At 42.6% G+C, this 144179-nt stretch overlaps 4 protein-coding genes across 4 annotated transcripts; 2 read left to right on the top strand and 2 right to left on the bottom strand.

Annotated features, from left to right (window-relative positions):
* Positions 1–38529: 38529 nt before the first annotated feature.
* LOC128715741 (kinesin-like protein CG14535) lies at positions 38530–125857 on the top strand. Its single transcript, XM_053810652.1, has 13 exons — positions 38530–38621; positions 39004–39094; positions 39299–40734; positions 72775–72949; positions 107510–107764; positions 109761–109854; positions 111779–111985; positions 122411–122605; positions 122674–122894; positions 122965–123337; positions 123426–124764; positions 124837–124941; positions 125065–125857. Exons 1-13 carry the CDS (start codon positions 38530–38532, stop codon positions 125855–125857), a joined length of 5376 nt encoding a protein of 1791 aa, XP_053666627.1.
* Positions 70031–71754, bottom strand: LOC128715742 (cytochrome P450 4C1-like). The gene is made up of 4 exons (XM_053810654.1): positions 71592–71754; positions 71144–71527; positions 70435–71067; positions 70031–70371 (listed from the first exon to the last, which is right to left on the bottom strand). The coding sequence occupies exons 1-4, from the start codon at positions 71752–71754 to the stop codon at positions 70031–70033; spliced, it is 1521 nt and encodes a 506-aa protein (XP_053666629.1).
* LOC128715743 (cytochrome P450 4c3-like) lies at positions 84255–86071 on the bottom strand. The gene is made up of 4 exons (XM_053810655.1): positions 85909–86071; positions 85459–85842; positions 84766–85398; positions 84255–84595 (listed from the first exon to the last, which is right to left on the bottom strand). The coding sequence occupies exons 1-4, from the start codon at positions 86069–86071 to the stop codon at positions 84255–84257; spliced, it is 1521 nt and encodes a 506-aa protein (XP_053666630.1).
* A 7630-nt stretch (positions 125858–133487) lies between the features above and the next one.
* LOC128711778 (cytochrome P450 4d1-like) lies at positions 133488–135196 on the top strand. Its single transcript, XM_053806664.1, has 4 exons — positions 133488–133650; positions 133722–134105; positions 134181–134792; positions 134856–135196. The coding sequence occupies exons 1-4, from the start codon at positions 133488–133490 to the stop codon at positions 135194–135196; spliced, it is 1500 nt and encodes a 499-aa protein (XP_053662639.1).
* Positions 135197–144179: the final 8983 nt, after the last annotated feature.

Here is a 144179-nt window from a genome sequence, read left to right as displayed (position 1 = left end):
CTTCACTCATCGCTGGGACAGAGAAATTGATAGAGCCCTGTTGACTAATGCCTGGAAGACTCCAGGATACGTAAAATCTGATGGTGATAATCTGAAATTGCTATGTCTTAACGATTGGTTTTACATACCGAGAGGATTGCGAAGGAAGTTTAATAGGTTCAAATAGTCATACTAATTTATGATTTAGTACCATTTAAAAGGATAGTGCAGTTACAATGCTATACAATGGATCGACTCCGGAGTCCGGACTCTGGACGTCTGTAGAGTTCTATTACAACTCCAGTTAGGAAACACAACAATAACGCAAACAATACGCTCCAACGATAGTTTTCTATCCTTTTATCACCACAAACAGCCAGTCAACAGCCAGCAAACGTGAATTAGTTCCATATGAAATGCGAGACATTAGCTTAGTACTAATAACGCATAAATTTCCCCCAATTGTACATCTCAATGAACGAATGGGAACGGAAGAGGCCACATAAACACACAACCAGATGCGCTCGCCGTGCACCGTTTTAGTGGAATTGAAATCATCGCAAAATTAGCACACATAAAAGCAGACAAGTAATGAATAGTTTCGCTACGTTAAATTTAACCTTCGCAAAAACGCAATCTTCCATATCAGCGGAAAACTGAAACAAAACAAAATGGCAAAAAACTAGCAGAAGCTTTTGAAAATCCCTCAAAAGAAACAAAACGCGGTGGAAAATGAAATGTAAAACCAGTTCCCAATCGCACAACGGGCGGACGCCCGGTAGGGATTGAGCGCAAAAGCCGTCGTTATCGGGCACTTCCTTGGAGCGAAACTGGTGGACCGAAACAAAAAGGAACGCAACGAACAAAACACAACCGGGGCAGGATATTTAGTTACTCTAAAAGCTTCCTAAAAGACCAGCTTTGGCCGGGAGCGGGATTGCGTTCGCCCACGAGGGAATGGCTACTCTTCGGTTGTTTGTTCATTGTTAAGTCGTTACCGAGTTTCTTTTCTCTATCGTTCTTTTTTTCACCTTTGTATTGGTGCGGAAGGAGCAGCGGAGGTACTTCTTCTTCTCGGTTGATCCTATGTGCATGTCCAGCACCGTAGGGAATAGCCCGAAAGGGAGGATATTCCGGGCAGACCGCATTGCAGTATGCGCTACGGTTTTGTTTGCATTGTCCCACACGATGGTACGCTTATGTTGGATGTCAGTGTGGGCCAACCTGACGATTCTAACGGCCCATTGAGGGATGGGAGGCTTTTTTTCTCTTCCCACCTCACTTGCAGCAATGGGCAACGATAACAACGACCGGAAATAGCTTCCTTTGCAGCGCAGGAAATACTATCCACACATGGGAGAGGCAGCGAGCGCCCGTGTGTGTCTGTGGAAATGCGTCTAGGGCCCTTTTGGGGATGCGAGGGCAAATCCTGAAGGATTCAAACTCCGTGGAGGTCGTGCAACTTTTGTCTACCGAATAGTCGCGTCTGAGAGCATTTCGTTGAAATGAGTTTTCCCGCAAGTGTGTGTGTGTGTGCATCTGTGTGTACTACTGTTGGAGGTTGTGTCCGTATAGTGTGTAGTACGTACCACACAACCTGAAAGAACTCGCGTAACAACTTCCAAAGTAAGCACCAGATAGCAGAGACCGTGTACACTACTCGTGGTACACTACTACGCGTCGTCCGGAACGCGACGTTAGCATTTCCGATTTGGAAACCGTTCCGTGCGCGTATGCGACGTTCTCCAACATGTTCGACGGTTTTATAAAACCCACCCTGTAATGATGGCATTTAGTGTGGGAATGCCTCAAAGGCATTAGCATATTGCCGGACAGCTTGCTAACGAGAGTGCACCGGAGTGGTGGTTGGTACCGGTTGGCAGGGAATTACAATCGCATTGCAAATGGATCTGGCTGCCCATTTAGTGATGACAAAATGTGTTAATTACCAACTGGCGATCACGCGCCATCTTGACCAGAGGATGGTTTTTACTGTTTCGTTTCGCTTGCAGGTGGTTGGACAAGGTTTCCTGCTAGCAGAGGGAGCGAAGTGCGGAAAAAGGTAATTAAAGAAAACTCATTACGAATGCACACGGTATCGATGCGGGAGATAGTGCTGATAATGGTGTGCCCCATTTGGGGAAATGCGTCCATCGGGACATTGACAAGTTGCTTTAAAATGAAGCTATTCGAGTTAGCTCCATCAGAAGGGGATTGGAATTGAAATGCAAAAGTTTAAAGCAGATGATCGTTTGCTTTTAGAATGGTATACCTTTAAAGTATAGATTGTCATTTTGCAAACTATTCTCATTATTGGATCATCTGGAAAAAAATTCTTTCAGAAAAAGATCAGGAAAAATTGAATGACACTCCAACTAACTTTTCGTTCCAAAATTTATCAAAAGTCTTGAGTAATCTCAGTTGAATATTCTTTGTAACCACCTATCATAATAATCTTTTCCTTGCCTTCAAGGATCGCCTTTAACTCTGGGTTAGTATTTGAACTCTTGGTAAAACTCCAAGTGGGACAGTAAATCACGTTTTGCCAAAACCTCGAAACCTTGTAATTAATAAACTGACAAGCTGGTAGCTAAAACCTCATTTAGCAACCGACATACACGTTCATATCGCCCGGTGTCACACACGCGTCCAGACTCGGTAGTCATCACGGGCTCTCTGTAAGTAATTGATTTAGCCTCCGGGACCACACATCAGGAGTATTTTGTCCACGAATGCACGCACACAATCCACCCTGAACCGCAACACTTCATCAATCTTAATCTGTTTTCATTTGCGCTAATCCCGAGCGCCCCATTCGGGGTGAGAAACTTTGGTCGGCGATATTATCCACCCTACCGTACTGGACACCCGCTGATGGACAGATGGATCAGTCGGAAGGCTAGCTGTCGAGCTTGTGGAATGCTGGATCGTTGGTTGATTTCGCGCGTGCTTGACCACAATCACGTTCGCGACACTCGCCAATTCTTGGGCCGCGTTTGGGTGGCACACGTGCTCAACTGGCGTCTCGGTGGGTCGAACAACATCCATAACTCCGTTAGCCGTGGCGTTGAGATTTATGTCTAAGATAACTAATTTATAGTTTAATTGTGAAACCACCGGCTTTGTGGGCAAAGGCTTGGCGAAACCATTCACTTACGATGCGTGGTAGAGAATGCTCAACCAGGGAGGTAGTTTAAGCAGGAACAACTCAAGTACCGCTTGTCGATGGAGTATCACTTCTTAGCAGAATTGTTGTGACACAACGTAGCTTTGGTTCCAGCTTGATTGTATCTGTTGTGTAAACAGATGTATCTTGATTTCGTCGGAACTTGGAATGGGGTAGTTCCCGCGGTAATGAATCTCGAGCAAATTGTTTCTCTGGATGACGCCAGCTAGATTGTTCTCGAAAGCTTTATCATGGATGAAATTTTCCAACAAACAGGGAATCTGGAATGGGAACAACAAGAAAAAGCAAGGCAAAAAAACCGTCCACTTTCACCTTTCTGGAAATTTCGATCGTCTAAAACTGATGGTAGCGTGGCAAATGGTGCTTTCTCGAGCGCTTCGCTCCCTTTGCCGAGCGCTACCCTTTACGACTTCATTCTGGCGCATCAGTTTCTGGACACAATCAACTGGAAAGCAAAGAAAAACACAACAGAATGAGATGGTGTGTACATCCGTTCCTTCCAGGCGTAACATCTGTTTCTTTCAGAAGCGAAATTTATTATATTCCCGTGAAAATCTATAGCGCTTTGCAGCATCAGCAGCAGCAGCAGTCCAGTTGTGCACTTTTGCACTTTTCTTCCTTCCGTACCATGTCTCGGTTGGTTTGGCAGATAGTTTGGTTTGAAGCGAATGGATAGGGTAGCATCTCTCAGGATGATGCATACGTAATGCAACGAGCTGGGTAACAGAGCACTACAATCATTCGGTGAAAAGCTCTGTTTCTTCTCATTGCTAGTGGCAATACAACTTTTCCTCTTCTCGTCCTTCTTTTTTTATAATAATTTCATTCTCCCAACTGAAAACTCCATGGTGGCGTAGGAGATGGTAGATAGATGTGAAAGAATTGGATTGTATTTATTAAACCCAAAGGTACAGCCTTAATTTTTAAGCATCTTGCGAAAAAAGTATTTAAGTGTTTTGATAAAATTGTTAAGTGAATCGAAGCTGTTAATAAAAATCAACAAAAAACCATTTCATACCCCTGAAATTATGTAACCTGTTCTCGTTATACAACCATTACTAGGAGTTTGAAGATATCCGAGATTAGTAAAAACTTCGGTTTGATAACGACGATAATAACTGTAAAGCATAGTGATTGCATACTTTTAGGCATACTTTAAAGCATTCGTAATGTGCAATCATTACCTTTTAATGTTAAATTTAACGTTTTATTTGTATCAATTTCAGCATTAATTGTCAACTTTTTACTAGATTATAAAAACTTTAATATTTCGAACATTCTATTGGTTTGTTTGTAAGCAGAATATTGTAACTTTATTTCACAGTGATCGCTTTCCATCGCGAACATTCTTCACTGTTTTTAATACCATTGATCGTTTTCCAACAAAAGCCATCTGCCGTTTGTTTCGATGCGTGGAAAAAGCGGCTTAAAAGTCACTCCATTGAAACACATCACCCTGCCACAATCGCACACAGGAAGGAAGAATTTTTTGTTCCATATCTTCTGCCCATAAGACGATCATCTGCTAGATTTAATAATACACCACTGGCAGCAGCAGTAGGAGCGATGGAAGCGGTCGGAGCATAAAGGCAAACACCACCATCACAAAAACATCAAACGGCAACCAGCCAAATATTCTCTTTGTGCGACTTTACAGATCGTTCGGGCTCGGGTGTAATTTGTAAGGGAAAAGTGGAGCCCTCTGATCAAACGTGTACGGTCCTTTTCCGTTGCGGTTCGGTGTTTGTGGTGCGGGATTTGTGCAAAAACTATCAACCACCAATACCGGAGCAGCGTAACGACAAGCTATCGGCTTAAGGTCCATTCAATAGATTCAACCATTCTGCCCTCTAGAAGCTGCAGCATGGAGAGTTACCACTTTTGTCGTCTCTTTTCGGTTCGATTTTTCGGGAAAACTGTTGTTGGTGGCAGCAACAAAACGTCGTAGACTTTAAAACGAACTCGATAAAATGTGGAGAAGCAGCTGGCTTCGGGGTTTCTTTAGAACTGCGAAGTATCATCGAGTGGAGGTAAAGACTCTTTGGAATGGTTAGTCCTGCGTGTTTTGAGAGCTAGTTGTCAATGGACGGGTTCTTCGCAACCAAATCAGTTTATGGATACTTGTGTTCGGAGCTATTCAACAACCATACGCACGTCCGGGCCACGGTTCAGTCTCCATCCTTTTATGAATAGATTGGAACTCTCACAGCCCGGATGGTACGACTGGGCGGCCTCCTTGAAATAGGAGCAGGCTTAAAATTTAATGCAAATTTTATGTACCTCCACGTGCCAGTTTCGAATTGAAAACGTCACCCAACAAGCGGCACACGAACTTCCGTGTCGTACAAAGAAAAATCACGCTTCTAGGGATTTTGTCGCAGTCAAAAGTGAATTTCCGTTAAAATATTGCATTTGCTAAAATTTATGTGACACAACCCCGCTTCTGTGCTTCGTTTGGGGTGTTTCAATTCCAGCGATGGAGGACTTCTTTCTGCAAAACTCAAAAAACCGTCCCCGTATAAGTTAGTGCCCGCTCACGTACGCTTCATCGCTCGCTACGCTTTCGTGAAATCGTGCGTTTTATGGCGAAAGGTGCTTTACCATTTCTATCACAACCAATTCCAGCTAGTTGCTGCGTGTGTTTGCGGCTTGGTGGCTCTACAAGGAGGACACGCACGAGTTGGAATTTAGTGCGAAGGAATTTGAAACTAGGCCACGTTTTTCTGGGCTCATTATTGGCCAACTCAATGAGGTTAGGGGATGAGTGAAAAAGTGTGAGATATAACATGGAACAGTAGGAAAAGGAAAGAAACCCCATACCCACCTCGCATCCACGATGTTAAGGAATCGTATGGAGGTGAAGCGCTCTATGCCAGTTTCTCAAGTTTCCAAACTTCAGTTGGCCAGTTGGCACGTCGCCCGAACGCTTTCCGCCTATGATGGAGCCACAGATGGTGGACGCTTAAAGACAATTGAATCCACGCAGAGAGAAGTCGCTAGCGGAAGAAAGCCACACAGGAATGGACGAAATTTAGTTCGATCATTCACTAGTCCTGGCACGTTTCGAGCGAGACCTGGGGCACTGGCCGTGGGTAGTAGTCGGAATTGCTGAGCGTGCGTCTAGGACAACCATCGGTACCGGAAGTTTCGAAGTGATGAAGCAAAATCGATTCCGACCGCCGTTGTCATCCATCTTTTCAGGGGCTACGTGTGAGTTGGGGGTTTTGGAAGAAATGGCACAGCAAACGAAATGGAAAGTCAGCACAGATGGTGAACGGTGACGAAGGTGCGTGATCGACGAATCTTTGCTGGGAAGAGAAGCCGTAGTATTACCAATCCTCATAATAGCGACTGGTTTTTGCTTTTCCGGTATCTCTCACGTGTTTTTCCTATCACAAGACAGACCGGTGAGCCTACACCGATGCGGCCTGGGGTAAATTGAAGCCTCACGTGCCTTATTAGGGGGGCCACCGTGAATGTCTAATGAATGTTCTCTAATTTCGTACACTGACAACGTGAGACGTATGGAGAATGTATTAAAGCATCCCGGTTGCCGAAGGATGTTCGCGTGTGTGCTAATGGTTCCAAATAGTCCACATCACATCACATCAGCGTGGAAAAAGTGGCAATGTATTAAAGCAGAGCGTGTATTAGACGTTAGTTACTGTTTGCCTTAGGGACTATTTTTTATACATTGTTTCGAAATTAATTTGTTTCTAGTTGTCTAGTACGAAAGATTCAAAATTTGAATTAGTTTTTCTGCGGCTTTTTAGAAAGAAGCAACACGACAATATTATTATTCTCAGCACAAAACAGTATTTGAGGTTAACAACACCTAAAAGTATGCAACCAAGTATGCATGTTTTGTACTTTGTATTGCATGTATTTGGGCGCCAAACTAAATTAGTAGATCATAAATCATACAAATGCTTTACTTTAAAATAGTAGTTTAATTAAGGTTGTTTCTATGCTGTCAGCTTCATTTTTATTTGAATATTCATTAAATTACATCGTACAGTGCTTTCTGACGTAACAAACACATAACTCAATCACAAACCACAAATAATGTATCTCGACAAACCTTTCGTCGGCCAACGAGCCACTAAATGTCAACCTCGTTCTAGTCGACCACATCGGTACACATTTATACGCTAGATCGCACTTCCATTCATGCGACGCATCGAAACCGCATGTTTTGTCGAGGTTGGTACAGACCGTCGTTTCAATGCAGAGCCGGAAATCAATTTGGGAAGTGTGTGAATTTTTTAGAACGGCATTAACTTCAACCACGACGACGGGATGAACAGACCACGATGCAGGAAGCGTATACGTTGTGCGAAGGATACATTTGTGTTTGTAATTTCAAGCGGCTGGTTTGCTGGGCATTGTGGCTTATTGTAGTCGTATCGAAGGGGTTAGGAACATCCCGTTTGTTCCGGGCCCCTCTAATCGAAACAAACGTTACCAGTTATTAGCAAACAAATCAATAAAACATAGCCCGAGTTGATGGATGTACCATTGCAAAAATAGCTTTCAATTCCCTATTGCAATCACGTTTTCTGTTAGATCATCCGTTATGATGGAGACTGGAGTTTACAGAAGGACTCGTATACGATACTCGCAGCATTCGCAAATACGTAATGGAGAAGTTTAAAAACTTTTCTTGTTTCATCATGAATGCACGTCTGATGTGAATGGGTGAGAACGGATGAAAGGTTGGCGAATGTTTGCCAACATGATGACACTGGCTCGTGTCGATTTGCATTTTTTCTCCCATGCTTCTAGGGTGTGATGATGCCCGTGCTGCAATATGTAGCTGCTCGTACCACATTCTATTAGCAGTGTCCTTTCAGAAGGCGTTGATTTAACGACGATTGGCTTGTTATACACTAGCGTGTTCTGAGCCTGGTCCTGGTGTGTGGGGAATGACATTATTTTTAATCGTTTCTATAAGCGATAAGGCACAAAGTTAGAATAGATGTACTGCATGCATGTACGTTCTTTGAGTACCGTGTCATGTTATTGTTCACTGTTAGCAAATAAGTCAATCAAAATTAATTTGCCTGCCATCTGTAAATGCATACTTAAATTAAGTGTCCAAAAATATAACGGCCTGCAGATCCATCGTTTCTTCCTTCTTCACTGTGATATGACTATTGACTGATTGTAACCGTTCAATCCTTTCCGAGAATGGAAAACTAGAACGCGAATAACATTATTTTCCCATCCATCTCCTCCAACGAGTGCCTCGGTGACATTTGCCGTAACTTTACAACACTCCCCACCGGCAATACCTCACCACAAACCCATATCGATGCTGCACCATTTGAGGCCCAAAAAGCCTAAAGGAAAAGGGACGAATCTCGTTCCATGCTTGCCAATTTCGGTGTTAAAAGCCCGCCACTCGGAAGCGTTGCACCAGGTACACTCGAAATGGACCCGCTGACAGGCAGTGTCATGTCAATGGAAATCAATATTTAAGTGGAAATATATGTTCACATTGGCCCCGGGGCCCGGCAAACAAACCGGAAGGTTGCGGAAGATATTTGCTGGGCAATAGGGCATCCATGATGGAGCACACACAAAATAAAAAATCCGGATGACACGGTTCCACGGTTTCGTGTGTTTCGAGTTCTTTGCTGGCGGCGAAGTAAATGTAACCGTCGGGTTTCCACCTACTCACCTAACTACCTGTTACAAAACGGACCCGACCTCACGATCGAAGCAGTTCGGAAGAATAAATTATTCAAAAACCAAATTGCAACACACCACTCCGAGAAGGCTTTGAGAGCCCCCTTGGAATGGTAGCGAGTGAGGAAGTCAACAGATACATACAAACACAGGCGCAGATGAGTTGCAATGCTCCGGTGTCGCTCACACGTACACCATTCCGGACAGAAGCATCCTTTCCTGTGCCAATGTACCTGTGCACTACGAGTGAGAAAATGGAAAACTAATGTTTTCAATACCCAAGCCCTGGTTGAATGTTTAATGGATGATTCGCTCCGTTCCGTTCCGCTGCGTTTTCCCGGGCAGGATGGAAATGGATTTCGTGCTTTATCTAAGACAAATACGCGATGATACCGATCCGAAATATGAATTCTCCACGGGTAGCATGCAGTTTTGTTGTTGGAGTGTAGTTGTTTCCCTTTCTTTTTACCTCCTCGGCGAGCCGCGACTGTTCAACGTTTCTGCGAAAGCGAACGTAAAAATGGAGCCGTGCGCAAACGATTTACCCAGTAAATCAAAATGATGGAAAACAATACAAGGGCTTTTGAGATGGGTTGTGAGGATTTTCACTATCAGAAGCAATCTGATATGATTATTATTTCATGCAGCCATAGTTTCAATCAGTGTCGACACAAAATGGAAACAAAAACACACACACACACACACACTGGGAAAATGCTAAAATGGACTCCAAAAATAGAACCATACCGCATTACATTGTTGCGAACATATGGATGAAAGCAAATTCGGACGGTGTAAATAATTGATGCCCTTTATAAAGAGCAGCGGGGAAACTATATTTTCCCATTCGATGACACAAAATCAAACCGAAACCGTTCCCGAAACAGTAAACTATTCTGAACTATATTTGGGATGTGGAGCTTTATCAAATTCAGTGACAAAACTTCCACTCCTTGACACCTTATACCTTATCTCGCCCTTAAAACGATGCAAAACTTTATTCAACATTCATGTTCCGGCGCGTTTTTTTCTCTCCTCTCTGCAAAGAAAACTAAATCACTTCTGCGAAGAAAACTATAACTCACTCGGGGATCGTGCGAAGGATAGCTTTTGATTTGATTTATGCTAAAATTATTCATACCTCCTTGATATGGTAGCCGAACGGCGTGTCTATCTTCGCTACGTTCGGGTGTTCGGATATTTCCAAACGGTTGGAAAGTCGCGCACCGATACACTTATTTGCACAATAGTAAGTGAAAATGTATGACTCTCTAAGAAAACTTGCACACAGCTATGTACGTAAAAAATGTATCTGTAGATTTGAATGTTTTTCACACCGATTTTTTTTTTGTGTTAGATTTCTTAGGGAGGAGTGCAAATTTATTCATGGCTCGGTAGCAAAGCAACAGACAGACTCCTCCGCGTTCGCTAATATAGTGAGGGAGTTCATTTTGATTATTTATTGATTTTTCAAATCGAGTTTGTAATGATGATTTTTAATGAAAATTAGAGTTGTATTGTATGAATCAGACATCATACTATACAACTCTAATTTTCATTGAAAATCGGACGTTTCAATGTTTTCATGAAGTAATTCATTAATTGAATCGTTTTCTAGACTTTGGTAAGAACCTGATTCTACAAGATCTCAACAGGCATAAGAAAAGAACAGGGCGAATGGACTAACTGAATCCTTTTCGATTGTTGGAGCCTCTGTTTTAATATCAGTCTTGGTTTAATGAATATTATACTAATTAAAAAAGTTTCGTTCCCGGTATTATAAATTCCTGCACTGCTCGTAGATTAATTAAAAAAAATCGTTTAATTTATAAAATCAGTTCAAACGTAAACATTCTTATTTACGTGAATATTATAATCAATCAACTCCTAAATGTATGCAATTTTCGCATTGTTTTCCTTATGATGTCATGACTAATAGTCGTGTTTGAAATGTGATTCGTTAAATTGATCAACAGTGACCTTATAAACAACCCTCAATTACATGCTCTTTGATATATCCTCAAACATTTAGTAGTTATTGAAATTTCGTTCCTGTTATTGAAAATGTTGACTGCCATATTCAATCCATCAAATCTGTTCCGTTATAGATTTCGAGTACACAATTGAAAAATTGTTTGTTTTAAAAGCATTAAATAATGCATTCAAACTACTCCAAGAGCATGAAGGGCCGTGGATATTACCAGAACAACTGAAACATGTTAAAGAAACTGATGTTCTATTCATGCTAATCAAAAATACAGCAACTCTTTCACTTTAACTCCATGTCGGGTGAAGTGCATTGAACAGACCAAGCACAAGTGCATCACATTAATCTTCTTTACCGGTTCCGCTCTAAAAAAAAAATGCGCTTTGATCGTTCCTGTAGAACACAATATGAACGAAACATTCCTCCAGTCCGTCACCTTCGAGCACGGGGTTCGGACCCTGCAAGCGTTCGTTCAGGCGTGATAGAAAATGTAGGTAAGCATAATATTTACATGAACTAAATGCGTTGTCTAAACATAACTACCGATCGGTAGCTTTACTTAGTGTTTTCGTGCTACTTCTCTGGTAAGGGAAATGCTGCTAAGGAAATCGGAAGTGAACTTCGGTTTCGGTCTTGTTATTTTTAGTTTTTCATTACCTGCAGTACCGGGACCAACATCGGGGCATGTATGCCCCCAGATGGTGTAGTTGGTGGTTGGTAGTTTAAACGGCATTGCATCTTTTCAAGGGGTAGATCTTTATGTTTCTTCTCTTGTTTTGCAGGCTGAGCAAACGTACACGTGTGCATGAAAGAAATCAATTACCGACTACCATCGTTCGGTGACGATCGTTAAAACGGTTCGTGCTTGTCTTTCGGACGCCTTTTGAATGCTTTTAGATTTTGTGTGTACCGATGCAACCCGTCCATAACCCACCTAACCGGTCCATCAGTATGGGTCGCGAGACGAACACAACCTAAAGGGAAGGTTCATAAAACAAGGTAAATTTACTCACTTATTCGACGCGCGACGCTCAAGCGCACGCCAAACAAATCCATCTGTGAAGAAGGTTGCAGCGAGTGCATCTTCCGCTTTCTCGCTGTGAAGTCGTTGAGTGCTGGAGGAACTTCGTAATGAAATTCCCTACACCCCAACAATCGTACGTTGCGCAAAAAATAGTCCTTCGGAATGAAAACTCCTTCCCTTTTTTTTTGATTTTACAAGCTCTACCCTTGTTTGCCAGAGGCCAAACGTAGCCTTTCTATGATGGACGTCCCGCGGACTCACTGCACACTTGATTAATCGCTTTCAATTAAGCAAAATCGGATCACTTTCTACCCGAAATATGAGAAGCAAAATTTCTGCCTTGTGGTGTTTTGAACTAGATGTTGGGATCGTGCTTGTGTGGCGCATACTGCAGACTAATATATTTCAGCCCTGAACCAAAGTCCTAACCATTTTCCCGGCTATCTAAAATCTGCTGAAAAGGGGAAATCCGGCTGATGGTAAATAATGTGCTCACGTGATTAGTGATGATTACTTTACGCCCTTATTCACGCTTCCTTCTTGTGCACTCCATTTTTCTCCTTTCTGACCCCAGGGTTTTAAAAAAATGAGGGGAGATTTTATTTTTCCAATAGCACTGATTATTTTTCACTACCATTTCTGGGGCGATTTTCGCCCAAATCGTGTTTCAGAGAGTCAAACTCGGATACTGACGTTGTTTTGATCTACAGGACCTTTGTTGATTATCAAGCTGAATTGTGTGCGTGTGGACAATTCCATCTTTTTAATGTGTTCGTGGGAAGAATTAGCACGTCAAATCCTCACTGCAGGATATTGGGTATCGTTCCGATAAGGATTTTTCCACACATAAGGGTACAATTTGCAAGGGGTGCCGTGGAGTATCGCACCCTTTTTTTTAGTAACACCACGGACTATGGTATTGAGCGGAGGTGGGAAAATGAAAAAAAAAACACCAATGAAAAACGATTAGAAAAATGTGAGGAAAAACACACGAAAAACGGATTTATACCGCCGACTGTTGTTGACTTGTTCGTCTGTTTGCCTACATGACGGTCTATTATTTTTGTCTAGCTGCCTTCGGAACTTTTTTCTTTTCAGTTTTTATACCCACCATCGCGTTTTGAATGTTGACAGGACGTATTGAATAATTTGTCGGGGTTTGGAATGAAAAATTGGACATTTTTCAAATTAGTATTATTTATTGCTTTGCAGTGTTTTCTTTTCTGCAATGATAGTTTATTTTTATTTGATCATGAAGTCCTTGGAGAAAATGTATACTTAAGAGAAGGGTTTTTACATGGTTTTTTCTTAAAGCAGATAATATTTATTTCTATGTCTAATAGTACTACAGCGTTCAGGTCTAATCACCCTGCCCACATCATTTGCTTTTTCCAACTCCTAGTTTTGGGGAAAGATACCAAGGCTTCCATACTCGTAGCTACAAATCACAACCGATCCATCTTCATTCACACCCCTTGTCAAGACAAATTGATCGATCACGGAGTCGCGCTATTAGCCGTGGTTCAACCTTCGATGCAAAAGTGATAAAGATAATGCACATCGTCATAATTGATGCAACATTAAATGGTTTCTCCTTCCCTTTCACTAGTCACCTTGACATGGTGGTAACCTTATCAAGCAAGTAAGGGTGAGTTTCTACGGATTTATTTACTCACCCGAAGGATGGACATTTCATTTCGCGGAAAGAAAAATGGCCAACATTATTTGTACATTTTTGGCTCGATTGCGATTGTGTCGGTGATCCGTAAAATACCCTCCCTCCAACCAATGGAGATTCTTTCTTTAGATGAAATCTTTTACGTCTTCAGGTTTAAGATTGGCACAGTGGCTGTGGGGGGTAGGACTCAATAAGTTAAAGTGCACGACACCGCACGGTCACTCGTTTGTTTGGCCACCCTCTCAGCTTTCGCGCCATCCGTTCCTGCAAGTGCTTGGGCAAATTTGTTAGTAAACCGGTGGTATATGACTTTCCGGTTGTTTCGGCAGAAAAATGGCCCCTCACAATGTTTTTTTTTCGGGACAGACTCAGCCGGTTAGCTGCAGACAAATTTAATAGATAAATGCTCTCCCGCTGCACTTTGTCTGTTTGTACACGCCCCATCTTATGCCGTCGTTTGCGAACATGCTGTCAGTCCCCGTTGCTTGCCCTTTCTGTGTATTTTCCCCGTTTTTGCTTTCCCGAAAAAAAAACGTTTGTTTACCTTCCAAGCAAAATGATGCAGCCGCAACACAACACTACACAACTCATCCGCAAACAGCAAGAGACAAACATTGGGACGACGTTCCAACACGTGACTTTCGATGATGATGCGCCGTGCACGCTAGGCCCTTCCGTTTCGCGTGCTCGAGCAAGATTAAATACGAAGGTACAGGCACTTTTATGTTGCCACCCCCTTTCCCACCACCGTGGCAGTCCCTCGTGTATGGCGAATTACAGATGATTTCAATTATGGCCTGAATGTGGTGCTTTGAAGCGTCGAAGATATTTTCTGAAGGTGTTTGGACAAAAGCCTTTCGTCACGGTATCGTCGGTTTGAAGGGTGACCTGATCGATTGGAGTGTGCAAGGGATTAGTGTGCATTGTTGAACGTCTGTATGTGTGCATGTACGAATGAATCGTACCAACCAGCGTAGAATTGAGCAAGAGGATAATTTCTCAACATCCACTTCTGATATTGGATTATAGATCAAATGCAAATAGAGTTTGCTAAGACGAAACAAGGAGTAAGGGATAAAACGATGGATTCTTTTTATATTTATTCATCGCCTCAAGGATGGTTCAAAGAGCTGTGATGGAATGGGTCACAGTAATTTGATGTTTTTATAAAAAGTAATGCATCGGTGTAGGAAAAGTAATGCATAACAATGCATCGGTGTAGGAAGAAATTTTTTATCTCTACTTTAAACACGTTGTGATGTAGAATATATAAAACAGTTTAAATCTTTATTGCTAGGGAACTTTACATAGTTTTACTGTTTTACTAAATCACAAGTCAAGTTTAAAATATTATTTGTCAGAGGTATTTTTTTTTTTTGCAAATAGAAAAGTTTAGTATATCAACAACGACTGCCTACACATTACAGCGCATTACTTTTTATCCCAAGGTGCTACAATCATCTTGAACCTCGTTGAAAATCTCAATGACGCATAATGGATTGCAATTCAATTAACACCTTCACCCCGAATTTGGGCGTATCGCTTGTGCACCACTTTATCGTTCGAACTTAATATTCTTCCTCTAATGTGTACCCTGTGCCAACGAGGTGGAGAAAGTTTCTAATTAATTCTATTAAACTTCAACCTTTTCCATTCCCAAGCGATCGGTCGCATTCGTTGCACACCGGTATCATCATACGTCATACACGGAGTGACCCAAATATGGCATGCAGAAAAACGATCCATCGTATCATATTTCTGCAATCAGTTTTACGGTTTGTTTTGATGTTTGGGAAGGTGAAAAATGTTACGGAGTGCGGTTCAAGATCGATGAGTGCCCGAGCGAGCGAAGCTATCAGCATTTCGGCCGGGGTGCAAATTAATTCCACCTCGACAGGACAGCCCCTTTTCAACGGTTTGGATCTAACAGTAGGCGAAGGATGGTGCTATCACTCCATCAGCACCGTCTTTACGGAAATGAATGCGTCACGCTTTGCTGATCGCTGTACTGCTGCTGTGAGTGCTGTGGAATGAGGTGGGAAGATCGCATCTTTGGATACCCGTGAGAGCACCGAACGCACTCGGGAGAGCGTGTAGCACATGTTCTGGATGATGGCGTTACTGTTGTGGGTGTGTTTGGGCAAACTGGTGTCAGCGGACGATGTTGTTTATGTTGTGCAGTTAAAGCACAATGAGCTGGACGAGGTCGGTAAGGACAAATTTTACCTTTTGATGTGAAGCTCTGAAAATGAGCACATCTTGTAAAATATTTCGGAGTAAATAGGGTTTGAATTTTGACGAAATAATTATTGTCAGAATTACTCAAACACATACACGAGTTTTTACTGTCTGGATTAACTTTTGGGAAAATACAGCCTAAACGTAGGCAAAATGTTTGACAATACAGCTTATTTGCACATTTTACATATTTCACAATTTTAATAGATGATTGTCTAAATATTTTGATTTTGATTGTAGTTTTCAATATTCGGCAAAGTCCTAATTCTAGAAGTTTTAACTCCTGCTGCAACTCCCTTTCAGACAGTCATGATCTCATTCCCCCGAAAAAGAACCACCTTCTTCACAGTTACGAGTAGCGTTACGGATTTATTTGCTTTCTCACTTCCCTTACCCCAAACCACCAAACCAAACCACCACGTGACATGGCCATCGGGTCTGTGGAATGATTCCCTCTTCTGCAAGTCGCTCAGCACGGGAACTCCAGCGTCAGCAAACTCTTTCCCCTTTTTTGAACCAACCAGACGTGAGTGCGGTTCGCTGTGACTGTGTGTGCGTGTCCACGCTTGAAAATCCACAAGGGAAGGGACACCAAAAACCGGCATTTCTATGCTACGGCCGGGACAAGCAAGAGCGTAGCATAAACTCGAGGGGTTGGAAACTGTGGTGGTAAATCTTTTAAAGCAAAAAAAAAAAACATCAACGTCTGGCGAATGCATTTTAAATTAATCGCTCCGGCACTCAGCATCGACAGTCGTTGTTTGACGTGCGGTCGGGTTGGTCGGGTGTGTTACTTTGTGCGAGCTCGTGCTACGTTTGTTGCTTAGCGTTTGTTTTCCTGTGCGTCGCGTGCGTATTTACGTTGTGCAGAAAGAAAAAAGGGAGGGAAAACAAACAAACCGGCACACGGAGGATGACATTCCTTCGATAGGCGCCTACCGCGGCGCTAAAAAGGCTGCGTGCGTATGCGCAGATTCGTGCGCGGCGCAAGTGAAATGTCACCCGTCAGTGGAACGCAATCGATCGATCATTGCCGGGCCCGGGAGTCGTTACACAATGCGAATTATGATCGAAACGAATGAAAAACAAAACATAGTAATAAAATGTTCAGTGAGGATGATGATTGCAAAATTGATTTTCGTCAAAAGTGTCGTTCGGCTCATTAAATTGGCACGTAATTTGTACGGGCCTTTCACACCACCGTTGGTGTCTGTGGTGCGGTGAGCGTGATCAGTCCGGAGGCGATCGGTGAAATTGCTTGTTGGCATTTAATTTTGCTGGTGATTGTGATAATGGGTACGGTGCTCGAGCTCAAGTTTTGTTGGTGGTTCATTGTGAGCTAGTCCTGCGATTGGATACGGTTTTGCATTGTTGCTGACCTTCAGTGAGCTGATCGAGCAGGTTGTGCGTGTGTCCGACCAAGTGATTGTGAGAAGAAAGGAAAGAAAAGTCATTCAAGCTAGCGTTCCTTTTCGTCGTTCCCAAAAATAAACGGGAGCACAATAATTAGTGCACTATTTTATGCGAGCTGCGATTCTTATCTTGATGGGCAGTTTGTGCGTCAGTTTGCTTTCGTTGCTGTCCTCTTGTATTCACTCAAATGGTTTTGTGTTAGTTTATCGTTTAATTCTTTCTGGTGACGAATAAAAAAGCATCATCAAACTGGGCACTGGGCTTTTATGGTAGCACTCGTTTAAGAGATAATACGCCCCAGATAAATCGGAGTGCGCACGTAACACTACTCGTAAATTTGTGCAGCGATTCGCGAAAGAAATACCTCCACATGCTGGCCATCACATAGGACGCACTTTTATGTTTTCACATGCCAGCGCAAGCTGTTTTGCATCCCTTTACGCTGGCCTGTTGCTAACCATCGAGCTTCGCATCGAAAACCGCATCAACACGTCTTCGAGTTCTGCACAAAGCAGAAAGGACAACAATCGACATCGGACTCGAGCAAACTTTGTGACCAGCCGGGTACGTTTGTTAAAATTAATTAACTTAACCGCTCAGCGACAGACACATTTAACGAAATCTGAACCAGGTCCCGGCCTATGCAAACCCGCCCGTCACTCGGTACAAAATAAAGAGACACACGCGCACACACGAAAACAAGAAAACATCTAAATAAAGCAACGCAGAAAGGAAAAACATCATAATATTGCATACCATTTTCTAAGAAGCGCCGAGCAGTGCGGAATTATTAATTTTTGCGCATTTGCGCACCAGCTTTTGTCTTGGCGCTGTCCCCAATCCCTCGAAGTTGTTCTGGTGACTTCACGCCATTCGCCATTTCTGTCCATCCAAGCCGAAACGCGAGAGGAACAGAAGAAAAAGGGACAATCTTTTGCATAAAATAATTCCATCAGCTCAGTAACGCTAATGGACAATAGAAATGGTGGCCAGCGGCGGAAAAACAATTTCGTATGCATAGTGATGAAGTTCATTGATGCGCACACGAGGGATGAAATGGTACGCTCTGGCAGCAGAGAGATTTTCCTGGAAGATATTCATAAGAATTTCATCCATCGAAACCTTGACAGCCTTCGCTTGAGCAAGGTGATGATTCACTAGGCACTACGTGATGCTATTTAGAGGTGGTATTGGAACGAACTTATTTTAAACCTTGTCAGATCATTTGCGAGCGCAAGCTTGTTATGAGGGGATGGATTTTTTTCTAGATTTACAGGAAATATTAATCTTATCCATACAATCTATTTATTTTATTTAAGAGATCGTGAGATCTAAGTCCTCAACATAAGCAAATGTTTTGGATAAATTTACTAATTATTACTAGCTTACAGACAACAGATTTTACTGGCTTACAGACAAATGACACGAATGTGAAAATATATCTTCATGATATTTATTCATGACACTTCATGATATTCATTAGCATCTTGTTGTTGTTGTTGATGGAAAGCGATAAAAACAGCATGTCATACAGGTGAACGATAAGTGATACTTTTTCCCATTCCAGCGTGGTTCGTTAGCGAAACTTCTCTTCGGGGTAAGGGAAGCCATAGTGATAGTAGAGGAGCGGGATTTCCCAGAAAAAAAAGATAGATGACTGACCAACATACAACATACAAACCGCCTCCGCAGTGTTACCCTGGCAGCACTTATGCACATACGCTCATGCTGGAGTCGCCCGTCATATCCTATTCTAAGCGCAAACGATGTTTATTGCTCGGCATGACAGCAGCAACTCCTCTGCTATCACGATCGAATCTAAGTCTTGCCCATGCTTTAACTCTCTTCCTCTTACACCCTCCCGGTATTGACCAGTGCTCCATTCGCTTGACCAGTGCACCATTCATGCGCCGGTTCTATGTCAGGTTCTGGCACATGCAGTTTTACTCAACACCACAGTTCACCTGTTTTCCTGCCAAGTAGAGTGACCCCGTATCGTTCACTGAAACGAACAGCTTTCTTTGCACTCGCCACGTGTGTGTGTGTGCAGATGCACACACCAAAGGAATGCAAATGCATCTCCACAAACGCTGGCGGGGCAGGGTGAACAGAATGGGCAGACGCACCAATGCCGTTGTTCGAGTTGGTAGTTAAATTGAATAAAATATGCACTCGCTCGGCTAACGCTGGTCGGTTTTTGGTATGGTGGGGTATAAATTTCATTCACAGCCCTGGTTGATGACGATGATGGCGAGGTCACACAGTCGCACACCGGGTTGGAAAATTAATTTTTGCAGCATAAAGCGCTCCCCAAAACTGGTAGGAGAGGAAAACATTGGTGAGCAGCGTGCATGGGAATGTTTGGACAGTGTCCGTATGCGGCATTTGATTTAGCTTTAATAGCTTTAAATGCTCGCCACCGTGGCCATCCGTGGAGAGTGCCATTTTTCCAGTGTGTCGGAGCGCGGAGTGTTTAAAATATTCAAACGTTATTAACTTGCCGCTGTTGCTGCTGCAATGCACTATTTTAATCGATTATTTACGATCTTACGGCTGGTTGTGCAGGAACATTGAGCGTTGGTGAATGCAGCGCATAGTCGGCAAGTATGAATAATTCTTACAAATGAGTTTAATTAATTTTCGTTGCCTATAAGTATTGCCAGAATTTACCAAGGAATGGGCAAAGCCTCCAATTGCCCATTTCAGCATCGTTTTAAAAAAAGCGCAGAATTTCCATACAAAACATAATTTAAATGCTCATATCACAAGACCATTGCTGAGGGGTATTTTCGAAGAACCAACCGTCTGTCTATTCCAGAATTGGGATCTGATCCAACGACAGCAGCTTTGTGTTCTGTTTGACTTCTAGCGTGCCATGCAATAATAGAATAATGTTGGCCAGATATGTTTCACTGGAACTGGCCCACCATTTGGTTCATTCCACTGCCGAACTGCCGCGAGGCAACTGTTCAGTGACTGCTTCAATAGTTTCAACAGTCGTCTATCCGTTCCTATCTGTTACCAATCGGTCAGATGAGGATGACATTTGCATCATTGTGCTAATGCTCGGTACTTAAAGGCACACTTGTTGGAAACCCGAAGAGCATTACCGTGCTGTATTTGAGACATGGAAAGAAACGCAAAAAACAGCCTGCCTAATGTCAACAGCCCGCAGGAACTTTTGTTGTATGGGGCTGTTGAATGAACTTTCGAAATAGAAGTCGTTGCGAGATATATCTTATCGTAACATTTCTGCACACTGCTCAGCGTCATACACCTGTCCAATGAATTCGTTTTCCTACTGTAAGTCATCGCTCCTGAAACCGACCACTGTGCAAGGTAATACTGCTGAGCTCACTTTTGAAAAATACATACACACCGTCAGCTCATTTCAGATGTCAATCTTTTATCAGATGGCACCGGGAACAATTTTCCGATGCCGCTGGCTGTTTTGCTTCCATTCTGGGACTTCCCGGGACATTCGTTCGTGGGTCGGATATAAAAGGACATCCCATCGTACGATATCCCGTATGCAAGTATGCTGCGTGAAACCGTGCGCATTCAGATGGAAATTAATCCTTACCCGAGGATGGCCAGAGGGTGAGATCCTATTTTTTTTTCGCTCACTCACTCGGTACGACCGGGTGTGTTTTGGTGCTGCAGTGGAAGAGATAAGAACCCGTGACCGTAGTTTCCATTTCACGGTGTCCTTATCGCGATGATGTTGAGGATACTATCATGCCCGCGTCATCGTACCGTCCGTGCCCGCCAGCTGCCATGGGTCGGCGGGTTCATCGGATGACGTCTGCAATTGACACGACCTTTGACGCGATTGAGACGGCGCAGGACACAGTGCAGTTAAAGTTGCAAATGCGTTGTATGGAAATAGAGCAGCAAGTTAGTTTTTTTTTTCGAGTATTTTAATTTATGTTAATACGAATGTTTATTAGAAATTTTGTATCATTGTGGAATCATTACATTCGGTAACATATAAAGCTACTTTTTATCATGAAAACTATAAGTTTTATTATCTTCCCAATATAATCCGAAAGAACTATGTAATTGTAATGCTGCTTCTCCGATATCTGCAGCACATCTCACATCAAAAGCATTGCCCATTAGAATTATTTATCATAGCATCTGTAACATCAAAAGGGAAGCAGTTGAGTTGGGCAGGGTTTATTAAAACCATCATTTGCGCTCCGGTGCACACGGGTTTCGGTTCCAGTTGCCATCTGTAGGGGATCGTGTGAAAATTTATCTCATCCGGTACCTCCCCAGAACGGGGATGCTCCTCTAAAGCAGAAAAGCGATTATTCTGTTGCGTTGAACATTCGCTCATTTGGAACGACTTTTGCTGTTGTGACTGGCGTTCATTTAACAGTGACCCGGCGGCGCAACTTTCGGCAGGTAATTTTGCAATTACCGAAAATGAAGAAGTGGTGTATGTTTCGAAACAATAGAATTTTGCGTTGCTTATTTGGTTCTAGAGACTTCTTGATTTAGCATTGTTTGAAATACGATGTAAATAAAATTTCAGACAAAGAATGCTAAAGGATAGCACATAAACAAGAAATTATTGAGGTAACTGAAGACAATAAACCTGAATTAAAGTTAGAGCAAGTGCATCTGATGGTTGACTCCATTAACATTCAATTCTGGCCCGCATAAACTTCTACATTCTTTATTCATACGCCTTGTATTAGTTGCCTTAAATTTTTTTTGCCATTAAAGCAAACGACTCAGAGACAAATTTCATATTTTCTCACACGCCTTCCATTCCACTTCATTCATGCTTCGCGACTTAATTCCTTTCAGTTCCTTCAACGGTGCAGTGTTAACAGATTTACGGTGCACGATGAAAAGAGCGATTGCATTTCGTCGTCCAGGAACTGTTGATATAACACGTTTGATAACGACACGCACCTCCCATCGCTACGCCACGCAACCATTTTGTTGTTTAATTTATTTTCTTTGCTCAGTTTAGCATACAAAGCGCTTGGGTCATTAGAAACAACATCACAGGAAAACAAACCATCACCACCACCACCACCACCCGGTTCCGAGCTCCTGCTCCAAATAGCCATTAAGGCAAACCGTTCCGAAGAAGGTTTTATTAGCTTCCGAAACAAGATGATGATAAAGGTTTGTGGTGTGCAAAATAAGACAAAAAAAACAGTGGCAAATGATGGGTGGTTTTGATAGCATTGAGTTGTTAGGAGCTTTAAATTAAGAAAAATAAAAAAGAATCCGAAAATTGACTCGTAAACTCAACAGAAGAGATGCAGTGAAAACATTGTAACCTGTTTGCCGTTTTGGTTCATTATTGTTTGTAAAACATGGCTTTAACATGATCATGGGTCATGTTTATGCAAATCATATACGGTGACTTATTTTATAAGCTTTATGACAGGCCTTATTTGATCACAAAACAACCTTCGCACAAAACATTGATTTGCATCACTCCAATGGCGTTAAAGCAGCATGACAACGTCATAACAAAAGTCACTTGAAGTAATCGTCGTGGACAGAGAAAAAAGACACCGGGGGCCAACGAAAATGACATTCCGGCACCACGTGCAAGGTGTAAAACCATTTCTCACCTTCGCTACGTAATTGATGCTTTTCTTGCGTGCGATTTTTCTCACTTCTTGCACATCTCGGATGGCCTGAATTTTCCGAATGCATCTAGTGGCGCAGTACCCGGTGAGCTCATTAGTGTGATGGCATACAAAGGCGAGAACTGTAAAGCAACACTAATTAGGAAAGTTTTCCAGACGGAATGCTGCCCTTTTTAAACGGGGGTGTTGAGCGGTTTCGTAAGAAAGGATGAAACGTGTAGAAAATGTAAGTAATTTATGCATTAATTCAATTTAGAACAATCGTCATCCAGACGGGGTAGCTAGCGGGGTCAACCAAAGCGAAGAAAATCTCGGGAGGGAAAGCTTTTCTGGACCGTAAACATGCTTTTAATTGACTTATGCTGATAAACTATTTCTGTTCATAATAAGAGCCATCATTCAGTACTTTTTACTGCTCCTTCTTTTATCTTTCGAATATTTTTCACGACCGGATTAGAAGGTAAAGGTAAACCCTTTTCTTGAGGTTCTTCTTCCCTTGACATGCTGTTGGCCAATCGTTTATTACCGCTTGACAACTTATTTATGCGTTCTCGATAATGTGCCACCACTGTCGGGTGACACTCGCTGCCGCAAGGTAAGCAGAAATGGGTCTTGTAAAAATTATTAGCAAAGCTGGAAAAGGGCGATCCAATCCTATCGCTCCTTCGGGCTTTTAATCTATCAGGTTAGGTGTTGCTTTGTGCAATAAAATGCTAATGCAATAGGAAACTACCTCACCTTCTGGAAGGACAACCATTCCCGCTTTCGATTAACTTTATGTCCAGCTCAATACACCTTAAAGAACCACACCGGCAAACCCCATCCCGGTGAGCGCGTCCAATAAACTACGTAAAAAGAACGCATATTTCTTTACGCTCCGTGTGTCTACACCGGCGTTTGCCAAACCGGCTACTATGCACCATCGTAAGGATCATTTATAGCCTTGCCACTGACCTAGACCACTTTCAGCGGCGGTTGTAGTTTCGAGTAAATTTAACTGTCAATGGACACACGGGGGCACATCCGGAATCCCGAAGGCGCCGGGGGCGTTGCGTAAAGATTGTGTCTCACGAGCGCGCTCGCGCATCGATTCCATTTACGCGGTCTCCATTTCATTGGCTGGTCCGCGTGGTTTAGGGGTAAAGTTTATTGCAGCATTATGTCCAATTTCTCGTTCAGGGTTTACTCAAGGGTTTGGTACGGGTGCGTGTCTGTTGTGTGTAAAACCTACGAGCTCGGAGGTGGTTTGTCCCACGGGTTGTACGGCGATTGTTTACGATGTGGAACAAGTTTATCAGAAAGGGCGCATATTAATCCCGGCCGAATGCTTGAGGGCACACCGCAATGGGAATGATTAAGGCGATTTATTTTGTAATAATTTGAAGGAGGTGCTGCGAATGTATCGTGATTTTATTTAAACAAAATTAATTTCTTTGGATACATTTGTTGAGATAAAAATATTTAATTCGCATAAGGTGTAAGATGTACCCTTATGCAATATTTTAAGTTAAATAGTTATACAGATTGAAGATCACGTTCTTTAGCCATCAATATGACATTATTTATGCATCTTTCTATAAAAAAAGGATAAATTCCAAACTTTCATCACTTTACATTAGGGAAAACGTTTATCCCTAACCCCTATGCAAGGTCGTGAACATGAGAACCGTAATCTTGTTAAAACGCATCGCCGTTATGTGATTATCATGGTTGAGATTATTATTTTTCGTACTTAGAATCCTCACCCTCTAGAAGAGGAACCTCAGAAACGAATGGCTTGTGATTGAACCAAGCAAATGCGCTGAAGGGCCGATTAATTGGATCGTTATTGATAATTGTATGGTTGCAGTCAGACGTAGACACTTTTTATCATCTCTTCTCTTTTTGTGTGCTGTAGGAATAAGGGTATATCACAACCAAGTGGTTAAGAGGTTCGAATAATTTACTCCAAATTCAATCAGTTCAGCTCTGATGGTTCATACATCAAAGTGTGCATTTTTTATTTTTTTTTTATTTTTTTTTTTTTCGTTAGAACGGCCTGGCCGTATCGACTTATTTTACCACGTCCTCCAAGGATAGTCAGTCCTTGCTACGGGGGATTGGCCCGGATGGGATTTTGGTCCGGTCCGTTCGTGTGAAGACCGGCGCCGCTACCATCATGCCACCGGGCCGCCTTTTTTTTTTTTTTTTTTTTTTTTATTTTAGTATTGTTTAAAAAACTCATTATTAAACTAAAGACTTTTTTGTAGGAGTAATAACAAAAATCTTTAATTGATCATTTTCTCACTTTTATTATCAACCGCACTTATTCCCACGTAAAGCAGCAACTTCATGTTTTATCCTACAGCTTGAAACAGCTTTTCAAAAAAAGTTATGCAAATTATTTGTTCTCATATCGCACACAATAAATCCGTCAACAGCCACTTATTCCTCAAGAGACCATCGTGGAACAAAAAAAAAAAATCCCGGAATTGCACATAAGAGCCTTCAGAAATAAAGGCATTCTTTGTTCTTGGGACGCAAATCCCTTTGAACTGAACTTATTTGCCCCGCCGTTTATTACAAGCTTCGTTATTTCGTTCCTGCATCACTTCGCAGTATCGAAAAGAGGCCCAGAGTTCAACTCCCCATTATGACACTCTCAAGTGACAACTTCCGCACTATTAATTGGCCAACATTGGTTCGGCTCTGACGGTAAAGGGGTTCGGCCCGAGCATACTCCCATTCTGAAGAGCTTCATTTTGTTGAACTTCTTTCTTTTCGTTTTTGCGTTGTGAAATGTGTTAACAAAACTCGTACGCCAAACGCGCAAGATGGTGCGCCCGTTCGCTATCAATAACGAACCATTTCGCGAACGTGAAAAACGACCATGACAAAGCATCAACGTCTGGGAGCATTTCTCCACTCAATGAAGCGCTCGCTTAGTTCGAACTGGACATGGAATGCATTGCAGGAAGCACCGATGCCGACACATGGTTGCAATCGTCTTGTGCACGCTGCAGACTCTCTTCTTAAGCCGACCGACCACTTGAACTAGCACCTTTGCGGAACGAAAGAACTATTTCTCCACCATATGTTTAATGTTACAAGTGACTGTGACGAGGCGCGTTCGATAGAAATGTTGCCGCACCACCGAACACCCCAAACCGCAGCTCATGCCCACCCGGTCCGGTAGAAGATCGTACGCAGCACACGCGTTCTTTGTTTCTTGCGCTGCATTACACCGCACCGCCAATTAGTCAACTGCATAATTGGTGATAAATTAACCATGCAAATGCAAATCGTGTCTTGAGGTTAAGGATGGGTGCATATGCTCCTTTTGACTGGACCGTTCGGCGGATGTGATCGTGAGTTTATGCGCCCAACCGTACTGGTAGGTGCTCATTTGCGGTGGAAGATAAACATACAGGACATAACGTACACGGGGAAACAGGATGCTGGGTACGTTATGAGCGGCATGATCACCCTTTATCATATGTTATCCGCTTAGCTTTATTACTAGGAGTGGATTTTACCGATAAAGCAAACCATAGATTATCTGTTGTGGTGGGATTATAAGGTCTATGTTTTAGGCAGTTCAAATAAGATGCTTTTTACGCAAGCGCATATGATGTTGGTTGGAAAATAAATAATTATAAATAAGTTTAGTAAACAGTTTGATAAACACAGTTATTGAATATTTTTCTGTTACACTGGTGCGTGTCTTTCATTTATGCGCCTAAATGTATGTAATTAGGATTGTAGGCGAAGCACTTCAAATCAAAAGCTTGAGAAAAAGCTGGGTCGATTGACTCACACTTCTTTCATTTTTACAAAACCGGACCTGTTTCTAAATTCCAATCAATTAGATCTTGTCACTCACTTAGCAAACTTAGCATCTTTCACGAAGCAAACGATCTTGTAAAAAATGTTGCATACTTTCAGGCATTAACTGTCAAACATAAAAAACTGACAGTTTAATGTACAGGAAAATATTTCAAGTATTTCACAAATAGTTCACTAATCATAATACTCTTTATAAAATTTAATTGTGATTGGGTTTACGTGGCTTAATTTTTGAACCAGTCTTTCAATACAGACAGGAGATGGATTTGACAACAAAAGAGTCTTCTTTTCATAGCGCTACACACATGATGCTACATAGTCACCGAGGGAGAATAAAACACAATGTAACAAGATGAGCGCTTTCTCCCAAACCAACCATCGCATCTTCAGTTACTTTGCAACAGCCCAACAAACTGTCATCCGAGTCTCAACTCTGCTAGTTTCCATTTTAACCGGCTGGAATCTCGCATTTTATTACCTCCGGTGTATGTTTTTTATGGATTGCAGTTTCTTTTATCTTGCTTCACATGCACCCGTAACTTGCAGCACAAATTAAGGTTCATGCGCGTGAACGTCATTCAAACCGGCGCCGTAACGATCAGGATTCAATTAAAGTGCAATAATGGCCTTCATGCGAAGCCAAGCCGAGTGTAGGGCGCTGTACCGATGGCAATGGCACCGATCATCCATTAGTCGATCCGTACCGACATTAGCTGCCGTTTGCCGTATGCATCCCCCTCATAAATGCGTGTGATCGATGAAGATTTTACGACTTCGGCACCGTAATGCACCGATTACGGTGGAAGTTATGTAACGAGCACACACTGGGAGGATTTGTTTTTAGGTCAAATATCTTACTTTTTTGCTGCAGGAGTGTAATTTTTACCCCGTTTTGGTGGTTCATTGCAAGCGTTTTAAAATTTTAATAACTCGTATTTTATGGTACGAAGATATCAACGGTGCACTGCACATCACATCCCTCAAGACCTTCCCTGGGTGGTTTCAAATTAACCTTCATTGGCCAGAACATATCGAGCCAATAACTATAAACGGAATTGACGTCCCTTCCCTCCATTCTGACTGATTATCCGTAAAATTTACTTCCAGTCCTCCTGTCCTTTATTGCGCACTTTTGCGCTTCTCGATCGTTTCCCATCCGGTGGTAGTGGAGTGCATCTCGTTGACGTGGTATTGAAATTGCATTTCGATCGTCAAGCAATCGACATGGTTTCGGACGGGAAAGGTTAATCCGTAGCGAGATTGACGGGCAGTTCGAGACCAAACCCGCTTTTGGTTGATGGTTTTGCTGAAAAGTGGTTAAAATGATGGAGGGAAAGGAAGGTTTCATTTGGAGGTGTCACTTGGTTAAATTGGGGTGTAATAAGAAATGATATTTCTAGGTGTGTCCTGAAAATGATAGTTTGGAATGTTATGTATTATAAAACTTTAAAAGTGGTGTATATTTTTCATACTAAGTAGGATTAATTTGCAGTAACTCGTAGTTTTCTTATTTGTCATGATAATTATTTAGATTTCTTTTAAATTTCAAGACCTCAATTTTTGAAACTGAGCCAAACCAAATGAATTTTTTTCGATAACCATGGAAATATTAGACCAAACGCCTTTGAAATATCCTCAGTGTTGTTTCCTGTTAAATGGGAGTGCAGATATATGTCGTCTCAGTGATGTTCACTTTGTCATTAATTCTCTAATTGTATCTATTATTCATTGTTTCTTTACAAATAGGAATATATGTTTGTATGATTTAATGCTATAATCTTGGATCAATTTGAATTTAACAATATAACAACCATTGAATAGCATCAAAACTTTTAGAATGAAAAAAATTCCAACGCGAACATGTCTAAATCGTGCAAAACTTGATTGATGCTCCGATTGGATTTGTTGTAGTCGGTTACAAACTGCATCTGTCAGCAAATCAGCAATGAACCGATGGCTCCATTCTAGACGAATCTATTCTCCGCTCAACAAGATCCAATTAAGTTCGTCTCCAATCAGGAGAAAAAACGCATCAGGCACTTATCCATTCGGAAAAACCGTTCGATCGATGCGTTGTGTCCTACATTACGGGTACTGACAGTACATTAATTTCAAACTCTGTTTCGTCTCCGTTTCAAATCACGATCCCAAGGGAACCGACGGGAAAGAATCGCACCGTTGGATTATGGTTTGTCGGGTCCTGAAGGGCCAATGCGATACGATGGGTATAGTCGTGTCAAGTGCTTGACCTCCCGCTGACAGCTCCGTCCGATGTGAGTGACTGTACGAAGAAAGTGACAGATCCAGTGACGGTGTGCGATCTGAGCAGTGTACTACCAACGACCTGGGCGAACGACACGCAGGGGCATAATTAGAATAATGATAAATGATCGGATTGGTGCATTGCTGAAGTGATAGCTGCGTGCGATTCACTTTCCCTGAGCCATGCATCTCGGGGAATACGTTGTGCGTCTTGCTGGTGTCGTTTGATTGATCCTTTTCAGTTTTTACTGCAAGAGGCTTGCCTGGATAAGATGCTCCAAATGATTGGCTTGGGGAGAAAAGAACGAACGTGCATGACCGTGCCGATTAATCAATCGCACAATGAGCCATCGAGAGGAGTGTAGAAACAGAACTGATAAATTATCGCTCCGGACAGGTTCCATTGGATCTTCGGATTGAAGCTGCAAGCGAACGACAAGCAGACAGCAGTGCAAAAGTAATGGCCCTGCAGACCAACAAACGCCCCAACAAAAAAGCCAAACACTCGAAACGAGGCACGAGGCAACAGATCAGAATCTGTTACTAATTGTTTTGGGAGGAGAACCTTTTTTTCCTTTCCCTTGGACCAGCATCTTGAAGAGCGTCTTCCCAAGGCAAGGTTAGCCGATGAATTGGCAAAGTGATTAAAACAGCATCGAGCAGATAATTTGAGTCAGATGGAGATCATTAGGCAAATCATTAGCTTCGGCATGTACGTGATGTATTTATCTTCAGATGCAAGATTCAGTACAAATCGGTAGCTTCTTGTAGTGCTTCTTCTCATTTGTAACACATGACACTTGTGACCGATGCACAGCTGGTAACCGCTTTACTACCTCACACACGTGTAACGCTTGCTTTCTCATTTTAATTTCCCATTAAATGGTTGCAAGTGAGGTGAAAATAAAAAGCCGGTAAACCGGCACAGCTAATATTCATGTTAATCCTCGCTTCACATTAGCATGCTGCTCGTTAATGGGTGGTTAGTCAGGCAGAAGGGGGAAATGATGTTCGATAACAATCCAATCATGCTGTGACGTTTCGTTATCACTCACTACGGCGTGAGTGAGGTAAAAACCCCGAAAGGAAATGAGTAGCTGCAAATGGGTTTACATCCATCACCGCACCAGAGGGAGGAGAGTTGGCAAGTGGATGCTTTTTGCGGTAGGGCCGTTTGTCAGCGAATCGGTTGATAATACGATTTAATGAGACCGCAGTGGCATTAAACTAGTTTCCAGACTGGAGCTCGCGAAGCAGACTTCATTTTCCTGTCACCGATTAGCGATTAAGGCAATGGCGTTCGCAAGTGGGACAAGCGTTTGAATGTTGTTGCGTGTGGTGAGATGATTAACTTTCCCGAATTAAAACGCTTTGGGACTGGTTATGGTTGACGTGTGGTAAACTGAGCTCTTTTAACTTGGCATCACATAGGCCGATGCGTTGAAACATTAAAGCATAAAGCTGTATTTTAAATTTGCGGATAGTTTCAATGGTAATTATTTATATTGTTCTTGCTGCAGGCAATATACAGGCACCTGACTATGTTTAGATGATGTGCTGATAGTTCTTGGAAAGAAAATCTGGAAATGTTTTTATTAGCTTGCAGACATAATTTTTAAGATGCACTTAAGAATACACAGGAAAGTTAATTGAACCATAAATTCGATGTATGAGAAATATATTTGGGGGAATTAAGCAATACTATGGCTAACAGTTGGCTTTACAGTATACTTTTTACCATCAACAGTTTCTTTTTCAACATTTTTAGTATTGTATCTATTACATTTTTAGTATTATAGGTTTTATCTGACTATTTTATATTTTTAATTAACTTCTTAAATTAGCTATGGAAGTAGCTTTCACATCCGGAAATCTTGTGTAACGATTCAGAGAATATTGGTGGATATTATCTAACATGTTACATTATGAGCTATTTATTAAGATTCACGACTATAATCAATGAAGATTACTATTTTAAAACATTAACTGGGTGGCTTAACTTTATAAAACACATTTATATATATCGATCTTAGGGTTTTTCTTGCTAATAACCTCCTTTTTTAATTCATTCCTACTGTTCTGTTAAGCAGCCACAAAGCATACGTAAAATCCAATTAATCACTGCAATAAAATGGGCAAAACAAGTGCATCATGTATCTCTTGTCTCCATCCATTTTTTCACCATTTCCCAAATAAAACTCTCTCTACCACTGGGCACGTGACACTTATTAATGTGTAAATCATGCAGCAAACTGTGTTAACCTCGAACGAAGCAAGACCCATAAATCTCGTACCCAGCGATCAGCGGCATGTGCCACGGGGCAACAAATTGAGCCATTTCGGTACCAGTAGCGTTGAGGAGGATTTTTTCCCAATGTATCAAAAACACTGGCGCATACTGATTCCATTGTACGCTATCTTTACATACGGTAAGGGACCAGATACAGAACTTACACACAAACAAAAAGGCATCATTTTTCCACGCTTCCACAAAATCTGTCTCTGTCAAATCGAACAAATGAGTAAAGCTGCTCTTCAAGAGAAGTTAAAAAAATACACATACACACCCATTGGATGTGATTATGGTCCACATAATCATATATCTGTGTCATCTCAGTCCGTTAAACCGTACAAAAAAACCGTTCCCGGTCATCATAAATTTGCCAATAATTTTAATAACCACTCCTTTAGCGTTCGCACCGATTTCCCAAAACCCCCCGTACCACACAATCGACGGTATTATTTTGCGTGCTTTGCTGCGCGTTGTGGTTTCATTTCCAACCGGTGATGATAAATACAGTACGATAAGATGCAGCACTTTTCGCCATAAATTAAGATCTTTGCATCTTGTTAAAGCTGCAATAATAAGGGTACAGTACCAGGGTGCAATGGTACCGGTTACGGGAGATTTAATTTCTTCCCAACGAATTCGATTATTGCTGTCCACCTTGCCCTTGCCCAAACCCGCTTGCCTGTTTTTGTGGCAGATTTATCTCCATCCTGCATCAGCATTGGTGCATGTTTTGAAAGGTTGTACTGATCTGTCAAAGGAAATTGATACGGCTCACTTCGCTCGGTTTTGCTCGGTCAGACTTATGTCGCTCGCGTTAGGCAGGACCCGAGCCCGAGCAGAACGTGCTCCGTCACATAATATTTGCATCGATTCACGCGCGGCTGATGCCATTTAGTGGATACGTTTAATCCATTAGCGCCTTGCTGTGGTTCACTTCCACTCCCAAGAAGTACCAGCCAAAAAAAAACAACGAAAACTTAACCCAGATTGGTGGCTTTGACGGATGAGTGTATTTTTGCTGCTGCTTCGTCCTCTGCAGCATCGGCACGGAGCACATGCCAAACGTTGACTGCCATCCCGGCAAAATGGCAGTTTGAAAGTTTTCGTGTTAAATATTCATTTAAATCGTCATTTCACCATAATCGCGCGTACGACGATACGCGGCAAAGGTGGCCGCAGAATGGAACGGAATCCGTGACACAGTTTCTTGCACGGCGCTCTTTTCGGAAGGCAATTAAAGAGTAATAAATACGCATTAATCATGATAATGGTTTGCGTCCAGCAATGCTGTTTTGTTATGATAGGGGTTGGAATAGCGCGGTAGAATAAATGGCTTTCCATCCGAGCGAGTGTCGAGTGTGGCCTGTTTCCGGTTTTGCGAAACGTGACGGGTTTGCTGTTCTTAATGGATGATTGCGTTTTATTGTTTTTGTTGCTGGAATGCTTTATCGTTACACATTTGCTTGACCATAATATTGATGGAGTTGGATGTGTTAAAAAAACACCTTATAATTAAAATTTAATTTTTAAGGAATCCATCAAAATGTCCTACTTTTTGGAGCACGAATTGTATCTGGAGGACACATTCTTATTCACTCGTCCACAGTCATGCACATTCCACATGCAATTGACCGTAATCAAACGTACGAACCGTCCAATAATGCTCAATTGAACCGTTCACCCAGCAAGGCAAACGTTTGAAGAATGCCGCAGACAAACAGATTCGATTATTAACTCATCGTACAACGGGTCTAATCAATCGGTCACTTTTCCTTTCGGTTCAATTCCTCCTATTCTTCTGAGGCTGTCTGCCCATAAGGCTCCCTTCAGGTGAAAACTCGGTCAAATGGTATTAACCGAAGTGGCCACTCTTGCCGTCGTTTCTCACGAATGCTTCCAAACCAAATCGTGCACCACAGTTCCACCTGAATGTCTGGGCGGGTAGCGTTCCTAAACCAATCGAATCCTACACCCATTAGCGAAAAACCTGACGCACGTTCGCATTCGGCCCTCGATTTTGTAATCGGATTATGGCTAAACATTTTAATTGACTCATAAACGTTCCGAGACGTTGGTCGGATTGGGAGATTTCTCAGGGATTAGCAAAACGGTTTCGATTGTGCCTTAAAACATAAGTCCCATCTAAGCCCGCAGTGACTCGTTACCGGTGTGCAGGAAACATAGATATGTTCGATTCGGAATCGAACTCACGAAACGGAACTCTGATAAGATCAGCACATTAAATCACCCGTAAGGCAGAAAACCTCGCCCGTTAAAGAGCATCGAGACACAGAGACAGACATTCGTTGTTTGTTTGCCTTACGGACGATGTCGGACGATGCGTGTGCACTCGTGGGGCGGCGCTTGGCCAGTGCCCTGCAACGAAATCGAAAACAAATGGTATGTTTTGCCGTACCCATCGACGATCTGTGTGTGTGTGTTTGTGGAGCGATGTTGCAAGAACAAATAATGAGATGACCAAATGCTCGGTTCAAACTGTTGCTGTGAATGGGGAAATGCACACTCGGAAGCTGTTGGGTGGGCTTTTTTTTTGTGGGGTGGCCGTTAAAAACGGGTGGTATGATCGACCACCGGTAGCTGCTGCTGGCTACAACTGGAAACGATGCCCCAACGATGTCGGTGGGAAAAGAAAGTATTGCGATGCGAACGGTGTTTTCTTTTATTATGTTTTCGTGCACTTTTGTGTGCGCATTGCATTTCTTTCGAAATTCTCATGCATTTCTTGTGTTGAACTTTCCGACCGAACACTGTGGTTGATAGATGCGGTAGGGATTAGTCAAAATCATTAGGATGAATTTAAAAATATGTTAGATATGTAAAACAATTAGTTTTGTGTACAAATTATTCTGTAATTTGAGACTAAATACATTCGAAGAACCATTTAAGAAAATATTTGTAATTTTTTTTTAATTTAATATTTATCAGAAAGATTTAATAGAAAGTTGTAATTTTAAATAAAACAACTTTAAAGTATAATAGACAGTTAAATTATAAAATATGTTAAAAAAATAACTGAAATTGTTTCCTGATTTCTAAAACGTCTTTCCCACAGTTATGCAAACACGCTAGCATACGGGCGGACACAGTCGCAACAGACGCAAAAAGCCCGAATCCGATCACCGAAGTGAGATGTAAATCACTGTCTGCCTAAATTAGGCCACCATCCGTAAACAGCCAAACACGAGCCGCAAAGAATCACAGACACAGAACACCGTACACGGTCGAAGAAGTCTTGCCAATATCCTCACCAACGTGTGTCCAGGTGAGGGAGAACAAAATTCCCCAACGAGACTTAACCCAAATGCGTCGTTCGCGATAGCACCTCGAAACCCCACCATTGCATGGGTCCGAACCGATACAAACCACAACATTTGCATGTGCATTCGCATCGGTGCGCCTATATTGCACACACACCGGGTGAAGCGTGAACTTCTCCATTCGGCATGGACTCCAATTTCGCGGCTCCGTAAGCTGGCGCGACACGGGCGGAATCGAACCCGCGACCGCTTGACCCCTTGTCAAAGCAAAATGACACTAATGCTCCCGGGGGGCAACCAGCGAAACCCGCGTATTCATAATTTATATTGCGCGCGAGCCTTGGCCACCCCCCTTGGGGGCAGAATGTCCTTCGCGGAATTGCTGGAAGGGTACCTTCTCCCTTTACGATGCCAAATGTGAAACGCATCGAGGGCTGTTTTTGCACTGCTGCAGGAGATACCCCTGGGGATGTTTCTGGTTTGGTGAAGGTAGTGGTGATGTAACCCGTGCACCGTAAAAGGACTTCGGTGGTCATTAAAATTGTTCTCGATTTGAGCTACATTGTAGTGATTAGGACGGGTCGTTTGGAAGATTGGACGTGAAATGAAGCTGCTCGATGTGGTGTAAAGCGCAACGGTGAGATCGTTAGATGACTAGGCCTAGTAAGCAAATAGTTGACAAGCTGTTTTAGTTGATTCGTTGGCAGTAAACGCGGAATCCGTGTTAATGATTCGTTTCCAGTTAAATTACAATTGACATTTCAATGGTGGTAAATAAACCTACCGTGTTATTTGGCATCTATTACAGTTTCATGATATTTCTTTTAGAATTTGTTAATAGTAACCATTGACGAGCTTCAATCAAAAGGAGTTTGCATAACAATTTAGTTATTATTAACTTACATCAATAACATATTTTACAAACGTACTAAGTTCAACGTATTTTAGAAACGTACTAAGTTTTCTTTAAAAAAAATAGTAACAGTTTGTTTTGCTTTGTATTTTATCTGTTAAAAATATGTACGATCGATATTAGAGCTTAATTAACTGATATAATGATCACCGTGACGTGCAGCTAAGCATTTTCTTCCATTTCTACGACACATGAATGACATATCAAGCTCGCTGCAGCTTCGATTAATGCTGCATTTCTAATGTCTCTTGAACACAGGATTTAATGTGACTTGTTATTGACAATTTATTTAACTTATGATTTCAATGTTCAAATTTATATATTTGATGAAATTTTTTTCTTTTTCTGTGTTAAGCTATTGCCAGTGTCCCTTCCATGCGATGGTCACTATTGCAAACATAAATTCTATATAGTGCTACCGATACACAGTTCATGATGATCGGTCAGCAATTTGAAAACCCATGTCCGTTTGCTCGAAAGCAAACGTCCATCAGCTTCGTTCCAGTGTGGTTTTCCGCCTCCAAAACAAACCACGAAACAGAAACGGTGGCACGTAAAATTAAACAAATTCTTAACCCCCTTTTCCTGAACGGACTGCTACCAGAAATGTGTGTTCTGCACAGCTGAAGAGATTGAAACGAAAAAGACGAACTGTTCTCATCATCGACACGACCCACCCCGCCCCAAAGTCGATGTCCAGCAACGGCACCGCTCACGCCCGTTCACCCGGCGAGCATGATTAAATAAATGCAATAATTCTCCGAATATGGGCAGAAGATGAAAACCGAGATGATGAACCCGAAGCCCGGAAGAGTAGCTTCGCGCAATGTAGCACGAGTGATTGATTTGTTTACTTGCCTCAGGAAGCAAAACCTATCCCTGGGCGTGTTTGTCGGGTGGGCTCATGTCGTACCGGGACTCTCAGGCACCGAATCCGCTTTTGATGTGTGTGATGCTCTGTTTCTGGAATGTTTATTTACCATTCCTGCCATGTACGGCCTTCGGGTACAAGGATGGTGGATGTTCAAATGCACTGAAAGAGGCCAAAAAAACCCGAGCGAAGCTTATCTACCAATAGAAGTTACAAACGGTTAACATCTCGATAGTGCTTATTACTGTCAGACCCATGGCAAATCGTTTACTCATTCGTTTGTCAACCTCCAGCAACACGATGCCCGGAGCATATTTGCCCACAAACAGATCGTTCGAACGTTTAGTAAGACATCACCCAGGGTCCGACAGTGGAAGAGTACCACTCAAAAATTAATTCATCCATTTTTTGTGTTTTTTTCTCTTACCAAACCATCAACTTGTGGTTATCTTTTGCAATACTGTCGAGCACCCTACTCGCGACACCGTGTCAGCCCTGGGATGGAGGTCAAGCCGAAGTTTCGACGGTGCGTTGCTACATCACGGGGAGGACAGCAAACCTTGTCGACGGTTCGGGGAACGCCTCCCAACTGTCAATTCGTTGCCGTGAACCGTGGAGGAGATCAACGCGAAATGAGATTTTGTTTCAATATGTTTTTACTGCATCTCGCAATGTGGAGCGTGAAAATGGGCAAACCATATTTGTTTGCTGTCTACTGTATTCTTGTGCAATCCACTGGAAGTGTGGTTTAATCGGGTGTTTAAGTCTATACTTTATAAATACGTGTAACAGGTTGCATGTAAACGTAAGCTTGTGATAATGGAGAACCCGTCCAAAAGCGGCCTCAACGATCAACCGTTTGGGTCCTGTCTCAACCGAAAGGAAGTTGAAGTTGGGCAGTCTCGAAATGTTATCACCAACATCTGAAGGTCCCTGACACGACGATATCCGTCACGAGCTAGACGCCAGTGTCTCTGTCATCGTTTAACCCAGTCCCGAACCTCATCGTAACAGTCGCGTAGCGTGTAACATTAAGGGAGAAACATATGGCACTTTTAGCTACAGACCAGGCGCTCGTTCTCTGTGACAGGCATGACGATGACTGCACGATGCATTAGGCAGTACATTAGACAGACTTCAAGACCATTTCTTTAGCACTTGTCAAGATCGTTGTCGTCACTTCGTACGTTCGCTTATGGTAGGCACAACATAAGGTGGCTGTTATACGATCGTCTCGTCGAATGAAAAGACCCTCTGCAATGAAAGCGAATGCCGATTGGTTCCAGTGGTGGAATGGGTGTGATGATCAATCCATCGCGCGCATTCAAACATAACCGCTGTGTAAAGTTTAACAAGAAAAGTTCTAATGAATGGTCCTAAGATGGCAGACGGGGTAAATGATTGATTTCTAAAATCCAGAGGTCAGCAATGTGGTGTATTTTGTTGTTAAATTCGCAATGAAAATCGAGGTCGGAAGGTTTCTCACCAAGAGCCGCGGTCACGGATCGTGACGGTTCCGGGAGCTCTCACGGGTGAAATTTGAGTAGCACGATCTTACGCTGTGCCGAAGCAAAACTGCTCATCTTTCAATGAAAAGCGAACACCCCACGACTCAGCCGGCACATTGTTAATGCTGTGATTCATGGGTTCCCGTCTTCCGTCATGCAACGTGTAGCATCGGTTTTCGTTACACCATAAATCAGAAGATTCCATTTCCACCCCCGCGAGCAGTTTGAAGTGGTTGATCATATTGAACTATTAAATAGGCCGTTGCTAGTGTTTTTGTTCGCGGGTGTTGCGTCTGCTTATCGCGAGAGGAATAATTCTGGGGAAACCTAATTGTAAAACCACTCGAAATGGATCGGTTCGTGCCTCAAGATCTAGCGTCAACTTTGAGTGATCTTGGTTCATCGCTAAGGGTAAGGGTGTTACACATTAGGGCACCGTAAAGGAGGTGCTGTTTTGGAGGTATAATGTGAAATATTCCATTTCAACCTATAGGACGATCAAGTGCCGGTGGGAAACATACTAATGTGATGCAATTTTCTTTTGTTGAGTGATCTTTGTTACTCATATCATTCTGGCTTATTGCGGATGTATTAGTTTCTCGCTCTATGATTATGAACTCTGTAAGACTTTCTTTTCGAAATTTTATAACAATAAACATGTGTAAATGATTATATTTATATTCAGTAAAGGTTAATAAGTGGTTTTTTTCTTTATTATTTTACAGCCTATCAATCAATTTGCCTAGCTCCATATTAATGAAATGGACCGTAAGAATGGCGCAAAATTATCAACAACGGGAAGCACCAGAAGAAAATCTTCCTTCAAATCAATTGCTTCAAGTGAACCAAAAGAGTGAGTATTTTCTATTCAGTCATTTGCCTGTAAAAGCTTAGTCTATGCTAACAAAACATTAGAATAGTTCAGAAAGAATAGGAGACTCCTTTTTAAGTGAAAAGTAGACATAAATTGGCTAATTGAAATAAACCTTAGATTTTCTTTTAACCTTATTCTATTGAATCTCCACATCTAAAATGTCACTTTGTTTTGGATCCAAATCTCACGCGAGGAAATTTCATAACCACCTATCAAACCCTGCATTTTCAAATGATGCCCCGTAAATGCTGCAATCCGCATGCATATCGACCCGCATCACACTGCCATTAGGCGCGTATCATAGCAACACAACAGCGAAGGGATGATGATTCATCAGCATGCACGTTCTTTTGATTTGCAGAACCCAACCGGATCGTAACGGTGGCAAAGTGGAACGGAACGCCAACGGCATCCCTCTGCAGCAAAACACCCTACACTATGCAGCCAACTTTGTGAGTATGCATATTTGTCAGGCTTTATTGTTCGACGCATCAAATAATGTCACTCTCACTCGGCACAAAGAAGAGCGTTCTTTCATCAGCCTTTTGCGATACGGAGCCGGATTCTTATTCCGGTGCACTGTTTGACACCGGCCAACAAACGCACACACACCAACACACTAACACTAGTTTTTAATTAAACAAAATTCTTTCTAGGCCTCGGTGCATCGTCCCCGGCAGATAAGCAGCATAGCGGCGATCAAAAGAACGGCCGGCCAGAATGTGGCTCAGGATGGTTGGGATGCGGCGACGGTCGTCTTTGGCGTGGACTCGGATGGCCAGCAACCGGGTCAGAACGCTTACCCACAGCACAAGCGACACCCGAAGTACGGCCCGAGCAAAGCCGTTGCGATGCCACAGCGTCCGGAGGCACTCGGAAATAATGGTCCGATAGGCCGATCGAATGCCAAAGTAGCTCTGACGTACACGGACCTACCGGCTGGCCGAAATCTGCACACGGCTGGCACCGGTGTTGGCGGCGAAAACAATGGCAGAATATTTAATCAACCGACGCTTCCGCTGCCGGTGCAGATTCCGAATCCTTACGCTTATACGTCGTCACCTGCGGTGCCTTCGGTGACGGCTCCAAATTATGGAGCCCAGCAGTTGCAGCACAGACCGGCACATCAGCTACCGGCGGCACAAAAGACTGATTATCTGCAGCCGTCGTCGTCTGGTGGCATCAGACAGGGCGTAAATCAAAAGTCCTCAAGCTCGACAGTCTTGCCGGTCGGGGTTGGGGATGGCTGTCGACGTTTTGCTGCTCAGCCGGCCAGTACCGGGACTGTTAGTCGTTTCACGAAACAGCAATCAACCGTGGCCCCGGCACAAAGCGGCCTCGCTGCTGGGAAGCTAACATCGAAACTGCTGAATGACATCTATGAAAAACACTTGTTGAGCCAGACTACCTTCGAGGTGGGCACGAACGGGCTAACAAGTTCGTCAGCAGCAGTGAAAGCACCCAACAACCCACCTGGCAAACACAACTCCTCGGAAGTGACGCGAACGCTAACGAAGAGTGACACCCGGTTGCGTGCCACGTCGAAAGCGGCGGGAAAGGAAGGCCCATCCGTGTACGATGAAACCTTTCGGGCTGCCGAAACGGATGAACATAATTTGTACGAGTCCATGCGCAGCAATTATCACATATACGAAAAGATTGACTCGCGAAGATCTTCCGTCGGCGGTACAGTCACTCCACCGGTACCGTCATCGGCCTCGTCCGCGGCTTCCTCGCTAGAGCAGTATGTACGTCCGGTCGCTCCCCATCTAGCACCACCACCACTACATCCTCGCCCCAAATCGCATCCATCTGGGGGGTTGGAACTCGAATCGAATGTCACGCCAACCTCGTCCACCATCCGTCAAATCAATGTGAATGAACTACAAAAATCGATACAGTTTAAACTAGCGCCGAATAGTTCCGGGGTTTCGAATGTTCTTTCGCCGATCCAGGAACGTCCGCCCTTACCACCGGCGATTGGTAGCAGGACTCTAGCATCATCACAGAGAAGCTCATCGACACGTTCTGAACGGGTCAATATTGCACTGGAAACGGCCAAAGCGATTGCAACAGCAGCGTACATTGAGAGGTGAGTGTAGTTGATAAGTATAGACTAACGTCTAACTATCTAGGTTATTTATTCCAATCACAAATTAAAGTCAGATCCCAAAAATTTTTGTTAAAGTCTTGGAATAAGCACAAAAACTTTCACATTTTTCCTAATTTTCCCAAATATTTTACAACATCTGATTCAAAAGTAGCTTTGATTTGAAAGAATGCTTGTACCTTCAAGACTAGACCACGTCCAATCCTTCAAATCCACCTTGACGAAGAGCGATTCGTTCCTGGCACATAAATCAGCTCAACAGCTCTTCAGTGGGCGTAGGCGAATAAATCTGACAGCTTCCCGGCGTTAATGTGCCACCAGGAATTCCTACCGTCAACAACAACCGATCCTAATGGTGGTAACGCCATCGCAGAAACATACCCGCAGAGCCCTGGTACGGGAAAGACATAATTCAATCCGATTAGTTTGGTGGAGAGAAAAAAAAAGCACCACAACTCCCAACCGCGTAAATCCACACCGTGGTACGAGTAGGTTTGTTGTCTGCCATGTGGCCCTAATGCTGAGGTGAAAGTCAACGATTTGTTTGAACATTCTTGTATGCTCCCGTACCGAAACAAAAGAGACGACTACTTAAGCCGTCCAAATAAATAACGCTAATGTTTGCTCATAATGCGGTGACACTCCAAACTTACCGGGTGCCGATTTGTTGCGGTTGCGCCCCTTGTTGTGTTTTCCCGATCGGGAAGATCGACACACCGCGATCGTGGAGGGAAAACTGATGGCTTTTCCGGACATTTTGAGCGCTGTAGAAGGGCGAATCCACTGAAGAGGCAAGATCTTAGTGATGGTTTGTTTTTTCTTCCCCACTGGAAACCATTCTAACGAGGTTCTAATTTCGGAAAAAGGTTACATTAGTGTCTCCGTTGGGGCAGGAGCTGCAGCTTCGACTTGTACAAAACAACCCAATAAATTTACGAACTGTTCAATTCAATTAGTTACACTAGAGGGGTTCTTGTCGGTTTCCAGGCCGGTATCGGCTCGAATTAAAAGTCGGAAGCAGGTGAAGGTGAAAATTGTGCTACACAGTCACTTTACCCGATCGTCCGTCAGGCGTGGTGGTTCGGTGTCATAAATTTATCGCAATATCACATATTTCATGCCGTCTCGAGGTGATGTTTTGTCATCCACCGTCAGCGTTTGCTCCCCATCTACACGCAATCAGGGAATGTTGCTTTGGATGACAGAGATTGTACAAACATGTCATGGAGCTAGACAATGGGTTTGCTGAGATGAAGGAACAGTTGCAAACATTAGCCCTCTTCAGGGAGAACGATGGCTCCAAACTGCTGTGTTTGATTGTAAAGAGCTACACAACCTACTCAAAAAGGTAAATGAAGCGTTAACGAGAATTGAAACAAATAGTTTGTGTAAAGAAATTCTTCAAGTAGTGTTGCGACCATGAAAACTTTAGACAATTCTGAGGTGATCCTTTTTTTTTAAGAGTACTGAACACACATACTTAGTTTTCCATCGCCAATTTATTTTATTAATGTTAAAACTTTTGAAATGACAAAACATATTTTACTACGTTATTTGAATAGTTGTAATACTTATAGTTTTCATATTTTTCTTTTTTGCTTATTTTCTAAATCAATTAAATAAATCAATTAAATCAAAATTAAAATTTAAAAAATTATTAAAATTAAAATTATTATCAATCAAAATTAAATCAATCAAATAAATCAATCAATCAAAATCAATCAATCTAATTCGTTTACTATTTCTAATGTTAGTTTTTGTTTATGCTATTTTTCGTACGTTGTCATTTTATCCTCATTTTCGTGAAATTTTTCAACTATTTTTCGTTGGTTCATGGTATGTCTCTTATTTTTGCCTTTTATTTAATGTTTTATCGATGAATATTACAACTTGGAGAAGTGGTTACATTCATAATATAACATTTATTGGTATTTTTAAAATTCTTATTAAATTTCAATTTTTTCAATTTTAGAATCAAAATTTCCAAACTTGTTTTAGACTTTTTATTTTTTTTTAAACAAAAGGACGTTTTCATTCAGCTTTAAGACTCTTCAAAGAAAGAACATAAGCACTCTCGATCGTATTTGGTATTTCAGTACCCTTTGTACCCTTTTCATAATCAAAAACTTTTTCATTCAACTTCTCTAAAAGATGCATGAACGCAACATCACCAATGAGCCAGAGATTCTACCGAAAAAAAAAAATAGCGACGACGACGGTTACGATCATTTTCGTGGTCACCACGGGCCCGCCGGCAGCGGGTTTAACCCTGCATGGTCATAAAAATTGTTTCACGAACGTCAAAACAAACTGCTTGCCGGACAAATTTATGTGCGAGCACTTTTCCTTTTCCTGCCGCCGTGTTCCAACCATAATGAACACGCACCCAACACGGACAGAAGAAAATAGAAGAGTAAAGTATGATCTGATAAAACTTTACAATTTTCACATGCGCTTGGTTTATTTTTTTTCTTTCTTTCTCGGCATGTAACGTGGTTTTTTGTTTTGTACATTTATTTGGTTTGGTTTATGTCTGTTCAGAAAATGCAATTTTTTTTACTATCATCCTCCAGGCATTCCTTCACCGTTCATGAGTTATGATTTTGCGGTAGCATTCTTTATTGTGACGTGACACATTACTCTTTTATATATGCGTGTATGTAGTTTTTATTGAGATGTAAAGTAAGTGCAGAGTTGCTGTTTATAAAGTGCGTCGTTATGAATTTTAAGAAATATAACTATATACGGAGAAATGCATTCACGCATGACCGTGAGGTGACGTTACCGATGTCATTGCTAGAAGAAACATTTCCACCATGGCCCGCCGGCCACGAAACATCCTGCCGATTAATACATTTTCGGTGTTCAACGTTCCGCGAAATTGACGAAGCAAGCTCATTCCGGTCCCATACCCAATCTTCACACCCGGCCAAATATGATGAATGCTGTTAATTGTATATTTTATGGGCTTTCAAGATGAGTTTGTTTTCCAACACCCCGGGCCCGGGGTCGATAGTTCGGTCGAAGGTCGGTGACAAAGTTCCGCGAGAATGATTTACGATGCCGCCCATGCACCCAAACAAACACATTTGGCTTATTTGTTGGTCGTGCAGTGGCAGTTATCTGCTACAAAAAGACAACCGTAACAAAATGCACACTCTGCGCTCGCTGCCTGTTTATTGACATTGTGAGCGCTCTTCAAAGAAAACCATATGGTATTGTGCGTCGTGTGCGACGAATGGTTTTAAAAATTAATTATGTCTCGTGGCGCGAATTAAGCCGTCCCGGGCCTGGAGTTGTGTGGCGATCGGTGGCGCCTTTTTAATTTGAAACGCACGCAGGATGAAGGATGCGCATGGTGTTGTGATCAGTGGAGGATAATGAAGCGCATAAATTATCTCACGATCGGAGCTAGTTGAGGCATTCTTGTGTTGGTTGCTATTTTTGTGGATGACATCTGAGTGATTCATGTTATAATGTAAATTTGTGGTCAGGATACAATGTATTTCTCTGTACCATAGATCAAAATGTAATACAAAGCCTTAATTCGATGCATTTTATTTACGTTAGAATAAATATTAGAAATCCTGATCCTATCATTTTTCTTCAATGATTTTATAAGTTTACCGCCAATTATAACACGCTTGGGACACTTTTGATTGTTACTCATTAGTAGTTTTGGTAGTTAATGTAGTAAGATATCTGAAAGCGGAATATATAACTTTACAAATAAATGATTGTCTAATCAAACGCCTTAAATTATGCAATACGCTAATCACCATTCGCTAAAAGACCTAAATTAAAATTTTCCATATTTCAACCATAAATTAAACCATTAGACACTTTTCAAACTGAAAATAAGTAAAGATTTCTATTCCCAAAAACATTTATCGGCGCTTGGACCAGAAAGAAGGAATCAATCCCGAGACAATGTCTTCAACATATTGTTCCCACATTCATGTTACACCTTCAAGCGATATCATATTACAAATGCTCATGTAATGGCCTTGCTTTGTTGCATTTCCTTGTACTATTCGGAAGCGTGAATGATTCCAGTGTGCATCTCATTTCTAAGAGTTCTTTACGCTTCTAATTCCCTTCCAATCAACGAATATTCCAAACTAAGGCGTGCTATTCTAAATTTCAAATAATTAACCCCATCCAAGTGTAGCACCCCAATCGAGCGTGAGGTGTCAGTTTCCAATTAACTACACCAAAACATGACACTTTTCACCTTCACGTTGTCGGAAAATTTGTAACTCATTCGCTTAAGAACCCGCCGAAATTAACCGGAAATCAATACCGTCTTGCCAGTTGTGTGCTTGTGCTGCCGCTCGGTAGCATTTGTTTTACAACTTCTCCAAAAAACACACCCAATAGGATGCAATAAATGTTTGAAAGTTTGGGGTCGGGTTGGTGTTGGAATCGATTTGTTTCCTTTCCGAATCGGATAACAGACGGATGCACACCGGAACGGAAACCGGATAGTGTTCATGTGTGTGCCGCCCTGTGCCGCGTGAGCGTCACGTGAAAGAACAGGAGCGAAATTTTGGGAAATGCATTTTCCATTGCATCGCCAAGTACTTAGCCGTTTGCTGGTTGTTTTGGGATGTTTCGTGTGTAGTATGGTGCTTTTTGGGAGGAGAAAAAAAACGACCTCATCCTCGTACATCCATTCCAAAGCGGATGGTTTCATACGTGGTGCTGAATTTCCCGATCGTGGGTGGGTCAAAAGAACAAGCTTGAAACAAAACTAAACAAAAAACAAGAGAGAAAGGGAGAAGGCACCATAAAAAGGGGTAAAACGGAACCCATAAATCCGAATTATCGCTGTGGTGAAAATTTATGGTACACTTTGAAGCGAAAATACGCCAAACGAAAGGATTGCCTTCGTGTGGTGGTAGAAAAAAAAACCCCGAGCGAGCTAAGCGTAAGTGGGAAAGCGAGTGGAAATGGTGGAAACAGTCCCAAAAGTCGAAACGAAATAAACAAATTTACGGCAAACAGTTGTTTTTGTCAAACTGATTTGAAATATTTTTGTCGTCCCACCCAATCGGAAAAACCGTATCTGTTTTGTGGCTTAGGTGAAGGTTCTCTGCCTTCCTTTTATCCCAATTTTTCTTTGACCCTTCTTTCTCTCTCGCGCACAGCAGCATCAGTTGGATGGTTTTATCTCTTTGACAGGTGCATTCGTTCGGCGGAGTTTTCCCGACCAAATGGTTGGGAAAACGCGTCCATACCGTATACAGGGTAAAAATGGTCGGTTTATCTGCTTTTCATCTGCGGTAGACGAATCACCTTCAAAACAGCACTATGCCGTGGAAGAACTGTTAAAGTGGTCCATGCTTACGAAGGCACCGAAAGTGGCCGTACGTGTCTGAATGCGAATCATTACTCGGGACACTGTGGTTTCTGGTAATTGTTATGGGAAATGTTATTAAAAATGGTAACCTGGTTTCGATTGATTTCGTTCAGTTTGTGGAACTTGAAGAAGAGTTTTGTTAGGTAAATTCTTCGACATTCTTGATCACACTCATGGTAGGACATACTCATTGTTGGATGATCAGTGAAGAAAAGGTGTAAAAAACGAATAAAATAAACGAGATCATTCGCGCTCAGATCACCATTACCATTTACTTCATCGTATTTTGATGTCCTTTCGAAACAGTTCGCTTACCCATTGAACCGATTCATGCCACTTACCCGTACACACGGTGCACGGTGAAAAAAAAAACGCTGTTTCGGTTGTAAAAATGGGAGATAATTTAATACCATGCATCTGGTCCGGCTGCACGGCTCTACCTATAAAAACCTTCAACCTCCGAAACGTGCTCGAACGTGCGTTTTCATGTTCTTCGAAACGAAACAATCACGCGAAGAACGTGCGTATGAGTCACGAATTCTTAAGGGTGGCTGTTGCGACTATGCGTGCGTATGTGTGTGGAAGCTGTCGGCTCTTACACACTTTAAAATTGACACGTTTCCTTTTATAGGATCATTTTTTAGGCTGCAGCACAACCGGAAGAATTTTACTTCACCACCGCCACTAGGCGCATTTCGTTCGCAAGCCGCTCGATCGTAAATCATGTCACGGAAGGTTGGCGCAAAAGGGCCTTTTTTTGGGGAGGTAAGAATAGGCACAGGACGACCGATGTAAGGTTAGCTTCGAAAGGAGACGACTCTTTTGTGACAGGCCTGTTGTGCATTACGGGTTACCGTTGGTTGGGTGATTTTGAAGATGGATAAATCTATTTTCACATTAACAGCAACGAGTTGCAGCAGTTTGCACGTGTTGTTACTATTGCCACCGTTGACTTATCGTGCGTCATTGTAGGAAGGTATTTTTTTATCGATTCTTCTACAGAAATATTCCTTTCCATTCCCCGTTTGTTTTGGCGTTGAAGTGTTATTTGAAACACATAACACTGTGCTGTCTTTAGATGGGGATAAAGTGGCAAGCAAGGATATGATTAGCTGCAATAATAAATTTTTCTAGTGACTTTGTTATAGGTTTCCTTTAAAGAATACCTATGAGATATAAGAGTGCATGAACTTGTATGTAAGCGGAAACGCATTCATTTTTATTTAAGGAAATTCTCTTGAATATATTTAAAACGTACAAATATGTGCATTTTTCTCCTTTAAGTAATTTTACTTTTATTGGCTAAGTAATTGCCTTAAAGTCCCTGAAAATATGCAATTATTATGATTATACTACTATTTGTATCCTCAACATTCTCATCTTTTTATTACTACTTTAAAATTCAACCACATTTACTGTTGCCTTTCTTTCATACAACAAAACCTTTACATTCTGCAAAAAAATGCTTCTTTTTGTTCTGCTATTATCTGACGTTTACTTCAGCTGTTTATTGCCATTTTCGGGCGCAGATTTCAATTTTTGAAAGTCCTTAAATCATTTGATTCACTTAAACATACACCAGTTAAATAAAAACAATTATTTTTTATTTATATGTTCTACCCATCCTACCCACCAAAACCATTAACATCATCCATCTTCTCTTCCGCCAAACAACACATTCGATCTAAAAGAGCAAACGTTTGCGTCTTTTACACACTTGGAGACGCTTAGTTCTGCAAATAATAAATACGTATTCCCATGTCTTTTTCTGCTCTTCAGCACACATCGGAGTACAGTACGTGGTATTAATTTAGCAACAATTAAGTCCAGATTTATGACTTCCCAATGTGGGTAGAATGGACTGCTGGTGCTGGACATTCGCTTCTGATATGCGTAGGTGACCTGACCTGCTCTTAAGTCAGCTTGTTTGTATTTCCCTCTATTTTTCCTGTTTTTGCACCACCCGAACGAAGAGCGACACCAAAGTTCGCTAGAGGGGTTTAATCCCACCCCGCCAACCAGTATGGTGGGGAACTCCCCAGTAGCCGTAAGCGGACTTAAGCAATGGTTTAAGTTGAAGTGTAAATATTTACACTCTTGCAAATGCACGCACCGCGGCGAGTACGAGAGACAGCTGCAACAGATCGAACATTCCGAACAGCAGACCGAAATGTGTTGCACCGGTGCACCGAAATGGACAGTGTGGCCATTTTGTTCAGCCACTCCATCTATTACAAATCCCACTGTTTTCTCTTCTTTTCTATGTCGGTGCGTGTGTTCTAATCGCTCCTTTCCGGGCGTCCCAAAAACATTATTAAAGTAGGTCGCTTTGGTCGGTTTTGGTACCGTTCGTTGCGTTTTAACGCAAGAGAAATTCGTTTCGAAGAGGTTTTTTGATGCGGGTAATTATGAATGCGCTCATCTGTGTTCATTCTCATCTCCTTTTTGCCTTCTTATCACGGTTCCTCTTTTTCTGCTGCAACAAAACCGTGCGCAGGCTCGTTAGTCTCATTTTTCTTCATTAATTAGTGATATAATTAATAGTTGCTCTTCTCACACGCGAAAACGCGTGCCCTGTGTGTGTGGTATTTCGTTTCCCTTGTACTCACACTCTCAAAAGAAGGAATGCGTCCCAAACGAAGCGCCATGTGGATACATAGGTGAAGATTAACAGGAGTCACATAAATGCACGAATAAGAAAAGAGAGAGAGATAAGTAAGTGCAATGATCAAAACCTGTCCTTCCGGATGGAATCCCGACATTTTCTGTGCCTAATAGCTGTCTTCGGAGGTGACAGTTGGTGGTAAAAATGAATAATGAATGCTCTTTGCTTTCCGTAAATGGGGTAAGAAAAACCAGTTAAAAAGCATGTGCTCAGCAATGCCACACATGCAGCCGAAGATAGAGAGCAAACGGAAGAATAGAATTAATTCATATGATTTATTTCTCCGTGGCTAATAAACTTTAAACATGCCTTTTTAAGACGCTTTTCTGATTGATAATGGCTGAAAAACATTTTTCACTTCGTTCTACTCAGACGCCAAAGTTTTCCATTACTGCTATTGCTGCTTTCATCTGTTGTCGGGATTACGAAGCAAAATAATCCCTCAGTGGAACTTCTTCACCGCTACTCTCGGTAGAGATTATTGCGAAGAAGAAAACAGCCAATTTCCCTGTTATGCTGTGTGTTTGCCGGAATGGCAAAACAATGCGGGTCATTTTTATGCGTTCCTTTCAGTTAAATTTTGCTTCACCGCACGCAGAAAGGTGAAAGGGCTGTCGTGGAATGTTGCTCGCTTCCGAGCTTCGAGTGCACATTTTTATCTGACCAATTACGGGCTCAATTTATTTCGGAGAGAAATCATTCTGGCGTTCTGCTTTATTTGCCGCTTTGAGTTACAGCGGAATTTGTTCCACATTCTTCTGATGTTAGGAGTACTTTTAAGGATCATAAATAAATTAATCTTTAAAGATGCGTTGTCATAAAAAAAAAACATTATTTAGTCTCAGAAAATTTTATAACCTTTCACGTTTAGTATGTTCTGCGTAATAAATAATAATTAAAGAATTTGATGAATTATAAACACAATACGCATCAGACAATTCTTTGTTTAATTTGAAAATATTTTTAAATTAAGGGAACGGTAATTTATGGAACATTTTTCCTTGTGAGTACCAATTGGTAACATCACTTCCAACAAGGGAAGGTTAGAAGTCACTCAATCTCACCGCCACACCGCCTGGAAGCACTGTTTACAAAATACATTTCCAACTACACTGCGCATCACGTGGCTTTGTTTTGGCTTTCGAACAAAAGCGCCCAGAAACCGTTCCCACATTCCATCGCTGCGTCGTGGAAAAACTCTTCGCGTTGTACGGAAGGGAAATCTCTCTTTCATACACACACTATCTCTCGCTCTCCGGGAACGACGGGCTCAATAGCATCACATAAACTCGCTCACCAATTTTCCCGATACGGTGAGTAAAACGGCTGGGTGACAACATTTTCCCTCCGCACACGGTACCGGCGTTCGGCACGGGAATGTCGACCATATGTCGACTTTAGGTCGACTGGAAACTCTACAACCCGAGAGCGGCAGGAAAAACCGGAACCGGTTCGTTTCGTTGCTTCAGTTGCATTCGAGACGCGTTCGACGTAGCACAGCTGCACGTTCTCGGTTTCGTCGCTTGGTCGTGTTGTTTTCTCGCGCTGTCGATGTTGTCGGACGTGAGTTTGTCGGGGAATTTTCTTTTTCCAAAGTATAATAGTGATGAAGCAGTGAAGAAGAAACGGGAAAAATCAATCGAAACACAAAATACGGTATTCTTTGCTGAGGTGATTTTCCAAGTGAAACGTGACAAATTTACGTACCGGAAATGGTAAACTGACTACCAAATAAAGTCCCGGAATGGTAGTTTTTTTCGCCACCCGAAAAAACAGACAGTGTGGAAAACTCTAGCATCAATTTAGGGGGCAGAGAGTAACGAAAAGCAGACAGGCGATCGAAAAAATGGAAAATTTCAGCACATCGATTTGAGAAAAGTTGAAGGATAGTTAAATCTATTCCACTGATCCTTCTTGCCCATTCGAATTCACTACTTGTGTGTCTGTGTGTGCGAGAATGTGTATGTGTGTACGAGGAAAAGTAACGATGGCTACTGTTTGCACACGGTGAAGGTGTGATTTAGTGCCAGTGTATGTGTTGCCAGAATAGAAGAGAAAAGGTGAAATTTTTCGAGTCAAATCGATCACATAATTCTTCACAGGCGAAAACGTGACCCCCAAACTAGTGAAAAAAGTGGAAAAGTTGGGGAAAAATTTTACACTCGCACAAATGATTTTCACCTCACCAAATCCGGCCGGTAGCTTTCCCATTCCAGTGCTTTGCGTTTATCTTCCGGATTGCGGGTTGTTTGTACGCGCGAGTCTGTATGTGTAGTCTTCTAGTTTGCGTGCGATGAGCCTGACAGTAACCGGAAGGAACAGGGAAACCCTTTGGCTGAAGCTTGCAAAATTCGCCCGATGAAGCGCCGACGACGATGATGATGATGATGTTGATGGTTGGGTGCCACTCGACGGCACGGCCCGGTGGACATGGTGAAGCTTTTCCGATGCCTAGTGCCGCACCCGTGCCGCAAGGATAACGGCGGCGACACGATGTTTTGGTGGGCCCGTTGTCGATGATAATGCCCGCTCCGTAACGTGAATCGAGTGAAATCACAGCCGTCCCGGGACCTGATTACACGGCTGCCGTCGTACAACAAATTTTACATCTACCCGATGAAACGACACGCCACGCGTAGAAGTGCTGCTGCTGCACGTGCTTCGTTACCAGTGCTTGCGTACTGGTAGCTGCCCATTGAGGTTAGGTTTGATACCGCTTACACAGTGGCATAACTCGATCGAAATCGCAAAGCTGTGGGTGTTTTTTTTTTTTGGAGTGCTTAAAAAAGTGAAACAAGAGAAAGCGTTTCATTTTTGTCGGTGTAGACCGTGGCAATGATGGTAGCGAATGAAAAGCGTGGAAAACAAATCCTTACAAAAACGACAACCGGAAAGCAACATCGCGCGCGTGGAGCATCCTGCACGTAAAGCCAAATTTCATCAACTGCTGCAGGCGTCTCCATCGGGCTTTCCTTTTGTACCCTTGTGCGAGTGTATGCGTGTGTTTCTGTGTTTCGGCGTTAGTTCCGCGAGTGTTTTTGCCGCACACACATATTCCCGGTGAGACTCAATTAAAATTATTAAATTGAAGATAAACGCAATAACGCGAATGTGTACTATTTGATCGTGGGATGGAAGTGTATCAAAGTTGCCGTAGCTGAACGTATGGGAAACATATTTTCCCCTCAATCGTAGCAATCAAAGCCAGAAAGCTCACGAAACGCTCGTGAAAAAACGGAGTGAAAAGTTCTGAAAGTGAATAAACAAAACAGGCCGTTAGCGTGCAGCATTTTTTCCACCAGGCAGCAGTAAGTAAAATATAAACTGTTATGATATCAGTCAATTTTGAAGCTTTCTGTTGGTTTCATTTTTGTGTACACATATTCCATCAACTTGGCATAACTTCGACCCAGGTGAATGATGGCAACAGTATTTTTCCCATCGTAGGAGGTTAGGAATTCGGGCAGCCATGTTTTATATTCTAGCTTTTTGGATTTTTACGCTCTTTTTCTCTCTCGCCGGTACGGAGATTAAGTTGGGGAGATTTTATGTGGTGATTTATTTTATTTAAATTCTTGCTTTTTTTTTTTACCTATTTCCGTACTATCCCGTCTTGTAGACGAAGATGAAAAATTCACTTTCCATATTCCATTTGCATGTTTCTCGGAACATCAGATCATTGCTTCCAGAGTCCTCCGGTAGCAACTTCGCCCTCGGGTTGGATGTTTTGCATTTGTTTCTGCTCAGAATGTTTGACTCAACAGTTTTTGTCTGCCCTTGAACTGTCCGGTTTCGGATAATCGGATGTAACACCCGGGGTACCGGAAACACGACCGAAAGAGATGCCGGTTCATGTTTCGTAATGCGGACTGAATTCGAGGGACATTGACTGGGCGACAGTAGGGCAAAAGAGAAGTGGAAATACTTTTCCATTTTTGCCAACTTCTCAGCCGGTCATTCCCATGGTGCTTCACGGTAAGATGTTCAAGGATCTGGAGTATGAAGCGCTACAAGTAGGTACGAGCTATGAGAATGCTGAGAGTCTCAAACAATGTATTAAAAATAGAATTATTGATTTTTGTTTCGCTTTGCTGACTGTTGCCAAACAGACTGCTGAGATGTGTGATGGATAACTTTCATCAGATAAAAATGAATCGGATTGAAAGGAGCAAAAGAAAATAATCGATAATCGAAATCATTTTTAAAAAATAAGGAATTGTACATATATCAGAACAAGACACAGTGACGTGTGTGATCATAGTATGTAAAAATCATAGAACTCAACATAAATAAGCAATAGTGCGTTTAATACTCCTTTGTTCAAGGTATTCATTCATTCTCAATTTAACTTAAATGAATGGAATAAGAACTATTGAAAAAAATATAACTTTTCAGCCTTAGTTCTCATGGAAAGGCTCATTACAACTTCTAGAAATATGCAATCACCAACTATACCAATACTTTTTAACGTATACGGAATTTCAATTGTTTAAATCTAGGCGCTTAAATGCAAAAATCAGCGCAGCTAAGAATCGTCGAGAGAAATCGAGCAATAATTTTACTATGCTAACAACATATTTTGCAGAAAAACTTCATCAGATCAATTTTATGAATTATTCGAAAGATTTGGATGAATTCGTTGTTTTATCATAAGTAATTAATTTCCTAACAGACATAAACTGTGAAACATTACGATTAATAAAAGCTTTCACACCTCGGAGTCCATTGGAAACGAATCGAATTTGCACAGCGTGAAAGCTTTTCACGAGAGCATCCTTCACGCATGGCAAAGATTTTTCCACCTGTCTGACGGCTTTTCAGCAAACATCATTCGCTCCATTTCAACAACGACATCTTCCGCGTGCTGAGGTGCAATGATTCCCTCTGACAACATATGCACGAAGCGCGAAAACCTTCACCCATTGCACAAAAGGATACAAAGCAAACAGAATGAATATCGCAAAAGTAACATTTATTCAGCAGCAGCTCATCAGTCGCGATGGAAAAACACATACACCCACGCTAGTACGGCAATTCCGGGGTAGAGTGTTTCGAACATGTGCGCTTTCCACATCGTTTAACTATGCTCGAAACGGGAAGATGATCGGACGATAATCCTCTACGTTGACGATGAGGAGTGGCGTGTGAAGTGGTAGACGAGCGGTGATGAAACGCTCCCGTTACCAGATTGCTCGTACATACTTGTCACGATGGTCAGGCTCATAAAAGTGTCCCTTCAGCATAGTGATGTAAATGAGAGTAGGCTAATGAAAGGACACTATCCAGATGGTTTCCTCTGGACACCAGCCGGAAGGAAAACGAAGTGATACGCTTACGCCTCGTTCACCAGATCGTTCCACTGGGAGTATGGATTGGCGTAGCAATAATAAGCGTCTCGGAAAATATCGATTTTAATTTACATTCACGTTGCCCACCATCCGGATCACTGCAAATATGAGCTGTGCGAGCAGACACACCACCGGTTTTTTGTGATGCTCGGTGCCACGATGCACATTATGCGACCGGAACCGCAGGGCCCGGTCAACGCGTGCGGCCTACACTTGCTGCCCTACAATGATGTAACGATAATGGTGCGCGTTATGTTCCAGTTCGTTTTTGCAATGTGAGACCGCCCATGTTCGACATGCAAACGCTGCGTGGCAGTGAATCGGATCGGACGGATCGTGCCACCACTGGTCAGCGTTGCACAGTTTCCCATGATGGGTGCCGGTGCCTTTGGAAACGACACAATTGATTATGTGCGTGATTTGAGCTTGTGGCGAAGAAGCTAAGGGACCGGCAAAGCTGATGCATAATGCTCGTTATTAGCATGTTCGCCTTCACACAGAGCAAATTTCTCTGTGACAAGCGTATTGGTTAAATATTTTGAATTGATGCAGTGTATGTTTGAATGCTGCCAGATGGAAAGGAAGATAAATAGCTTTTTGGTTGGCTTTTTCTTCCGAGGGAAAAAGTATTGTTTGCTTGCATGAACCATAACAACTGGCATGTTTTAAGGCACTTTGAAGGAAGTGGACAATTTTTGTCGACAATCTATTAAAGCTTAAAAAGAATTAAAGAAGTATAAGGTTTCACTTCCTCCTAAGACTTTTTTTTTAAATTAGACCAAAAGGCGATTATTGTAGCAATTTCTGGAACTTCACACGTTGAGGGCGGTTCAAAAACCTGTAAGGGCTCAAAGACTGATTTTTAGCTCACATTTGAAAGTATGTATAGTAGATAAATATTTTATAATTAACAAAAATAGAATAGTAAATCGTTACACCCAACACCGGCTATAATTCAGTTGCGATGCGTTTGGATTGAAGTTTACTTCAGGATTTTCTTTATACAATTTACTAATACATGACAATAATGTTGATGTTTCAATGTCAATGTCGATGTATACGAATGTCAGTGAATATCGTATATTCGATATTATTATTTAAAGCTCCCAAGAAAAACATACCAACTCGTTATTCTTTTTTTTTACTCGACGTTCTATTTAATATATTTACCTTTTTAAATATATTAATATAATTAATATATACTAACAAACGAAAAACTACGAGTTTTTCTCCATTCGAAATGTATTTCTTCCGTGAATTTCCTAAGTTATTGCAGTAAAGATTAATAACAACAAAATGGAATATATTAAGCTGCCAGAAGATTGGTAACACAATGGTATAATATAATTTATTATCCTTTTCCGTAAAGATGATCATCGAATTACGCTACCTTTCCCATGAAACTCAATCATATCCATCCTTTCGAAAATGTCTTCCGTATGGGTACGCACACACTAAGCTATTAGTTATGAACGATTTCAAGCAGAAAAGCGACTATCAAAAGATCGTTCCATCTCCGGGTAAACGAGTGGAAGGATAAACGTTTTAAAACCATCGAAGGTTGTCGGTTATTATATTAAGCATCGGAAGCACAAACACACACACACCCAAGAAAGACTTCTCTCCTTTGCATGATGAGAAAACCATCCACAGCTCATCTCGCCCAATACACTGCGGAAGGAATTTCTCTATGCAGGGCAGTATGTTATGTTTCGCCCGATTCCAAAACCAGCATAACATATCATCCGTACACTCCTTTACCTATCCTATCGACGGTTCCTTCTCAAAGCTCTAAGCCCCAGCAGCAGCAGCCGCAGCAGCATGCGAGGGGAATAAAAACATTCCCATTTTGAGAAATGTTCCGTTTTGCTGGATGGTAGTCCCCGGCAAAGCCCGAAACCCATTCCCGTACGGAACATATGTTGCATGAAATTATTATTGCTGACTTTAGACTTTTGACTGCTGATTCCGGGAGATGTTTCTTCTTTCACTGCCCCATCTTGCCATGTCTGTTTCTTTCTATTTTTTTGCAAATGGATGAGAGTTGGTTTTGCTACCGTGTTCCCACAGGACTGTTTCTTCGCAAGTGAAGATGCTTCCTTTGCGCAAGGAGTGTTTGTGTGTCACGGTATGCTTCTGCATGAGCATGTGTGTGAAGGGATGGTTTCTTTTCTAGGGCAAAATAGAAGGCCAACATAAAACCCACTCGGTTGTTCGGAGTAAGCATATCATACAGGAATTTAAAAGGATAATAGGATTTTATTATTACCAAGGTTGCTGTATATTAACATTTTTCCACAACCTTCGGCATTTAAGCAAGGAGGAATATCTGGGAGAGAGTTTTCATAGAGGAAATAACTCCCGAATAGCGATGGATTTTGCAAAGTTTTCCTTTTTGCAACGCAAGACCATGTTTTAGGCTTAAGAAGCTGATGATTTCAAGTGTATTTTTTTTCTCCGTTCACCACGGGATTCCAACCTTTGTTTCATAACGCGTCATGTGTGCTTTATGTCTTCCAGGATACTCTGATTCTGGGCCGCAGTTGAGCATTTAGTGATGAAGAACCTCTTTTATTGGGAAACAATTTGGTTCTGTCGATTTATGAAATATTTGTTCTCCATTATCTTGGTTAAGGGTAGGAAAGATGTGTTACGTAGAGGATTGAGATGAGGAATTTCGAATGGGTAGCAGCAATGGTCTATTTGTGAGGTTATTCTTAATATTAAAGACAATACGGCGACCGAAACTTAAAGCTTTCAATACCATTAAATACCAATCAAGTGGACCATTGTGAAAAATCACGAAACATATGGTTCATTAATCCCTTCGCTAACAAATGGCAGCGCTAAAAACCATATCCAACGTATTCGTTGGCGCGTCATAATCGTGTCTGATTGCGAAAGTGGTTTCTTTCAGCTGTTGCTCTTAACTCTCGAAGATTTATCCTTCCTGCTATGCACCCTCAACCATTACTCTGGCTCCAGGAAATAGAACAGACCAGAGAAAGGTCAGTCTGAAGATGATGCGCTGAGTCAGAACTTAGCTTCTGGTAGGGAAGCAAAATATGAAACATTGGAAAAACAAAACCTCACACCAGCCGCGCAAAGCAAAGACGACGCAGGCATAAATAATGCGTTTGTTTATCGTTTTCTTTCACCGCTGGACGCTTACCGAAACGAAGTAGCAATTTAATTGCTGGAATTCCAAGAATGGAACACCTGGATTAGTACGGTTGGCTTAACATCAGCATGATGCTCCGAGCATGATGATTATCGATGTGCCATTCGTGCAGGTTAATTCGTTTCGGGAATGCAATAGAAGCACAGTTCAGTATCCTAAACCATTGCATACCTGTAGGCGTATGCGGTCTAGATTCATTGAAAACGAACTAACCCGAAAAATCGATCCCGGAAAAAGTTCTTATCAATCACAATTATTGCAAATTAAATCTCAACTCCACGGTATCCATCAATTTGCTTTATATGCGGGATATGTTTTCCATTTATTTTCGTTCCCACAAAAACTGCAAACTTCCCTGTCTGCAGACGACTTTTCATTACATTATGTTGAGCCATATGACACAAGAAAAAAAAACCAAGACTGCATCCAAACAAAAAAAAACAACATCACCCATACACATTCACATTTCAATCGGTTCATTGCCACCACTCAATCGTAATTTAACCGATAAATCCCATGTCGTCAATCTTTTGCCATCCAGTTTTCCAGCTGATCTCGTGCGGTAATAAATTCCGACCGATAATTGATAGGTAATCAATTCGATGCGTACGGTGCATTAATTTACCCCCGCGGTTGCGGAAAACCTTCCCAGCGTTTTTCCTTCCCTCGCAACACCATGAAACACGTCAATTGCACAAATAAAACGAACATATTTGGGAGAGCGATAAAAAAAATTGCTTGAAACAGTTATACGTGTCGTGAAGGGAAAAACAAAAAAAAGCACAATGTGGTATACTGTAAATGCATATTCTCACACAAACCTAGTGTTTGAACGAGTTTTCTGTACCATTTTTTTTAGGTTGTTGTTGTTGTTTGTGCCTGTGAGTAAAAACGTACAGTGGCCGAAAATAGATTATCACATCAAACGATTTTCACCCATAAATTGAACAAACAAAACATCGCCCTGGTCGTTTTTCCAACCCCGAACGACCGGGTTGGTGGAAGTGTTTGCATTTATTTGAACCGGTAAAGTTTGATTTTTCGTACAAAACGAAATTTATTTATGCAAATGGCGTTCGGTTAGGCTTCAAACCGGCTTGGTACCGTGTGACTGTTGCGCCACGAATGGAGTGGCCATTCTCGTGGGAATCGTTTGGAGTGTGTGGTCGATTTTTGCATACCAAATCTCTGGAATGCTTGCCGGGACCTTCTCCGGTAGCGATGCCACTAGGTTGTTATTTGATTTGCAATAATACTATTTTTATATCGTTTGTCATCGAACGCGTCACCGATCGTGGGGCGTAGGTTTCTTCGTGGGAAAAAGTGTATATCAAACATCGGGTCCTCTGCCGATGAGTGCGGAAATGAATTCTTCACGCCGAAAACTGTGGCCATGACATTGACGATGACGCTTTGGGGCTTCTACTGAAAAAACAAACGGGCGTTACAACGAGGACACCTTGCGACGGCACCGATAGACCCAATGGACCGGAAATGCGTTTGCGTGTGCTACTCTGTGGTACGTGATGCGGTCAGTGGTTCTGTCATTCGGATCAGTGGTTGGGCTCACAGAGAACTCACACGATACTTTTATCGTGTGTCAGTTTCGGGGGAAAATTTAACAAAATGATTTCCAATACTCGCTGTTGGCTTTTGGCCATGCGAAACGCTTCACAAAATTGCCCATAGCGGTTGCGTGTTGAATGTGTAGAGGCAATGGATTGGAAAGGCAATTTCATCGCACCGTATTGTTATTGAGTGTGAAGAAACAAATGGTATGGAAGCTTGGGAATTCGAACATCACTTGTGGCTTGTACAACTGGGTGAGATAGAATTTATTTAAAAACAATTAATTTTTGACATATGCCGTTCAAGTAGGTAAATTAACTATCCCTTCTAGCGCATCACATTAATATCTAAAATTTTGTAAACAATATGCTAGTCCAACACTGTTCAGTTTCAATTGAATTCTGCAGCCTGCAAAGCGCACAACATTCATCGCTTGAAAACATTCCCGGCTGGAAATCGCTGTATGATGAATTACCACAATTTAAACGATCCAATTTCCAGTTCCCTCCGCTGTATGCATAAAACCCCTTTGCGCAAACTAGTCCCTGGCACGGTATCGCACTACAATTTTGCCCACTCACCCGCCAAGTAAACCACGTAATGCGATAACGCTCAGCCACCGTGATTTGCCACCAATCGATAGTAACTTTTGCAACTTTAAACGGTGAGCTTCGGTGCAAAATTAACTTAAGTGAAGTTGTCACCATAAATTACCCTCTAACCCTGGCGCTGGGTTCGGTTCACCTGAAGGTTCAACAGCGGGAGTAGTCTGGATCCTTCCCTGAACGCCGTCTCGCACGCGCCGTCTGTGGCAGGTTCGTCGGAACCGGTACTAATTTAAATTAGCAGGATTCAATTAACACTAATGAGATCACTCTCGCCATCGTATGCCATAAATACTTTCACTACACTGTGTTGAGTTTCACGCGAGTTGAGAGGAAAGTGAGTCAAAATGTCCTGCTGTGAAGGAGTGCTTCCGGGTTTTTTTTTCTATCTGCTACTCTATCTCCCGCTGAAAGTCTTCAGCAATGACGCGAAGATGGCCACCGTTGGGAGCGTCGGGAATAAATCAAATTTACCGACTGTAAAAACAGACTTCTTCGCACGGTGGTGTGAGCTTGCAATGGAACCGAAAACTGATCGGGATGGTGCGGGGATGGCGTCGTTCGGTGGAAGGTTACAGAGGCACTACATCTTAAATATCATCCATCAGCTTCTGCGTACGTCGGTGCCATTTGCCGGTATTGCAAATCTGACCCGGCAGTGAAGTGTTTGGCATGATGAAAACGACGCGGGCATGAGGTCGTGAAAAATGACTCCTGCTGCTTGCTGCCGTTTTGTTTTAGCGCCACAACATGGCGAACATGACGAGCACGGAAGGGAACTTACGCGAAATTCTGCCTTCTGCCACGACGAAGCAACAATGTCCGGTGCGGGTGATGTGTACAAGTGTTTTCATTATTTTTAACAACCGTTAATACATTCGCTCGCTTCTTTGCCTACCCCGCCGAGTAGTGCAGATGATGGAAAATTTTGAGCGAGGCAAACAAACAAAAAAAGCATCCAAACTCATTGAGAAAGTCGAGATGAGCGCGTTTTTCCACGCAATTTCGTACTGAAGCCTTTGTTTATTTGGCGCGTTGGATGGTCGAGGGTGAAGATAAGCGAAGTGATGGCGACAAGAAGGCTTGATGGTGAAAATCGATCGAGTAATGGCTGGCAGGCGAGAAAACCTGCCCTCGTGCTCTCGAGGCGAGATAATGGAAGAGTGTGGAAAGTGAAACTCTTTTCTAAATATAATTAATTTTATAGCCAATCATAAAATTGATTAAATCCATCCCATCCATCCGTCCAGCGTTCGACGCTGGTGTCATGGGTTTTGTGTTCGGTTTTGGCATCGTTTCAAACCGACACCTTCCTGTTGAATGTGAGTGATTTTTTCTTTGCCCTCTAGAAACACACCACACTGTGTGTACGTACAGGTCACTACGTCAGCCGGTACGGTTCCGATGGAGACGCCTAGCCGGGTGTGAAAAATGGCATTTTTCCTTCCTTTTTCCAGCACGGTTTACACATGCTTCCGAGTGTTTCTTTCGACACCTAGCGTAATGTAGGTACGGGTTGAAGCGTTGAAAGTGCGAGTGAAAAAAGACAAGACCTCCACCGTGTTAATGGTTCCTTAATGAGTTCGTTTTTGTCACACATACTTACGCGAGGTGATCGATGAGTCGATCGATGATACGTTCCTGCTTTTTGATTTTGTTTTTGCATAAAACACAAAATGCACCTCATCTGCGCATGCATGATAAAAAGCATCCATTTTTCTATTTTGAGCTGCGTGAATAACACGATGAAGCGCCATAAAATGGATTTCAGCCGATCGTTTGACGCCAGCACCAAATGGCAAACACCGCCTCACATTGTGATGTTTATTTTTCCAATATTCTCTAGTCAAAAGCAGTATCATACACAATTTCTGCAGACGATGAAGATTGCAGACAAGGGAAATGTTTTTATTTCTCATGTACATCCTCGACGTTCTACTTCTCTCTCCCACAAACAACGCGGTCACATATGGTTCGTGTTCATTTCGACGACGATGTGTCAGAAAGTGGAGAAGGTGCCTGCTGCTTCCATCGAACATCAGATGTCAATTTTTACTGTATGTCACATGCTTTTGTGTGCTGTTGCATTCGTTTTTTGTCATCCCTTTCGGCTGGCTGGTTTGATCAGGCAAAACGAAATGATAATAGTATGCTGTCACTTCATAGCACCATCAATATGTTCATGGTTCATGGTTGAAGAATTTTATCAATGGCTAGGGTTGTTGATTAAAAAAAAAGATTGGGAAGGGATAGGATACTAAGGATTTTTGAAAGAGTCACAGTGTGTCACTTGAACACTTTCGAATTTCGCAGTGTCTGATTTGCAGATTATTAAACTTGTTTTAGCTATAAGTTAGCTTTTTTTCAAAATATCCTCAAATGCATAGTTTTGTCATTTTGATTGCATATCTGCTAGAGTATATTGTTTTTTTTTTCATTTTCCACTTCATTTTTAATGTTTTGATTTGTGTTAAAATAGAAAAAAAAACAGATTGAGTTTCACAAGAATAGTTTTAAACAATTAGTTAACAAATTTTGCTTAATCAACATTTCCACAAATTCAATCTACACTAGAAATCAAACAATAATAAAGAAGTCTCATTTAGCACTCGGGATAAATATTTACCGCCATCAAACCATTCAAGCGCAGCAATTCCATGCAAATCAAAAACCGTTTGGTGAGGTTTGGTGAGGCAAATAGAAAACTGGGCACTCCACAAAACGAGAAGCATAGACACACATCATCGTGCTTAATTAGTTTGTCGTTTAATTTCGATACCACCCGGTTCACGATTTGTGGTTCACAATTCAATCGGTATTAGAAGCTTTCCAGGTGTAACATTTTCCCAAAACTAGTGTAAAAGTAGTGGCCAAACATCCCGTCCACATAAAACTATCCTTTGAAGGTACGTTCGGCACCATCGGAAACCGTGTGAAGTAAAGGGATGACGTTGTTTTAGGTCTCACGCTCGCTGAGAGTCTAAAAATAGGATGAAATTATTTATGTTTAATTTGCGACCTTCGTTTTGCAGCTTTTGCCAGCACCCGTCAGTATTCGGGTCGCACGGTACATAATGACTCCCTGTTGGTGTTTGTGGAAATGGAACTGGTTTGGGAGTTTTTGGAGACAACTCTCCTCGTATTTACTACCGCTCCTGTGGGAATTCCGGGTGACATCAAACGAGCTTCTGTGGAAAGAAGAGGCGGAAAGATTTGACACCAAGTAAACAGCAAAATGGGAAACCTTCACCTCAAAAAGGGTTTCCCCATGCTGTTGGCAGAAGCAAATCAGAGGCAACATTTAATTTCCATCCGGCCGAACGGAACCGGGACGTGTTTCCGTACGTGTCCTCAAGAAGAACTCATTAATAAAAAAAAGGGAGTGATACACGCACACACCTTTGCTTGAAGTCGCGGATTATACTGTCTAAATGAGGAAAAGATGTTCAACGTTGTATCGGATTTCCTTCAACCAGCAAGCGTACTCCTCCAGCATGAAGCTTCTGCATGAGAAGCGTGTTAGTGTAATAGTTGTACCTAATTCCCGACCCGTGTGCTTCCGGGGTTTTGGGGAAGCTTCCCTGGATCTGCATAAACATTGCCCCAAAATAAACAACCCCTTTGCGATTTCCCATTTCCACTTGCCCCATTGGTGGAACAGAAGTTGACGGAAGTTCGGCAACTGAAACCAGGTCGACTGTTTAGTGACATCCCACAGGAACAAACGTACACTGAAACCCGGGAAGAAAAACGGAAGGCGACATCGCAAGGCACGGCCTTAGAAGATAGGAACGTTGCGTTAAAATTATCATTTATATTCAAAACATATTTCCAACTCCCAAGATTCGCATAAAATAAATATTTTTCTGTACACCTTTTTACTGCGGTGTACCTGTACACCCGCCAGGCCTCTTATTTTTGCGCACAAGCAGCAAAGCAGGTGGTGGTGCAAAGATTTAGGATTAGAATGGGGTAGTGGGAATAGCTGGAATCCCCCGCCGAGACGGGCTCCTATCGGAAAATCACACCCCGACAAGAAGCAGCGAAGTCTCATGATGTCGTGATTTTCTATGCAAATATAATTTTCACTACGCTGTGACCTCATCCTTCGCGACACCTTAACCACCGTGGCCACATGGGGAAGGAAACGGTAAGGAAAAAAACCCACCACCCCAATACCATCGCTCGCGATCCCATTCGATTTGGTCTGGCGATTTTCAACGCTGGTTCACAGGGGGGTTCGTACACCGATTTTCTTCCCAACGCAACGGAATGGCATAATGAGGAAAATAATTTCGCTCATTTATTATGCGCTCCAGTTCGCGCCCGTTCCCGTTCGTTTACTTCCGTTACTGTGCGGTTTGCTTCCGTTTCTGCCCGCAAGGACGATTTTTCCGATTCCGATTCCGTCATTGTCGCGCACTCGACATTTTGTTGCGACAAGGTGACGAAGGGTGACTTTCTCTAAGCACCATCGATTGTCTGCTCGCTTCTGGGTATGGTTGGAATGAAAAAAGCTGTTTCCTCTCTTAACAGCTTTAGTATAGAGAAGGGGGTGGGGAGGGAGGGGGAATGGAAAAACACATCCCTTAAATGATAGTGAATACCACAAATGAAGATACGTACAAGGGAACAAAGGAAAAAAGAAGCGTCAAAACAAAACGAATTACGAGCCAAACGACAATGCCCGGGAAAACACAGTGACAAACTGCTCAAACTGCTTCCGGACGGGTGGAAAATCGGATGCTTTCCCTGAACTGGCAGCCGGTACGTCCCCTTTTATCCGATCCTGCACACCCCATCCCACCCGTAATCTGATTTTATCGTGGAAATTGAGATTTAACCGAGAATTATCGCATTTTTATTCAAATAAATGCTACCCTTAGATTAGATAAATTTATTGGTATTCGTTTACGAGCCACGACGACGACAAGCAACCCGTGTGCCCCGGAAGTGTCACATTAAGCGCGAAACGGACAATACAACAACGCACTGGTGATGATATTTTGCTATCCACAAACGTCAACAAAAGCTTTTGCCTTGTTGGTGTTGAGATGAAGTGTGAACATTCTGGGGACACGAGGTTTATCATAGACGAGCCCTATTATCTAGTACAGATTTTCCACTCACGCAAAATCTTCCCATACTCATCGGGAGTGGTTTTTGGTAGCTTTACAGCTTTTACCCGGTTAAGCAGTGACAGCTTTTCCAGCTCCAAATTTTTTCCTCGAACAACTTCAGCTCGCCCGTGCTGGTGACATGGAACACTTGAAGAAGTTTCAATAAGAAGTGTTTGCTTTTATACATGTTTTTTTTTCACTCTCTCTCTCTCACTCAGCCCGGACACCATTATCACTCGCTTGTGGTTGTACGCATATGCCGCGATTTCTCCTGCATTTTTCCCGACCTTTTTCGCAGCTGGTTAGGAGTTAGGTGGGGAAGCAAAAATTTGAATATTTTTGCCATTACTTTTAGCATAAAACGATTATGTCTCCGGTGGAAATATGCTACTTTTCGGGGGTGTTTGCTTTCTGCAGGGTTTGCTCCTGTTGTTATTAGAATGTGCTGTGCTCTCCGTTATGTTACACCAGGAAAAAGGGGTTATTGTTACTCTCGAGTACATAGGTGATGGATGTGGTGTATGTGTGACGATGAGATTGCGTTTGGATGGATTTTTGGTCACTTGGAGCAGTAGAGGGGATTGCCATTCCAAGTGGGTTCCGGATGTTATCTGATAGATTGGAAGCAATTTCTCGGTGAAAAGGATGGCCAAAAATGGATCATGCCAACCTTTTGTGATTACTGTGCAGGTTTGGGTAATAATAGATTGTGTACGTTTTAATGTATGTCACTAAAATGTGGAGGAATTCTAGATTACATGTGCTATTCACCATTTATTTGAAAGAATCGTAGGATTAATCTACGTAATTTTTTGGTTTTGGTAAATAAAGTACTACACTGCTTAAATGATAATTTCCAAAACTTAAATCAAACGAATAGTATCCCTAGAGGTTTAATCATCAAAACTAATTCCTGCCAAAAACATGATTATTACGCCGCTGAATGTTCCCATGAAGCCCTAAATCAATCACAACACATTTTAGTTCCTGCTGTTTTCAACTCCAATTAAAACACATTTTGCTTTATTTTCATTCCTCACTATCACGGGACTCGCATCTCACCCACTAGAACTCATGCTAAGCAGACCGAAAATAATCCATAATAAATTCATGACCACAAAAAAACACAGGCTGATGGTGAAACTTTTTATCAGAGCATCATGCAACACGGGAACTTTTAGTTCATTGCCAACCGTCCGTTTGAACGCACCAGCGCAGCTAGCGTTGAAAGTTTTCCCATAAAACGCTCATTTTCCGTCTATTATTTCATAATTGATCCAACCCGAAATAATCAATTCGCAAATGAAAGATGTCTTTTTAATGGAGGTCGAGATCTTCCCGGTGTGCTGTCAAGTTCACTAACCAAATGCGAACCCCTGCTCAAATGCGCCCTCAAACGAGCTGACATTTTAATGGAGGTTAATAATAGAAGTCGACCTGATAGATACACTCCTTCCCAGCTTCTCTACGGCGGTGCTACAGAAACCACGGTATCAAGAAAGGACAACAGATAAGTGAGATATAACACAACCAGCCCCGGTAACCCTGTCGTACCGGAAACATTGAGCTAATCGGTGTATAGCATGTTGTCCAGCATGGGGCTTCAACATTATACGAAGTTGTATTCGAGCCTTTTGGGGTTGTTTGTGGACGTGCCATGTCGGGTTGTATTTGCTTACGACTTTCGGAAGATTTTCGTCTGATGACTAGACGACTAAAAAAGATGTAAATGCTCCGAATCTTCCCCATTTTCCGGGAACGGGGTTAGGTACCCTATGGAACATACGGCACACATTCCACTGTGAAGTTTGGACCCTTCTCGGAATGTGTTTGCTCCATGTCGTGGAATTTAATTACTTCCTTGGTTCCTTCAGGTTGCTTTCATCACTCCGCCTGCTGCTCCTGACCAGCAACAAATGCCAAAGAAATGCGCTGCACGGTTTAAGATGCTACCCAAAATGAAACTCATCGACCAGCCCCGAAAAAGGTGGACTTGGGGAGAACATTAAAATCAGTTTCCACAAATATTTTCTCCCGGCGTCTCTAGTTGTCCTATTCTCTTGACACAACCTTCACACTTGATCACGTACACAAAGCCTCCCTTCTCACACTTCTCGAAAGGACAGAAAGCCTCTTCCACCTCCATCTCTTCTCGTTGGTTTACCAGTTCTAAGGGAGGAATTCCCTAGCCAGTCTAGCCTTTTGGAAAGCAATAAGAACCTGCTTGTCGCATTGTTTTACCTTCCAGGACGGGAAGCAAATGCACGATGAACGCTTGAATTTTCCGGTCAGTCATGGCATATGCATGGGCTGGGCAGACGTACACGGGTGAGCGTCGGAACAGTTTAGATTTTCAAGAACCTCTTCGGAGCGTTCGACCGAGCTCGTAACATGATAACCTTTACCTGAACCACCAAACGACCAAGTGGAGGGTTTCGCTCTCAACTCACAATTACAAAGCTTTTCATTTTTCGTTTATTAAATAAATGAAGGGGATGCTCGAGTGTTTCCTGAGTACCAGTTTTGTGTGCCTCTTGCTATTGTCCCCAAACCCGGTCCTTGCCTTTCCGAGTTCCAAACGAAGGTGAAAGTGAATGAAAAATATTGCAAACGTGTTTTCAAAATTCCATGCTGGCAGCAGCATACAAACGTGCCAGATGTAAAACATGAGGGAAAAGCCCCCAACAGCATCATCAACGTGCTTGGGAAAATCGTACCTTCCCAGAGCATGTACCACTGAACCGCCACAGCATGCAATACTCGCTTTTAACAAGACGGGAAGTAGATTTTTTGTACGCATAAGAAAAGTCACCAAACGACATTTTGAGCAACTCATGTTTTTTTTCGAGCTCCATGCTCCAAGAGCACCAACTGACTTTAGGACACTTTGCGCGAAGCTGTGAAGGTGGGCTGTAAAATAATTGTAATGAAAACAATTTTTGCGGTGTAAAAGTCTTAACAAGGGTTCAAGTTATTATCGTCAATTTTAACGAGCTGTAGGGCAAGATTGTCGGGAAGCTTACGGTGTCAACGATAAGGCGGAATAGCTTCATTTATTCATTAAACTCTCGCCGAGGCTTGTGGGCTGTTGCATGACGAGATATATGAAAAGTGCTCCATTGCTGTTGCTCTTGTTTCATTACCTAGCGGAACATTTATTTGTATGTTAGGTATTTTTGAACCCTTTGTAAAACTTTGGAGTACGATAGGGATTTTTTTATTAGATTTTATTGAATTTATTATCCTTATTTGCACAACAGCCTCAAAAGGTGTAGGGCTGCCATTTCTGGCTTTCTTTGACTTAATTTACCCATATAATATGGATAGTCAGTCATGCTTTTGGGGGGATTGGTACGGATGGAATTTTGGATCGTGTGAAGACCAGCACCGCTACAAACACACTTTTAAGCCGCCTCATTTATTAAATTTATGTTGTTAAAATTATTATGTGGACTTTTACCCATTCTCCTTATCCTTAAAAAAAACCTCATGATTAGTGATTGCAATACTTCTGACTAGGTCTTGCCATAAAGCGAAACGCTATGGACAAAGCATAAGTTGAATTGGTGATGCGGATGATAAGATGTCTGAGAGTAATGAACGTAGTGTGGTAAGGTGTAAGGATCGCTGAAATTTTAGTGATTAATTATCATGAAAGATGTACGTTGTTCTAGGTCTCTAAGTTCATCCGTACAGGCCATCATGAGGGAGAACATATTTTCTTAAAACTGAACTATAAAATGCAAGTTTTCAATACTGCCAAAAAGACGGCATGCTACATTATGAACTTTTTCCCATTCTTTTTTCCAAAACATCCAAAAGTTTCCTTGACTTTGTGTCTGTGATCTTTGTGCAGTTTTGCAGTAAAGATCCAAATGACAGTTTAATTAAAAAGTCGGTCTAACCACAGACCCGTGGCTAGCAGATAACATTCTTGAACTTTTTTCTGGCTCTCCCCTCTCCTTGATTCGAGTCTGCCGTGCTGCATAAATCCTGCTGAGACTGAAAATGATAAAAAAATATCATCACCCAGAGGTGGAAGCATAAAAAAAAACTATCGTCATCATGCCGGTTGCTCCGTGCAGAAACGTGTGGCCCGGAAAAAAAACCCATCCGTCACATGTATTTTTCATCATTTTGCACCTTCTCCAAATAAGTGGAAATGGCCGTGAATGGATGAACGCCCATCCATTTTCGGAAAGTTTGCTTTTTCGGTGTTTTCTCGTCTTCTGCTTTGGACCACTCAATTCCACCTCTTAACCGTGCTGGCAACACTTCTAAAAGATGGGTTCGCCCAACAAAATCCCTACATGGTGCAGCTTTCGCGTTCGCCACACCAAACACCAAAAGCCGCCTGTGAGTAAAAACCACACAAACTACGGCATGTACGGACCGTGTGTACACAAACATATATATACAATTTCATGGCGGATTTTCACGCTCGTCCATGTGCCGAGATGCCGCTTGGCAGCGGTCGTACATCTTCCATGAAATATTTCGCTCACCCAAAAAGACGGATTGACTGAGCCGGATTGTTAGGACGAACTCCTGTTTAATGTGGAAACCGTTTGTACTGCAGCTTATTTTTCGCCCCACTTCGTACTACTACTACAGCAAGCATTATTTGTTATGTTTCATGCTTCTTAACATTATCCTCATCGGCTTAGTGGCCAGAGCTCGCGGCAAGTATGGGCAATATCCTTGTGCAAAAGCAGAGAAACCCAACCGAGGATTGCACGAACAAAAGCTCCAACTCGAAGAAAGTTGACCAAGTTCACCGTAATGCCGCCGTCCGAGGCGGTTACGCGAAAGAATGAGGAAAGTTCTGACAAAAACATTCGCCGTTTTTATCAACGATTGGCGGTACAAGATTTGCTGATTTTTTTCCGCTTTCTTTGCGGGGTCTCTTTTTACGTACACTTTAATATAATTTTTGGTTAAAGTGGAGTAAAAGTTGCGGATCGTCGACGGCTTGCTTGTGCATCCATTTCTTGTACTCGTGAAACGAGTTCAAAAGAAACAGGAAGAGATCTTAACAGGAATAACCAAGAAACCTCAAGTGACAACAGCTAACAATTGGGACATATTCTATAGAAGAGGTGATAGCTAAAGAAAACTGGAAAGTTGGGAGGAAAAACGTCTTCTCTTGAAGAGAAAAACTTTACCACGCCAACTTTAAGGGAGGGTGAGGTTAGGAACCCCAGGACAACGGAAGTTGGGTTTTTTTTCTATGTTCATATGAAATAATAACCCCCAAGATTAAAGGTCTGTGAAAATCTGTTAATAAATTCATTCTCTAAGAAAAGAGGAGAATTGACAAAAGCTGCGAATAAAGCATAATCACAAGTTTATACATTTATTATGTTCCCGTTTTATAGCTAGCAGATTAAAGATACATATATTATTAGCAACAAACAACACAAACACCTTAATTCCTCTTCAAAAGTTTCACCGGAATGCCGGCTGTCGGACGAAGAACCAAATCCGTCTTGTAGCGCACTTGATTGATGGATTCTCCGGGCAGAATTTGGTAGCTAGCGAGCAGCTTTACGATGGTAACCTTCATCTCCAACAGTGCGTATTTCTGGCCGATGCAGTTTCGGAACCCGGCACTGAACGGAATGTAATCGTAGGGTCCCCGCTTAATTTCGTTTTCGTCCGAGAACCGTTCCGGGTCGAACTTTTCCGGATCGGGGAACACTTTGGGATTGCGGTGCACGTTGAAGATGTTTAGAGACATGGTGGTTCCAGCAGGTACCGTAATGCCATCTGAAAGTGAACGTAGCTCACGTTAGTACAATGAGTTCCTAAGGAAGATGAAGGCATACATACTCATTTCCATATCTTCGAGGAGTTTTCGTCCAATGAACGGGACTGGAGGTACCAAGCGTAACGATTCTTTGATCACCAAATCCAAGTACTTCATTTCCTGGAGTAATGTGCTGGTTAATGCAGTGCTTTTGGCGTTCGCTCCCAGCATGCCATCAATCTCCTCAAACAATTTCTGCTGAATGTCCTGGTGTTTGGCCAGCTGAAGAATAGTGAACGAAATGCCGGACGTCGTTGTGTCGTGGCCTTCGAACATGAACGTATCCACCTCCTCGCGAATGTCGGCCGTACTGAGTGGTTTACCATCGATCGTCACCTTCAGCAACTGATCGAGGAAAGTATCCCGGCGCTTCGTATACAGCTCATCCTCATCCGCGTTGAATTCCACCTTACCGACGGACTGTTCTGCCTGTAGCTGGCGGCGACGCGTCTCAATTACAGAGTTGGTAAAATCATGCAGCTTCTTAATCACCCGACCCTGTTCCCGGGCGAACGGGTACAGGAAGAACAGTGACGGAAACTGACGCAGCACACTAAACACGCGCCGGAAGATAAACTCTGACATTTGCTTTACGCCCCGAGCGTACTCGTTGTTCGGATCCTCCTGCGCGTTGATTTGCACTCCCATCGATGTTGCTACAATGCGGAGGTATGCGATAAAGAGCGATTAAGATAACGTACCACCTGCATACAGATCCAAAGCACTACCTACCGCAAATGCTGTCCAGTGCATAGAGCGTGATATAATCGTAGATATCGAACTCTTGTTTGTTCACCTGCTTCTCCAACTTTGCCACCAGTACGTCCGCTTCGTGGTTGAACACGTCCATGAATTGGTCGAGAATTTTAAAGTGAAACGCGGGTGTTATGATTCTACGCCGCTGGAACCATTTTTCGCCGAACGACAGCAGCAAGCCGGTACCGAGCCACGGTTCGAGAAATTCGTACGGGAAGGACTTTTTCGTTGTCTTGGCGAGTAATACCTTCTCCAAATTTTGGGCACCGGAGATATCTAGCACGAGGTCATTGAAAGCACCAACCATACTAACATCGGCGCCATATTTATGGTGCATTCCGTTAATCAAGTCGAATATTTCTGGAAAATATGCAACCTTGAATGTCGCGTCCAATGCTCGTCTCATACTTTAATCGCTACCTACCTGGGACAGATTTGTTTCGGAACAGATAGAAACATCCAAGAAAGTACTCGGGGTAAGGGCCATCGAAATGCTTGCGAATGTGTAGCAATTTCTGACGTTTTTGGTGGTACTTGAACAGTACATAGCTCAGGTATACCACCACAATAGCCACTAGCAGTATCATTTTGCTCACACGAAACACTTTCCCGCACGACTTACCGTTGTTTACTGGAATACTTGTACAAATCTAGCCAACCCAAGGGTGATTGTTTTACACAGATGTCTAATCGGATAGATAGAAGTTTGGTGGCGATTTGCTATGTGCCGCTCGAAATACCCGATCAGCGATAACGCTACGTCTAGGTGTTGGTGGTGGTATTTTTTTTTTCTTAATCTTCTCCAAATGAACGCGCGTATCTCGTGCGATGAAATAATGCCCAAGTCATGGTTACTCGGCACAAAATCGTGCGAACTGCTCTATAATATGGTGCGACCTTTGGAATTAGTACTTAAGCTATTAAAAATATGCATCTCATACCAGCATTTTATTAGTGCAATTTGTTATGACTCTTCAACAATCGGTTCATCGTGAAACATCATTTCATTTGTGTCTTGTAATCATTACGGTACGTTTTGGAGTAAAGAATATCGTTCAAACTTGCGTTGTCAACTTTGCACAAACAATCCAATATTGTTCGATTCCCTCCAGACGCAGACCCATTGAATAATTGCACCATAAATCAACAGTAAAAAAGAACAGAACAAAAAAAAAGCCTCGAAACGCGAAACCGACCCTTCATCATGCCAACCAATATAGTGTGCATAATGGAAGCAGCATGTAAAATATTTTAATTGATTTTGATGCCCGCACAAATCGTCTCCTCGGAAGTACAGTCACCGCTTTATACCCCGCAAATGCGTCATCGTAGTTTCTTGGTTTGAAAAATGCTCCACAAATGTGGAAAAATTAACATTTGATTAAAAAACATTATTTTTCATTTGCACTATAGTGCGTTAAATCCCATCCTTGCTGGTCCCGTTGCAATACAATTGATGGTTCGGGATGCGATCCCGTTATGCCATTGTGTTTCAATTCCCCATTTTATGCCTTTTGTCTCGATATCAGTAGGTTTTTTTTTCTCGTCTTGTTTTAATATTTGCCATACATTTTTTTGTCATTTTTCCCCATTTTTCCATCTTTCAGAGCTGCACAACGATTGGCTTCCGGCGGTAGCGAAATTGCACCGGTAACGAAAAACGGCACCACGGAAATGAGTGCGAACGGTGGTTTCTGTGGAGCGATCCAGCGGGCACCGCCACCGATACCGGCCGGTTTGGCCCGTCGGATGGCGAACCGGGAAAATATCGGCCTAGGCAAGGTAAGTCAAACGATAGCATCCGGGCGACGGGAAAAGCAACTGCGTTGCAATATGTTATTTTAAATGGATGGAAAATTGTTGATTCGAACTGCAGCGCTGAAACAACATTCATTTTCCGGAGTGTTTATCGCATTTCCTGAGATTCAACCGGCCATTATTGTGCGTGCGGCATGAGGAACGTTTTTCTCAAATAGGTGGAGCACATTGTGTTTTCACAAAAGCACACCGATAACGCAGAACGCTATTTTAATTGCACGGAATCTCGGTTTGATCTGCTGTTTGTAATCGAATGAGTAGAACGTTTGTTGTAATAACACCGTAAAGAATAATATTTACTTAAGAAACGCTCCGTTTTCAATACCAAATTTAAAAAAAAAATGTTATTATTTCTTTCAAAAAGAACTCTCGTCACTTGATTTCAGATTATTCGAGTGGTCTGGATTGTCCGAGAGGCAGGAAACGTTTATCCCGGTTAGAGGAACAGAGCTTTTTGTCTTGAAGCGCCCATGTAAACAGAGCAGTTTTATTTTTATAGAATCTACTGCTGAAACAATTCCTTCCATTTGTTTCCATGGTAAAACAAAAAGGAATTCCGTAGCGACAAATACTGCAGCTCTGCATCACTGCAATGAACTGAATACTAAAACACTGCTTCACTACCACACCGCCTATCTTAGCTCCCAATCGACAAACCAACAGCAATTCCGTAAGTCACGTCATCTCGTGCATTTCCTTCGAGGCCACTCAAGAGCTAAATATATTTCGTACACTTTCTCCTTGCTTTCACGATACCATGCCGCGCCAGTGGGGGTTTCAGTTTAACTTACGAAAGCAGTTTACAATGATTCCAGCAAGCATCTCACCGTTGCTCGAGTGGTTCGATACGTTCCGAACAGCTTAAGAAGGTTCGATGGCGAGTTCGCGAGATTTTAGCTTTTCGCTAGCGTTCGAAGCGACCCTGGGACGTGACCCGTTTCGACAAACGATATGGGATTTACAACCGTTTGGTATCGGTGGCGTTTTTATTCTCGAACGATTAAGGTGGTCTTAATGTGGAAGAGAAGGATCGATTTTTTTTAATCGATGGCCTTAGCTAAAGACGAAGAAAAATTATGAATGCTTCTCAATTGAATTACTATCTTCGTTAAGCATTATTTTACTTAAACGTATTGCACTTTAGGAATAGTATCTAAATCGATTCACAATGGACACTATCAAACAACTTCCATTTTTGCTTGATATATGACATACAGACAAACGCAATTCTCTTCCCCCCTACTCATATGATACTGCCGTAAATATCCCAATGTCCGCTGGAGAAGCTTGAGAAATGTTCAATTTCCTCTACACGATTGCTTTCCACACAGTATGGAGTCGTAGACGAATCCACAATGCAGTCCCCATTTCCTACCCTCCCCAAATCCAACCGCAGACAAATAAAAGGTCCTACTAAACACAACCCAACCGTTCCACTTCGCTGTATCAATTGCTCCATTACCGAACCGTTTCAGTAGCAATTGTTGTGCTGACCACCACCACACAGTACCCCGTAAAAGGAGGAACAACAACCACAACAAAAAAACACACCAACTCCACATCCTACCGAAGAGTCATTTTCCCGCCAATGGCAGCATTCAATTTCCGGACTGCATACAGAGAATTGGCCACTCGTACCCTTCTTAGCAAGGAGATTGGGGTATAAAAATGGCTCGATCGATTGGAACAGAGAAGGTTAGATCCATTTAGATACTCGAGACAGCCACTTGTCGCATGATCGTGAGATGCGGCAAGCTTTCGATGCAGGAAATGCGATATAGAATGCCTTTCCTTTGGAAGAATTTGTTTACAAATTTCAGTTTGGGGTTTGGGGTGCTTTTTACCTTTCGCTAGTTTATATCACGTTTATGGGCAACCATATTTTATTCTTAACTAAAGGTAGCTAATCACCAGCTTCATCTTTTATTACAAACATTAATCTAACCCCAATAAAGATGACTCCAGTTACATGCCCTATCACCCAAAGAAGCTTGTCCTATCAATAACAGTAACGTATGGAAACTTCCTAATCGGAAGACCCATCTTGGATCGTTGTCCGTGCGAAGGTGTGCCCTTTAAAACCCGGCTGGAGCAAATGGCACATCACGCATCGGTCCTGTGCGGATGTCCTGTCCCCGATCTAATCGTGTTATTAATTTGACAAATTCCTTCTGCCTGTCCGGCCTATCGCACAGACACCGACGCCGGCAGCCGATCGATAGACGCCACAACCTCCAAAGTGTCTGTGTGCCCTTTGGGCGGGTTAGTTTTTCACCTTAATTTAACGTCCCACGGGTGTGGAGGTGCTTTTCGGAAGGGGGAGGGGGAAACTTTTCCCACCAACCCATACAATCAGCGTCAATGAATGAAAGTTTTGTTGGCCCACGGGCAATAGGCGCACGTGATTGAAGCTTACCCAAGAAGAAAAAGGACCCAGAATATTCCCTCGAAAAGTCATACATTACTGAAACTGAAATGGGTTCTTTGGGTTCTAGTTGTAAAAAAATACACCACGGACCAACCCTTGGAAGATGTTCGGGGTGAAATAGAAAAAGGAAAATCAATGACCCAGATCTGGAGCACAGATTTAACAGGCGAAGGCCCTGGTTATTCGTTTCTTAAACTGCCAGCTTTGGGTTTGAAGCGAATTTAATGTCCAAGTAGTCGGTGGACGGTCCTTTTTTCCTTCGTTCAAGTTACCATCGCAACGTCTGGGGTTTTGAATGTGTATTTGCCCAACAAAAAACAGCACATACCTACTTGATTGAGCGATTCCATTCTGGACGTGATCTGAAAGCTTTCCAACCATAATAACGGAAACATTTTCAACAACCGCTTTTCCCATTTTTTTATTCGACTGGGACACTGACGGTTCACTGCCGGAAACCGACTACATGCATCTGGGCTGTGTTGCGTTTGATTCCTTAGCTTACCATATTGATTGGCCCACGGGTAATCAATAAGCCCGGTCGCGTTTCAATATAAACGTTTCACCGGAATTGCAATCGAGAGACACACACCGAACGAGAGAGAGAAAGAGAGAGCGGATTAAAATTTACCGACCGAAACAAGTGCACCCCGAATTCACACCGTTGTCGTACAGGGTTGTCCTGTCCTAGGTACCGATTCCCTCGGTTCCCGGTACTTAAAGTCCTCCGGTCTGATGAATGCTTAATCCTGGAATTGATGCGAAACGCCATTTCGACGGGAACGATTTATCAATGATAAAGAAAGGAAAGCAAAACAACAGCAAACAGTGCGGGGGGTGGTTGAGTAGCTTCATGGCCGGAGGCTTTTTTGTATTTGATGTGTTTGAGGGGATGGTCGCTGTTGTTGTTATTCTTGAAAAGCATCCCCTAAATTTCGTGGCGAAAGTGACCGAGGTTAGTTTAGGGGGGTTTAAAATCTTTTAAAATGGGTGTAAAATAAAAAAAAAACGACCTCGTCCGGTATAAATTGATCCCTGCTCGAACGCGGTTTTCAGTTTGATGAGGATCAAGGTGTCGGTGTGGTTCATTTTATTTCCGTCCACCAGTCACTGTTGACCGTACTTTTTTATATTTTGCTCCTATTATTGTTGTCGTTGTTTAAGAGGATCATTGAGTGGCACGACTTTGGGGACTGATTTTTTAATTTCCGATCCGATTTTGGTGGATCCATGATCTGTCCGGGACGGGGATGTAGGGCTTTAGTAGTCACCGTAATTGCTACTGGCAGGTTAACCATTTACCAGCCCAGTCAGTTCCCATCCTGCAGCGGAACAATATAGTTAAGCGGGCACACATAGGGCGGGAAAATGGGCGATGGGTCACGGCACATGGTACGGAATGGGATTGAATGCGTGATTAAATATAATTGAAATAAATATTAAATTATTGTGAAATTATACCGTAAACAAGCGGGACGCACGGTAAAAACAAAGCCCTTTTTGTACTTCAGCGCTACTCTTATCCGATAGCCAGCGCTGTAACTACATTTCCATAATACGCTCGTAGCAGGAAACGAGCTTTTGCCCTTCGATTCAGTCGGGTGGGACGTGTCGAACCCAAAAATATGTAAACCACCCTCGCGATTCAACAAAAGCTTTCAGGAAGGAATCTTATTTACGATTGTTCCTACACCATCATTAGCGCTATGATTATTGCGTATGATTATTGATGTAGTTTGGTTTAGTGGGTCCCGATAAGTGTTACGATGCCAATCGGTAGCAATTGTTTGCTTAAGACCACGCCTGTTTTTTGTTGTAACTGAGCCGCGCTTTGTGGCTATATAATCGGACTCTCATAAACACCCCAATCAAATACAAGCAAGCTGGGAAAGAAATTATTACTCTAATCACCAAAGCAAATAGCATCGTAGAGCGATTATTATGGAACATTTACAAACAGAGCTTAAAGCTGTAGGATTCAGAAATATTTGATTTCAGCCTTCCGCCATTCTCCTATTTTCATTTGTTTTTCTAGCTCACTTTGCTTGTCTCATGCTATCCTCCTAACAGGATGTTAAATTAATTGGCCAAACAAATGTATTCCAAATTAATTCCATACCGGTGTCATGTTTCGAAAGATCCTCGCCTCCAACGGCATCGCATGATTCGTGCAATATCTTTAACTTGCAAGAGGATGCAAGATGCAACTGAGCAATACCCTCAGCAAGTCGTTTTACAATCCTCTACAAGTGAGCTACACTTTCCTGCATCCTACCCAACAGCGCAACGCAAAGTGGCAAGAGCCTGCACGTACTCCAGCAGAACTAATGATTTGTTTCCGCCAACCATTGTTTTATACACACGGGCTGGGCCACGCGTTAGTCACTTTTCCCTCGCTCACTCTCACTCCACATCCGAACCTTGTTCGTCTGTCGTGTAAAACGGTCAGTCCTTTTTCCGGCTGAGGCTACTACTAACGACTTCCGGCCAAACGTACCGCCAGACTTTATGTGTAGTAGGTGTGTGTATGTGTGTTTTTCTGCATTTCTGCACGTGAACTCGCCGAACGAACTAATGGCACAATGGTACACAATGGAACGCATCGAAGAAAGTGGCTAGCATCGCTGGCACCGTAAGAATGCAATCGAAGAAAGAGCGCAGAATGTTTGCCGAACCGATGCTGCTGGACGCAAATTTACACACACACACATACACACGGGGTCCGAACGGGGTCAGTTGTATAAAATATTCCAGCAGTTTAAACACCGTACCGGAGAATAAATTAGGAGCAAACATACGTTTTCCATAAATTGCTAAACTTGGGACCTTTTGTTAGCTGGGAGCCACGATGCCAGGGCTCGTGCAGTCGAGCAAGCAGGCACTTGTGCACCATTATTTAACCCCTCCTACTCTGAGGCTGTACGAGGGCTATTCTCTGTGAAGCATGGGCAAATTTTACACCACACCGCTTAAGCCCGTGCACTTGAAACGGATGAAGAAATAAATTTGCCTACCGGTGGCCGTTAGTGTTTTGGGGGTGAGAGATTGTTTGAATCCTTAAGCAATTGAAATCTATCAGCGCCCGTAGGATAAACATGAGCTACATGTTGAATGGCTTATCCTAACACGATGCCGAACAGCAAAGGATTTAGCGGAGACAGGATGCATGCTGTAGAACAAAATGCCTTAAGCGATACTTTTGCCGATAATTCGATATATTCTGTTCGGCTAAAAGAGTCTATTTTGCTATACAGATTGCATACTTTAAGGCAATAATAAATATTGTTACTCAGGAAACTCTGATTTTACATATTTCCATTACAAAGGGCGCTATCATGTACTACTGAGCTCTCGCATCTCTAGATGGTTACTGTTATTGCTTTTGCAAAACTCGCGATACACGCAGTCAATAAATAAATGGTACAACACTCAAGTATTGCATACATTTGGGCGTTTAACTATACGATGACATTCCAGCATTGAATCGATCATGGCAAATAGTCTACAACACTGAAAAATCATTTTAAAATAGCTACTTCTCTCAAAACTTACAATTTTCTTGCTTATTGCAGTTTAATTGAGCTTAATTACTAGTAAAACAATGTAACAAAGAATTTCTTAGCATAATTTCAAACCGATTGCCCCAGTTACGTCGAAAGCGACGCCATTTAGTTCCGATTGCTTTCACCTACATCACGGAGTGCAAGTGCTGAGCTGAGTGTGAAACTTTCCATTTTCCCACACTTTTAATGTCAAGCACTTGTAATTTTCATTAAAATAGTCACATGAAGAAGTGGCAGAAAAAGAAAGCGTACGTTAGAAAATGAGAATCCAACACACACCGAAAAAAGAAAAGGTAGGAAGTCTTCAAAATAATTACATCCGTAATCCGTTTCCTCGTGTGGTACGGTTTGGGTTCGTTGCAGTTCATTGCGATAATTACCACGACACGACAGAACGTCCTTCCAATGGCCCAGTAGTTCCATGGCCAGTTCAAAATGGACTGTGAACAGTAAAAGAAGAAATGTGTAATCTGGATGCCAGTATGACCTCACTCCGATGTCAGGTGTCCTTCCAAACCACAGATGATGCCAGTTTATTTACCGGTTGTTTGCCGCTATTCGCTTTCGTTCAACGTTCGCCGTCTAACAAAGGAGTAAAGTCGACTCACTCACCTGTCAAGCTTTGGCCGTGTTTCGAGGCAAGGTTGCGATGTAATATTTGTACGATTTCTTCACATTTTTCCCAGTACTAAACACGATTACCTTTCCACACGTCGATGTGACACTGAGGCACATTCTTGCCATTCCTGGCTGTTTGCAACAAAGTTACAAAGCTAATTTGATGCTTTCGAAAGTTGTCCGTTAGAAAGCGGTAGTTCACAACCTACTCAACTTCTCAAAAGCCCTCCACATAGTGCGTCCCCAAGTTTGACGGTGGACGTCTTTATTGGGTAAAAAAAACGAAACCATAGTATGCCACCGGGTGAGTGGTTCTGATAAATAAAAATGAGAACAAGGAAAGTAATCGCCTCAAACCAAGAAGGCTAAACAGCGACAGGTTGAGCTTGAAAGCAAGACAAGTTTCAAGTCCTTGCCTCCGCACGCTGTCTCAAGAATGGGAGAAACAAAACAACACACATTGGAATGGTTTTCTTAACTGCTTCATTTTTATTTCGGTACGCTTTATTGGAAAAAAGACAAGCAAAGGATGTGAGTGCCGCACCACTCTCGAGGGAAAAGGTGGTAGAAGGCTAGAAATTCTGCCAAAAACTGCTGGGGCCACTACCGACACTAGAGCCATATTCTTGGCGTTCCTTACTAACGGAGCAACTTGGGACATCTCCGGAGTATGTCTTCTCACTGAAGCTGTCGGCTATTCCATTTCCATTCCGCCTCCTTATGGGCTACCAAACCTCTTCAACCCATCAACTCGTGATGTAACTTCCTCGGGCTAAGTATGGTCGTAGGATTCTTTGAGCTCGCCACGCCACGCCACGAATAAAATAACAGTAGCATCTTCCACCATAGTTTGTATCCAGTCCGTCCGTCTGTCTACTTATTTATTTACAGGCTAAAAAGCAAGAAAAAAACTGACAACACGAACCCGACCCAACATGACACCGGCAGCAACTGCCATTATGCTTTTTTGCAGCCACTCCATCCTTACCTTCGCCAGGGGTTTTATTGTGACCGCCCAGGAAACAAACGGATGTCATAAATAATTTATGTGATTTTCAATTTGCTATCTGCCACATTTTGTTAATACCTTCCAGCTTTTTTTCCTTTCTTTCTTACCCGACCCACTTTGCCATCAGGAAAAGCGAATGACTTCCCGATGCCGCGGAAGACTTGCCCCAGGTGACAGTTGCAAAGCATTCGTTTTGCTTTTGTGGAGGGTTTTTGCCTTTGCCTAGGTCAGCAAATCGTTAAATGGGAAACCATTACTGTTTGGAGTTTTTATTTCCAATTACATTTTAAAAAAGCTTCCCCCAGCCGTGAGGAGTTTATTTGTTTGCTGTGCGTGTTTTTTTTTTCTTGTATCTCAGTTACACGGGGCTTTTAATGCTTTGTGGTGCACTGCTTCCATTTAAGGTAAATGGAGCTTTTGCCCCGTTCTCGGTATGGTGCAATGACGCTTTTAAATGTGGAATTTAATGAAAACAGGATACAGTTTCAACACTTTCCTAGCTACAGCAACATGTTATAGCCACTTTGTGGGGAAATGGGGAAAATAATGCCCCGTACATTCCGAGCCTCAACAAGCCAGACACTCATTTGGTAGTGAAATAAATTGGTCTAGACTGGAGCATTTTCCGGACCGAACTGTTGTTCCGGTCGTGCTTCATCTTCCCGGTGGCGTGTGTTTGTGTTCGTCTGACCCACATTTTCCGTACAAAGTTGTACTGGTTTTGAGCCTCCGGTAAAAGAGTGAGGTTAAAGTTGTACTTCCCGGTTCAGGTTCGAATAAACCTTTCACATACTTTGGTGACTGATTTCCCGTAAAGGAATGTGAAAGGAATGTAGCACCGCTACTCGTAACAAAACCACTGACAAAACGGCAGCTGAAGACTGCATCGTCCCAAGGCGTCCGAAAAGAAAAAAAATGGCCGCAAAACATTCTTGAGCACTTTCCGACGCCGGGTAAATAGTCACTCAATTAAAGTTATTGTTATGGTCCGTTCGTATGCTGAAAAGTCGTTAGCAATCGAATTTATGAGAGACACATCGACCCGAGCGGAAAGGTACTGTTCCTGCAAGTGGTAAACACCCCCGAAAATCCAAACGCACGCCACCGGGGTCACACGCAACTCGAAAGCTTAACTTTCCGTCGTTCTGTCTCGTTGCCGACCGACAGCGATGTACGTGGGCAAGGAAGTTGAACGAAGAAACTGTGCAACAATACTACGCCACAGGAGCATAAAAATAGATTTGGGAAAATAGAGCCGCGGCGGGATACTGGCTCGACGTGGGCAAACGTGGTCCCACAGCAGGATGTTACGTGGTTCTGGTGGTTTACTCCCCACCTGGGGAAGACTCGCAGAGCTGCACTCGACAGGCTCCGCAATCAATACCGAGTGCGGGCGCCCTGCTGGGCTTTTGAGTATATAAAATCGAGCAGCACAAACAGCTGAAAACAAAACGCTTCCGAAAGCGTAGCCCGAAGAAGGCCTCGTTGACTCGTTGGAGGGTGTTCAGTTCTCGTTTTTCTTATCGTAACTATTCCCGTGCGCTGTTGGTTGTCTTCATTAGTAGGTGAATGGGGATATCTTTCTCCCGTTCGGTAAGCAGATTTCAAATCTACCTTTGCTGATGTCCTGCCGAGCTTCGGTGCGTCTGATAGTGTTAGTATCGATCGGTTTTGCCTCGAGAAAGACGGAACCAAACGGCACAAAAGGGATACCGTTCACCGGCTCATAATCATCATCGCTACGATCATTACCACTATTGTGAGGGTTAAGTTAAACAAGAAGGGAATGGCCATGTGAAGCAGAACTTGAGGGAATTAAGGATATCCTGCTTTCCATCCTATCGAAAAGAGCAAAAAAAAGAACAATCAGGAAGCCACCCTGTCCAACGGAACGACCTACATCCCGCCGTGCGGGGCCAACATCAATTCGCACGTACTTCACAATGACCAGTCCGCCAGCACGTCGGTTAGCATAAATTGCACTACCAAAAAAAGGGGGATCTGCACGGCCATCGACTCGGCCCACCCAGTGGCCCAGTGACATCCAGCAAAAGGTGCTCGTTTTACTCGGTCACGAAGCTTCCCTTCTGGGTCCGAGTGTGGTTACGCAACAATGGGCAATAAAGGGCACATTATTACTCCTTCACAATATTTATGCAGACCCGAAAAAGGGACTGCGCCCATTGCGTTTCCCTTGTGCGTCTTCATTCGGGAGTTACCTTCGATGGGGCGGGAAAAGCTGTTGGTGGGATTTTTTTTGCTCTCCTCCCAATTGGTCTCTACCCAAACTAGCGACGGGAAGTATTGTCCCTGGAACGATATTTTCCCTCTATTTATTTATATTAGCCGCTCATAATCATGTCTGAAATGTCGATGTTCGCACTTTCCGGTGGGACCGTTTCGCCGCGCTACGATGCTCCGCATGATCCAGGCTTATCCCCATTTTGTTATTCCTTCCCTTGGCCATCGGGACCGATGTTTTTGTAGTCGGTAAATAATAGCCTACCCAATAGCAGAATGTGTGACTGCCTGTGTGTCAAACGCAAGTGGGATGGATCGAAATTGGCCAACAGCCCAAACATCACTCCCGGTACTGACTAAAAGTCGAGACTCAGACTTTTGGATGGGAACAGGAAACAGGTGGGGTCCAAGGTGAGGGAATTTGTCATAAATATGTGCCGGGTGTAATAAGTTTTGCCATGTAATGTGAGTTAAATTTTATGCCACACGGGAAGGATGCGTGACGAATTTTGACAGTGCACACGATGATTCCCCGACCCAGCCGGATTTGTTTGGCAGGGAAGCAGGTTTGTTTTGTCTGTTAGAAGGATATATTTTACCGTTTCCATCACAAGAAAAAAAAACCATTCATAACCATGCTTGTGGGAGCGAAGCGCACGAGTAAGGTAATTTGATAACCGGTAAGCGGAACAGAAGCAGGTAGGTGAAACATATTTACGTGCAAAAGCATACAACCGATCACGGAACAGGAAAGTAATGGATTACGAACAAGATAAATCAAATAAAGCTTATTTATCTTTCCTTCTGGCTCGTTGTTTAAATATTTACACGAAGCAAGCAATCCTAGATAGAATGTTGAAAAAAAAGGTATTAGCACCAGATTAGCACCACGTTTAAGCACCAAAATATGCAGAGCAAGCTTCATTGTACTTGATATAAATTTTGGATTTTTTTAATGTTCCGTAAAATCCGTAAAATCAATCGTAAAATAAATTACATTGGTACAAATAAAGATCTATTATGTGCAAAAAAATATTAAACTTCAATTACTTATTTCAAGCATAACATACTTTCTGACTTAGCCATTTGCATAAATACGCTAAGATGTATGCAATTTGCAATTAAACGGTTTCATCACAATTTGAATTAAAAATGTGAATTACGATTGTTGAACTGTTTTCAATTTTAAATAATGGTAAATTTCAATGTTAAATTTTTTTTTAAATTTTAATATCGCTCCTAGACGCTCCTTGCTTAGGCTAAGAAAAGGCCAAAAATAGTCATATTAATTATGACGATAAATATAATATTAGTTATGAACAATTCTTTCTTGTTCGTAATGAACCTATCGATGCGGATCCTAAGTACATTTCAACTACACTGTAGTACTCCATCACTCCTGCACGTCAATCACGCACGTCTCACCAGCTTCACCGGGATGCCCTCGGTCGGCCGGATCACCAGATCCGTCTTATACCGCATGCGACGGCCCGATTCACCCGGCAGGATCTGATAGCTGGCCAGCAGCTTCACGATCGTAACCTTCATCTCCAGCAGTGCGTACCGCTGTCCAATACAGTTTCTCGAGCCCGCACTGAACGGGATGTAGTCATACGGTCCTCGCTTGATTTCGTTCGCTTCCGAGAACCGTTCCGGGTCGAATCGTTCCGGATCGGGAAAGACGGTCGGGTTGCGGTGGATGTTGAAGATTTTGATTGAAATCGATGTGCCCGCCGGGATGGTAGTACCGTCTGTGTAGAAAAAAAGTACCACCCGGTCCGGAACGGGGAGGAAAACCGAACGCAAATGAAGATTGATCCCTGTTTGGTACGCGAGCAAAAAGCACTCGAACGGAGCAACAGGATGGTCCGTCGGAAGGATAGACATCGTTGTTTAACAAAAAAGAAAGCAAACTACTCACTGATTTCCATGTCCTCCAACAGCTTTCGACCAATGATTGGTACCGGTGGTACGAGCCTCAACGATTCCTTTATCACCATATCGAGGTACTTAAAATCTTGCAGCATCGCATTCGACAGAGGAATTTTCTGCTTTTCATCTCCCAATATTCGGTCAATTTCCTCGTACAGCTTCTGTTGCACGTCCTGATATTTAGCCAGATGCAGAATAGTGAACGAAATGCCGGAAGTCGTTGTGTCGTGTCCTTCGAACATGAACGTGTCCACCTCCTCGCGAATGTCGGCAGTACTGAGTGGTTTACCATCGATCGACACCTTCAGCAGCTGATCGAGGAATGTGTTGCGACGCTTCGAGTAAAGATCATCCTCATCCACGTCGAACTCCACCTGCCCCAGGTGTTGTTCTTTCTCGAGCTGTGACCGTCTATTTTCGATAACGGAATTGGTGAAGTGATGCAACTTCTTGATGACTCGACCCTGTTCCTTGGCGAATGGATATAGGAAGAAGAGTGACGGGAACTGACGTAACAGGCTAAACACGCGTCGTAGAAAGAACACACTCATCTGCTTGACAGCCTGTACGTACTCGTTGTTGGGATCGTCCTGAGCATGGATGCGAACACCCATGGAAGTTGCTAAAGTGTAGGAGTTCTTCTAAGCCCTGTTACAAATCATAACCTAGTGCTGTCACTTACCACAAATACTGTCCAAAGCGTACAGTGTCACATAGTCGTAGATGTCGAACTCGCCCTTGTCAACGTGCTTCTCCAGCTTTGATACCAGCACGTCCGCTTCCTCATTAAACACGTCCATAAACTGGTCCAATATTTTGAAGTGGAACGCTGGCGTTATTATCTTACGTCGCTGGAACCACTTTTCGCCGAACGAGATTAGCAGACCCGTCCCTAACCACGGCTCCAGATAATCGTACACGAACGATTTCTTGGTGGTTTTAGCTAGCAGGATTTTTTCCACATTTTTTGAGCTCGAAAGATCCAGCACCAGGTCGTTGAAGGCACCAATAATCGCCACATCCTGGCCATAACGTTTGTGCATTCCAATCACAATGTCGAATATATCTAAAACGAAGGAGAGTGCTTTAATCTCCACTGCTGCAATGGTACCAGATGGAGCAATAGCCTTACCTGGAATGCTTTTGTTTTTAAATATTTTAAACGTTCCCAAAAAGTAGTCCGTGTCGGGACCTCCAAACTTGTCTCGTATTGCCAATAGCTTCTGTCGGTGTTGGTGGTACTTGAGCAGCAGATAACCCAAGTACCCGACTACCAGCGTAAATAACCACAACATTTTTTAGGTGGCCAGTAGACTGTTCGTAACGTAACTCTACCCGGTCCCGTAGACACTTATCAACTGAAGACCACAAGCGTCCACAACTGAGTAAAAACATTCGAATTTGAATGACTGTTATCAAACGAGGTGAGGTACACCGACAGATAAGGCTTATCATGGCGCATAACAGTTGCCTTGTCTTATCATTGTGGGTTCTCAGCTAAAAAAAAAAAATAAAAATTCACAAAATCTATAGCTTGTTGGTTAGTTAAATTGCGAAAATGAAGTTTAATCTTTGTTGCTTTTAAATCATTATCATTAGATGGTAGATTACAGTGTCAGTATCAAATTTCAAAGTGCACCATTACTTATCGGGCTATTACTGAGGCAATGTGAGAGAGTAATACTTTATTTCATGCTACCTGCTCCCTTTACCGGAGCCGCACACTCAATGCTCCTAATTGTTCCGCTAACTGCTGATCATTATTATTTGTCTTTTATCTTAAAATCGCGTTACGTTTTCAAGATGTCTCCAACCAGCGTGTCGCTTGTCGTTTAAACTGTGCATGACGGATTGAAGTTACTTTGTTCCTGTCTGTCTGTCTATTTTCCCACAAGGATTCACTCGTACACTTCAACCTCCGAACGTTTCACTCGATGCAGCTAGAATGAGTGATCTTTCCCCATTAATTTAGCAAACTGTTCAAGCACCTCTTCAGTAACATTCCTTTAATCATTCCACTTTTATCTATCTCTTTATTACTGTGGCTAGTCCTCGTGGAGGATTCTCATTACTTCATCGTGCATTACGTTGCAGGAGTGTGCAGAGAAAACGAAAACGATGCAAATAATGCCTCAAAACATCGGTCCGATCCTGTTCGTCATTTTCCCTGCATGAGGTTGTTCACAGCGGAACCATTCCATGTGTATTTGGTTTAATTTGGCTTACCGACACATTAAAGGTGAGCAGAGCTCAATTTCATTTTACTGTGCATACTGAATTGCAAACAAAAAACCTCTTCATTCTTTTGCTTCACTTTGGAACCTTGATACTGCGACATCGATAAGACATCGGATGAGCTCTTTTTTTGCTTCCAAGCATCATGTCGTTCATTTTCTTTTTATCTTCCCTGCTGAAGTTAAATTCAACACGGTGAAGGTTTACTCTTTTGATGATAAATGCATCATACCGTAAAAAATCCTTCCACCATCAATTCGGTGGGAAACGATACGGCCTAAACCACAGCACCGCATACACTTTGTGAAAGAAATCAAACAAAACAACAGGAGATACGCTTAGCACGTTGGACAATGTGCTTGCCTGTATCAGACACCATAATACCACACACACACACACACACACACACACACACACAAACAAACAAAAAACGAGCAAAGATTGAAAATCTCCGGTGCATATGTTTGCGTTTTTCATTATCCATTATCCTGGCCGTGTTTGACGAGTCGGTTCGTATCGGAAGGAAATCAACACGGGAAAGAAACCTTGAAAATAGCAACAAAAACCAGACCCACTTCAGAGACGCGGCTTTGGTGTTTTTCTGTATGTGTATTGCATTTGTTACCAAAAAAAAATGCGACGGAAAGCTTTATTGCTCTCTTTTGCCACATGTATTAACGGAACAGTGTGAAAGATTATGGACAACTAAGGACAAACATAGATCAAACTGTACAATTAAAAATTGTGAGAAATAATTCCTACAACTAGATAATGCAACAAATAACCGTTATAAATGCAACAAAATAAGAATTCCTTAATCTAAAATGCTACAAATAATAACCTTTTTTGCAAGCTAAATTTTCAAGTACAAATGTTACCGTTAAATTTTTGTATTGCATAATTCTGGGCGCTATGCAATTATTTCCAAGGGACCAAGAGAAATTAAGCTAATTTGTGTCCTTTAATTTTTTACTTTATCTAGATTAAACTAGGCATTAAAAAAATTAAGTGTTGTGGTACAACTACAAGAAGAACAGCACCAAGATATTAATTTTATGAATTTGAATCAAAAATATCTGAAATCATGCATTTATACAAGCATATTATACCTGGTTTTGCGTTTTGCAAATGATGCTTACAATGACGTTGTTTGTAGGGTTTGTTTTTTTTTATTTCATTCATAGCAATACGACAAAACATATAGTTATGTTAACATTATTAACTATCTTAAAATAAGTTTTATATTTCGTTAACTTGAATAATACAGACATTACCATGATTCGCACATGGTGAACTGAACCATCGCATATCGATGCAGATAGGCCAAATTTTCACAACTCACTAGTCGTCGGGGAAAACACCACCTCTCAATGTTTGCACTTTACCCACAGTACCGCTTTGTGTAGTGTTGCGTTTATGAATGTAATGCGCTTGCTGCAGTTGGGTGCATTTTTTATGATTACTTGCATGAATTTTTCCTTTGTTTGCTACTGTTTGAAGCATGTTTCGGTGTGTAATTTGGGTGTGTAAAACAGATTGTCTACGCGAACAGCTGGCTAAAAAAACCCCAAGCACAAAGAACATCATGCCCTTCACTTTGGGGATGAAACAAGTTCAGCAACTTTCGACTGTTGTATGTTTTTTTTTTTTTGTTTTTCTTTTTTATGCCATTTTTTCTCCAGTCCACGAGAAACAAAAGGATACGTATATCAGCAGAATGATTTGTGGTGTGGATATTATTCTCGTTTGATTTACGACGCATCCGATTGTGGCCCATGCCCAGGGAGAATGACGTTCGATTTTAATCCAAAATTCACCGACGCATTCGGGATGCAGTCGAGCGTACGGATACGTTTGATAATTTCCGGTACACGAACGTAAGCCTGCAGGGAATAATGTTGCCCCTGCTTTCGATGGCAACCTATGCAACATCCATCCATCCCGGATGCGCTGGTCTTAGATGGTTTGCAGTACGGCACCGCCACCATTCCCTCAATCATTAAAGCGTATTCAATGTTGTGTATTGTTAAGAAACGATCCTGTTAAATATTAATGAATGTTTCATTTAGGGTAAATATTTAACGCAAGTGCAATGTAGATGAAAGACTTCCTGGACGTTGCTAGACGAAACGATTTTTACTTGTTTACATTTCCACGGCTACAACAGTCCATCCATTATCGATGAGGAAAGTCAATCACCCAAGCAAGTGTTTGCTTAGTGTTGCGGCTGAAATCAACCATCTTATTTACGCCAGATTTACTTTACGAGGCAAGGAAATGTCCGCTTCTGAGGTTGCCCGCAAGATTTCTGCTTTCTTTTCACCGATAATGTCACTCGGCATTGCTTGAAAAGGAAATGGCCCCGTACAAATCTCGAAATGGTACAACGAGCTCGATCGATAAGCAGCTGGAATTTGTCTCCCTGCTTGCAGCCAACCGTCACACAAAGGCGACCAGAGAATAAAGGACACTGTGCTCGAGCTCATCTCGTGTCCGGTGTATGCATTCTTGGGGGCAGTTGATAAAACAGTACGCAGCTGGCAGATGCTGCATCAGCATCATGTTTGTTCTTGGCTCGATTCAAGAAAATCCGTTCGATGTTGAATCGAGAGCATCGAGTGTACTTTTTCATTATTGCTGTCCCTCCCACCCGAAGCCGGTATGAACGGAGTCCTGCCAAGATGGCAAAACTTAGCTAACTCACCGTTGAAGGACGCACAAAGAGGCGTACCATCACAGAGAAAGGACCGCAGCTAAGGGTCACTTGGCAGTGAAGCAAGCTCCGGATGCTTATGGGGCACCATCACGAAGCACCAGCTGGTGTCCGGTTGCATCAGCTCTATTTATTACTCTTGTCACAATCCGTTTCAATGGGGAACCTTTTAACCTGCAGCATATACCACTGCAAACCAGCTCGGTTTTCTTTGCAGCAAGCGAACAGTTTCTTGGCGTAGTCTAACAGTTCTCGTTATTGAAATTATCAACCCCATAAAACAATCTTCACCCTTCTTATGCGAGCTGGTGTATTGAATGAAATCGATCAGATAATATTCACTGCTGCAGTAGCACTTGAAGTTGCAACAAATTGCTTGAGAAGATTGTGAATTGACATTGTGGTGGAAATGCTGTACATTCAGCTATTTCTGGTTAAGTTGTTTATAGAAGAGAGTTTGTTAAACAACAGTGATTACATGCCTTTTTTCTGAAGCCGAGCCTTCGATTTGGTAATTTTGAATTAGTATTCAGTCATTCACAAGTTACAAATTTTTCGTAGACATAAACATCATTCAAACATGACTATTACTCTTCTTGATGACTTTCGCGTACTTTGGGGTTCCTTCACTAATATGATTCTTTTTCTTTTGTCTTTTACAGGTAACTAACTCATAGCAGTTCTTGTCAACTGTAATATTTTAACACAGCTTTGTAAGTTACTTCCATTTAAACTTCAATTAATTTCTTGACGTGAATCTTTATCTTAATCTTTCCACGCGTCTTTAAGAGGTTTTTTGTCAAAGGCCTCAATTAAGAATCAACCAACATAGATGAACAATCACTATGCTGTGCTCCGCGTTCTCCTATTGCCTCAACTTCAAACTTGTGCGTCTCCTTAACCGACTTCATTAAAATGGAAAGTCAGTCGGAAGACGGTCAAACCACTGATTCTTCAATTTTCCAACTGTCACCTTGCGGATTGTTCGTAACTTTCAGGTCGCACAAGTTCAACCCCGAGGCAACACGGTACACGTAGGTCTATGCACAGTCCTACAGTGGGAGCCTCATTTTAATTGGATTGTGTTTAATTATCCATTAGCCAAAGTTTTGACGGTAATTTCCTGCTCGGCTACCGACCAGGGCACAGTGGTTCGCAATGGGAAGTGACCTGGCGCCCACAAAAACCACCAATGGCACATAGGCCGAGTTCGAGTGGCCATGGTAACGCATTAACCCTCGAGGGAAACATTCTCGTTCTCTCTCTCCTTTTCTTGCTGTGATGTCATGCAAGAGTCGTCTCTATTAACGTTATTGTTAGGACGTCCAGGGAAACTCAAAGGTAGACACCTTGTGGCCTACAGAGTGTCCCAGCAATAGCACCATTTAGGCTTCAGTAGCTACCTTGTGCGCTTGCCAGTTGATTGTGACAATTTATATCTTCTCGCTCAACAGAACCATCCGGATCACCATCCTTCAAGAAGCGCTCCGGGGGATGAGCTCAAAATCGATTTAGATTAAATCGATAGAAATTGATATATTAGCTAAATAAAGTTGTCCTCCGCATAGGTACTCGCACTCGGACAGACACATACCCCAACACGTACACTAAAGTGTGCAGTGTCCGCAAAACCGCAAGCGGAATATCAATGAGCTGCAGCGCACAGTTGTCACTGCCGGGTCTGTCCAATCCGAAGCTCGTACCACGAATCTGCACTGCAGCATAATTTGTGTCCGGTGCTAGAACCCTGACAAGATGGATGATTTTTCAACCAGCTACCAAGGTGGGATGAAGTGTGTCCGACATGTCTTCCATTGGGTTCGGTGCATCACCGTTCGACGATGATCGATTCAGTGCCGAACTTTGTCATTATTACTATTATGTTGGTTCCAATTTGGGTGGCCGCTTCATGAGCGCAACTGTGAACAAGTCATAAAGTGGATGGTCGACTTGGTTTCGGTGTGCCATTAGTTGGGATCATCATGCTGCAAGCATACCAACACTGTTAAGTGTCCCTGCACGGTAATGGGGGTCATCCCATCGAGATGTTGGAAAATCGAACTGCGTTCAACTACATGACCTCATGAGCTGAGTGCGCTACCACGATTTCTACTCTTCGTCTAAGGTCGTCTAATGATGGCAAATAAATTTTGACATGCAAAAAAGCTCCCCCCAGCCGAATTCCTTTCTTGCGTATGGCGATCTAGAAAGAAGTGGCAAAAAGGAACTTTATCCGTCTTGTCCCGTGACGGAGCGAAGGACGAACTGACAGGGAAAGCAAACATCGTCCAACAATTATGGGTTGGTGACACTCGGTTCGTGAAAGAAACGAACACGGGTCCGGGTTTGGGATGCAAAGAACGTGATCAAATGAAGTTGGCTCATTTATCTCCTGGCCAGGCGAACTTTCTGAACTTTTCTGTTACCATCCCGGCGCTTGCACCAGCAATGACAGTCGTAGCAGGATGTGTTTGGGGGTTTGTTTGTCTGCTAACGAGCTCTGAAATGGAAACAACTCCGAGCCAGCCATTGTGTACCGTGCGTGCATGAACTGCAGTGCGGTGCACCGTCACACACACACACACACCCCCCGCCAATGGAACGATGCTTTGATGATGTGGTTTCGAAGTCGTTTGGTAAAGTCATAATAGGATTGAAGCTTTAGTTTGTCTTTTTTATAGGCGTGTGTGTATGTGTATGATGCCCATCCCTGGAGTTGCCATTGGGATGGACAATTAGGAGTTTGATAGTACGCTTTGTTGTACGGGTACGGTTTTGTGCTTGATATATCCATACGTTTGCATCATCCAACCCCCGAGGTCGATATCTGCCCACAAGCTTTCGTGAGAAAGCACACAGCGCCGTAAGTAATCTAACGAGCTTGATGGTTGTAACTGCATCGCTCTGAAGGATGCAGTTGTAACGTACTAATTGCCATGAAGTTTGTTAATTGAATGAAATAATCAGCAAATGCGACGGTTCATGGCAAAGTGTTCTGGGAAAACAGTCGTACCATTCTATTTAACAGAAATGTCCATGTAAAGTTGGTCTTTGTGCCGTAGTTGGGTTGGTGAGCTAAGTTACTAATTAACGTAAACTATGTTTTAAGCTGTTGTTTTTTAATGAATCGAGTAAAATAGTAATTATGAAGAAATATACTGACTAAAATAATGTGTATAAATGGTTCTTTAGCGCATATGAAACAATTCGAAGAACAAAGAAGACTCTTTATAAAACGGAATAAAATTAAATAACGACTTCATTGATATTTCCTTACGGTACCAGTAATATATCTTCTCATAACCACATTTACTGACAATATGCGCCAGTTTGTTATTCATGTGCAAGCTTTTCAACAGAATGCTCTCAACGTTATCCTTTCACTTGCGCGTTACTTCTTCCTCCATCCAACTTCAGCCCAAAAACAGTAACAAACTTATTCACTGCAAAATGGACTGAGCTGCTGCTCAATTAGCCATTCCGTGTATCGTGATAATGTCCCTGGCAGGATGTGTTGGCGCAACCGAAATCCCCGGGACAACCATTAAACACATTGTCTTCCCGGTCCCTTTGGCATCCGGACTGGTGAATGGCATCCCCATAATCCTATCACTTACAGCTGAGCACATTTTAATCCACGTCCGGTTGGCTTTCTCATATCGTTTCTCCGCACATTCACGAGAGTGGCTGATCGGTGGACTGATAAACGGAAACGTGAGAAGTGAGTGCACGGCGCGGACGCGGCAAGACACTAAAGCCCATCGCTTAATCGCCAACAATCTTTTAATCTTCTTCAATGTGCTTCGTGCTCGCGCTCATTGCCACTAATGTTCTAATCCCGCATTGTTTTAAATTAATAATCTCATTTCATATTCCCGTTATGATTTCATTAACTGGCATCCTTTATCCCTGGTGTAGGGTGTAAGTGTGTGTTTGTGTCGAGTTCTTCCCTGTAATCTACTCGCCGAGAAGTTACCGGCCCAGTGTTTCCCGTCTGTTCCGTGAGACCATTCTGCACGGCAGTTCGAGAGGTCTTGTGGTAGTTTGGCTGGAACATTATCAATACCATTAGGCGGGTACGAACGATACGGGCGTACTGCGGTGGCCTCGTAAGGCTGGGTTGCCACTGCAGAGCCCACACCAACTTGTGCAGTGTCGCAATGAACTTTCGGGACCATACAAGGCAAGGAGCGGAACTTCCCGATCGGAGGAGCCTAACGAAGTCATTAGCATAAAACCGTAATGTGTCCCAATTAATCATAATGTGAAAAGTCTGCTTGTCGGTGAATAAATTAGACTCCTCCTTCCGGAGCTGGCTGGCCGGCGAAGCACCGGTCGACGGGTAGTCGGCCACACGCAAATACGGCAAAGCGTGAAATGTTTAATTCATACCGAAATTCCAAAGAAACATGCTGCCCGGCGGGACAGATGGGACGGGCGTAGCTAGAGAGACTCGAGTATGTTTTTGGTGGGCTATAAGTAATAAACCCACCGAGCCGAGCACAAGGTAAACAAATGGACGCGCGAATTTCGTGTCGGTTTGAAATCTGAGCAATTTTTGTTCTCATTTGGGGGAGCTTTATTTTTTCGCGAACGTGTAAACATAGTAACGTTTATTTGTGCAGCAATGTCGACACGTTCGAAGGATCCTTTTTTCTCTTATTAATAAGCTTTGCAACACGAACATTCAGCAGGTTGTTAACAGTCCACGTTAATTATCTAAATCGACTCGATCGTTCGGTATTAAAGCTTGTTGGACGTACAAATAATCGTGGATTTGCTAATTTTTCGCTAAAACATGCTATATGCGAGTTACTCTTTTCAGCCTAATTTCGTGGACGTTTCCTGTTTTATACACCTGAAAGTATTCAATTAACAGGGTAAAAGTCCTTTCGACCGTTAATTTTCCGTATCTGTTTACAACCATCGCGGTTTAAACAGAAACTTCTCCCATTTTTTGGGACAAGTGAACTGTTCCGAATGACTTCGGATGTGAATAAGTCTCTGTAAATTGTTTAAAATAATTTGCATACATCAAGGCGCATGCACCCTAAATAAAATCGCAGATTTTTCACAAGGCGAAAAAAATACTTGATTTCATATTAAAACCATTCCTAAATAAAATATTGGAACTGTGTGGAGTTTTCACATCCCTTGCAAATCGACAAACCGCTTAAAGTTGTGTAATATGCAAGACAAATCTCCTATATTCAAATCCAATAAACCTCTAATGTTGCGTTATTACATTTCAGGTTAAAGTAACGTAATGAAAGGTTTTTTGTACTTTCTTCCAATTGTTTTTTGTTGTTTTTTGTTCCAATTGTTTTTTTTTTTTTTTTTTCAAGTGAGTCTCCAGCCAGCACAATAACACTAACTACCATTTACCTTGATTTTCCAACCACTTGAGAGCCACTTTATCCCTATCCTTCAACTCTGGCCGGGGTTTACCATGGGGAGTTTACCATGGGGAAAAACTTTTGCTTTCTACCGATAACAAAACAACGCACTCACCCATCCCCAACGCATTTCTGCCCATCAAAATGACATCCACGAAATTGAGCACCGAAAGCGCACCAGCTCCCAGACACACGTGACATTTTCCGAACAATTTTACTGCTCCCCATGTCCTGGTGGCCACTTTTCCATCCTTGCCAGCCTTCGGTACCACTACTTTTGCGCTGCTCCGCAAAAGCCTTCTCCACGGTTGAGTATCCGAGCTGATTGACGACGTACATTATTCCAATTGTCACACTTAATCCGCCGGTGGAAATCGATGGAAGAAAACCTCCGTCCCGTGTTCGAATCCGAGGAGGGTAATGGAGAACGGTGAAAACCGTTGGGCATAAACTCCTCGCACAAACGGAATGTTAAAGTGCGGATTTAGTGTACGTGTGTATGTGGACGCGCGCGCGACAGCGTATTTCCAAGCTTTCCGTCGCGAATGCTACCGATTGCGAGAGGATAGGCTAGGACATTCCCTGTTTTCCTTCCGGTGGTAAGCGAAACTCCCGCATTGTTCATCCCTTTTCTACACACTATTCTTTGCGTTCGCACCAAGGACAAATGTGTTTTTGTGTACGATACGCTACACGCGAGTGCCACCACACATCCGTCCCACTGGATAGGACGGTGGTAGGTTTGGTTTGGCTGTCAGGCGACTCGAAAGTCGGGAATTAAATGGAGGCGAAAAGTCTCTCGACTTTGCACTTTTCCCATCCTGCATTTCCCTCGGCTTTTCGAGCCAACGACGATAACGATGACACTTGGCGGAGCGAATGTTCTTCTCGCGCGTATGGCTGAATGGATGGTTGGCCGGATGAATGGATTCGTATATCACTTTCGGGGCAAGCGTTGTGTGGCGAAGTGAGCCTCCGGGCAGAAGCGTACGTTGGCCACAAGTGAGTGCAAATATGCTGTTGTCTGGTGATGGGTACGTACATTTAAGGTATCGCTGTCTTCACTGTTCGTGTGAGTGCTTGCGGGCCTCTTTGCAAACTATTCGAAAAGTATTCAAGAGTGCAAATGGTACTCCATCGCCATCAGTTCATGTTTCTATGTTAGCACTTGCAAAAGCAGTTTATTTGCCAGTTAGAGAGAAAGTTAAATCTATTTGACAGGAATACCATAAAAAAGCTTTCTTTGCTAGCACATTGAAATATATTTGGCTTATTTTAATGGTTCTTTAACTGAAGGCTTTGATTTTCAATGTGAACTTTATGTACTTGTTGGTTCCTGTTTTTCGTGGTAGTAAAACGCCTAAATGTATGCATTTTTTAATTGTTCTGTATTGAAAGGAATACTAACACGTTTTGATACAGGATCAGTACAATTAATAATTTCGTTGCCTTTCACAGCTTTTACATCACTGTTATAATTGCTCATTTCAAAAATTTCCTCAATCTTACTGGAAATCGTAAAGAATCGTAGAAAAGAGTTTCACATCGCTACATCATCTATCACAATACGCTGCAACACGAAATGGCGAACGCTTAGACGCATTGTTAGTCGTCACCCTTCACAAATGTATGCAAATCTACCCACAAGCTGCCTTAAATTCGTTCCACAAACTTCACAGGATTATTCAAATTTCTCACCCGATACGGAAGAAGTTCTGGCATTCCCCGTTTCTCAGCAGTAGAAGAAGCATCAGAAGAACCATCTTAAGCAGTCAAAAACTCCTTTTCCGTTCTCTTCAACCGGTAAAGGAAGGCGACATATGAACGACACGAGCTTCCAACTCTCAGACAATTAGATATGACACTGTTTACATTCTCAAGCACTATTTATTCCCGTAATTGAGTGCAAACAGATCGACGATAACACACCGAGTGCCATTGGCCCGAACAGGGAAACAAAATCTTTGGACAGATTTCACGCGTTCTTGGGACACATTTTGTTGAGAATTATTCCCCATCTGAAATGTGCTTCGTGGCGCAAAAAGGTGGTTCTTTGTACGTGGAGATGAGTCAAAACAGTACTAAGACGAATGTCTGCGTGCAGGTGATGCTGTCTTAACGTTACTCCTTACTTAACGGCAATAATTCCCTGTTCAAACTCCCACAGTCGGGTTCCCTTCATCATCACAATTACCATTCACAACCGCACGGTTGAAAGTTTTCCAATTCAATTTCGGTTTGGAGTTTGCTGCTAAATTCCACCGCGAACGCTGAAGAGTGTGGGCGCAACAACGCAAAAACCTGTCAGCACACAAAGAGCGCAATACTCCCCAAAAATTGCCATCGCCGGAAAAGGGAAATTAATTAGAAATAATTTATGGCCATATTTGTGTGCGGGCCTGCTTCACTGACGGGTTCGCCACTTTTCCACACCCTGTGTTTACAACACCCTCGCTGGTCTACATCCCGTGGACAGTAGCTGGACAAACAGCGCTGCCAGGATGAGGGAGAGAATATAAAATTTTACGACTATTCACGTCATGCATCATGAGCACAATAAATCCTGGCCCAGTGTATTTGCTTAATTAAACTTGAGCACTTACTAATTCTGCCGCATTTCCCGTCGATTGGGAAAAAAGTACCCACCATCCAGCAGAAGTCAGCAGTGATGATGGAGACGCATTGGTAGGGGTGTGTTCCAAAGTTCCTAACTATATGAAACTCATCCGGCGCAACACAGTGAAATACAATGTTGAAGAATATTGGAGGGATCCGCTTGGTAGCAACGTTTGGATACGTAAAATGATGGGATTACTTCACGTCAAATGTGACGTCTACTTTGGCAATGCTAAACTCAGCGTCCCCACGTTCTGGAGGGTCAAAATTTAAAAATTCATTATCTTGGATGACGGACTTTTCCTGCAAATCATCGTCATCCCCGCCAACGCCACACAGTGCCGGCCACTGCTAGTCTCGTGGTGTACTTGTTTACGAAACATTAAGCAACTGGGTCGGCTGTACTGTTCTACCTACCAACTCGACCTTTCCCGTTTTGATTGGCTCTGTTTTGATTGGATGCAGGACTGGTTTGTTTCTTCTCCGTGCTTTACAAAGGTTTATCATTTGAACATTTAAGCAGGAAAGTTTGCAGACCGAGCACGAGCACAAAAACCCTTCCATCAAAATCTAATCCATGGCCGATAAAAAGCGAAAACATACCTTTTGAATGGTTTTAAGTTTCAGTTTAAAGCGGACACCCAGGCGACAAGGCTCCCCGGAAGATTTATCAAGATGAAAACAAGCTAAATTCTTGATTTTGTCTATATTTGTTCAAATAGAAGCTATTTATAAGAATATTATAACATTTTCAATGAATGGTAGAACACGCCTAAAACTATGCAATTCGCGTAACAATATTCGTCTTTTAGTAAGGTTAGCACCTGGGCATAGCGTTCCATCGTCTATTCAGCTATTGCTATCCCGCTTTCAGTACCACAGCTCAACTTTGATCCTAGCAAAACACTCAACCGTCAGCCCAAAGTTTCAGCTGCATCCTTTTTCAATTTCCCTACTCACCGTGTTGAGGTCCATTTTTCAGCCTGCTCATCTCATCAAGCGGCAATAGCAAATGGGCCAATCGTTTCCGTTTTTCACATCCCTGCACAGGTTCAAGTGAAGCCGACTTACTGGAACGTGCCTGAAGTGGCGGTAAGTCTGTCCGGGAAATGATAAACTTTCAAGACAACAATCCTTCAGAGTTTTCAAGTTTCATGGAAGATTGTTCCGATTGACGAATATATAAATATAAAATGCTTCAAACTATTACGATTCCGCCGGGTAGCTCGGCATTCTTCATTAGTTTTCTGCGTTAGGGAAAGTTTGCCCGAACAGTTGCCTTCCCACAATCGTGCTTACCTTCTGTTCGTATTATATTCTCGTTGCTGAGTACTACCTTTACAGCACATTTTCATGCATGATTATCTCCTTCATAAGTAGTTGAACAAATGGCTGTTTTCTCCTATTCATTTATTCATCGATTTGGATCATTAGCATTCTTTATTCTCGTCTTAACAAACAAGATCTTGATGTCGGTTTGTATACAAAACCTTTCTCAACCCAAACCCAAGCCCAACCTGCTCGATAAAACTCATCAAATTTTCTACGATTATGCAAAATTTAAGACAGCACTTCTTCTGTTCGCATCGCCACACGCTCACCAAACTGATTTCATCACATTTTTCAACCCAATCTTCTCAATTTTCCTGCTCAACAACCTTACCCATGATGAAGGTGGTTCGAAGTAGATACTACAAGCGACCGGTACCTTAGCACCCATTGATTATTTTTGGGATTTTCCCATGGTTTCTCCGTGTCCGTAGTCGGCCTAACCCAACCTGCAAATGGTACATCGATACAGACACACTCCAGGGTGGGCCGGGAATTGGCAGATCTTTATCCGGCATTTTTGAATGGGAATCGGGAAGCAAAACAGATGATTCAGCCTGCCGCCTCCCGAAAAATAGCAACCATCTAACAAATCTCGATTGTGCCTGGTTCCATTATCCTTTTACACACGCTCCGAGGCACACGGGACACATGTGTGGCGTGCGGAATGTAGAGCCATGAGAGTTCTGCGGCATTTAGGTTCCTTTGCAGGATGCTTCTTTTAGCCGAACTGAATCGGTACCATATATTCGCCTCACTACCAGGTGAGCGGTGAAGACATCCAACGCAGGTTGGAAGATATTTCTCATTCCTGCGCTTACTTCCGAAGGCATCTCCCGTCTGGTCGCATATATTTTAGAGCGCCTGGTATGTGTGTGAGAGAATTTATTTTCCCCAAAATCGATTTTAGCTGCCGGTGCTGCCACTTTTGCATACACTTTCAATGCACCTTTCCCGCCACGCCTGTTACAGGTTCGCTTCCTCTTTTCCGCGTCACCCTGACCTTTGCGAGGCATGGGAATAAAATAGCTTTTCATACGTAACTAAACCCCCGCCGGAGAACGAAGTAAATTCACCGTGAAATTTTCATTCCACCATTCTGTATCAGTGCATACGTTAGGGAAATGGTTTTTCTTGCTGAAAAGAACCGGGAAGAAGGCTTTTCGCGGGTGCTTGCATCCGGTAAGAAGGATTTAAAATTTACCTATTCTTGTCCGTTCTGCCACCGAAACGGGCAACCATAGTCAATAAGCCCGTCACGTCTAGCCCGATTGCATACATTCGGGCGTTTATTGGATACTACCTGAGAACCGATACCATACGGTACCTGACAGAACCTGCCCGATTCACAGTAAATCCGATTGTTTACACATCTTTAAGCAGCGACAAGACCGGGATAAATGTTCACACTAGCCACAACAACCATCGCCACAGGTACGTCTTTTATATACCGATGCAAAAAGAGCAACAGAACAGGCGATCCTCGCATCGTCCCACTCTTGGGCACATCGCACCCGTGCGACCGTGCCAGCGATCCCAGACCTGCAGCGTTTGACATCGTTTAGATAAGCTGAAAATTTATATTTAAATTTCAAATTAAAGGATCCATGCCCTCCGGGGAAGCACCGTAGCCGAAAAAGTCGACCGACTCGCTGGTTGGTTTTGGCATTCCCTGAGCCTACGCCATCCTATCGCAGCCAACATTCAGTCTCAGCTGCTGATTCCACTGAGCGGAATATTCTTGATAAGATCGCTACCGGCTAATTTATACAAAAGTGCCTTGCCTCGCTTACCTGACAACCACCACACAGAGTGTAACGCACGCAAAAGACTTCCTTTCCCGTCGTTTACGTTGAGGGAAATCTTCATCAGGAACGCATTGTGAATGTTGTGCTTTGCCGTGCGGGTCCCTTGGTTTTGGTTGGTCTCTCTTTTCGAAGTTGACAACTTTGGCCCCGGTCTGCTCCTTGCTCCCCAGCAATCCTCCCTATTGTACAACGGCACAGCCCCCGTCGAGAGAAGTTCACCGTGGCCTATCGCTGCGAATGAATCGATACCGGGAGATGGCCCAAGGCAAACATTTTGCGGTAGCGGCTTTTGAACGTGGTAAGGGTTTGAGTTTGGCCTTACGGTGCTCAGAATTTGATTACAGTCACCTTTCGTTTGTGGACTATGGCAAGGATTAAATAAAATATTATTATACACCAAGTAAAGTTGATATTTTTTTGGGTATAATTCTTCTCTCAATTGAGCTGTATTACAAAGGCGACTTAGAAGGAACGATATATTTTCCATGGAACATAATTTAAAGATAATAAAATCAAATGAAAAATTATTCTAAATTAGTATTTTACAAATGTTAATTGTTTTTGTTTTCCATATTTATTCCCATTGGAAAAGTAATTCTTTGCTGTAGAACTGCATTTGCTCATTTTTAACCTGGGATCACATAAATTATCACACTACAGTGCATACGGTGAAAATCCTATGCGTTAAACAACTTCATCATGGTAACAGCTATAGTCTATATAAGAACACACACCATACATCATCCCATCCGATCGCCGACTCCCCGGAGTGAACTCTAACACCAGAGCTTTCAGCACGTGAACTTTGCCCATGTGTTTTAATTATTATTTATGATTTCACTTTAGCAATAATAGACGAAACTTGCTCCTTCACTAACCATGCAAGCTTTGTCGACGGCCGTACCGCACCACCCATTGCTCCGGACTGCAGCAACGTGGCTCGTGTACTCTTTTGTCCAATTATGCGTCTCGAAGTCGAAACTTACCTAGCACACAAACCGACTCCGCTCGGTGCAGCACTCGCTTCATAAAGATCCGAAAAATATTGCATCATTCGGTGTGGTATCTCCGTTGCAGTAAAGCTAACCAAAGTAACTCGCACAAAACTTTTCCCAAACATCTGCACTCTTCCCACTGAGACATTTCCCAAGAAGCTAAGAAGGATCGGGTGGCTAAGAAGGAGAAACATGTTTCTTGTCCCGAATGTTTTGCTACAACGTTTTGTTTAAATATTCAGAAACGTTTTTTTTCTTCGTCTCTTTCAAGTAGCGAACGGAGTCTGTTCTCAAATTATGTACGATGTTTATTCAAAGTAAAATGATCTGCTCTTTTCTTTTGGGGAGCAACAAGAAATTTCAACCACGGCATAACTTTTGAATGCTTAAAAAGCTCACTGTTTAAGGTGCTCACGGTTTGAAAGGAAACTGTTTAGCAAGTGGCTGGTAGCGTTACACAAAACTATGAACAGTCGAAGAAGATAAAGTTATGAATGGGAAAGTTTTGTATGTTTACACGGAACGGGTGAATTTAGCAGTTTAAAAAAATATTAAAACTATTTAATGAAAGAAAATCATTTCCTAGCTGAATAGAATGTGGAAATAAGTGAATAAAAAGTACACCTTAAAGATAAAAATTAGAGACAATCCTTTATATGAGCACACTTAACTAAAGATGTGATTAATGACTAGTTAATCACCTTGTAAAATTCTTGAACCAGCTGAGTTGTTTAATTCTATAGAACTTGATAACGATTCACAATCCAGAGCTGATAATATTTTATAAAATAGAACTTTCAGAACAGAAGTTTCGAACAGATTCCGATTTTTATAAACTTAAGTGAACACATAGACAAAAAGGATAAAGTTTCCAAACAATTAAATATGACTCTAAGGTACTCTACCCTATTTTGAATAAAAAACACTTGAAACGTGTCGTTTATATAGAATTGAAGTGGCTAAATTATCATCATTCTTCACCTGGAGGTCGATGCCATTCGAACTAACTTGGTGATGTAAGTTAGGACTTCTAACTAGCTCATATAAAGTCATCCAAGAAATGAAAATGTTTCGGTAACCAACTGTTCCTTTCGTCCTAGTTTTCTGTTCATTTTATTTATAATCTAATAAATCTAATTTATACTTCTAATAGGTCAAAATGCAAATCTGATACCTATTTACACGATTTATGCGATCTTCATGACTTTCAAACCATAATCAATTTTGATAATGAAGACATTCCTTTATTAACCAGAGCTCAACTTATTATTTCATACGTATGATGCAAAAAGCTTTTCCACAATCACTGCCATGATGCCAAACAAAACATACCTGAAGCTAATTTTCCAACTTCCTTGCCACTCCATCCTACACAACCATCCTACACGGAACAGGGAAACGAGCAACCTTACCGGCATCAAGGCACGAGACAGCAAAAGGTGTGACGGTAAAGTTCGAGCCACTCGTTTCAAATTAAATAAACATCAAATTAAATCTGCAACCGAGGAACGTTTGGCTTCGAAGACGATTCCCATTCTCACCCCTCGTGAGCTCCAGTCAGATTGTGGCAGTTTCGATTTTCTGCAAATCATGCTCCACCGTTCGTACGAGGGGACATCGGTAGAACCGGTGGTATCGGGAAGAATCCATTACTTTAAATTTCTTTTCGTACTGTTAAGGTGTGTAAAACGTGAGCACGGTGGCACGTGCAGACGCAAGTGAGCAGCAGAAAAAAATACCAATCCAACACTCTCGACCATTCAGGAACGAATTCTGAGAAGCAAAGGACACCTTGTCATTTTCTTTTCCACTGTACATTTTTTTGTGCTCTCACCTTTTTATTTTGTTTTGTATTACACGCCGGCCATTTCCTACTGGAGCTGTCACGGTTTTTTGATTATGTGCCCAGAGGTTTTCTCCAAATGTCACCGCTTCTTCCAATTTGTGGTGGTTGGTTGCCTTTTCCGGTGCTAACTTTCCTGATTTTCCACCGCGCTTCAGTCACACTGAAACATTCAGCACTCGGGTCTCACGCGACAAGCTCGTAACCACGTGTCGGTAGAAGTTGGTCCGAGACAAAAATGCTGGGAAGAAATCAAATAAAGACACAGTTAAACTTTTACCAAACAATACCGACGCAAACTTGTTCCCGGGGAATGGAAAAAAACGAAACAATATGCGGAAGTTGTGATTATTTTTTTGCATCTAACACTAACTTGCCGGTGGAAAGGCGAAACATGGCGTGTTGGTAAACTTTTACAAAGGAAGTAAAAGAAACCGAAAGGAATAAATGGTGTAAAAAAGGGCAAGCCTTCCCAACAAACAGAAACGCTGGACACTGAAGCAGCGAATCTTTGAACTTCCGCACAAGCGGATTGTTGAACTTTAAAAACAATTCTTTTGCTTCTTGCTTTCTTCGCGGTAACGATAGAGTGTGCTTCAATTTGCTTGGCAGAGAAAGTTTCTAAACGAATCCACGTATACTTAGCACACTGTCAGCTCAGCATTAAACTCTTGCTGAAAAATGCAACAAAACAATCTCACACACTCCACCCTGTGCGATGATATGTCCAACCCCAACGAGGGCTGACTCAATTTGATGCATTAAATTTCATTACAGCACGCCATTCACGCCAGCACGCGGTGGATCGATTCGTTCCACCCAACATTTCACTTTCCTTGTAAGAACTTCTGGCTGGGGTCAAATCTCGATTAATTAATCGATCACGAACCATGTCTACTATCGATGTTCTTCATCCCCCTGAAGACATGGTCTAGTAGGAGAATGGAGCATGCCAGAGGGAAAAAATACACATTGATGACCTCATTGAAAAATGCATTCCAGAGGGTGAGGAAATCTCCGGAGAGTTTATTCAAACCCTCATTCAGCAACACTCAGCAATGGAGCCAAAAAAGAACTAGGGGAAAACCTTAATGACCAGAGAAAGAATGCTTCACGTACTTGAATGGCTCACGAACCCCGGGGTGGCATATTGGGCTTGTGTACACAGACGAGAAGGGTCGTCTTGGAAGAAAGATGTGTTCAAGAGTGCATTTATTAGGCGAATAACCATCCCCTATTCGAACCAACGTTTCGATGCTCGTAGATTGAATGGAGTGGCTTCGGAAAAACACGCTTCCTTAGCTTGCGAAGAAAACCCACAAAGTTAATTGAATTAAGTTAATTATGTGTGGACAAATCAATCCAGTTTGGAAACCAATCCGGTTGCTTCCACTTTCAGGGTGCAGCGAGTCCTATCCTTGTTCACTTCACCCGATAATGTGTGCCTTATACAGTACACCCCTTTTACGGTATGTGACGATGTGTGGGCAATATTTTCCACCGGGACTGGGTTACAATTCTGGAAAATTATCTTTCCAGCCAGTTGGACCCAACTGAAACAGACTTGGCTGATGCAGGTCATATCCTTCCCGGTGGGTAGAACCTTCCGACCTTCGAAACAAAACGATTCCGAAAGCAAATGACAAGAAAAATATCACCCGATAAAGCAATAGCATTGTCGAGCTTAAACTTTTCTCACCCCCAAAGGGAAAAACCAAACGGTTGGTGATAGGTTTTTACGGTTCGCTAAATCAATTGTCGTTGTCACTTGTCGACCACATCCCTAGCAAAACCACAATGCCTACCGCATCGAAACGGAAAGAGCTAGTTATCCTATTAAGATACAACATTTTGCGCTTGTAAAGCGCCATTTCTTTGGGGATTCCAATACGTGCCGTTGCGCAATCGATTGAGACGTGTCGCTCTAATGGTTTTGGTGAAATGATTTTACTCGAAGAAGGTTCACTTGTTATTAGTGAATTTTGGACGTGTTCCAAACACTCTGACATTGAGAAATGGAGAAATAAAATATCGATCCAGCCATGCCATCAGGTTATGTACAGGGTCAGTATTTTCTACGTCCTTTCCAAATCACCTGTATCACAGTCACTTGCAAACACACACCCATCATCAACGGCCATGAGAGAGTGACATTAAATTATAGCCATTCATATGTAAACACTGCTCGGTAAAAGTAACGACCATAAACACGACCGTAAACAAAGAGCTATAAAATGGTTGGTACGATTACTTTCGAACATTAACGATGGCGCCAGTTGAACAGGCTTTTCGACGTTCTGTGTGTGAGTTTTTTTCTTGTTGCTTCCGCGATGCAAACCTGTAAGCTGACTTTGGCATGACATTACAGCAAAATAAAATCTCACATTTCATGCTCAGCTTTCCCACTAATAAACGGGAATAAAAGATGGATTTAATAGGACTTTCTCGCGCCATATTAAGCACCTTCGTTAACTCGAAAGGCGCCAGAGGAGAGAGAGCGCGAAAAAAAAACAAGTCAGTGTACTGTATCCATGTCCATTAGGATGGCACTCGCTGGCGCAATCATTGAGGTGGTATTTATAAAATCATAATCATAAAGCATATGCATAATTACACCGATCACGCCACGGTAAGAACATTTTATTGCAACTCAAACAGCTGATTTATTTTGCGATAATAAGGAATCAAAACCCAGCAGGAATAGTTGAGAACTGTTAGTATTATGATGGAAGACCCGTTTTCGTGTATTTTGACTGTTGGTAATTAATGGTACGGTGCCGAGAAGTGCGCATCAGATGATAATAATCTGATAACAAGTACAGGTAGTGACTTCAAACGACGTTTGGTTGTTTAGCTTTAAACCAAGTTTTTAACTTCAATAAAAATTTCATATGCTTATTGTTAAAACAATGTTCTTGTGCACTTATTGTTAAAATCTTAATCTTAATCAAGTTTCACCTTAGAGTAAAATGTTTTTCAAACAAACGCCAGCAAAATAGTCAGATTTATTTTCACACCCGCGTTAGAAAAAAAGTCTGATCCCACAACACGCAAAAAAGTCCTTACCAGCACTCAGACAGTTTTTCCGCGCCGACAAATACATTATCTCTTTAGCGGGTGTAAAACCGGTTACCCAGTCACGGCCATAAATATCGACTAAAGTGGTTATTTTTCATTACCAAACCACTACGCCATTGTGTGCGTGTGTGCTGTCGTCCAGTAACCGCCCTTTTTACGCAATTCGTTTAACCCTCAGTTTGCTTTTGTACGTTACTCGTAAAATCATTTCCCAGAAAGCAATGCTCGGCATTGATGCTCCCGCACCTTGACCAGTTGACCATGGTCCATGGCCCTCCCACGAGGGTGTTGAGGATTCAGAAGGGGTCTTTCTGATGGTTCTAAATAAATAAACTGTCACCAGTTCTACCCTTCTTTTGGGTGAGTCCATCCCCAACGGCTCGTAGGTGACATTAATCGTATAACATTTTAATTCGTTAGATCACATGTAGGCAGGGAGTAGACACTGCTACGGATTCCCGCTACTTGATCCGAATGTAGAACACTCCAACCCCTTGTGGGTTTACGAGAACCTTCCCTGCCCGGAAAACTGATCCATTCACTCTCAGAAACAGGAAGATTTTGCCACCGTCAACATTGTTTGCAACTGTAAGGCCTTTTCCTAAGGCCTGTGAAATCCGAAAAGGAACAAGCACACCCACCCATAGCGGTAGCAATCGAGGGTTTTCTCCCTAGCAAAATATTCACTTCCATTTGTCTGTTTTTCCCTCTTTTTCGCAGGTCAAAGTCATGCTCCGAGTGTCCGATGACCCACCGAGGCAAGCGTCTACCGGCGAACAGCAGGACCAGCCGGCGCCTGGCTCAACTACGGGCACATCAGCACCCACCTACCTGACCGTGGACAAAAAGAAGCGTCAGGTGACGCTCACCGAAACGCAAAGCAACGCAACGATGGCTCCATCCGAGCGTGGACCAATGGTGTCCGCACCGAAAATGTTTGCATTCGATGCATTATTTACGACCGAAGACTCGCAGGTATGTACGAACGATGGTTGGCCTGTATCAGTGCAGTCCATCAGTACGGTCAGTTGCAATCTAATCAACTAATCAAGCAGTGCTATCTGAATCGAATCTACGGTAGATGAACACTACCATACAAGAAAAGAGCAAACCGTTGTGGTCACGAGGACTTCTTCTTGGTCTGCATAGCCTAAATGTATGCAATCGTGAGTCAAAATGCGAATATTAAGCGAAATGTACTGTTCACTGACGGCAGTTTAGTTATAAAGTAAATAGTTTAAAGGAACTTTGAAATATTTTTTTTTATAATGCTTACAAAGCCATCAGTATTTTTTAATTACTTACTTTCTTACAAGCATGTTAAACAAATATTAGGAGTATAATATAAACTTCGCCTAAAGGTATGCAGTTTTCCATACTCCTGTTTAGATGGTTGTACATCTTACAACTATCTACAAAGCATAACAAGATTTTAGCTTGCCGCTAACAACATGAATACAACTGTGGCACTGTTTACGCGGCAACATCCAACACAGCTTGTTCTCTTCCAGCTCATTTACGTTCCGCTTCCAAACCGCACTATACCTTCCTCCAATGTTCTTACCACCGCTTAACGATATTCAATCAAGTCATCCGACCCAACAGGATGTGCTTGCGAATATGTCCATGACCACATCACCGGTTTACTTACGGTGCATAATTGATGTGCCCACTGATCACACCTCGGCAAAGTTAATGGGCTGTAAACTGCACGAGCCCGGGAAACTGGTTCAAAATCGACCCTTGCCCGTGTGCGAAATGGAACAAACTTTCCCCCTTTTTTGGATATTCGGAACTTCGGCAGGCTAGAACCTTTTTTCATGGGAGGCGGAATAAAACAACCCCTCGCAAACTGACCGAAGGCGTCTGCTGGGCGAGGCGAATCGTACGTATTTGAGATATTATTTAAAGCGTAATCGAGTGCGGGTCATAAAATATTCGTTCCATGTTGGAATTCAGGCACACTCTGCTGCCGTTACCGTCCATTAACGCTGTCAAAACAGTTCAACTTGTGCATCGATTCCGTTGGGTGGATGGTTTCCCATCAATAATGGGGCCGGGATTTAGGCTTCCAGCACATCAACGGAACATTCACTCATATCGGTAAATTTCTCGAAGTACTGTAATCGAAAAATCGTGTTTTCATTTTTTATTGCAATCAGAAACCATATTTGAAACAGGGCGTATGTGACATTGTTTCATATCATAAAATAACAAAAGTAAGACTAGATTGCGTCGTGGAAGTTGCTTTCTAGTTTGTAAAAAGTAAAACAGAAGTTTTTAAAAAGCTTTATAAGCATGAGAATTGCATATGTTTAGGCGTGTCTAGTGAATCACATTATGTCCAACTCTTCACATGTTATCTATTTCATGAAATATGCTTCTGCTTACCATGTTATCAGTTCAATTTTCCTATTTTAAAAAGACAATCAACGTAACCTTCCTTAGAAAAGTAGACAATCACCTTCACTCCTTCCGTTTATGGTAAAAACGTTCAACACGATATCATCGTTACCATCTGCCAGACGCTCGGGACGATACTACCGCCATCATCTTTATCATCTCCCAAGCCGTGGTACGAAATATGATAATAACGGCCAAGGTGACAAAAAGTTGGCTAATGAAAAACGTGATCTTAATACAAAATCGTCCCGAGGCACTAGGCGCTAGTCTGCCCGTGCCCGTAAAACGAGCACCTTCGACCGCTGTTGATGCCTGGAATCGATGTAACGGTGTTAATTTAACGAAGGAAAGCAGGTGTCGGTGCTTTCCTTCCGATTGCACCGAGGTGGCGTAGTTGTAGGGAATATTGAACACCTTCAGCGCAGTTGGGCATTAGTAATATTTCAGGGATTAAAGTGAAAGCTATAATCCGGCCGATTTCTGATAGTACTGATGCACTGTAGCGAAGCACACAGACGTATTACAGTGCTTTTAACCATCACTTCTACTCTTCTGTTTTCACTTACAGCAAGACATCTGCGGGACGGCACTGTCAGAGGTGATACCGGCCGTACTGGAAGGATCAGATGGATGTCTTCTATCCCTAGGATACCCGGGTGCAGGTGTGTTTAATGTGCATTTAAATAGAACCCTTTCATGCGTAGTTTTTTTAAGTTGCTTTCTCTTACATTAAAGAGTATTTTACTTTTAAAACCTCCTTTTCGCTCAACCTATCCATCCCAACAATCCAATGTAAAGAGACGTCGATAATCCTCCCGTACGACCGTTTACCTTTCAACCAAAACTACTTAAAACTTGTCTGAACTGTGGACGTGTAAACGGCTTAACAATTTCATAACAAAGTAATACAACATCTGCTGCACCAATCCATTCCATGAACACGTTCCTTCTGGCTGAGAGCCTTCTGAGTCAAGATTGTTCATCCCTTCGAAACTGAGCTCCGGCGTGCATGCAGGTGCATCGTTGTCGTGCACAGCTCAAATCTTCACCACGCACAAGATGCACGGTTAGACAAGCCCAGCAAAAAAAAATCCTCCTTCTGCTGCAGTAAAAGGGATACGAGTGCTTCTGCTTCAACTGCGTCACTGTTGACACTTTGCGCAACGGTGTCTCTCTCTCTGTGCATGCTGTTATGATTATACCTTTTCCACTCGGCACACAATTTGTCCCATTCCTTACGGTTGCTGTGTTAGACCCGGATTGTACCAAAGTGGACAAAGTTTAATCGCAAAGTTTCGTCAAACGTCCGCCAGCCTCCCAGACCATTCCCTAACCCGCCAAAGACGCGTGTTGCTTCGAACCGGACCACAAACGACCCTTTTGCGCCCTAAAGGCAATCGAAAACGGTACCGTCCGTGTGAGGCGGTGTATGCAACATGCAAAAAACCTTTTCCACCAAAGTTTGCACACGCCATTCGCTAGGCGTTTCCTTTTGTACAACAGTTTTTTTTTTCACGCTTGTTTCTCTTTTTAATTCGGAAGTTTTGTCACAGCTGCCGTTACACTTGTACTTCTAGCGCGACAGGCTCGGGAAAAAGTATTTTCCTTTAGCGTTTGTGTGCGCCCGGCTCGATGGAGACGCATGGTAGGTGGTGAAAATTTATTCCACTTTCACTGCAAGATAAATCGCTTGCAGCATCTCATTCCAATGATACGGCGTGAAAGCACTCGTGTGCGCGCTGCGTTGATAGGCGCACGAAACGACACAAACCAGCCGGCATAATAACGTGCCTGGCAGGACAGGAGTAGGCTAAATTTAAAAGGGATGTCAATATCTAGCTTCCGGCAGTGGTCTGGGAAAAAAGAATGTACGTCGCCCAATAGATCGATGTTCAAACGTCTAACCTACCAATGGAGAAATGTTGTTTGTCCGTTTTTATTGCATTTGCAAGTTTTTGTTTCGAAAAATGTGTTTGTCTGAGTACGGTGGAATACCGATCCTCCACAAAAGCAGGCTCTCTACCCTACGGGCGCAAAATTGTACTGTGTACTATGTTTGCAATGGAGACTGGTTTTCTGTTTTTGTTTTCATGAAATCCCATTCGTTCTCACGTTTCCTTAGATTTGTCACCAGACATACCATCCAATTGCTATTACGCCTCTAGTCTAAAGCGTTTTTTTCCTCCGAAACTCGCTTTTTTCCTTCGGATTTCAAATGAATGTATCTCTATTGCAAATTCGGTTTTATTTGATATCGCTTTGGTAAAAATATTTGAAAACTTAAGACAATGTTATTAAAAATAATTAGTGTACATTACCTTGTAAAACAGTACTCTAACAAATCAGCTTTAAATTCGTTAAGTATATAAATAAAACGTATTTTATCCAGACTAAACAGGTACACCTTAGAGATAATCTCAGAACCATTACAATAACAGTCATTTAACATTTGTTTCATTTATGCACACATTTCACAGCGCCATCTGTGAGCAAAAACTTTACGCTCTATCAAATTCAAATAACATCATGAAGCGAAACGTGCACTTAGTAATCACAATAAACCCATAATCCGTTTCCCTGTTGCAGGTCAATCACGCACAATGTTCGGCACGGTGACGTCTCCTCCGGGAGATCTCGGCGCGATACCGTGCGCCATCTCGTGGCTGTACAAGGGCATTAATGAGAAACGTCAAAAATCGGGCGCCCGATTTTCCGTGCGTGTCAGTGCACTCGGCGTGAACGCAACGAAGCCGGGCTCATCCTCGAGGGATCTGCTAGCCGGACATGCGACAGGTAATTAATCACTTATTCCACCCGGAAGGGACCCCCTTGCTCACATCACACTCCCAAACAATGGACCTAACACTCTGAGGCTAGAAACGTGGAACACAGGATGAAGTTGAAAGCTTACAGATTGGGCACATTCCCTTCCGATGTGTCAACTCGCACACGTAAAAAACATCAACTGCGGGACAGTGAGCGGAGTTTTGCATGCATGTAGCTCATCCACTAAAGCTATTTTTCATATTTGTCGACACGTGCTTCATCAAATAGGCTGTGAATCTCCCGTATTAAGTGTAAAAAAATATCCCACAACACACACCGAATCATGATGACCAATCCTCTGCGCTTTCCAGTGCAAACAGTTGCACACTTGTTTTACATTTATTATCGCCTCCCGTACAAATTGCCCGAAATAATCGTCCTTTTGATGGATAATTTATTCATCGATGATTTGTGGCAGGAATGGGTATCAGTGTCGCTGACAGGTTTGTCATAATAAAATTCACTCGCCACCATCAGGCTCCGGAAGGATGACACAACCGTTGCAGCTGTCCCATCATGCAGCTATTAATGGAGCTTCTGGGAGTTAATCAATAATGTACCACAGTTCGTGCTGTAATCCTCTTATGCACATGTGACCTAACGTCATCAAAAGCCAATCAAGGTAATAAGCGATAGGTAAAGCTACACCACCCTTCTGACGGGTCGGTTATTGAACAAGCTTTTTAGACAGATAAAACATCTACCGAACGATCTTGACCAAAGGCATGCTTCATCAAGTGCATCGTAAACAGTACTCCAGAGAATGAAGTGAACTATTTCTACCAACTTTCGCCACATAAACCATCCATATGAAGTCAATAAAAATGGATAGAAACTTTTACTCGGAACCGGTGTATCAGTGTTCTCAAATGGCACGGAAGTAAACCCTCGCAAAAATAAACCCTTCCTTAACAGCATGCCAATAACGTATTACATTTCTGTGGCATGTACACAATTTTGCATTTGTCTGAAATGCGACACCGGAATGCACGACAGCTCGGACTAAACCGTTGACAAATTGTTAGCTCTGTGTCTTGCCTTGCCCATGCATAACCTCCCATCGCCCCTAACAGCTGGCCACACTTTCTGTGCCCCAAAAAATAGGGAAAACAAGCTACAATTTCTGTTACAATGTTCCCTTGTAACCGGAAACTTACTGCTTGCAATGGACGGAACGGATCGCCCATGAGTCGTCGAATAGCTGTGTACGGTGTACTTGTTTTTGTTTGCAATGTATGTAGTTAAATTTTATATTTCACTACCCTTTTCGGTTAAAAGAAAAACACTACAACCCGCTGTAAACTGATGCAGCTGATGAGTCGAACGGCTTGGTACCGTTTTACCACTTCGCCACGCCGGGGCTCGTCAATTGTAGCCATCGCTCCCCAAAAAAAATCGACAACGCACTGAAAATGAACATCAAAAATATGACGATCCGACACAATGAACCGGATCCGGATCGGGTAGGTGTTGGCGAATGAAAACAGCCGCATGGGTTCATGTTTCCCGAACAAACTGTCACACGCTGGCACCGTGGAGTATCGTTTCGTCTGACGCGAATGTAACCGACCGGCCGGTCCGGTTTTTATCTGTGTCGTCACAGTCATGCAGTCGAGAATAACATTTCCCCCCAGTCCGGCTATCTTCGCGTTGACTGACACCCTTCACGGTACCTGTATCCTGTAGGCGAGACAACAACGTCAACCCGGACGCACGTCCCGATGCTCGATGGGATTGAAAGTAATTGAAGGAAAGTGTATGGCCTCGCACGACATCATCTCGCATCGATAAAACAACGAAACGGAACGAACAAGGATACGAACAGAAACCACCAACCCGGAGTCAACCACTCATTGGATTAGTGACAACATTCGCTTCCTGTGAGTGCACAAGAAGTGGCTAGATAAAAGTGAATTTTCATGTATCCTGTTAATCATACCGAGGGTTTTCAGGGATTTTCCTCTGCCGTTTTACCCATTTTCTGTGCCTGAAGGGATAAATACCATGCCCAGCATGAGGACGGGTTTGTGAATATTTGGTTTTTTTGGGAGGATTTTTTATATACTTTATGCTCTGGAATTGATGTCGTAGGTGGAAAATGTTAAGCTTAAAGGTAATAGCAGATGATCTAGAAAAACAGTATGAGGTCGCTTTTTCTTTCGTTCCTATTAAACTGGATATAGAACATTCTTTACCCAAAAGAATTTCCATAATCATGAAACCTGGCAATTAAAATATGAATAAGAAATACTTTCCTCGGTGCAGAGTCCTCCTTCTCCAACATTTTTATAAAACACATTTTGCACTCCAGAGAAAAAGGGCTATCCTTTGTGAGAACATGGCGGAATTTTCCACGAATTACTATTTGCTGAGAAAACGTGTTAGAAAAAGCTCCACCTGGTACGGAAAATGAAAAACCTACACACCGGAAACTAATGCATACGAGAGTAGTGGGGCAAGCAAAAGAAATAAAACGGCACCTTCCGTCGCAATATGCCCGACCGAAGATTAAAAGTTTTTAATTCCAAAGCCTTGTTTTTCCTGCACCGACCCGGTTCAACTAGAATCCGCTCCAACCTTTGTGTTGTTGTTGGCGCTTGTCGGACACACGGTCGGCCACGATGGGGAAAAAAAGTTTCGTTAGTTTCAATTAGTTTCTTTCTCTTAAGACTAAATACTTTAAGCTGACCGGTGCGCTGCACTGTGCCGGTATGGATGCAGTAAACAGCTTCCAATTCCATGCGTGGTGCTACCGGAGAACCGACGGTTTGTAGCTCACCCCGGGGTTGCAGCTCATTAGTGGCGAAAGGCGAATTGAGCTACATGATTTAGTTTTCTGTTTGTGTGGAAATTAAATTTTCCACTCACTTTACGAAACAAACACGAGCTAGACACCTTTAATCAATTGGTATTGAAGTATTTCAAATAGTAAAGAGTTGAATTTATATCTGTTAATGTTGTATTGTATTGTATAATTGTTTTTTAATTCACGTTTATAAGAACGGCCCGACCGTAAATCTACATTGTGTATTATTGTGTTAGTGCTATTTCGAAACGTGCACTAATATTATAGAATTCTCAAATAGATTTCAGTTTAATTGATGAAAGAAGAATGTTACATTTTAATTTTTGCTTATTAGCAGTTCTGGTACTTTGCAGCAGACGGCGCTTAAAACATTTAGTAGACAATTTAAACTTATGTTGTGTCAATTGTTCAAAACCATTTATTTTTCACTTACTATTGTTTAGAAAACAGCTTAAAAGCCCACTTATTAATTTATTTACTAGAATATTTGTTGTTTTCCTCATTTTCCGTAATCTTTAAGCATTCAAAGTTAGTATTCAGCTTCAACTATTTCTCTAAGCGGGATTCTTAGACATCTTACATGTTCAAGCATTCTTTACCGCTGTTAGATATAGAACTACTCATATCAAATCATCCTACATCCTGCAACAGCTATTATTCATCAATTCCCATGAAACCTTTAAACCAAAAAACCCATACTGCACACACGGTATTGAGGTAGGTAAAAGTGAATAAAAACCAACAGTTTATTACACTACCATGCCTAGCCAGAGTGGGCCTTTTCTTCCACTTTTTCCACTCTTCACAAATATTACTTCCAGTTTCGGTGCTTAGCTCCGAACAATGAACATTACGCTAGCAATGATAATCCCTTTCCTATTCATTTATGCATCCTACTGCTACTGACCCTCGCCTGTGCTTCTTTCCTTTCTCCCACTGTCCTAGTTTTCCTTCCCCTTGCTCACCTTGCTCATATCCACACCATGAGCCACCAACAGTCGATTAGCTTTGCGTTAGTGCTACTGCGCTTCAATTTTCCTACGGTTCCTTCGCTTCCTTCCAACGGTGGTGGTGTTTTCCTTTTGTTTAACCAAAACTAAACCCCCACCTCGTTCTCCTCCACTCCTACAGCTCAAAATATTGAGTCCAGAATTTTCCCCTCGAGGGTGTACGAGAGTGCACGAACAAAACTTCCCAAGAGACGCAGCGGATTACTGGATCTCAGGGCCTTCGTTTGAATGTCTACCTTCGGAAACGGCTCAGAAACAAACACTCACACCGGGCTCCATCTAGTTCCTTTTAATTGCGTCTCAACAGCACAAATACGTACGAAAAATGCGTTTCCATTTGCTTTATGCATTCATTGCCTCGGGAACTGAAAGTATTTCCTTTTTTACTGCTTCAATTTTTACTACTTTCCGCCTATTCAAATAAATCCTTTTGGCGAAATATCGTTTTTGTTGCTTTTTGTGTTGTGCGACAATGTTGGCAAATTCGAAAGGAATCCTGAAGAAACCCCGGAAAACAGTCAATCATCGGTGCGTTTCCGCATGTCTACAATGGACCTGTGGGCTGGGTGGGGTATTATTTTTTTTTCTCTCGACTACAAACTCCGGCTAATGTAAGCCGATGCCCTGAAGGCAGTTGTGTCTTGCGATGGTAGCAAAAACCAGCACACCAACACCCGATAGCGAAAAACAGATTAAAACTCCATAAAACATTATCCTGCTAATGATGGACTCTTGCACCCACTAACCACACAAACCACGTGAAATGCCCATCGAGTGGCATAAAGTTTATGAATATCAGTTTTACGATTGTGCCATTTTTACGAGCGTACCATTTGAATGCGCATTTTGTCAATTTTGGTCCTTGGTTTCAGTGAATTGGGCGCTCTTTTTTGCACTGTGTACAGTTCAAACTAATGATTCAACCGTGTGGAACCCGTGTTTTTATAGCAACGAAAATTATGGTACCTCATTGTTGTTACCGTGCGGAAATAAAGTAAACGTTATACAACCCAATCCCCTGGCCTAGATTTTTAGCTTCAAAATCTACTTTTAAAATTTTACAACGCTAAACTTATATTGGTTTTTAAGGGTTTTCTTTGTTTTTGTAAAATTTATTTGGCTCCACCCATGGTTGGAAGGTTTTATGATTGTTTAATGATGTGGATTTCAAAACACAAGCCCTTCTATTTCGGCGATTCCGGTTGAGTGACCGCTAATAATTTAAACAAACCAGCTGAAGTAATTAATAATGTACACATCGTACTTCACGATTCGCACCCACATCCTTCTAAGTTAGTATTAAAATTGTTCAAGAAAAACTTCCTTGTCCTGGATACTATTTTACATCAGTGTGCATAAACCCCTTTGAAAAAAAAACTCCTCAAAACAAATCATCAAAACGCAACCTAATCCTAGTACGGCAGCAATAAACTCTGCAGCACGCATCCGGTTGCCAATTTGCCAACAGCCGGAACAGTGTACCAAAAGAATTAAAACCCGCACAGTAAATGATTAAGGGCGGACTTTGTACACCAAAACCCCTCACCGGCATCGGAAGCCAATTGTGGAAAATTCGCTACAGAAACTCCCCGAAACCTTCGTAAGCCACCGACGGGTGACTTCCGTCCTCCTTCCCTCCCGCTCTCGCTATCACCAGGTGAAGTGCACACACCGATAAAAGAAGAAGAACGGCTTCGCGGTTTGCAAAAGGTAAACGGTTCCTGCCGTGTAGCCCGTTTTACATAAATGCTGAACGGTGAAATGATAATAATAATGAATTCATGAGGATAATAAAATATTATTGCAGTTCGCTTTGTTTCCGCTTGTTACGCGTTAAAGCGAGAGCGTGCGGGCGAGTCGTAAAATGAATTGAGGAGGTCTGTTTTTTTTTTTTAACATCACAAATGGGATTTTAATTCGTGTTACACGAAATTTCGTGCACCGATTATCGTGCAGTTGAGTATTTTTGATAACTGGGTGCTTTACGAGGGAAGTGTTTATTTGTTCGTGTTATCATATCATTGTAAGTGATCTACTAAAAGCAATGCGCATTCGTTTTAAAGTGCATTTGATCAGTTTTGCAGTCAACAGTACGCAGGTGGTATTCAAATCACAACCCGCATACAAGTCTTTAGAACCAGCTGCCGCACACAATTTCCACCCTTTCGGCATCATCAACAACCTTCTTTTTGTCCAACCAAATCACCGAAAACAAAGCAACTAAATCGTAGCAAAAATTCCTCTTTCGAACAATCGTTGAATGTGTGTGTATGACGGGTGGAAAATCTCATTGTTACCTCACTCCCTCAACGTTAAGATTTTTCACCCGGGGCGGAACGATCGGAGCGATCGAGGAGACGAGATAAATATTTGACAATTATTCGCACTGGACAGCGGTACGTAGATAATTGACATTCCTGCATCCGTGGCAATGATCAGAATGAGTACGATGATGGTAAAATTCCAATTAAAATCGTTCCACCGGAAGAGCAGTATGTCTTCACCCGGTTCACCTGGTGTATACCGTGTGGGAGTGGGTTTAAATTTGTGTGCTTTAGTGTCGGGGTTTCTGGAGTTAATTTATGCACATCGTCATCTTAGCATTAAAAACAATATTCTTTATAAAAAATATCTTCTTTCATATCATTTTATGAGATGAGAGAATGAGTTATTTATAATATTTCGTATCCATTAATAATTACTGACTAATTTAAATTAAATACATTCAACTATCGCTATCAATATAATATTCTCAGTTACGCAAAGTAACATCAATATGTGAAACGTAAACGCAAATAACGATTCAAATATGTTCTTAGTAACTATCAATCTTTTTTTCATCCAAATTGCATTCCTTTAGGCGTTTTTTAGATCTATTATTTTCTACACAACTAAGAAATTTTACAATTTAAAAAAATGTCTACAATTAGTTATGAAAATTTAGCAATGCTTCGAAGCTACTTTCGAGTAATGAATATAAATATAATATTAATATTAATTAATATTAAGTTTAATTTTATTTATAAAGTTTTGCTATTTGAGCACTACTTGCTTGACTTTGATTGCATAGATCTTTTAACGTCAAGGCATTATGTCCAAGCATTGTTAGCACAATAACCCATTGTGTCCATCATTCTTTACACGCGATTTGAGCACAAAATTACCAGATTCCACTACAAATTCATATCATCCAGCATCTGACCCGCACCCACTGGACCTGTCATGACCGGCTCAAGTAGGCTTAACCATCAACTGCTCCACTCGCAGCTAACGGGCGGGATTAGCCCATACGCGCATTAGCTCATCAGATAAGCCAGTGATATGTACAGCATATGCATGCGAGTCAGTGCCATCCTCACCCCTTTACGCAACCATCCCGGATTAGGGAGTATAAATTAATTGTTTAATAATTCACTAATAGCATCAACATTTATCATTTCCAATGTCGGTTATGCTGCGGTGGGCCTTAACGTCCCATGTGTCCGAAACGTTCGATATCAGTCCAGACGACAATAATCATGTTTCGGGCAGAAAACACCATCCTGTGGCGTTGCGTTCCCGCTTCCCAACGGGCGATGTCCGCCGGTGCAATTTCCAAAATCGTAGCAAAGGTTCATTTTCCATCACCCCGCAAAAGGGCAACATAATTCCAGCAACGTTCGATGTCGATGTTCGGTACTTTGCGAACATCATCCTGCCACTCTTGGTACAGTGGACCGTAAATAAAGCACTTGACGTGCTGTGCGTCCTGCTGGTATGCAGACTGTATGCGCCCGCAAATGGCGGCAATCAGGACGCTTGAACAATTATTGTATTTATTTGATTTCATTACTGTTGACATCGGTTTTTCGGGAGCGGGCCTTTTCGGGATGTCCACCTCTACCGCGGGTGGGTGGAAATCAACCACGAAAACCTGGTCGAACATGATCCCGTTCAGAGGGTGTGTCGTTCCGCGTCGATATCAAAATCGATCGATGCGGAAAAATGACATTCGAGCAAGGGCTGTTCGGTCGATGAAAGTGTGGTATTTAATTTTCACCAATTACCCGAAGGGATATTCTTTTCCGCCCGCGAACCGCTTCACAGTAAATATCAATCACCTAACTCTTACTATGCAAAACAACTTTGCCGAGCTCGCTGCAGCTTACCTCGCGATAAATTGGTTCACTTCAGCTCATTACCGTAATGATTTGCCCATTATCATTTGTACCCTGCTTGAATGGTTTCTCCTTTTGCCTTCGAACGTTCAAGCACGCCAAAGAAACTGGTAATGACCGTTGTGATAGCGCTTAAATTGGCCAAACACAAACCGTCAAACCGTCCCGAAACCGTAAGCTGCCGAAAAAGGCAAGGTGGAAATTTGCGTCACCTCTTTGCTTCGCTCAAGAGCTTCGCTATCGGGGAAGCAAACAGGGCAACAAAGGAGTCCATTGCGCGAAGCGAAACGCGAAAAATCAATCTCAAATCAACTACATCCCTTTTTTTGCGATAACTTTGCAAGACGAACGAACCATTCCAAAACGGAACGGCAAACGATGCCGGACGCGTTCAATGCGAAACGAACAGAATAAAGATTTATATCTTTTTGATTTGCTAATGGGCTGATCGATGCCAGTACCGATACGCGGTTAATAGACGCTTTTTGATGGTCGATCAATTGAGTCGACAATCGGTTTCATGACAGTCCCGGGAAGCAGCAGGCAAAAAAGCGGTAGAAAAACGTACCATCGTTTGCTATTACGATTCCCTATTCTCGTATCTTTTGCCATCGGAAAACTTCATTTCTGATTGATTTTTAACAACTCCCGTGTTGCACACAAAGGAGGACAACTAGCGAAAACGATTCAACAACTTAATTTTCCATTATCTGATCAAATTGCTGCAATGCTGCAACTGTCAACGTTTTAATGGTTTAAGCTAACAAAGTTGAAATATGCTACGAGACACAATGTCCAGCACAATGTCCTCTACAGCTAGTTACATGTAGGTGACGCTCCTGCGGCTCGAAAATTGACTCCTTTTACTGGAAAGAAATTGATCACTGCTGGCTGTCTGTACTTTTTTCCTTTGCATCGTCCATACCCACCATCATCATCATCGTGACCATCATCATCAATCAAACAAACAAACAGCTCAATCTGCCCAATAGCTCGTCCAAACCGGGACGACATCCTGCGAAAAAGGATACACATCCTACCGGAGCATCGAAGAGAGAAAAAAAAGAACACATCAGGAACCCCGTAGTGGAATGTCTGGAAAATCTGGACCGTTGTCTAACCTACAATTCAGTACAGCCTTTCAATCAAATCATTTATAAATGTCCAGTTGTATTGCTGTGAGGATGGGCACAACAACAAAAAAGGGAAGTTTCCCGTTCGTAAATTGCTCTCCCCCTTTCGGACTTGTCATCCCGTACGGCAAATGCTGCAAAGTTCCCAGTTGGTTAGCGTGGACACGAGGACTGCGGAGCACAAGACCCTCGTTAGAACCCTCATAATCGTCAAACGATTTACTCTTTCCCACCCAATGCTTTTTTTTTCGGGTTTCGATCGACCGGGATGAGTATCTCTTTTGCTCTTTGCCAACGTCCATTTTTCTTCTTTTTTTTGCTCCAGAACGGACGTGCCGTTTGACACACACATACACACAACTTTAACGAACTCTGGTTGACGGAGGACTAATTCTAGACTCCTGAGCTGGCCTCCCAAGGTTTCTGATGCTGAGGTTGTGTAATTGGTAGCATTGCGAGATGACTCATTCCACTGTCATAGAAACCGTAATTCATCCGCTTCCACCTGGAGTCGTGTGGATGTGTTATTTAATGTCCCGGAATGTCCCGTTTGTCGCTAGCAATCGATTTTCGCAACATTTTACTCACCTGCCACCATTGAAATGGGTGCTATTTCCAAGAAAGAGAGAAAAAAAATCTACCTTTTCTTATATGCCTTTTTCTCCCGGGGTAACCAACCTTTAAAAACGGGCACAGCTGGGTTTATGGGGAGTTTTGTCAACCCAACGAAATAATCAGAAAGAATAGCCTCCAGGAGTGAGGTGAGGTGCTGGTATGCGTGTGTGTTTGGAATTTTGATAAGGTTGATTGTATTTATGGTCGATGGTAAAGATGTGGAAAAGGGAACTAAGGTACAGGATGATGGCACAGGTTTTTCCGACGCACCCCTTAAGAGACAAATGTCCTACACGTGATGATGCTGGGCATGGGTGTAGTTCTTGCCAGGAACCGTAGAAAAGAAAGAAAAGGTTTTTTTCCCAATCACACATGTGCCATAATCGATAGTCCTGCCGAAGTTCCGAGGGAATAACGAACAAAATGAAACAACCCTAATATTCTGGAGCGCATATGCAGTTTTTCGACAAATTTGGAAACGAAAGAGAAATAGGACAACAACAAAAGCAAGTTTCAATTTCGCCATAAATCGATTACGATAAAGTTCGGTCCGTTTATCAAAATTAAAGAGATAAGAGGAAAAAAAGGAAACAATCGGTTCGCTTTTGTGATTTTCCAAACATCGATTTATTAAGCAAATCCTTTTTTCCATGCTTTCCCATTTTCTACAGAATCGGACGACTCCCCCGGGATGTATTTGAGGGGAGATTTTCTTGGCCGACCAACGGAACTACGGGCGCCAACAGCGGAACGGGCGGCACTGTTTCTTGATCTGGCCTTATCGGGTCGATCGCAGTGCAATTTCGAACCGGCCTTAATCTACACGCTGCACGTCTACCAGTACAGCTTGTCGGGAAAGCGAGGCGGTAAGTATCCATGAAGAAGGCCATTGTTTCAGTAGATTTAATTCGATTCGTGTCCAATGCACGTACAGTTGAAGGAGGAAGAAGCCGCCTGCATCTAATCGATCTCGGTGGCTGTGCTAACCGTAACGGAGGTCTACCATTGTCGGGAATTGGCAACGTCCTGTTGGCAATATTGAGTGGCCAAAAGCATCCCCCAAACAGGGACCATCCACTGACACCTATACTACGAGACTGCCTTGCACCGATCACCTGTCATGTGGCTGTTGTGGCCCATGTAGCTCACACACAGGTAAATTCAGCTAACTGAAGGTAATTCCCCTGCAAAAGATTTCACTATTTTGATCTCTCCCTCAAAACAGACTCATACGGACACGCTCACCACCATTCAGCTGGCCTCACGCATCCATCGGATGCGACGAAGACTTCGACCACGGAATCATCTTCTAGGAGACAAAGGACTGAACAATGGATCCTCCGGACATCAATCGGGTGGATCGTCCGAGGGTCCAGATCCTTCCAGTTCTGACTTTTCGCAGGACACCGTCATCTACATGGGACCCTGCGACGATCCAACGGACGGTGAGCATCCTCCCGTGTATCTTCCTAGCCTAAACTCGGGCGACAATCGGTGCGCAATGAACAAGGCACTCAAGGGTTCGGTGGCGGAAAAGGGACCCTGTACGGCGACACCCTCACCGAAGAAGAAAGCATCCGCGGCAAATGCTTCCAAAGGTAGGTTGTTATAGTTCAATATTTAAAGTCTGTCATCAAGGTCATTATCAACACACTTTGCGTGGATGTATTTACTCTCAAAAAACAGTTCAAACAACGAGTGCTCCCGCCACGAGTAACGTTGCCACCGTAGTTCCTGGGCGTACTGATAGTCTTAAGCGCAACCAGCATCCGTACGCTCACCCGCAGGTTCAAGGCGCGGACCTTGTCTCTAACGCCATTCAGATAGCGTCCCAGCATGCCTCTCCCAAAGTGATAGCGGGAGCCTTTAAGCATGTGTCTGGCGTCAGTAAAGGCTCCAACATCCCTACGCCAAAGGGGTCGCCCATGAGACGTCCGAATGCGGGACCGTCCGTCACCACCGTCGGTACGTCGGTCAACCATGGGCCAGCCCGCGAAAGTCCATCGCGACAAATCAGCGAAGAAAAGTGGATCGATGGTCCTCGAGTGTCCAAATCGAAGGTGCACGAAGCGCGTCACCTGCTGCGAGAGATCAATCACGTCAAGAAATGTGAAACGTGGGTCGATGGTCCACGGACACACAACGCACAACCGCATGCGAGTCCCTCGCAACTACCTTCGGCTAGTGCAGCGGCAGCGGCGACCGCAGCCGCCAACATTGCCGGTGGATATGGATTTATGGATACGCACAAGAAAAACATGATCCGCCAGTGGGTCGAAAACCAATCCATCCAGCTACTGCAGCAGTCCATGTCGGCTAATAACTCACCGATGCACACAAAACACCATACCACCTACAGTCTGCCAAAGTTTAAACCGAGCCGATCGGATGAGGACGGGTTCCTGACGCTCGAGCTAGATCGCGGTGGCGGCGATGAGTTGGTGAATCCGATCGCAATGAGAGGTTTTACTGCGGCCACTACCATTGCTGCTAATAGTTCCGAAAGTCACGTACGCACAGGATTAAAACAGGGCTACAGTCTCGATGCGGAACAGATGTCAGTGCCAACGGTGTTCAACACAACCGCTCAACCCGCACTTCATCACCACCAGCAACAGAGCCAACCACTGTACGCATCCGTCACCCCTGCGTCTAAGATGTCGAACGTAGCCGCAGCTACAACGATGACATCGGCGAGTTCGCTTCACGACAACCATTCGGAACGATCGCGGACAACGTCGCAAGCGAGTGACAGGGCATCGCACACGCAACAGCAGCAAACGGATGGGACCACCCAGGAGGAAGAGGACCAAGACAGTGGACCATCGGAGGTTCCTCCAGCCTTACCGCTGATGGATCCGTTAGGTTCGCGGGAAATCTCACACGAAAGCATCCACATGCTGTGTTCAAGACATGCCTCCAGAGATGACGCTATGAGTGTGCACAGCCACAACAGCCACAACATTGGCATGATGGACTGTGGGCTGCAGGTGACGGAGGACGAAATTGCGAAGGCAATGCATGGGTAAGTCAACGTCATTCGTGCTCTTGGTGGGTTTGTGAAGAGAATTCCTTATTGTGCCGTGATCTCCCACAGAGAACATCCGCTAAGCGCCTTGAGTCATGGAGAGCTGTCCATCGTATCGAGCTTCAACGTTGGTGGAGATGTCTTTAGTGACTGTGTTATCGGCGATAACATGAGGTAAGCATTGGATCATCAGAATGACTTTATAAATTGAATTTCGTTACCTTTTCAATATGACAGACAGATTTGCCAAAATGAAGAGTTTGTAACTCTCGCTTGCTAACGCCCTCTATTTCTCAGGAGCCAATTTGACCAACTCGCGCGACTACGCGAAATCTTCACCTCCCAACTAGCGATGGCTGAGGTGACACCTTCCTTCCGGCTTGGGGATACCAACAGCGTGTACAGTGAGCCTGCCTACCGGTTCAATGCTGGTCCGGGGAGTGTCTGCAGCGAACCGGCCTACCGTCCACCGAGTCCCCGCTGTCGTGACTGTCGGCAGTCGATGACCATGTCTCGCACACCAAGCCAAAGTTCTCTGCCGAGTCTGACGGGGATCGTAGCGATTGCGGGTATGGAACAGTACGCTTCGCTACGCCATCCGGACGGTGCCTCCGACCCAAACTTACCAAAGTTGGAGAAAAGTACGGACGATCTGATGATGGAATCGGAAGAACCCCACACGCACATCCGAGAGAACCCTCTCTCCGAGCTACTTTGCCAGAGTGAGGACGATGATGGTCAGCTCAAGGGACCAACTTCGAGCCTTCTCCCTCCGCAGAATCTTCCCACCCTTCCACTGCTACCTCTCTCTACCCCGGAAGCGTACGACAGTGGGCATGACTCGACACCCCGTACGTCCAAACATTCTGGCATCTCAAGACGTGCCGAAAGTGGGTACCACAGCGTCGGCACTGTACGTGACAGCGATGAGTCGAGCTTTGGATCGGCGGCATCGAGGGCGCACCAGAAGACGGCCGGTGCTAGTGGGAAGAAGCGCAACCGGGCGGACAACAAATCGCTCTGCCACTGGTTACGGAACCCGTTCAACTGCACGTACCCGGACACGGAGGGTGAAATCAGTGACTTCTAGAACGCGACGGCTTCGCTGAACGTTCGATGTGCTTTAGCTAATTTTATCCGTTATCGTCGTGACCGCGCATGGCTGCTATCGGTGTCGTCGGGTTGTTTTTGATGTGTATTTGTGAAGCCTGCATTCAGAATCGCCTAACTGCTGACAATAAGAAGAAGTTACTTAAAATCGATCGCTTTATGCAACGCTGAACGGAACGTGAGTCTAAGTACTGGGTTGGTTTCGAACACACAATCCCAGCTGGTGCTTCATATTGGGTACAATGAGCCTATTGCTTCCTATCGGGGTTATTGAACTATTTAATTGTAAATTTGGTTAGTATCATTCTTCTTCTACTTCTCTCTGTCTCTATCTCTCGCCTTCTCCCCTATGTCAACAAAAGAGAAAAATAATCCTAACCGTTACGCTATGCTTCTGTCACTGTTGGATAATTGTACTGTTATCGAAATGTTATCAACCTATCATTTAACGTCGAAATATGTTACAGAGGCTCTCATTACGATCGGCTTTCTGCTAATGCTTCCCAATCTGTCTAATCCTACAGATATAATTATGACACAAACATTGTACAGACTGGTTTTTAACATGATTATTAAAATCGGATTTAAAGCTCAAACATGCTGGGCGGAAAATACCCGCATTTCACAACATATATTTTTCTAATTTGATTCTTTCGCCATTGAACAAACGAATCTGCATTTACCAAAATTCGTCGAGCAAAATGACACTGTCAAACTGCTAAATGCCGTTTGCACGGAGCTAATTACGTTCACAAATTAAGCCTCTGTATCTCCTGCTGCGTGCACTAAGTGGGCAATTGAACTGATTTGTGCGATAATTATCTCGCTCGAGCATTGGAAACCAGCACTCGGTTAGTCGTATTGGCATCTGTACAGGATGGGCTCTGTTACAAATACACGTGTAAAAACAAAACAATGAAATGCAAAAATCGTTTGTGTATAATCTGTTAGTAAATCATTCAGTGGAATGGCGGGCAAAAAAAGCAAACACAAAGAGAGAGTGTGTTCATGGGTCTTTGTTCGCTAGCGTTCGAACAATTGTGGCAATTATGTATGCTATAATCACCATGGTAATGTGCACGGTTTGAAATCCGATTTGTGTTCGCGCGTTCTTAAGTAGCGAAATAAAATAAATACACGCTAAAATCAATAATACATGCATGAAAAAGAGAAACGGAGAGACAGAGACGGAAGAGGAGAGATACAAACGAAGAAGAGATAAAAGTGAAGTCAACTTTCGATGCATCCAATCATTCAACTGTCATGATGAATAAGTAAACACTACACTACACTTGGTTTATGCTCCTAGAGTTTAATTCTTCAGCATTTAAAAAGTATTTGTTACTATTAGCGAATAAACGACATCACATGATTTATTTTATTTGAGCAATTTCTGTTGTTTTAATTTGTATACCAAGCGATATCCAACGCTTGTAAACAGCCAGGTCAAGAGCTGTCTAATGAAGTAAGTGGAAATTAGATCAATGAACTGCTATTTAAATCTCTCAAACTGACAACTCATTTTACCATAAAAATTAAACAGAAAAACTTGGTAGTATAATGAAATGAAAACCTTTTTAAAATGCCAACGAACAAGAAATAGTAGAAGAAATGTCTTTTTATCCACAACAGTGTAATGCTCCACTCAACCGGATCCATCGTGTATATTACGGGACACTAGAATGGTTTGTCCGGTTCCAAATACAGGTACAGAGTTTTAGAAAATTTTTACAACAAGAATCGAAATGGAAAGACCGGTAGATGTCGTCTTTTTACCCCTGCCCCAACACATCTCAAAATGGCGCTCGTAAGCGTTAGGCTGCTTTGATTCCAAAGCTTTTGCTAACTATCACCAAATTCATCACGATTCAACTAAGGACGCGAATGCGCTCGCGTACTTCCGGACAAGCGACACACAACTCAGCTGGAACCGATCATATTATTGTAATTATTGCGAAAGCTATTGTACGAAAACGTTATTGTATAATCTTTTACTACTGCTTTTATGAATACTCGGAAAGCGAAAGAAAGCCCAACGGGGGAGGAATAATCTACAGAAAATAGAAAATAATTTTATAAAAAGATCACTGTGTACTGAGTTTCTTACTTTGGGCGCAAAAGAGAAAAGAAAAGTTAAGCTACATGGTAAGTACAATCGTTTAAAGCTCGTCCTGGATGCAAGTATGAAGGCAATGAGGTGCACTTTTCATCTGCATGCTCCAGATAAGCACTCAAATCCCTGATTGAGCTTTTATCCCGTCCTGATAGAGGTGAACACTCGATACTTTCTACCTTCTTCATTTCAAGCCCCATTACCGTCATTAACGATGCACGTGATTTTCCGCCCTTTCACTATCACTCTTCCATCGTTTGGAAAAAGTTCATCAACATCTCCAAACGTGGCCGATAGTAATTCCATCCCGGCAACGGCAAACCACCTGCTTCCATCCTGATTTCCCGCAGCTTCGAATTGACCTGAAAAAAAGACAGCCGTAAAAACTTTTCCCTGCCATTCCAACCTCCCGATGGAAATTCCGGTTGGTTTCCTTTAGCTTCCTTTTTTTTTACTTTAAACGCATGCAAACGCCAGGAAGGAACGGGTGAGTGGTAAACCAAAGCATTGCGCCATCCTCCGTCACCTGGCAGTCAACCGTAAAAGGTCGCTCTAGGGCCTTTGCCCAAAACCAAGGGGGAAAATATAGAACCATGAACAAATACCGAAACAAAGCGCACGAAAGGGTAACACGGTTTTATTAACAATTTCATTCCAACAAAACATTCCTCAAGACGTTCAAACATTCTTTTCCTCCACCCTCATCCCCATCCAACGGGGTTGACCTAGATTTGTGAAGTTATCAAAGTGCGTTGACTTTTCCTGGTGTTCTGCAGCTTCTTTACGCATCGTATGGCTGTGTGTGATTTTTTGCTCTTTCCCGGACACCTTTTTAGGTGTGGTGTAATGGAAGGTGTACGAAGATGACGGAAGCCACGCATCAGGGAGGGATGTAATTATGACGGAATTAAATGTTAAGCTCCCACCACGCCTGCATGCTGGGACCGGTACAGGGCACAGGACTATTGTGTGTTTGGTCAGGATGAAATGAATCCTTTTCCCAAGAAGTTCACCATAGCAATAGGCGGGGAAAGGTTCGTTTGAATGAAGGAGGATGGAAACACAGCAAATAGGGGTTTGAGTTTCTTAAAATAACAATTTGTTTAAATTACTCAAAGTAAGGTAAGTAACTCCAGTAAGGCAGTAATTAGTGCCGTGTTTAATGGAAGCAGGTTGCTCTAATGATCTACTGTTAGGATACTTTGCATGTACGGGGAAGCCCACAGGGTAATAGATTCTTCACGAAGTGCTTTAAATCCCAAATTTAGGAAGGCATATGACTTAAATAAGCTATTGCAAAAAACCACACTGTTGGGCTTTAAACATTTGCGTCAGAAGATTTTAACATGAACCGCAATCGTAAACACTTCTTGAGAAGCTCATTCGGACAGCATGTACTGCATTCCAGGTTCAAATCTCTACTTGACCGTGTGCCACTCCATACGATGTATTTGACTTTTCAACTGTGCATAGTCCTAGTCATAGATAATCCTCCCGACCTTTACATGTACACAGCAGGACAACGGTTATAGTGAAGCCCCAAACAAGCAGCTCCCTGATGACTCATTTCCGTATCATAAAGAGGGGTCGTTCTGCACGTAGCGTACAACTGTAGGTGTATACATTGCCTAAAGGGACAAATGTACTAACTTTCGGTTTCCAAAATCCAGGGAAATGAGTAATGAACACACATTTTATGACCATTACAATCGAGGTGAGGCACGTTAGCTTTAAGGTCATTCAGCAAAGACGTATAAGAGCAGAATACAACAGGTTCGTGTTGTTCTACCAGGCATAATAAACTATCAATACCTGTTCCAATCCATCTCTCTCTCTCACCCCAAACCAAACACGATCTAAATGTTAAGGTTACAAAATGACCAAGAAGTATGCTCATTCCTTCCCCAAAATCCCAATCCACCCCAGGTCACCTGTTATTACGTTTTATTGTCATCCCATTCAACAACAAACCGGGAAAAAAAAGAACGCACGAAGCTTGCCTCCTTCCCAGAGACCATATTGTTACGAAATGAAGCGACCGGTTTCCGGATTTTAGCCTCCAGGCTGTACAGGATAAAGTTATACCAGCATAATGTGAATGCTAATAATCATAATAGTAATGGTTTTATGTTCCTGGTACTCCGTCCGTTGATGCTGTGTGCTCCTGCTGCTGCCGAAATTGCACTGCTTACGGTAAGGAAAACTTTCAAAACTCCCTCAGGATTTTTTGGGGAGTAAACGGATCCCGCATCCGGCAGAACACAGGGCAATGGAACGGAATGGGATGGAATGGTTGTTTGTTTAGTCTTATCCTGCGATGCTGGCATTTGATGATTGCTGCGGAACAATTGCTCATATTTTGGTATATTTTGAAATGAACACAGAATTCTTCATGGTAATATAACTCTCTTAAACGCAACGTTATGTGTAACTTCTTGGCGTCGATTTACGTACAAAATTTGCACAAACTGCTCTGAACAGCTCCTGTTCCGTTCGCAAGTGCTTTAGTGCTCCATTACCATAAACCTCCCAGACTAGGATCGATAGCTAAAGCGTATTCCCATACCCAACGACAACGGAAACCAATCTTTTGCCCTCACGAAAGCAATTAAAGCTCCTGTCGCAAGGTCTTCCTGTCCGGAAAGCTTTCCCGCCTGCTTTCCCGCGTCCGTACGTTTGAAGCAGCGCCGTATAATCAAATAGGATCTAATTTCGCAAACGTTATTTCACTCACATTAGTTGTGATCAATGTGGCGAGGATAGTAATTAAGAGAAACTTTCTTCCCTTTTTTACGCTCGCTTCCGTTTTTCTGGCGCTTCGCTTTCTTTGACACAGCTGCCACGGCTTGGCGCGGAACTGTGTGTTCCCTCGTACCGTGCCATTCCGAAAGAAATCGATTCCCCAGTCGTAGCTAGTCATGAAAGATAAATGATGGCACTGGCGAACGAAAACTGAACCGAACCGATTGTCCAGCAGAGATGCGATCGATTGACACACGGATTGCTTACAGATTCAACATTTAGCTAGCCCTTTTTTCTTTGTTATCACACTGGACAAACCTCGCCCCATGCGCTGGCATGGCTGTGAGTCATGTCATCAAGATTGATCTCGATTGAAATTAGATTACCGGAAAGAATGTGATTACGGTAATAGGTCCTCTCGATTGTGCTGCTGCTATCTCGCTGGTGTTTTATTGGGTCAGCCGTGATTGGAGCATGTTTATTCTCACACCCGGGTGTAGGAGCTAATATTGGGCGCGCATATGGGGACATTTCTTCGGAGTATGATTGGATTAACAGTGATGGTAATGTTTGAGTATGCCGTGGTCACAATAGAATGAAGAATGAATCAAGAAATAGTAGAGCTGGATTTGGTTGAGATTGCAACTGAACGTAGAATCCTTTAAATTTGTCCTATGCTTGAAGTTGTACTGTGCTGTTCGCCATTAGTTTATAAACCTAGTTATATATTTCGAATTACCATAGAACGATCATTATTATTATCATGCTCAAAATTTTGGTCTCATGGTTTCATTGTGTACTAGAAAATTACTAAAACGCCTAAATATATGCAATCTACATATAAAAATCACATCATTTGTTATGTACATATTCCTTCGGTTAAATCACTTTGTTTTAAAATACTTAACTAAAAAATGTGTTTTAAGAAATCATTTTACATTTCATTTCTATCCAAAACAATCATCACACACACACATTAACACTAAGTGGACAGCTGTTAAGTGGCGTGCCATAAAATCCTTCCTGCATCGGTACAACCGTATTCTATTCTACCAACCATTCTAAGGCACATCTTGCTACCATTAGCAATGTAGAACATAACCCTGGCACCTATAAAATTAAAATAGATTCCTCCTTCTTATCTCCACGTTTATTTATGCTTTCAGCAGCTATTAAACGCAACACTCTCCAGCGGTCGCCACAGCTAATCCGTGCCAGATTTACGCTACGCGCACGAACATCCGGAACGGTCCCGATTGTCGCAAACGAATCATTCTCCGTCCACCAACAAGCGACAGTTGGCATCTCATACCTTCATTCGTGTGCGGAGGAAAAACTAAAACAGCACACTACACTTTCCTCGTCCAAACATGGGAACGTCCCGTCCCGTAAGGACGTAATGAAACGTTTAACCATTTCCGATACATACCACCGATAAAAGGGACATGGTTCGGTGAATGGTTTGAAGATGCTTTTATTGCTTCCAATCCCGTTGTCCCCTTGCAGAAAAAAGACAACATTTACCATAGCGGTCCCGACATAACAGCACCACAACCGGATGCCGTGAATTAAAAGTGTTCCTAAGGTAATGCTTCGGAAATGACTGTGGTAAACAATGGCGTAAACCGATCTTCTACTCGGCACGCTGTACACATGCGAATTACGACATTCGCAGCTAAACAAGACCATTTCACCACACGAGAGTTTGTCACGGTGCGAATGGTACGGAAATAAAATCCTAACGAAATCACATTAAAAACAAGCATCGTTAAGTTGCTGAACTGTTGCCTGGTTTTGCCTCTTGCCGTATAGCTTTTTTTCTTCTTCGTTTTATCCCATTCCTTCCTTTAAGTAGCACGTTACATGATGCTGCGTTGTCCAAATCTGGACAGTTTCGCAACATCACCCCGTGAGCTCGAGGCGTACCGTGCAAGATCCAATCGTTATCTCGAGTGGACCAACGAGCATCCCTTCCGATTTTGGATGTCTAAAGGACTAAATCGTAAGCTTTCGCTACACCAGGACCGGATAGTCTTATCCCGCTTCGGTTCTCTACATCGACATCGTCGCGAGACCGGTATGGGCTGGGGCATGGTTTCGAAAGACAAAAAGGATTACGTTTGGATTTGGTTTGTCACGTTCCGGTCACAGTCGGCAAATCTCGATCTCGCACACGGGTCAAAGTGCTTGCCCGGATTCCAATCACAAACAGTTTCACAACGCTTATGCCGTTTGGCCAACGATTTCTTATCCGGTACGGTTTGTTTGCGTTACCGAAAAGGACAAGAGTTTTTGTGCATCAGTTTGCTTTTTTTTGTGTGCGCAAACCTCGTAACGCCACTTTGACATCTTTTTTATTCTAAGCGTTGAGCAATGGAGCTATTCAGAGGTCACTGTTAATAATGTTATTATTGTACCATTTCGTATACTTGCTCAACGCATCCGATTAATTTATTTAAAGGCCACATATTTCATCACCTTACATCACCTGAGAAATGAAAAATGTAGCAAATTCATTGCTAAATCTACCGCCCACTTTTAAGGAACATGACCGACTGTTTTCTGATCATCGCGCGTTTATTTTCCAAACGCAACAGACAACCATACCATACCGCAGTGTTTGTACGATAAGAAATCGGCTGATCGTGTTGGCGTGATAAGACATCGGTTATATATACATTCACCCTAAATCAAGCCCGATTATTAGTGACGGATGAACGTTCGATAAGTAGGGAGTTCACGTTACAGCAGTAAAATGTTTGTTGTGGTTACGCTTCTCGTTGTGTATATTTCATATTTATTGTTAAAGTACCATCAAAAACGTCAGGAAGTGCTCAAAATTTTGCCCCACTTCAATGGTCCGCATCCGGAGTATTTCCTTGGCTGCGCTTACGTGTTTAAGGACAAATCCATCCCGGGTACGTGGCCTTCTTATGAACCTGTTTAAATTTTTGTAGTACTACAGCATTGATTTCTTCTCCTAAATCAGAATTATTCGACGCTATTGTTGATTGCCATCGTCAGTATGGCAAGGACATTTGCCTCGTTGGAGCGTTCAATGATATGGAACTGGACATCTCCTCTTCGCACAACGTAGAGAAGCTGTTGCTATCGAAGACAACGAAGAAATCGTACCAGTATGACTTTATCGAGCCCTGGCTCGGCACCGGCTTGCTGCTGTCGTTCGGTGAAAAGTGGTTCCAGCGTCGAAAGATCATCACACCATCGTTTCATTTTAAAATTCTCGATCAATTTATGGACGTGTTCAATAAGGAGGCGGACATACTCATCACTAAGCTGGAACGGCACGTGAATCAGAAAGAGTTCGATATCTACGATTACATCACACTCTACGCACTGGATAGCATTTGTGGTAGGTTCTGTGTACCTACCTATCGAGCGCTTCTGTGATAACATTTTATCATTTACGCTGTATCCCATTTCTTAGCAACATCGATGGGAGTTCACATCAATGCACAGGAAGATCCCAACAATGATTACGCGAAGGGCGTAAAGACGGTGTCCGAGTATGTTTTTCGACGCATCTTTAGCGTACTGCGACAGTTCCCGGCTCTGTTTGTACTGTACTCTTACGCCAGGGATCAGGGAAGAGTCATTAAGCGCTTGCATGACTTTACCAACTCCGTAATTGAAACACGAAGGAAGCAACTTAGTCAGGAAAACAAAGCCCTGCAGGAAGATGATTACACAAAGCACCGCGATACTTTCCTCGATCAGCTGCTGAAGGTTAAGATCGATGGGAAACCGCTCAGTACGGCCGATATTCGCGAGGAGGTGGATACGTTCATGTTCGAAGGGCACGATACGACGACGTCGGGTATTTCGTTCACAGTTCTAGAGCTAGCCAAACATCAGGACATTCAACAGAAGCTGTACGAAGAGATCGATACAGTGCTGGGAAAGGATGCGGGTTCGGTCTTTCTTACCAACTCTTTGCTCCAGGAGCTGAAGTATCTTGACATGGTCATTAAGGAATCATTACGCCTGGTACCTCCGGTTCCGTTCATTGGACGCAAACTTCTCGAAGACATGGAAATGAGTATGATTCCCTTTCACCTTTGGAAACCCTACTTGAGGCTAATAATATATCTTTTTCCAATAGATGGCACCGTACTTCCCGCAGGAACAACCGTCTCGCTCAACATCTTTTGCCTGCACCGCAATCCCAAAGTGTTTCCCGATCCGGAAAAGTTCATCCCGGAGCGCTTTTCGGACGAAAATGAAATCAAGCGTGGACCGTATGATTACATTCCTTTCAGTGCTGGCTCACGGAACTGTATCGGTCAGAAGTATGCGCTGCTAGAGATGAAAGTTACCATCGTAAAGCTGCTCGCCAGTTACCGGATCCTGCCCGGTGAGTCCATCGATCAAGTGCGCTTTAAGGCCGATCTTGTCATCCGTTCCACCGGTGGCATTCCAGTGAAGCTCGTCAAAAGAAGTTAGAGCTGGTTGCTTCATTAATAAACTTTCGTCTAAGCTTCGTACAACGAAAAGAACTCCTGGCTGACCCGATTGGCCTCTGACTAACGAGCTTTTTGCCTTCTGCTGTAACTGCTGTGGCGAGAAGCTCATCAACGTGCTTTACCTGTTTCGGAATATTATAATTTAATTAATCAATCAGAAACCCAACTATTTCCACGTCTCCAGCATGACAGAGTGATGAGAAGAGAACCAGCAACGCACACACACACACATAAATACATTGAAATACATACAACCACAAAAACTCTATGCCACTTCATATTCTGCCCGTTGTACAGTAACAGCCATCCGATGGCCTAGCAATGGTTTCGTAAATTGAATTTATCAACTTTTTCTTCCTGTCAACTGGCAGCACTTTTTTTGCCTGTTCCCTGTATTGGGCTTGCAGAGCAGCTAAGTAGTCCTTCAAAGCACCGTGCACTACTAGCCGGGTGAAAGCTAACCAATATCAAACAAAACTACCCCGTTAGTTGTTAGATACAATTTTTTCCACTTCCTTTTTCAATGCAACAACTTCACCCGAAGCACGTTTCACTCGGACCACCACAATCCCGTAAAGCCGAAAGACGGAAAGTCATCAAAGGGACACCGGAGGGTGGGATGGTATTTTGTTCTGCCCACTTTCTCGTGCTTTTTCACCGAAGTGCTAACCACATTCCGGGCTGGAAATGGGAAAAGGATGAATGGATGGTTGATTGAATGAAAATATTGCGTATTTCATGCTTCGATATAGTTGAGACAAAGTATGTTTTCCACTGCATACAAGTTCAATCCTCCCATGAGTGGTATAAAAACGAGGGGAAATATTGTTACTCTTCGCGAAATAGAAAAAATTTTATTTTATTTAGACGAGAAATTGAAATTTTCAACAATAACAAAGTAGTAATTAGTTCCTTCGACTATTTTTTTTATTAATGGGGATACCATACTTCCAGGATATCGTGTTAACTCCTACATCTATGCAATGCGCAATACAAAATAGTTACATACCCTTTTTCAACGCAGTTTTAACATGAAATTTAACACAATTTATTTGCTAAAAGAAAAACAAGAAAGCAAACTAACGCCACCGTCCACCGGTGATTGATATAATTGTGATAGGCATCCCTGGCTCCCGGTGTTTATCTCTTCAGCAACTAAAAACGGAACAGCACGAACCAAGGGAAGGAGAAGCACCAAAACTTTCTGATTCAATTTGTTTGATTATGATTGGGACCAAGCAAAGTAAGTCACAAGTGGATAACACAATTGTGGATTGTTTTACGTCACTTCGCATTGAAGTGGTATCTTTAAGGAAGCGCTGCTAGCTTGAAATACCTTGGCTGAAACCTTATTTGGCATACCTATCTCAGCTGTGTAGTGAATATTTTATTATTGAAGTACATTTCGCTTTGAGATACGCGTAGTAAGTGACTCTTGTTGCGATACCTTTCCGTCGTATTCTGGACTGCGCGCTTAACATTCGAACTATGTACTCATCCTAAACCTTTACCTTTCGTGAGAATTTTGTCATTGAGGATGTTTCGGCTTGGGAAATTTATTGCAAAAGCTTCACTTTTTTGCATTATAGATATTCAAGCGATTCTGCACGAGAAGCTTAACCACCATGCTTTCCACTCCTAACCAAACCCTCTCCGCCGAATAGTACGATGCGGTTTTTGGGGATGAAACATTCCGCCATCTAGAAAACTGTTTACTCTGCAAGCGAGTCCCCTTCGCTGGAATGCAACAACATTCCCCAGTAGCTTAAGGATAACGCTTGGTACTGTAGCTTCACTCTCAGAATAAATCTTTCCACCGCTTGCGTCACGGTGATTGTGTACCAGAGTGTGTTCTGCGTTAGTGTGTACGTGTTTTTGTAGGCCACCACATCCACCGTTTCCGAAAACGGATCCAGTGCAGTGCGTTACATAGCTGGTACGCTGGATTTGTTTATTATTTTCTCACCTGAACAGCTCCGAATGCTTCTTACTCTTCGGGATGAAAGTGCAAACACGGTCGTTCATGTGCGGTGATGAATATGCAACGCTGTAAGTCGCATCGGTGGTTAGCTGCTGCTCGTGAATATTGCAGATAAGTGCAGTTGTAAACGCTACTGCAATGAGCTTGCTAGTAAAAACAGGGTTTTATAACCGACGGAGTACAACCATGGCATGTGTATTTTGCAGCGGAATGTTTCCTCGAACGTAAGAAAGCTCGTGATTTATTGTAGCGGATGGTTGACGGTTAAATATTGGATTTTCATTTTAAAATTAAATTTTTAATCATTTTTACTGTCTTTTACGAAGAAAAGATTATGACTGTATAACTTTTCTACTGTAAAAAAATAATTTAAAAAAAAATATTCCTAAGATGTCTCACTACAACAAAATATTTCCATTGCATACCTTTAGGCGTTTCACCCTCTCACTCACATTCAGCGAACCTTCTCACCATTGAACAATCTCACTAATGGCAACACTTGCAGCTAAGTGGTTCTATGGGATGTACTTTTCATGAGCATTGTTTCGCCCACTTTCGCTTGTGCATTGTCACCTTTCACCGTTAAACACTCACGCTTCCCTACTCAGTTTCATTTACACGCAAGAAAGAATTGTGACAAAATGTGGGCCAAGATTTGCCTACTCCATTTCCCTTATGCCATGCCGCTTTCCATCTCATCCCTTGCAGGGACCCGAGAAGAGTGTGGGCTGTCGACTCTTTAAGTGGCACCTTTGAGATTCATAGAAGTGTAAACAACGGTCGTTAATAACAATTGTTCCCATCATGTCGTAGAACGTTCTGCCGGTCGGTCCTGTCCTGTAGCTGCTGCTGCTGCTGCTGCTGCTGATGCAGAAAAAAATATATAGACAGGGAGGAGCTCAAGAGTGAAGCCAAGCAGCCAACTTCTTCCTGCTCGATGGTGCGCATAAATGAATGCTTTTTTATGATGATGAGCCTCGTAAAAGCAGCGCGGCCTTAATTCTTCCCATTCCCTCTTAGATGGATCCGCCCATTCAATTGTTGGACAGCGCCTTAAACGAAGAAAAGTTTTTTTTGTGCTCTCTCTCTCCACTATTCTTGGTATTATTCTGCTAAAACTTTTGCTCATCGTCCTGCAGAAATGACACGGTACGTGTCCGGCACGTACCCTGTCATGGTTGCGTCTATCAGAAACAATTATGTGCCAGCAGCAAATGCACGCTTTTATTAATATTTTCATTTCAATTTTATGCAAATAATATTTCTACCTCCTTCGTCCTTCTCTCTGGTGCCGTTTTGTGCGAGATTGGAAGCAAAGACCATCCTGAAATGACCAACGATATCCACCAGCATGGGATAACTGTGCTGGTATGGCACAGGTTGGGGGGAAAGAAAAGAGCGCCACAAATACTCACGTCTGTCCCATGGCAGGCATTACACTTATCAAACATTATCATACCTTTAAACGTCGTAATAGCTACTTAATTTTTGTTTTCGACCTTCGTTTTCGGGGCCCGTCTAAATTGAATCTTCCTATTCAACGAAAAGGCAGGGGAATGAACGTCCAACCGTTTCAGGATGTTACCTTCATCAACGAGGTGTTCTTTTTTATTCGTTCCACTTACAAGACATAAATAACATGCTAAAAAAACATTTGCATCAAGTGAAAATGAAAACTTTGTTTGTGTAGTACGACTATTGCTCACGCTTCAGGTGGGAAAACTTACCTCAAACTTTCATCGTTCACTGAAGTGGGATGAGAGGTCAAGTTTTATTTTTTTCTTTTCCGTCCCTATCGCAATTTTATTATTCAAGTGATTAAGAACGAAAACAAAAAAACTTCGGGGTTTTTTTTTGAGACCTCTCCGAAGATCCTTCAATTCTCCTCCTTGGGGAATTTGGTAATTTATTTAGCCATCAAGCATGGAGATATATTGCATCACAATGCTAATGAAGTGCCCTCCGTTCGCACAACATTTTCTAAGTAAATAAAAGCATGTTCAAATAGTTAAATTTAAACATTTTCAGTATAACAACGAGCAACAATATAAAACAATCCTTACATATCTTTAAATTGCATATATTTCGGCGCTAAAAATTAGAAATTCATACATTTTTATTTAAAAAATCAGTCTCAAATATGTTATGTATGAAATTCTCCGTCACGAAAAAGGAGAAATGTCAAAGACATATTTTTCACACGGCTAACACAAACTTTAATTTAATAAACGATGATAAATTGCTAACAAAACCGAATGTAATCGTTCGACCCTTAATGTCCCTCTGTCTTGTCACATTTTTTGTACCCCACCCACCGAAGACATTGGCACCCCCAAATCGCCACTGGTATGACTTTCCTTACGTACCGGAACATCTGCGCGGGAAGGTGAAAGTTCCTAAATTAATTAACAGCATCATCACACTCATCCTGCTGTAAGCTTTACTATTCCCGCGCAAGTGACAACGCAGTACTAGCGGCAAGGGATGGCATGGGCCACACACCATGCGGGGATCAAAAACTTTCCTACCGTCGGTGTGATTTACGCGAATCGCAGCTGACAGTAGTCTAGCGTAAATTGCGTATTTTATTACATTTTGATTTATTTCCAGCGTTGCCTTTTATGGCACACGGACGGTGGTAACACGTTTGTTTGCCTTTCTTCCTCCCCTGTTTTGCTCTTATTTCTATCTCCCAAACACGTTGCTTTAACGGGCACGAGAATGTTTCCCAGCATCGCCAAAAAAAAACCCGGGGGAAGGATTTTCCATTGCCAAGCTGCCATTTGTCCATATGGCGAGATGGTATAAAAACTTGCTCTCTTAGTCGCTTTATCGAGCGATTAGGTGGCTTCCGAGTGGCGAGACGAAAGATGGAGCAGTCCCCTTCTATCGGGAACGGAGTTTTCACGACTTATTAAGCCGGTTTAACGGAACAGATCTTCCCCGGAGGCCACTACTTAAGTCGAACCGCCCAATTCCCCTGCGCTTTTTGCTCGGTTGTCCACTATTGGGAGGGTGTGCGGTCGTAAAAAACACCCTCCCCGTTAGGAATCCTAGTCAAGCGTAACATCCTTCGCTAAGCGCCACACCATAAGCCATCAAATGATTGATAAATAAAAAGTAAAAACAAAACTCGCTTTTATTACAGTTGCCCCAGCAACTTGGAGCATCGAACACACACGAACAATTCTCCAATACAAAACCAATAAAACACCGATTTTACACAACTGCCCAATCGTCCGTCCACTGGCAAGTGCTGACATTTCGGATTCGGTATTGGACTTTTCGGCTTCTGCACCATTCGAACTGCAGAAGTTTGTGCCTTTGCGTGACATCGGGAGAAGCAGCAAACGGATTCCAGCTCGTTCCTGGTAGCAGCTGCAATAAGGGGCGCAAATATCTACTTAAAACGACAAACCGGAAAGTATTGCAAACGGTAACCTATCCCGGGGAGGCCGGCTCATCCGTATCCAAAAACTGTGTAAACAGCATAATACGTTCCAGTGAAGAATGATCCATTGGGTTGGTACCGGACCAGAAACCGTTCGACTAAACGGTTGCTCAATAAATTATTTAAATGACAGCGATCCCCTGGAATGGTCCATTCGGATTATATTTATTTTCATTCACACCAAATTTTATAGATCAATGGTGTCCTAATATAATACTTGGTGACGTTTTTTTTCTTCGATGATTTTTTTCTTAAAGTTATTTGATTTTTACAACAGTTCCATAAATACTTCAGCAGTTGACAAAAGTTACAGGGACAAATACTAGCTTTGTCATATTAATTGCCTATATTTAGGCGAAATATGTAAACAGCACTGTACAAATCATTAAATTAATTCCGCAACGGTGGCATTAGCTTACCTTGAATACATCACATGCATCACATAGCCAAGGAATTTCAATTTACATTCCTGCCAATAAGCCACGCCATAATCATAAAATAAGACATTTTTTTTATTCTTCTCGTGTAACAGGCCTAGCAAAGTTGCCATTTTTTCCAAAACAAAATCAAAAATACTACGCATGCCACAAATTCCTCACAACCCAGCAAACCCGCTGCAGGACATTAATAGCGACCAAAGCAGGTGAAAGCTACACGCTGTATCCATTTCCTTATGCTTTCACAAATTTCTCGCCAAACTATCCATCATCTTTAATGAATGGTTTGCGTGTGACGATGCATCCAGCCAGGAGCATGCACAACAGGCATGTTTAGAACTCACAGCAGAACAAGCATTCACTCACTCAGCCAAGACGTAGCACGAAATTAGAAACCACGCAAATGCAGCACTGTATGTAGGCTTTACGTCAGGTCATGCATCATTGTGATTGGGCAGGAAAGTGAAACAAAAAACAGAGCAACAAAACAGCTGGCCAAGATTTATGCACCCGACCGCTCGGCCGTTCAGAATCATTGCCACATCGATTCGTTGTTTGCATGTCTGCTCGTCGCCCTGCTCGTGGCAATTGGAGCCACGCTCACTTAGACATCAATCATTTGTGCAGCTGACCCTCTGGGGAGGAGACGTTAAAAAAACCCAAAAGACGAACCACACAGTACATGACATGCTGGCTGCATTCATTAGGATCGATAGTAATCGGAAAACGTTTTCCTTTGCACACATCAAAAAACGAAACCAAACAGCCTTTGTTACGGCCGCAAGCAGATTTTGCCCTTCTAGAAGAACCCACAAGGAGCGTAAATTATGAGTCTATTTAGTGGAATAGCAAAGAAATATTAAATGGCAACTCGTTGCTGCTAAGAGAAAGAAACGTGAGAAAACGCTTTAAGTATGCTTGAAGCCCAACCGCGGTCGTTGAACGAATGTCTAACCACAAACGAAGTGAAAGATGATCGTCACCGAGTCCACTTAGTGTACGTAATTAGGCTAATGATTTGAGCACACCCCAGGAAGAACAGTGGGCTCCAGTCTTGTAAATACACGTGAAAAGGAACAGAGCCATAGATTTGAGGTTTGTGCCAAATGCCGCAGACATTACGCTTCGAGCAAGCAATTGACGAGAAAGGTTTCTCATGCTCGGCACCACAAGCACACATTTCGCGTTCAGTTGTGCGGAATTAACCTTTTCCCCGGCTCCTTTTCATTGATTTCATTTGCCCACTTTACTGTCATCGAATCGTTCCCATGCCTTACCAACACGTAGCAAAGAGTGAAGGTTCTGTTACATAAAACAAAAAGGAACGGCCTAAGGGCACCCATGCATGGAATTTCAGCTTTATAACATTACATTCCCATGATTTATTTTGTAATACTAAATTCTACATATTAATTTACATAACCTGGTTTTATTTCAAACTATTCGACACATGAATTACGACTGGCTAAATAAAGAGCCTAAATGTAGGCAATTCTATTTCATATTTGTTATTTGTTTTAGCTGATTGCATGCATTTGGGCGAACAAGCTAATATTACTGATAAATAAGTATATTTGCATGACTGATTAATGTTTTAGTAATTGAAAATTGTACAATTTGTTAAGTTTTATTTCTATGTCGTAATAAAGCATGCAGTTTAAAAAAGAACAGCATTTCAAACCTTTTTTCATGCATTGCACATTTTACGGCAAAGAATCATTTATAGTATGAAAACTTTAAGTAAAAACCCTGGTTTTTTCATATGCTTAACGATACCGCTGAGTGCATAAGTCTTGCTGCAGTTCTTTTTCTCTTTACATACATATCATTGACCTTTTTTTCTCCGTCGTAACTAAAACCCATCTCGTTACACTTGAATAGGTTAGCGTGTCGTCCGTGATTTTCATTTCAACGTTCCGCACAACGCGCACCATTTGTGAGTGCCATTTTACTAGCATACATTAAGTGTCACCGTAGCAGGGCTGCATCAGAGTATAGATCAAGCGACGTTCTTTTATGTTCGTACCACTCGTTCCACTCACATCCTTCCAGGCCCGGTAGCAAACAGCCATCAAAATTCATGCACAATTCATATGCTACCCATACAGCAACGCTACATTTTCAGCGACATTTTCCATCATCGGAATGGGAGAACGGTTCGGGTTTCGCTCCTTCCGCCCGTCGGTTTCGCTCGAACGATCTCGAATATTTATACGGGGCTAAGGAAACAGCACAGCCCGTCAAAACTGTAAAGCCCATCAAACATGGACGGTGGCATGCAAAGGGTGAGCACAAACAAGTGACAAAACGATAATTCAATAACCCTGTTTGCACGTATGAAATTATAATTTATGATAATGAAGTGGAATGGTAAATGGTAAACGAACAAAGCAACAAAAAAACTCATATACACCAACGCACCAGCCTTGCGTTCAGTTTTGCATGTCCATATGTGACACGAGCTGTAAGCTCCCGAGAGGAATTAAGTCGTGTCTCGCACGATAATGAGCTTTGAGCAGTGGGCACATTACGAGGATGATCAATGTGAGTATAATTTAAAAATGAATTATTTTATCCCAGCTGCACAGTGTGACGTCTAACGGTCAGACTCTGTACTTTCCTTTCGAAAAATTCCACATTATGCCTTATTGTAGTGAGTGAAAAGTAGAAAAAAATCGCTATTAAATAGCATGAAACAGCGCACTTTCAAAAGCATGACAGCAAACATCGTGTAATATCTTCACCTTCCTTCGTTGCACTTCTTCGTCCCTTCTAATAACCGTTGTCAACGATTGACAAATTAATCGCCACCCAGCCAGCAACTTCATTCCAGCTGATAACATTATCACGGCGAGGTTGAAAATTACAGCTCAAAGGGATGGCGGTTTTTTGCACCCTCAACATCACCCTTTTTCCCTCGTACCGGATTATTTCCTCTGAACGAGGATGAGAGTTTTATCATAATTTTTGTTCCTCCCCACGGCCGGTATGCTATTCCTGAAAGTCTTCAAACCGGGTTGGGCAAAAAGAGAGCTAGATAGGAAAGAAAAACCACCAGCGATCTTTTCATTTGCAAAGGCCGGGCCGTACGGAA

The sequence above is a fragment of the Anopheles marshallii genome, chromosome 3, assembly GCF_943734725.1.
Source record: "Anopheles marshallii chromosome 3, idAnoMarsDA_429_01, whole genome shotgun sequence".
Lineage (NCBI taxonomy): Eukaryota > Metazoa > Arthropoda > Insecta > Diptera > Culicidae > Anopheles > Anopheles marshallii.
Note: the sequence above shows the minus strand (reverse complement) of the source record. Positions and strands in the feature narration are given on the sequence as shown.

Bases quoted from the DNA above. Each gene is read 5' to 3' on its own strand.
- LOC128715742 (XM_053810654.1), bottom strand. From the start codon at position 71,754: ATGATACTGCTAGTGGCTATTGTGGTGGTATACCTGAGCTATGTACTG. The intron at 71,528-71,591 runs GTAGGTAGCGAT...CATATTTTCCAG, and splicing joins CCGAAACAAATCTGTCCCAG to AAATATTCGACTTGATTAAC. The intron at 70,372-70,434 runs GTATGTATGCCT...GTTCACTTTCAG, and splicing joins CCTCGAAGATATGGAAATGA to ATGGCATTACGGTACCTGCT.
- LOC128715741 (XM_053810652.1), top strand. From the start codon at position 38,530: ATGGACCGTAAGAATGGCGCAAAATTATCAACAACGGGAAGCACCAGA. The intron at 38,622-39,003 runs GTGAGTATTTTC...TTTGATTTGCAG, and splicing joins GCTTCAAGTGAACCAAAAGA to AACCCAACCGGATCGTAACG. The intron at 123,338-123,425 runs GTAGGTTGTTAT...CTCAAAAAACAG, and splicing joins CGCGGCAAATGCTTCCAAAG to TTCAAACAACGAGTGCTCCC.
- LOC128715743 (XM_053810655.1), bottom strand. From the start codon at position 86,071: ATGTTGTGGTTATTTACGCTGGTAGTCGGGTACTTGGGTTATCTGCTG. The intron at 85,843-85,908 runs GTAAGGCTATTG...CCTTCGTTTTAG, and splicing joins TAAAAACAAAAGCATTCCAG to ATATATTCGACATTGTGATT. The intron at 84,596-84,765 runs GTGAGTAGTTTG...TTTTCTACACAG, and splicing joins GTTGGAGGACATGGAAATCA to ACGGTACTACCATCCCGGCG.
- LOC128711778 (XM_053806664.1), top strand. From the start codon at position 133,488: ATGTTTGTTGTGGTTACGCTTCTCGTTGTGTATATTTCATATTTATTG. The intron at 134,106-134,180 runs GTAGGTTCTGTG...CCCATTTCTTAG, and splicing joins CGCACTGGATAGCATTTGTG to CAACATCGATGGGAGTTCAC. The intron at 134,793-134,855 runs GTATGATTCCCT...TTTTTCCAATAG, and splicing joins TCTCGAAGACATGGAAATGA to ATGGCACCGTACTTCCCGCA.